This window comes from Hemicordylus capensis, chromosome 4 (genome assembly GCF_027244095.1).
Source record: "Hemicordylus capensis ecotype Gifberg chromosome 4, rHemCap1.1.pri, whole genome shotgun sequence".
NCBI classification, from domain to species: domain Eukaryota; kingdom Metazoa; phylum Chordata; class Lepidosauria; order Squamata; family Cordylidae; genus Hemicordylus; species Hemicordylus capensis.
In genome coordinates, this window is record NC_069660.1 from 8,783,177 (window position 1) to 8,926,994 (window position 143,818).

Consider the following 143,818-nt stretch of genomic DNA (forward strand, 5'->3'; position numbering starts at 1 on the left):
TAACTGGGCATAAGCAGTCCATTCCCGTCTAGAGCAGCCCAGCCTGGGTTGGGCTTCTCATGGGGGAGCACTGGGATCGCTCCTGGTCATGGCATTTCCGCCCCCGCTAGCCCAGCTTTAAATCTTGGCCCTTAAATGAGGTTAGCAGGCATGAGTGCACACTCTCAACCTCAGGGCTGGGACCATGTGTGTGTGTGTGTGTGTGTGTGTGTGTGAGTGCATGTGCGTGTGGGCATGCCCCATTGCATACAGTGCAACCTGAGTGCACACAGAGTTGGATGCCTAGAGTGTCCAACTTATGGGGGATTCTCCCAATTCACCGTGCTCATCACACAGTGCATTGTGGAATACCTGGAGGTCAGGGCACATTTTCCCAGCCTCCAGAACTCTGCGCTGCCAGGCGCAGCACAGATTGGGTGGGCACATGAGCTGCGTCCCCCACAGGTGGACCTTGCTTGTCAGTGGGGAAGGTAAGCTGGATCTTGCCTCCCCCTGCTGCACCCTCCCCACCCACTACCAATGGTCCTGTGCACAACCTTAGTATTTCCTTTGAAGGGTAGGTGCTACACTGCACTCAAGAGTAAAAAGAGGCACAGCATTGGAAGTGTGGTGGAGGTGTGCAAGTTTTGCATATCAGATATTTGCATATCCAAAGCAACCGTCTTCAGGGCAACAAATGTGCGCTCAAGTCATTTCTACTACACTTGTCATGTCTCTCTTCCTCCACACCCTCTCAGAATACAGACTGTTGCAGAGATAGGATGCTTCGAATCATGGATACTCTCTGGAAACACAAACTATGCCCCGCTGCCCTCATATCGAAATAGTTTATCCCATCCCATGCTCTTAGCCTAACCTGCCTCACAGGATAGGGGTATGTTGCTGCCTCTCTTCACCCTTAGAGAACAGGGCATGGGAGAGTCTGAGGTCAATAATGATGACAGAATGGTGACATGTCGCGTTGATTAAGGGTAGGGAATCCAGTCACTTTTCGTTTGAAGTTGAGGACTTCCGGATCTTTCAAGGCACAAAACAGAGTAAGTTAAATCCCAAGGGGCTGGCAAATCTTATATGTTCATGTTTTCTTTTTGGTTTATGGGGGTGGGGGGAGAGAGTGAGGTTGTTCACATGACCAGGTGGGGCGAGTGGGGAGGGGAGGGGAGGCTGGTTTAACACCTTCCCCCCAGACAACTGTTGCCATGTTTCTGGGAGTGTGAAGGACCCCTGCTAACTTGGCAAAGAGGCACCTTTTAATGTGGTGATTCTCTTTATTTAGCAGGGGGAGAGTAACTGGCCCTACCCAACCCCAGCACAATACTTCCAGTGACTGTTGCTGGTGTCTATCTTGCGTTTCTTATTAGATTGTGAGCCCTTTGGGGACAGGGATCCATCTTATCTATGTCTTATTTCTCTGTGTAAACCGCCATGAACCATTTTTGGAAGGGCGGTATAGAAATCCCTGCAGCGTGGAGATTTGGAGGCCAGGACAATGAGGTCCCAGCCTCCGGAGATCCCAATGCACCATGCGACAGGCACGATGTATTGGGGAATTCCCCCAGATGGGTGTTCTAGGCGCCCGTCTCTGTGTGTGGCCCAGGCTCGCACATGAGCACAAAGCCTGGCTTAAGGGAGCGCTCACTCACTTAACCTCGGCTTACAATCATGCTAAAAAGCCGGGCTAGGCAGTGCTGCTCCGCTGGGATTGGGCCTGATTCCAGGGTTCTCACGCCCAGCCTAGCCCCCTTAGCCTGGGTTAGGCTGCGCGTGAGGACAGCCTCAATGGCTGACATCAAGACCAACACTGCACTACTACAACCAACAAAGATGCCTCCACGCAAGCCGGTCTCATCGCTGAGCAGATGCTTAATGTGGCTCAACCCCTTGTGATCCTGATCCACTTGCACAACGAGGAGCATGGAGCACTTTGCATCATTCCCTGCAACTTGCGTGGACTGAGGAAGAGGTTTCCACCGCAGGAGGCATGCCACTGTTTGTGCAGGTCCATCTTCTTGCACCCCTGAGACACTAGTCGGGCATGCAAGCTCCCAACTTAATGAATGCAGCCAGTGCAACATCTTTTCATGGGTGTAAAATGTGTGCACTAAGACAGCATGAGTCTGGATGTCAGCCACCAGCTATTGGCTCCGAATGTTGCTGTTCTAAGCACTTAAAAACAAGCGAAAAGCCATAATAAGCATGCATGAGATTGTGTTGGCGGCAGCTGAGTGCTCCTCGGTCTCTCTCCTTTGCTTCAGACCCAGAAACCTGGATCGGGGAAGAACTTTCCAATCAAATGAAGGACTTCAGAGTCTCCTGGGGCTTAAAGCGATTAACCACGTTGTGATCCAGCTGCAGGCTTCTTGTGAAGCACTGAGCGCTCTGGTTCAACACAAAAAAGCATGAAATTTGCAATTAAAGGAGTGGGCAGATTTAGTGGTGTGGAGAGGACAGCTCTGTACTAGCTGAGCAGCCTTAAGGGAGGTTAGGGTGAACAGCTTTGGAAAGCCGGGCAAGGCAGGACTTCTAACTTTGCAGGCATATGTGAGAAGTAGAAATTAGGTGAGTCTGGTGCAGTGCTTAGCAGTTTAGACCAGGGCAGGGAGAGCCAGGTTCAAAATCACCCTCAGCCACAGAGCCTACTGGGTGATCCAATCTCAGTTCCAGTCTCTTAACCCAGGGGTAGGGGTGTGCACACAAAACCAGTTTGCCCGATTCGGTTCAAGTCTGAGCCCAACTCGAATTGGGCTTGTTCAGTTTTGTGCCCCCTAAACAGACCCCTGGCTTGGCTCAAATTCAAGCCAGTTGGGAGGTTCTAAAGTAAAAAAAAATTTTAAAGCACCCACTCACCACCGGGTCTGGTGACCTTGGGGGGTGGGGGTGCTGCCATGGCAGGGGTGTGTCTCTGCGCTTCCTCCCTCCTCCCTCCAGATCCCTCCTGCTCTTCCCCCAAACTGGCCCTGAGCTGGCCTGGGGATGGGGTTCAACGAGGTTGAGCTGGACTGGTTAGGCTAGGTGGAGAAGGGGCCTTTTCTTCTCCCACATGGCTGATTTTTAATTTTATGTTTAAAAGCTTTTAGTGAACTCGAGTAGAGAGTGTCAAGACCTCTGCAAGATGTACACCCCACAGACCTTTGGCTCACTCAATTGGATTGCTTCCTGTTTCCCAGAAGGTCCATTTCAGAGAACATTGGTAACTGGAAAATGTCAATTTGCTTCGAATGGAGACCTTGTTAAACAATGTCACAGCAAATCTCAGAAGTCAGGGGAATGAGAGAGAGGAAGAGCAGGTAAAGGCTCCTTGATCATAACTTTAGCTCATACCTTCCAACATTTCACAGATGAAAGAAGACCTGCATGTAACATCCCAATTCTCATGCCAAAGATCACCACTCAAGCTCCTCTCCCAGACCCTCCAACATTGCACTGATGAAAAGAGGGATACCACACAACCAGTGTAAAGGGATCTGGAACATGGAACTCAAATCACAACACAACAGATCCAATAACTATGAACACAATGAAACACATGGGAACTGAGGTATAATAAGAACACTGTACTTTGGATCAATGAATCATGTAAGAATAGTAATGATTATGAATAATCAAATATGGGATTAAAATACAGATTGAAACATGAAATACAGTAAATGATATCTGACCTAGCAAAAAACACGCTACACAATACAATTCATGGTACGTACGCTATCATTACAATAACACACAACAGAAACCTGGTGAATGTATCTTCAATGTAAACACTCTGAAGAACCATGATGAAAAACTTTGAGGACATGTGGTAGATCCTCTTCAAGGAGAACTTCCAAATATTTTCTTCTGAAGCCATATATATTATAAAATATACCTGATATCAACCATATACTAGGGATGTGCACGGAACCAGTTCGGAGGCCCTTTATGGGCCTCCAAACCAGTTTGAAGAACCGGTGGTTCCACCGGTTCGAAGGTGGCAGAGGTCTATCTTTAAGATTGGGGGAGGGTGCACTTACCCCTCCTGCCGCTTTCCGCCCGCCGACGTCTGTGTGTTTCAAAGCCCATTGGGGCGGCAGCGTACCTCCCTGCCACCCTGTTCCCCTCGTCTTCCGGATATGACCGGAAGTTGCTGACGCGCCTGTGCACCCTCCCCCGCTCTTAAGGACAGACCCCCACCGCCATCGAGCCTCCCGGTCACAGTTCTGGGCACATCCCTACCATATAAAATAAGTAGTCCTAGAACTGAAAGGATAATACAATGATTTTAAAACAGAACAAGTTCCTTCATACTCACTCATTAGACGGATCAAAATACTCAGATAATGTTAGATATGAGTGAATAATTTCTAATGTATGATCATATGAATTACATGTGACTATCTATCTATCTATCTATCTATCTATCTATCTATCTATCTATCTATCTATCTATCTATCTATCTTCTAAAAGGATTGTGGAAATATTTAAAACTATCTTGTAATTTCATTACTAAACCAGTCAGTTTCATCCAAGAGCGAAGGCACTAATTTAAATGGATAAGGTAACTACATAAGTCTGGGATTTTGTCTCCTATATTTTTGAGACAATTAGTCTGGATCGGTCTGCCCAATGAGATCATCAGTTCCCTAAGGATTGTTTTAATATTGGCAGTTGTTAAGGAGTTTACGAGCTACCCATAGTTGGCTAATACTTTTGCAGATTTAGTCACTTTGAATTAGTGCCTTTGCTCTTGGAATGAAACTGACTGGTTTAGTAATGAAATTGCAAAATGGTTTTAAACATTTCAACAATCCTTTTAGAATATTGATTTATGATCTTTTCCATAATATATGCTCCTTGTGCGATGCATTGAGGGATATCTGGAGGCTGGGCAGCCCTACTGGATCAGACTCAAGGCCCATCCAGTCCAGCATCCTGACTGTTTCGCACAGTGGCCCACCAGATGCATCCGGGAAGCCCACAGGCAAGAGGTGAGGTTATGCCCTGTCTCCTGCTCTTGCTCCCCTGAAACTGGTATTCAGAGGCCTCTTGCCTCTGAGGCTGGAGGTGGCCTATAGCCACCAGACTAGTAGCCATTGGAAGACCTGTCCTCCATGAATTTGTCCAAGCCCCTTTTAAAGCCACCCAAGCTAGTGGCCATCACCACATCACATGGCAGAGAACTGCACAGACAGTTATGTGCTCTGTGGAAAAGTACTTCCTTTGTCACTCCTAAATTTCCTCACTGTTAACTTCATGGGATGACCCTAGGTTCCAGTGTCGTGAGAGGGAGAAAAATTCTCTTTTCCCACTCTTTCTACCCCATGCATAATTGTATACACGCCTATAAAGTCTCCTTTCAGTTGCCTCTTTTCCAGACTAAAAAGCTGAGACAAGGTGCTTCTATTGGTCATTCTGAGCGTCTAGAGATGGCGGCGGAGCTGAATTGTGGAGAACGGCAATGCTAGCAGCTCAGTCCAAAACAAGGTCCCTATGTTTGCCATTTAACAGGTTCCTTATTCATATGTAAACAGGGGACTCCCCTCCCCAAACGAAAGAATAGAGAACAAATAAGGACAGTGGCCTAATGCTGCGAGGAAGTGTGCGTGCAATGCACTGCCTGCCAGACGAAAGCTGGGGGCGGCACCCCCTGCAAGGGGCATGGTTTTTGCTGATCCACCTTCTCTCTCAAGTGCTCCATGACACCCAGAAATATGTCCCTGAGAGTTGCATGGCCCTTGGGGACACATTTCACAGAGTGCTTGAGAGGGAAGGGGAGATTGGTGAAAATTGTGCCACACTCTGTGAATAAGCATTGCCACAGGCTTAGTCTGGAAGGCAGTATGTTGAATGCATGATTCCATAGTGGCACACACACTTTAGTCAGGATGTCAGCCAGTGATTCACTAGAGACTGCTGTCAGAAAACAGGGACAGTCTCTGGTATATGGGGTCACTGTGTGGGAGCATATGTGGGTCATATCTACCAACCAGCTTAAATACATTGGCTGACATCTTAACTAAGAGTGCACCCATGCTTTAGAGAGCTTCAGTTTGTTGCCTAGCATTTGATGCGCAGGGCATACAAAAATATGTGCCTCTGCTATGAACTTACTAGGTGGCCTTAGGAATTTGCTCCCTTTCAGCCCTAGCCTCAGCAGTGGCTTGCCCTAATGAGCCAGAGAGGTGCCAAATCCTAGCAGCTCAATCATGCTTCTTTCTTCCATCTTGCTCCACCCCCATGTTAATGAGAGCTGCACTGTTTTCAGGCTGGCCATTCATCAGGTAGAGTCCGCTTAAGTCCACACAGCTCTACCTGATGAATAGCCAGCCTGCAGGTAGCAAGCCAGCACAGATCTACTTGACCAATGGCCAGCTGGCAGACAATGTGCCTGCAAAGGTCTACCTGATGAATGGCAATGTGGCTCTCATTAACGTTGGGGGCGTAGCGAGATGGGAGAAGCAGGTGCAATTGAGTTGCCAGGAACCAGACACAGCCACACCTCATTTGGCATCCCTCCACCCTGGCTCATTAGGATGAGCTGCTGCTGCCTAACCCCTGATTTGCAATATGGGAACAATAACAACTGACCTGCCTTGTAAAGTTGTAAGGATTGCAAGGTGACTTTGGGCACTTGAAGGTATGATATATGCGCTAAGTGTTTGTAACAGCTATTATGACCCTTTCCCAAACATATAGTAATAGTCTGAGTTGCCTGAAATATTTCATCCCAATATCATCAATCATCATCATCATCATCTACACACAGTCTACAGGATGTTATTGACTGGATTTGGTACTTTAATTATCAGGCCCTTTCCAAGGGTCTAGAATAACTAAAGAAAAATTAAAGCTAGCGTCGTAGTGTTTGTGCTGTCCCGAGTAGTGTGGCCTTCTGTAGCTGATGTGTTGTAATTTTATCAATGCCCAAGGTGTCGAGATGGTGCTCAAGTTCTTTTGGTACTGCACCAAGGGCACCCAACAACTATTGGCACCACTTGTTTTCTTTTTCCAGAGCCGTTCAATTTCAATTTGAAGGTCCTTGTATTTAGTTATTTTCTCCAGTTGTTGTTGTTGTTATTAACTGGAGTATTTTAATTAATTTTTGCAACACAGTGACATGCAAATCATAGCATTTCTGTCACTGCTCAATCATGGGTGGAAATTGCATGAGGCATTTGTTCTGCATTGGAGAGGATTGTCCTCTGAAATGAAAGAAGGAATGCAGCAATTTGTTAAGGGAGAGCAAAACCTGATCACAGTTTTGCCACGGGGAGGAGGTGGAGCAGAGAACTAAAGTGCCATGACATTTTGAAGGAAGCAAAACAGAAGCCCTCTAAAGCAAAGGCTGCCTTCTGAAATGCTGCCCCTCCACAGGCTTGTAAGGGAGCTGTTTTCCAAGCATGCTGCCCTCCCATCTCCACAGCGCATCCGTCCTAGAGATTTCTGACTAGACAAAAAGAGAAAATCGAAGCTGTTTGCACCTCAGGACAACCTGCAGCAGCCCGGGAAGAAATGAAATTGCTTTGAGGCTTAATTAGGCTGAGTGTTCAGAAAGTGCTTTGTGCTCAAAAATGCTTCTGTATTAAACTTGGTGATTTAAAAACAGGAGAGAGAGAGTGGGGGGCGGGGGAGAGAGAGAGATTAAGCCCATGGGGCTATTACTAAAACAGCTCTCAAGAGAATATATTTTTCTAAACCTTTCCAACAGACACGAAACCTCAGCACACGCACGCACACAGCATCCAGAGGAACTCAGCATGGCTGGCTGGGCTGCATTATGCCAGTTGTTTCTAGGCAATGTCTCTATATATCTGTAATGGAGGAGAGGGGAGAAAACCCATCAAAACATCAGATTTAGGTGGGCTTCAGGGACAGATGGGCAGAAATAATCATCTTTTGGAAATGGGCTTGTTCCAACTCCTTTATTTACAGTATTAGGAAACTGTAGTTTGAAAGACCTGTAGGGATTAACATTAATCTCCTAGGATCTATGCATTTATTATTAAAAAAAATTCCCTAGGCCTACAGCTGGGATTATTTACCAAGCTCTCCAGAGGCACAAGAGAGCACCTTATCACTGTGCAATCTCTCTCTCTCTCTCTCTCTCTTTCTCCCCAGCCTTTGCTTCTCTGCATTACAGACTGTAACTGTGTTGCATGTATTTAGGAGGAACCAGAGGCTGGCATGCAGAAGGTCCAGATCCAGCCCCTGGCAACTCAGGTTTAAAGGACCTCCACCAGCAGAGCTGGGAAAGACTCTTGCAAGAGGTCTTGTAGAGCCCCTGCTAATGGGCAAAGTGAGTTCACAAACAATGCAGAACCTACCTGCAAAATCAGTCATCAGGCAACTTGTCTGTGATTGTCAGAGCCCATACCAAGGCAGGAACCTGAGGTTCATGTGGGACCTCAAACCAAGACATGTGTAACCAAGATTTGAAGTTGAAGGAACCTGAGGTTCATGCATGACCTCAAACCGAGACGTGTGTATCCAAGATTTGAAACTGAAGGAACCTCAGGTTCATGTGGGACCTCAAACCGAGACGTGTGTAACCAAGATTTGAAGTTGAAGGAACCTCAGGTTCATGCGGGATCTCAAACCGAGACGTGTGTAACCAAAATTTGAAGTTGAAGGAACCTGAGGTTCATGTGGGACCTCAAACCAAGATGTGTGTAACCAAGATTTGAAGTTGAAGAGAGAAACTGTTGCAGAGGAATTACTTATACTATAAAAGTAATTGAACAGGAAGCCAAATTTAACTGAGAAACAAGAGTTCGATTTATTACTTACTTGTCATAGGCTAAGAAAACAATAAACAGACTAACAGTCACTTATGCAGAGAGAGGGAGAACCTCTCAGTTTGAATTTAAGTCAGCAAGTGAGGAGGAGATAAACAAACACTCCATCTCCAAGCCAGTACATAACCTTTCAGCGTCTTCCTATATCGCCGCTGCCTGATATAGGTGTTTCCCATAGTCTGGGAAACACACCAGCAGGGATTTGAACCAGCAACCTCTTGCACCCTAGGCAAATTACTTCCCTGCTGCACCATTAGATGGTTAGATACCTTTAAATAGAGAAAATAACTGAGACTATGTTAAAAATACCAACAGAAACATCTGTACATGCTTAAGGGCATTATATATATTATAACAGGAACACAGGGAGTCGGACCATTGGTTCATGTCACTCAGTATTGTCAACACACTGACTGGCAGCAGCTCTCCAAAGATTCAAGCAAGACTCTCCCTCAGCCTTCCCCGGAGATGCTGCCTAGATTGAACCCAGGACCTTCTGCATGCAAAGCAGATGTTCTACTACTGAGCAATGGCTCCATCCCCAAAGGTGGGATACATGGACCCCATACAGGTACTAACCACACAAAGATCTGCTTAGCTTCAGCAAGATGGCACTGTGTGTCTTAAGACCATGCTTATCACCTCATGTATTGTGCACATATGTTGCAAGAAAGAGATGTAGAAAATCATAGTCCCAGTCTATATGTGCATATGCAGGCTGAACTGATTACTTTGTATCTGAATGCAAATCAGATGGGCATCTCCATCTGTACAGGGGACCCTGATCCAGCAAGGTAATCTGCATGTAGGAACTTGCTTTGACATAAAGTTCTCTCTTGACAAATCATGTCTTTAAGATGGCGGCAAAGTTAATCATGGATCTCTTTCCTCTGTTCTGTGATTCTCTAAGCTGATGTCGTTTGTGATGGATGTTTTGTGCCAAAGACTGCAACTCTCACAGTCATCTCTTTGCTCTTCTCACAGCCTTCAGATGCCTTTTAGGGATGTGCATGAACCGGTTTGGCGCTCCTTTGACAGAGCACCAAACTTGTTCAAAAATTCGGTGTTTGAACCCTTGGGGGGGGCTTACGGGGCAGGGAAGGAGCACACGCATCGGCACACGCACCAGCCACTTCCAGCACGACACTGACTGGTGCTGCAAGGAGGTACGCTGCAGCCCCCTGCTAGTGGTTTTGGAGAGAGTGCCAGTGGGGGGAAGGCGGCGGGGCAGGTAAGGGCACCCTTCCTGCCCCTTAAAGGAACCCCCTCCCCGCCTCCCAGGAGTGCATAAACGAGTGCATGCACATCCCTAATGCCTTTGGACCTCTTATGCAGGACAGCTCAGATATTGTGTGTATCTTTCTTTTAAACAAAACCTGTACCATCTGCCCAATTTCTTAATTGCAATGCAAAAGAAGAAGGGAGAAAAAAAGAACAGGCTTTGTAATTAATCAGCAAAAATGATCTGACATTATTTCAGTGCACGCAAACGCCTTTTGTTCTGTCTGGGATGAATCTATCAGGGTTCTTTCCCCTTCCTTTGTCAGGGAGAAAATTGCTGTTTTTTCAAGGGCCAGATCTCATCTGGCACTCAGTAGCATCACTTAACAGAAGCAGTCCTGTTTACCCAAAGTGGGTATCCGACCCTTTGCATCTATTTTGTGCTGTTGTAGCTTGTAGGATGCACGCTGAAAGAAGACAGAATTTTTCTTATCAGATTGGGCTTCTCTGTAGCCTTTCTTATCTTGTTGGTGTTAAATGAAGGCTTCCAAGAGTTTAAATCCTCATAACCACTAGGGATGCTACTGGGGTCCCAAAACTCCTCTCAGCAGATCACTAATGTTGACGGATCCTCTCCTCTGGGGACTCCCCCATCCCTGAATACTTTGCGAATTGCAGAAAAAGGGAGACATCACGCTGGCTATACCAAAGGCAGAAGCATCATGAAAGACTCATGCAGCTTCTGCTTGCTGCAAAAGCTCAGTGGAACACGACCAAAATATGGAACACTACCTTGCTTCTCTCTTCCTGGTTTCTCTCTGGCTTGCACAGAGAATTTGTGGATGGGGCAAAGTCTTGTTCCACCTCATGAAGATCTTTGGAGCAGTCAAGAAGTGGGGCCCTCTCAATGCTTCTCCCTTGGGAGGGTCCCTGCAAAGACAGCACCAAGAGAGACAGACCCCCGTCTCTCCCCCCACTCCTCTGGCAGAGGACTGGGGAGGAGTACATTTCTACCATTTACTTCTGGCTACCATTGAGCAGAGGTGGGGGGATGTTTAATGATCAAAAGCTGGGGGAGGGAATGCGAAATCTCTCCTCTAGCTGTGAGAAGTGCCAGATGGGCTGCCACCATCCACTTTTTAATAAGAGCAGATTCCCCGTCCAAGGAAATACTCTGGGAGAGTAAAGTGGGAAACCCCTCCCCACAAGAAAGGCTTAAGTCTTAGGCCTTCAGGAGCATGCGACTAGGGCAGGACCCGATAGGAGCGACACTCTATAACAACAACAAGGATTTATTAATAACTGGATGATCAGGAAAACTACAGAGGCATCAGCAATCACTGCTTCTGTTCAAGTCAAACCCTTCCCCAGGAACTACAAGAAACTATGCAGTCAGATCCAAGCACTTAAACCAAAATGAATTCCCTGCTGCATTTGGCTAAGTGGTCCCGATCCTTCCTGCTTAGTTCCAAGTAAGGAGCTTCCCATTGATTGAGCCCAAGGCTTTTAGCAACGTACACGGAACCAATTCCATGCACTCCCGGGAGGGCAAGTGGGGTTACTTTAAGAGGCAGGGAAGGTGCCTCAACCTGCCCATCCCTGCCCTGCCGCTTTCCCCCCACCAACGTTCTCTCAAAAAGTGTGGGTGCGGGGCTGCAGCATTCCTCCTTGCAGGCCCGTTCAACATCACCATGCAAATGACTGACACACGTGCACATGTGTACTGCATGCACACACATCAGCCATTTGTGTGGTGACTCTCTGCCCCTTAATATAACCCCCCCCGCCGCCGCCTTCTGAACCGGCTTGAACGCCAAATGGAGAAATGGAGCGCCAAACCGGTTCCGTGCCCATCCCTAAAGGCTGCCTTTTCTTACCATAGTTGCTGAACAGACCTCATTCAGAGGCCTCAGGGAAGAACTGAACTCTCACACACTCCTCCCCTCTCCTCTATAGGCTGTTGTCCAGTAAACCCTGACCCGCACTCTGGATTGGGCCACAGGGATTTGATTCTCCCCGGCTTTCTTCCCTATTTGGAGAAGCCCACCCTCCAAGCAGTTATTCTCATTGAGGCTTAGTCCTCCTTCAAGCCTGACGGTCACGCCATGCCCTGCCACGCCCTCCTGCCCCCAGCAAGAAGAGGGACATACGTAGACCACCACGTTGCAGCCTGGCAAAGGGAGGAAGTGTGGGTGGCTTGGCAGGGCAAGCAGTGGGTGAGTGGCCAGGCCACAGGAGCAGTGAGGCAGATCAGGGGGGGCGGGCCACCTCCAAACCTCACCCCGGGGCTGCCCTCAGTGTCTCTGCGCCACGGAGGAAATGTAGGGTTGGGAGGAGACTTGGGAAAGGATATTCTCTGGTACACTGGACAGAATCGGTAGAATAATTCTCCGAAATAATCACTCCTGTGCTGAATAATGCAGAACATGCTGAATAATTCTTTTACAAGTCTAGTTGGGAGGGTCTTGTGAGAATTCTTTTCTCTACGCTCTGGTTAGGTATAGTATATTTTGTTGTCCTTGTGATTTTCCCCCCTTCATTTTTCTTTGTTAAGATTTGTTTCTTTTTGTTTTTAGGAGCTCCTCTCTTTGTTTCTGAGTTTGACATTTCCTCTCCGTTTTTTCATTATTTAGGCCGCCTGTTGTGCAACTCTCACCAAGGACCAAGGGCTTTCCCAGATGCCTCTCTCCCTTACCCTCATCTCTTCTCCTAATCCTTTCTCTCCCCCTTCTCCCCCACAAACATTCAGTGTTTGGGGCTGTGCTCTGTTGGTTAACAGGAGGAGGAGAACTTCCTTCCAGAACTGATGACACCGACCTCAACTCCAGCAGGGTGCAGCTTGAACTGAACAAAGGCGCAGGGACAAATTCCCTGCTGGGCCCCTGAGGGAGGGGGTGCCAGAAGAAGAAGAAGAAGAAGAAGTCAGGGGAGCAGGGGCCCAGCTTCCCCTTTTGTCCCAGGGCCCACGTGACTCCACCCTTGCTATGCCGCTGCTCAACTCAAACCTCTCCCAGCAATTTCATCTTTCTGCTTTTTGCAAAAGCATCCCCCTTGCAAATCGGAGCAGGGCCCAATCCCAGCCATCTGGCATCCTCAAAGAACTCATAGGAGGGCCAGCATACTTACGTTGGCAGAACCTGCCGTTCCAATAACAGCCCTATTGCCTTCTTTTCCTTGGGGAAACAACAGTTGAACTGAAAACCTGACCACGCTCTCTCTGCATCCCATTTCTCTCTCCAGCGCTGGAGGGGAGAATGTCACTCGTTTATTGATGTTCCAGGTCTTAACACATTGGCTGGAACGTCTCAGGCACTCTGCCAGCACTGAGCAAATAACAATGAATAAGAATGTCACTGATTATAGCCAAGAACAAACAAATGCTCAGAACCGCTCAGAATCCTGAGCAGGACAAGCATCGGGTGTGCCGGCAGCAAAAATCGGCCAGCTGGAGCACCAGCCCAGGGCCACCAGAGGGGCTGCAATGTGTTTCCCACTCATGTAATGCACTCACCAGAATGTGGCGACTAAAAGCCCTGTGTGAAAAATGCCCTGGAGGCTTTTCACACAGGGCTTATGAAGCCCTTTAACTCGCATCTTCTCCGGAATGGAGGAGGTCCGTTCACATATCGGCTAGATTTACCCCCAAGTCCCTGCAAGTTATTGGGGAGCAATTCACACACAATTTGGGTTTTTCACTGTGCATTAGAGTGTCACCCAATTTATATCCAGGGTAAAATATCCACTATTCATGTTGTTTTTTGGGGACAACTTCGAGTTCATAGTAAAGCCTTCCTGTAAACTTGTGGTAAAACCTGTTGTGCGTACATAGGAACATCGGAAGCTGCCACATACTGAGACAGACCATTGGTCCATCTAGCTCAGTATTTTCTTCACAGACTGCCAGCGGCTCCTCCAAGGTTGCAGGCAGGAATCTCTCTCAGCCCTCTCTTGGAGAAGCCAGGGAGGGTCCCTGGAGCCCCTGGAGAGGGTTCTACCTGATGAATGACCAGCTTGCACAGAAGGGCAACCTGAGCTGCTGGGAAGCAGAGGTGCCTCCTGTGATGCCCCCCTGGCTTGTTAGGATGAGCTGCTACATTTGTGCTGGCCTAAAGTATAGAACTGCCCAGCCTAGAGGGACAAAAACATACAAGATCCACAAGCACCCTGGTGCTTGCCAGATTAGACCCTAAAACGGGGTCAAGACGCATCTCTGAAGTGTGCTTCCACACTTCCTGTGTTGTGACACTGGAGTCCCGATGCTGCTGTTCATATGTTGGAGGCCTTGTTTCAAATTTAATCGCTGCAATTCATTCATTCATTCGATTTCTATTCCGCCCTTCCAAAAATGGCTCAGGGCGGTTTACACCGAGAAATAATAAATCAATAAGATGGCTCCCTGTCCCCAAAGGGCTCACAATCTAAAAAGAAACATAAAACAGACACCAGCAACAGTCACTGGAGGTACTGTGCTGGGGGTGGAGAGGGCCAGTTACTCTCCCCCTGCTAAATAAAAGAGAATCACCGCGTTAAAAGGTGCCTCTTTGCCCAGTTAGCAGGGTGCCTCTGAATACCAGTTGCAGGGGACGGATATTCAGGACAGTTTTAAAGGGGAACTTTCCTTGCATGGGAGACTTATGAAGTTTTTTGCAATGCTAAATCTATTTATAAATATATATGCATTGAAGAGCCATGATGAGGGCCCAAAAGCACAAAAACTGGCGGTGATGATACTCCCCCAAACCAAATCATTCCAGTGTCCCAAATTCCTAAATCACCTCTCTGCAAGCAAAATTTGATGTCCCCCCCGCCCTCTTTCAGTTCACCCACCCAAGACAAAAGCATGTTCAGCCTCTAGCCTGGCAGGTGGGTGTGACCCACATTCCAGTTATATGGGACAGCCAAACGACTCCTTGTTTCCCATCAACAGTCCAGATAAGTGCTCAGTAGCTTGGTCTAATCCAGCGGGGCTCTTTTTATGGATGCCTTCTTATGGATTTTTCTTCTAGACCTTTTCAGCTGTGGTGCCCAGGGGTGCTCCCCATGCGCCTCCTCTGGAGTCAGAAGCTGAACTCTTTATTTCCCCAGGCCTTTTAATTGGATGCTTAATTCCTGCTCATCTGCTGCTTTGATTTTTCTGGTTTTGTGCTTGTTTTGCTACTTGTTTTATTATCTAATCGATTGTTCTTTTGTGTTTTTTGTATGGACCCATGGGTAAAAAAATTGGGTACAAATTGTAGAAATAAACCAAAAATAAAATTCCATGCATGTGGGAAAATAGAAGATGAACTAGTTATAACTTCAACTGGAAATAAAAAGACTAGTGCAAGGAAGCCAGGAGAAACCTCTCTTCAAACAGGAATATATCCGTGAAATTACTCTCTCATCCTACAATAGCATCAATTTTCATGGCACTGGAGCAAGCTTGCAATATATAAATGGAGTTTGCTGTCTGATTAAACACCTTTGCTCTAGCATTTAATGAAAGACAGGATTGGTTTATTGCTCTGCATACACCTCAGCTATAGATATTATTTCTTAAATAAGCAATGCTGAAAAATATTCATCCTCATAGATTAAATTTAAACTCCATACAGAAGGACTAAAATATGATATTGATTTTTTCATAAAGGCCGCTTAGATGAGAATCCATTGCAGTTGCTGTACAAAGCTACGCTAAGATCACTTGGTTGAAAAGCGTATAGGATTTTACTCAAGCTGTGAAGAATTTATCCCCTTGAGGGCTGAATTAATTTCGGCCAGAGGTTTTTAAAAGAAGAAGAAAAAAATAAAAGAAATAGAAAAAGAATATGAAGACTTCACATTCTCCTGGGGACAGAATACTAAGTGAGAGTATCTGAAAAGGACCCTCAGCTTCTTTTGCGACCTCCTCTATCCAAAAGATTAGTTACCAGGGGAAAAGCTCTGTGCATTAAGCACTCCATCTGGTGGAAAATAAAACAGAGACCCCTGAAACTCTCAGACGTTTTGTAGAAAATTCCGCTCTTCCTTTCTATAGGTCTTATGATGTCTTTTATATCTCTCTGAAAAGTTCACCTGACAGCCATTTGGGATGGGAGCTTTTACATTTCAAAATCCTGTAATCCACCTTCAGCCATAAGAATAGGACAGGTCATATATGATGGGTTGATGTCTGCATTGTTTTCAGTAAGACTGCATGTGTAAGACTTGCAAGCTGAATAAGCACAAGACCCAAAAAGAGATTATGCTTGTGTCTTTGTCTGTCTGTCTATTTGTGAGAATGAGTGAAGAAAACAATCCAGCCAATAATTATTGTTGCAATTCTGTGCATGCTACGTGGGAATAAGCACAATGAGGTTTATTTCTGAGTAAGCATGCCTAGAAACCTGTTGCAAGTTATTTATTTCAGTGACAGAATTAAGCACACACTTACATTTCTTCTACTGATATCAGCGGGATTTAAGGCTACAATACATGCATACCAAAGAGCAAGCCTCATAAGAACAGGATCAGGCCCAAAGTCTATCCAGTCCAGTGCTGTGTTTCCTGCAATGGCAAACCAGATGCTTTCAGGAACCAGGTGGATCTCTGGCTGGATCTAGACAGGCTGTTCTTATTTCTTTATGCATCTCTATGCCAGCCAGGAAAAGCTTCATCTGTCAATTTTTCTGCATTTCACACAGCTATGAAAGGACCAGGAGCCCTGTCAAAATTAAAACTTGACCTGCAACCTTATTCAGTGTGCGTGTGTCTGAATACGGTTTGAAGAATGCTAGAGTTGGGAGGGCTCCCAGAGGTCTTCTAGTCCCGCCCTCTGCTCAGTGCAGGAAACTGCTACAGCGTCCCTGAGAGATGGCTGCCCAGCCTCTACTTGAAAACTCCAGGAAAGGAGAACCCACCACTGCATGAGGCAAGCAGTTCCACTGTCAAACAGCCCTTACAGTTAGGAAATGTCTCCTAATGTCTAGCCTGAATTTGCTTCCTTGTCATTTTAGCCCATTGGCTCTAGTCCTGCCCTCAGAAGCAACACGGAAGAAGTCCACTCCATCTTCTATGTGACTGCCCTCAGGTATTTGAAGATGGCTATCCTACCTTCCCCTAAGAACATAAGAACAGCCCTGCTGGATCAGGCCCAAGGAGGCCCATCTAGTCCAGCATCCTGTTTCGCACAGTGGCCCACCAGATGCCACTGGAAGCCTACAGGCAGGGGTTGAAGGCATGCCCTCTCTCCTGCTGTTATTCCCCTGCAACTGGTACTCAGAGGCATCCTGCCTTTGAGGCTGGAGGTGGCCTGTAGCCCTCCAAGGAGCCCTAGTCTCCTCTTCTCCAGGCTCAACATATATAGCTTCGTCCTTCATTTGTTCCTCATAGGTCTTGGTTTCCAGACCCCACACCATCTTTGTTGCCGTCCTCTGAACTTGTTCCAGTTTATCAACAACCTTCTTGAAACGTGGGGCCCAAAACTGGACACAGGATTCCCTGTGAGTGACATCTGACCAGTGCAGAAGAGTGGCTGACAAGATTAGTACTTGTGAGCAGGACACTATGCCTCTGTTATCCTAAGACTGCATTGGTGTTTTAAGTAGGGATGTGCACGGACCTCCGACGCTGGAGGGTGAGGTGTTGCTTAAAGGGCGGAGGTTGTACATACCCCTCCCACCGCTTTCCCCCCTCCGGCTCTCTATTTTCAAGTAAAATCTTTGGGGCGGCAGCGGTCCTCCCTGCCACTCCTGCCCCCTTGTTGTCTGCAAAAGGTGGAAATAACTCCTGCGCATGCACCCGCCTCCACCACCGCGTACGGTTTTAATGTAAACCGCCCTGAGCCTTTCCGGAAGGGCGGTGTAGAAATTGAATGAATGAATGAATGAATGAAAATTGAATAAAGAAGAAGAAAGTATACAGCCTTGTCTTACTCCTTTGCTGTTCCACCATGTTCTGTCTGGATTGTGGCTTCCTGTCCTGTGTATAGGTTTCTCATGAGAACAAAGAGGTGTTCTGGGATGCTCATTTTCCTAAGGGCATTCCACAACTTGACATGGTTGATGCAATTAAAGGCTTTTCTGTAGTCAGTAAAGCACAGTCAGTAAAGCTTCTTTATGGTATTCTTTTGCTTTCTCAATTATCCAGCTTGCATCAGCAATGATTGAGCGAAAGGGTTCAAAGAACACGGGCCCCCAGCTCCTGAGGGCCCTCCTGCTCCACCGCTCCCTATTTTCTTCATTATCTCCCTCACTCTGGGGGGCCGCCAGAGAGAGGGATGAACACGGGCCCTCTCTCCCCTAGATACGCCCCTGCATCCAGCATTTCCCTTTCCACGTAGGGCTCTAATCTGCATTGGATGATCCTGAGCATTATTTTGCTAGCATGTGAAATTAAGGATATTGTGTGATGGTTTGCGCAATCTGTTGTGTCTCCTTTCTTTGGTATGCATATGTATGTACTGTTGATGGTCAATCCTAAAAGGCAGGCGGTATCCACCACTTCAATTTCTTCATTATCAATTCTGAGGCTGGTTGCTGTACCCATTGTCATTAGTTTAGTCTTCTTTACACTTAGTCGTAGTCCCATTTTTCACTGTTATCTTGTTATTACTTTCTACAGACTTTTTAACACTCAATAATCAGATCAACAATTCAAAAATGATATGATGCTCAAGAGAAGCAGATCTTTCTCAGATTCAAATTTACTATGCTTCAAATTTACTAGTTATAGTAATTATTCAGTGGTATGAAAAAAGCAAAATACATAAAGATTTTTTGAACCACTATGCGAGAAGGAGTTTAATGAGGGTGTGGCTAAAATATAAAAATTGGTTGGAACCTAAAACTCCACTATGGGTATCTCTGACTGAAGCTTTATCACATAAAGAAGTAAACATGCAAATGCATTGGGGTACCTATAGGGATTTGTTACATTTTCAGGAAAAGGATTGTAAGTTAAAAAGTTTAACTGAAATACAAAACTTGGTTAGAGATTGGTTCCAGTATTATCAGTTAAATGAGACATATAAGAAAGATCTTAAAGTTGGATTTGAGGATCAGCTTTCGAGCTTTGAGAGGGAATTATGTGAAAATGATGAAAAATTAGTTTCTAAAATGTATAAACTGTTACTTTTGGAGGAGACAAGGGAGGAAGTGGTTAAAATGACCATGATAAAGTGGGCTCAAGATGTGGGTCATAATATAGAAATGGCAGCCTGGGAAAAATTATGGAAAACTGATTTAAAATTTACTGCATGTTATGCTTTAAAAGAAAATTATTACAAAATGATGTATAGATGGTATCTGACACCCAAAAATTTGGCATTAATGTATAAAAATGTTTCAAACAAATGTTGGAAGCATTGACAGTCTGAAGGCACTTTTTTTCATATGTGGTGGACCTGTGGGAAGGCTAAAGCATATTGGGATATGATATATAATGAGTTAAAGAAAATATTTAAAATGACATTTCCTAAGAGGCCAGAATCCTTCCTGCTGGGAATAATACAAGGTGCAATTTCTACAACTAATTCAACGTTTTTTATGTACGCTTCTACGGCGGCTAGAATTATATATGCACAGAAATGGAAGAGTAATGAACTGCCTTCAAAAGAAGATTGGCTGATAAAAATTTTGGAATATGCAGAGATGGCAAAACTTACAACACTAATAAGAGATCAAAATTTGGAATGCTTCAAAGAAACCATTCTTCTTGTATCTAAAGAACTATTTTCCTACTATGGACTTTACAGCAGGGTTCAAAATTTAGCAAAAAAACTGCAGGTTGGGTAGATTAGCTGTGTTTGTAAGGGTTTAAATTTATGTTTTGAACTATTATTATAGCAAGGGTAAACTTTATAGCTGATGATTCACGAAGAGATGTGTGCGGGAAGTCCACTTTTGTTTATTTGTAATCAATGACAATATTATTGTTGTTAAAATTAATAAAAATTGAATTTGAAAAAAAAAGTTATAGTAATTATTCAATAAAAAGAATGTTTGAAGTGGAAATACTACAAATCTAAAACGGTTCCTTGACTTCCCTTTTGTGAGCACCTTAATACAGTTTAATATTCTATTTAATTTCTTGAACTTGACTAGCAGCCGTGTAAGCTCTGCAAAATGACTTTGCCTGGTCAACTATGGGCCTAGTCTAGTTACTTATATTGCTGCATTTTGTAGCTGGAAGGGGCGGAGGGGAGGGCTTGTTTTGTCCAAAAAAAGCTTATACATCACCAGTCTTCATGGCTCAGCTGTTTATTTTTAATTTGGAAATTCTGTGTGTGTGTGTGTGTGTGTGTGTGTGTTAAAAGGTTATAGTATAGTATGGCTAGTGTACGTTATTGGTTCTTATTTGTTTCGTGCCATGGGCATTTATTTTTTAACGGGACGGCAGGAAATGTTCCTAATAGTTTTTTAAAAAAGGATTTTAATTGGTTTTGTTTTTGAATTATTTTTATATTGTTTTTAGCACTGTGTTGTATGTCTTTTAAAAAGTTGTTGTACACCGCCCAGAGCCGCAACCGCGGTGAAGAGCGAGCGAATGCGTGTGCGGTTGCAGCGTCTGCTTCAGCGGTTGAGGGTGTCCCTTTATTTATTTCGCGACTTCTTCTAGGCCGCCATTCGGCCCCGACCAGAAGCCGCCTCGGAGAAGAGAACATCCCGCTCGGTGGCGGGCTACCATCGCTCCTGCCTCACGCGACGGGAGCCCGAGGGCGCGGCTGAAGCGCCAGGGACGCAAGCGACCTGCTGCCCGCCCTGAGGGGACGCTTTCCAGGCCTGAGCGCCGCCGCCGCCGCCCTCCCCTCGGCGCAGGGGGTGGAGCAGGCCCCGCTAGGCCCGGCCTCCTCTCCGCCTCCCGAGCTGTCGTCGCTCGCTCCAAGCTCGTCCTCGCTCGTCTCCCCTCAGCCGCCATCATGGCCGCCACGGCCGCTTCTTCTTCGGGCTCTTCCTCCTCCTCCGGCGGTACCGCCGCGCCGGCAGGCTCCAATGCCCCAGGTTCGGGCGGCGGCGGCGCCTCTGGCCTGACGGCCTCCCTGACGGGCACCATGAACAGGAAAAAGAAGCCCTTCCTGGGCATGCCTGCTCCGCTGGGCTACGTGCCGGGCCTGGGCCGCGGGTGAGCAGAACGAGGCCGGGCGCTGGAGTTGGAGGGGGACGGGGAGACGGAGCGGGGTGGGCGGCAGGGTGCTCACTCCCTGCGCCCAGGCTTCAAACTAGGCCTAGACCCGTTCTTTGCGGGGCACCCCCCGGCCCTGGTGATCTTCTCGGCCAAGGCCTTAAATTCTCCCTGCCCACCCCTGGAGTGGGGTTGCCCCCCTTTCCCTCCTCTTATTGGGAGAGTAGCTGGCCCCATCCACCCCCAGCCCAGTACTGCATTCTCCAGTGACTGTTGCTGCTGGTGCCTGTCTTGTATTTCTTTTTAGATTGTGAGCCCTCTGGGGACAGGGAAGCCATGTTATTATCTATCTGTCTCTATCCATTATTTCTCACCGTTTTAGAAGCTTTTGTTGAAAAGCAGTATATAAATATTAGTTGCTGTTGTGTTAAAAATTGCTGGCATCAGGAGCCAAGTGTCTCTGAGCATGTACAGAGTTCATTCTTCCCTGAGCACAGCAAGGAGTGGGGGCGGGGGGGAGGCCATACACACTGGATGCCTCTGGTTATTTTAATTTTAAAGGCCGAATCAGTGGGTTTTCAGCTGGTGCTCTCAAATTGAAGGGAGACAATGCAGTATTGAAATTATTCCGCACAGTATTAAAGCACTGTCAGTGGAGTCCAAAGAAAATGCCAATGAGGGCTGAGGGTTTCCCCCGTTTCATTACAAGCAACTTTAAAAAACAACTAGGCTGTTGAGCATGTACATAGTGTTCCTCTGAATAATATGACTTTTCTGTTTAGACATGTAGGAAAATTGTGAACACGCTTGTTTCATTTTTTAGATTGGCTTTGGATCTTTATCTTTTTAAAATGGGCAGTTAATATGGTAAACCAAACACATTGAGTGTGAATCCACATGGAAGACAAGTTGGGAATACTTATTAAAAGATTGTCCTGTACATATTTTATAAGTGTACAGTGTTGTTTAACAAGTGAACCCATGTGCTTTGCTTTCATTGATACTTTTTAAAATAAAAGTTGTCACAAAAGTCCTTCCTGGGGCCACTGGATCTTTATAGAGATGCCAACTTCTCATTTTAAACAACAGCAACAACAAAACACAGTTTTCTAGCTCTCATAGCTAATTGTAGATTGAGAAACTTGGATCGAAAACAGACAATTTCTGCTCCCCAAATGACTTGCAATCTGAGGGGGGAAAGACAGTTCAGTGGTAAAGGACTGAGCAGTGCTGTTTCATCTGACTGTGTTTTGCATTTATCAGTAGGTCAATTTTCCTAAGTTGGTCCTGTAACCTTCCTTGGTTGTGCTCATGCTGATAATTAATGGGGACAAGCTTGTGCAAAATCAGACTGTTTATGTGACACAGTTGCCAGTACTTTCTGCATCTGTTGCAACATTTTTATCTCTCCCACCTGTTGCAGTTGTGGAGTTGCTATGGTTGTAGTTGTGTACTTCTCGTTCAGTAACATTTCCCCCTGTTCTTGTGGCCTTACTCCACAAAGCCATACACTGGCTCACATATACCTGTGTTAATCATTCTCTGCACACTGACAGCCTCAGAGTTGGGGGGAGGTATAGTTCTCTTCTATCTTATGAAAGTGTTGCTGCCTGGTTGCCCGTGGCTGATTCTTACTCACCAAAGCTGAGTTAACTCTGCCTTTAAGGAGGATTTGAACTATTAGATTTGTTGTACCTAAGTGATGAAAGAATTCCTGTGGTAATATGTTACAGTTCTCCTATAGTGAATTGGTTGCCTATCTTTCTGTCTAGTGCTACAGGTTTTACCACCCGCTCAGATATCGGTCCTGCTCGAGATGCAAATGACCCTGTAGATGATCGTCATGCTCCTCCGGGGAAAAGAACCGTTGGGGATCAGATGAAGAAAAACCAGGCAGCAGATGATGATGATGAAGATCTTAACGACACCAATTATGATGAGGTGATACTTCTGAGGCAACATTCAATATTGAGGACCAAGCCTATTAAACTGCCTTACGCAGAGATGGACCATTGGTCCATCTGTCCCAGTCCTGCTGTCTTTGACTGGCAGTGGTTCTCCAGAGTCTCACTGGCAATGGTCTTTCCCAGTCCTGCTCCCTGAGGTCATTTTAGCTAACATTGCCAAGGATTGAACCTGAGACCTTGTGCATGCAAAGCATATGCTCTGCCACTGAGCTGTAGACACTTTCTTAGTGAAACTGGCTGTTAAATGGCTTATCAGGTTCCTTGTCATGGCTACTGTGGGGTGTGCTAAGTGAAGAACAAGCTTCTTACAACTTTTGCTATCACTTTTTCACCCCCAGTTCAATGGATATGCTGGAAGTCTGTTCTCCAGTGGGCCTTATGAAAAAGATGACGAGGAAGCAGATGCAATCTATGCTGCTTTGGATAAGAGAATGGATGAAAGGAGAAAAGAAAGAAGGTAGGGGTTATCTTCCCCCACTCCCTGCATGAAGTAATGTCTAAACTGACTGTTATATTTTAGGCCTATGTGTAGGGAACTTTTCTTTTCTGGCATATTTGCTTGATCTGAAGTTTGGTGCCTGAAATGTTAAAATTGCTTTCCATTTTGCCTTTTAGAAATAGGAATAGAAATAGGAGTTTGTATGGCTAATTCCTGTCTTTCCCCCACCCCCCAGGGAACAACGTGAGAAAGAGGAGATTGAAAAGTACCGAATGGAACGGCCAAAAATTCAGCAGCAGTTCTCAGATCTGAAAGTAAGGATTGAACAGTATGTTTGTGTTGATGATGATAGCCAGAAAACTGTGGGTAGGAAGTTGGAATATGTTTGACCATTATCTGTAGTATACGTTGGGTATCGGTTATTTAATCAGGGCAAACTAGTAAATAGTGCTGGCCTTCAACCTGGGAGATCTGTGTTCACATACTCAGTTGCGGGGCTGTTTAGACAATGGGAAAGCCACTTGGAGCATCTGTTTCCCACTTACAAATAAGGAATAAATGAGGAGTTTGTGGATGAATGAGAGAGATGGTGAAATACTTTGTTCACTGACAGTGTTACATTAATGGGTTAAGAGTAGTGGAGAATGAAAGACCTGCTCAGATCAGACTGGTCTTGGAAGCCAAGCCAAATTGCAGTCATGAGGACCCTGCCCCTCAGCACAGTTCTACTTATATTTGCACAGAAGTAATTCCCTGTAGTTGTACTGTATCCTCTGAAGTGCAGCGCAACTGCAGGGCTGATCCTGCCCTCTTCCCAGTGCACTTGCCAGAGGGTGACTGAATACTTGCCCTGGTGGTGAGCAGAAAAGTGGAACTCAGGTTCAGGTGTTGTCGTCTTGGTGAGGAGGAGTGGGTTGTGAGTCTTGGTGCTCCCTTCCTCGCTCCTGCTTCATTCTCCATCATCATGGAATAGGTGAATGTCTGCTGCTGTGATCACTTGAATATCAACGATAATGTAGCAGAATCTTCATAATAGGTTAAATGCTGGCTATATCTTGCACTTGTCACCTTAATCCCTGTCCTAGCTATTGAGCTGATGTGATGCAATATTAAATGTCTATTAATTCACTGAAGTGGCGAAAAGTCGATCCATCAGCCTCGGGCCAGAACTGGTGGGTTGAAAAGCAGGGGCTGCAGAGACCTGAGGAAAAGAAGACCAGAAGCAGTGTGGGGTTGAAGAGTTGGGGTCAAGGGAAAAGGTGGCTGTGGAGATCCTTAGACAGGTGTTAAAGACAGGAAGTGCATTTGCTCTTGGAAGGAAGACAGTAGGCAGCCAAGTGAATTCTGGGAGTGAGTTTATAGCTATCCAGAGAGCCAAGATGGTAAGGAGGCCAAAGATACAGTGAAAGGAGGTGAGTGGATGGGCTGGATTTGACATGTGAATTTCAGTTAACTGGTACTGTAGTAACTATGCCTGCTTTTCATAGAGAAAACTAGCTGAAGTCACCGAGGAGGAGTGGCTAAGCATCCCTGAAGTTGGTGACGCAAGGAACAAACGCCAAAGGAATCCACGTTATGAGAAATTGACTCCTGTTCCTGACAGCTTCTTTGCGAAACACCTGCAGTCAGGAGAGAATCATACATCTGTGGATCCCCGGCAAACGGTGAGGATAAACAATCCATTCATGGGCTTATCGGTGAAAGCAGGTTCACCAGACAAAGTGGATTCAGAGTTCTCTCCAGTGAACAGTCCTGGGCTAACAAGCCCAAGGGAGTGGCTGCCTCAAGATAGAGATTTGTGGTTGCTTGCATTGGATTCTGAACTCCCACCTACCTCTGCAAGCCCTGAATAATGACCAGAACACTGCAGTTTGGGCAGTCTTTGGAGGGATGAGGGCCACATTTCTTCAAATGGCACAGCTTTAGTAGGTCTGTACACCAATTCAGACTATAGCAGGGGGCCATACATTTGTGTGTCCTGTGCCCCAATTGAAAACTCTATACAGTACATGCTTGTCCTGGTTCTTTTGGTTGACTTCCCCCAAGTGGTATATTGGTGTTCTCTCCTTTCACATTTTTAGTTACCTTTTGTGATGCTCATGTATTTTGAATAGATTTTGGCTACATGGAATGTGGCTGGTTTATGCTATTGTTTTTAATGTTGTAGATGTGGCATGGGGCAGGTTTTAGTCCTCATCCCAGTTGTATCCCTACGTGCAGCCCTTGACTTTCTGCCATAAAATTGAGCATCTGTCATTCGTTCTTGACAAAAGTGAAGTGAAAAAGCAAAATACTGTATTTGAGACAATATTATAGTGAGAACAAAAACTGCTCTCTGCTGATAGGGATCTTGTGGTGCAGCTCTTGCAGTCCTGGGGACTTCAACAATCTTTATCCAGGAGGAATGATGCCTGGGCTGATGACACCTGGGACAGATGAGTTGGACTTGAAGATTGTATAAGTCCACCGTCCTTGTGCTCACACCCCGCCTATCATGATAGACAATTTGATATTTTGGTTTTCTATAAAAGTGCTTGAATGATGGCTGTGTGTCAGGCGTTTAAATTTCTTGGTTTAAATGTAAATGTCTTAGTTTGTCCTTCTTTCCTGCAGCAATTTGGTGGTCTGAACACACCCTATCCTGGGGGCTTAAACACTCCTTATCCAGGAGGAATGACACCTGGGCTGATGACACCTGGAACTGGTGAGCTGGACATGAGGAAGATTGGACAAGCCAGGAACACGCTGATGGACATGAGACTCAGTCAGGTAAGGACCATGGAACCAAGAAACCTTGGACATTACTGGCTATATTTTTGCCACTTAGTGAGCCTGGAAAACATCTTAAGTCTAGACTGGTAACCAAAGGAGTCAGGAGCCAAAAGATCAAGCCAGGCGCATATCAGAAAACCTAAATTTGACATCCTGAAAAATCCATTTTCCTCTGCTAGAGTACTTGAGGCAAAGTTGCTTAATTTTCAGGCGTTCTTCCTACCCCCAGCAGGTGTCTTCAGAATTTAGGTTTATTGTTCCAGTTTTGTATGGCAAATTTTGATCTTATGGCCATTGTTTCTCTTGTGGAAGAATGTTCGTAGGAGTTAAGTTTTTAGATCTATTGGCTTTGTGTGCATACATGTAAGTGCTGCTTCACCATTGTAGTTGAATACGTCTACTCATTTTGTTGGGTTTACCTCCCCAGGTATCTGACTCTGTCAGTGGCCAAACTGTGGTGGATCCCAAGGGCTACCTCACTGACTTGAATTCCATGATTCCCACACATGGTGGAGATATCAAGTAAGGTGATGCGTAAGGGGGTGGGCCGGTTTGCATTGATCTTAGCGTTGAGATTTTTATTCTTCAGAGAGTTTCTGCCAGAGAAGATGGTCCTTTTGCATGGTTTGAAAGGAACAAGGTGCAGGGTTAGTGTTCACTTCTGAAACAGAATAGAAATCATGGAAGTGAAAGGGGCTGAATAGACTGTTAAGCCCATTCTTCCTTTTAGAAGCAGGCGTTAAGGTATCTTTACTAAAGAGCTTTGTATCCCATTGCTTTATGTATTTGTGTTACTCAAAGCAGGATGACTATATTTCCCAAACGCCAGTGTTGGCTCTCGGGCAGACCTCAAGGGCCAATTTCCCCCTTCAGGTTGCCACTGCCCATTTTTCTTAACTGGGACCAGAAGATTCAAGACAGCATCTCTGTCTAAGACCACAGTCAGCTGAATGCAATTGCTTGTGTCTATATGTGTGCCACTGTTGCTCAACTAGCGCCTCAGTTTGCCCCTCTCCGACCATTTTTCTTTACTCTTCTCCCTCTCTCTATCATGCTAGAACATCTACCCATTTTACCTGCTACTCTTCTCCTGGATCCTCTTTGCTTGCCCACTTTCTTGCTTTCTCTGGCCCATTTCTGTCCACATTTGCTGGACTTCTGCCTCATGCTTTATTTTGACCTTGGGAGTTCAAAACATTTGTTACTTTGTATTAATGTTCTGGAATGTTCTGTGAATACTTGCGTGATGTGTTAGATCGTAAATGGGCACAGAGCTGAAGGATATTTATTTATATTTTTTATTTTTACACTTATTCCGCTCTTCCTCCAAGGAGCTTAGAGTGGTGTACATGGTTATTTTTATTCTCACAAAAACCCTGTGAGGTAGGTTAGCCTGAGAGATGCATGACTGGCCCAGAGTCGCCCAGTGAGTTTCATGGTTGAATGGGGATTTGAACTCAGGTCTTTCTGGTCCTAGTCCAACACTTTAACCACTATGTGTGTTCTCTCTTGTGCTAGTGATATCAAGAAAGCACGTTTACTTCTGAAGTCTGTGCGAGAGACTAACCCTCACCACCCGCCAGCCTGGATTGCTTCTGCACGCTTGGAAGAGGTGACTGGCAAACTGCAGGTAGCTCGAAACCTCATCATGAAAGGGACAGAAATGTGTCCCAAGGTGAGAAATTCTTGTTCTGGGTGCTTTTCAAGTCTCTGCACTAGTTTCCTTTATTTTCCATGTAAACTATTGGCCTTATTTTAAAAAAATTGTTCCGTGCCCTTCAGGTGCTATCTAACTTACGGATTTCATAACAAGATGTAGCAATGGCCACTGGCTTACATGGCTTTAAAGAGGATTAAATAAGTCATGGAAGATGGGTCTATCAATGGCTATTAGCCATGGTGGCTAAATGTTACTTCCAGGTTCAGAATCGGTATTCCTCTGCATATCAGTTGGTGGATGGGTGGGAGGGCCATTGCCTTAAAGCCTGGCTTTGGGGCTTTCTGGAAGCCACTTTCCAGAATGGCTGGTCAGTGTGAGAAGCAGGATGAGGAACTTGATGGACTGATTCTTAAGCTATGTCCTTATTACATCCTTGGCTCTGTCTGTTAAACCTGCCGTGGCCTACAGAATGCCAACGTCCATGTCACTTTTTGTCTTCAGCCTAATGCACTAACTAGTGCACAAGTCAGTTGAGTGCCAAGCCTTTCATTTCTACTTTCCCTCTTCTCCAGAGTGAAGATGTTTGGTTGGAAGCTGCCCGCTTGCAGCCTGGAGATACTGCTAAAGCTGTGGTGGCCCAGGCTGTTCGCCACCTCCCACAGTCGGTCCGGATTTATATCAGAGCTGCAGAGTTGGAGACAGATATCCGAGCAAAGAAGCGCGTCCTTCGAAAAGGTAAGAGTACTCCTGTGGTGGTATTAAGGTGTTAAAATGGGTGTAGGCAGTGTGTACAACCTATATGAAGCCTTGAATTGCCTTTGTTGTTAATCTTGTTAGAGACCTGGCTCCTTAATTATTTTTTTAATCATTTTGTCATGGTTGGAGGCAGAAGTCCACATTACCATCTCAAATTTTTGCTTAGCCCATCTGGAGAAGGGATGGGATTTTTTCTTCCAAAGGTGACTTTCCCCACTCATTCTTCCCAGTTGGTGCTCTCCTTCCCAGTGGGAGTTTGGTAAGAAAGTGTGGGTTCATCTGTGCTGTGTTAAACTTAATGCTTGCCAAGTGAAGAGAGGAGCTTGCTTGAAAAGGTAGCCAATACAAAAATCAAATAATTTCCTATAGAGTCTGTCTTTCACCAACAGTGTTGTGCTGAATAAGTTAAAATACTTGGAAATCTTAATTTTTGCTCTGCCACCCCACAACTCTACCTTCATTAGATCATAAGATCTTCTTTTTGAGAGTAATTAAGTAGCTGCCTACCAGGAAATGGAGGAGAGAGATGAATAATGCAGAGCCACCTTGGTTTGAGAGTGTTCAGATCCAATATGTTGTGATGAAATATTGAAAGAAACAGGTTACAGGTCGTATTAACAGATTTTGAAATACTTCTTGAGGATGATGAACTGGAACATTGAATATCTAAGATGTGCAGGACTTTTATATAAGTTCAGTGTAGAAAGCAGTGTTCCATCTAACAGGGATTCCTAGATGTTGACTACAACTCCCAGAATCCCCAGCTGCAATGGCTTTTGCTTGGGGATTATGGGAGTTGTAGTCATCAACGTCTGGGAATCCCTGTTAGAGGGAACACTGGTAGAAAATTGTAAATGACAAATGGGGAAAGAGATTTAGGATACGCTATTTTGTATAGCCAGTAGGAACATATTTAGAGAAGAAAAAAGTCTGCCATTGTTAGTTAATATGCGGGAAAACATGATAGTGTGTTGTAATTATACAGGTGGACCTCATTATCTGCGGGGGTTCTGTTCCCACAGATTACATCGGATAAAGAAACCACAAATAATGTCTATGGGAACGTGGGGGCCATGAAATGAAATGAAATGGCCTGAAATAAGCCATAAAATGGCTCTCATGGACAAAATGGCAACCGGAAATGACCTCTGCAGTCACTTCTGGCGCTCTAGGAACCGTGGATGCATGTGTTTTAACTTATTTGTATCCATGTATATTGAAATTGGGTGTCAATTAGACCTCTGTGAATACATGAAATCAGATATAGAATCTGCATATAATGAGGTTATCCTATACTGGCATAGTATCGTTAAGACATAGTATAGTTAAGACAGAGTAGTTTCAACGTGCTACCATAATAAGCACTAAACACTCTATTGATTATAAAGTCAAAACCATTTATCTAATCTGCCGGGCCATCAGCACACATTCACTAGGTGATGAGAGATACCTCCCCTGCAAGTTTGTCAAAAATGCGTTGAAAAATGGCTTAGATAGGGCAGATTAAAGTGTTTCCCTTTTGAACAGTGGTTTAAAGGGTTGGTGACATTCTTTTGGACTGAGGAAATGGTATTTAAATTATTTTGTAGTCCATTTGCATAGTTCCAGCCTTTAGACTGCATGCCAGAAAAGTGCATTTTGTATTTCTCTCTGGGACCCTATTATTTATTTATTTATTTATTTATTTACACAGTCAGACAGGTGGTGTTGACTGGTTTGTTTTGTTCAGACATTGAGTCCTTCCCAAGGACCTGGGATGGCTGAATTTTATTGTCCGTGTTGGTGCTGTTATTATACAGTGAGGGAAATAAGTATTTGATCCCCTGCTGATTTTGTCTGTTTGCCCTCTGACACAGAAATGACCAGGCTATAATTGGAATGGTAGGTTTATTGTAGCTGTGAGAGACAGAATAACAACAAACAAACCCTCAAAAGCCCAGTGCCCAAAAGTCAGCGATGGATTTGCATTGTAGTGAGGGAAATAAGTATTTGATCCCTTCACAAAAGATGTCTTAGTACTTGGTGGCAAAACCCTTGTTGGCAATCACAGAGGTCAGACGTTTCTTGTAGTTGGCCACCAGGTTTGCACACAGCCCAGGAGGGATGTTGTCCCACTCCTCTTTGCAGATCCTCTCCAAGTCAGAAAGGTTTCGAGGCTGATGTTTGGCAACCCGAACCTTCAGCTCCCTCCACAGATTTTCTATGAGATTAAGGTCTGGAGACTGGCTGGGCCACTCCAGGACCTTCATGTGTTTCTTCTTGAGCCACTCCTTTGTTGCCTTGGCTGTGTGTTTTGGGTCATTGTCATGCTGGAATACCCATCCACGACCCATTCTCAATGCCCTGGCTGAGGGAAGGAGGTGCTCACCCAAGATCTGACGGTACATGATCCCGTCCATCATCCCTTCGATGCGGTGAAGGTGTCCTGTCCCCTTAGCAGAAAAACACCCCCAAAGCATAATGTGTCCACCTCCATGTTTGATGGTGGGGATGGTGTTCTTGGGCTCATAGGCAGCATTCCTCCTCCTCCACACACGGCGAGTTGAGTTGATGCCAAAGAGCTCGATTTTGGTCTCATCTGACCACAACACTTTCGCCCAGTTCTCCTCTGGATCATTCAGATGTGCATTGGCAAACTGCAGACGGGCCTGTACATGTGCTGCCTTGAGCAGGGGGACCTTGCGGGCACTGCAAGATTTCAGTCCTTCATGGTGTAGTGTGTTACCAATTGTTTTCTTGGTGACTATGGTTCCAGCTGCCCTGAGATCATTGACAAGTTCCCCCCGTGTAGTTCTGGGCTGCTTCGTCACCGTTCTCATGATCATTGCAACTCCACGAGGTGAGATCTTACATGGAGCCCCAGACCAAGGGAGATTGACAGTTGTTTTGTGTTTCTTCCATTTGCGAGTTATCGTGCCAACTGTAGTCACCTTCTCACCAAGCTGCTTGGCAATAGTCTTGTAGCCCAGTCCAGCCTTGTGCAGGTCTACAACCTTGTCCCTGACATCCTTCGACAGCTCTTTGGTCTTGGGCATGGTGGTGAGTTTGGAAGCTGAGTGATTGCTTGCTTCTATGGACAGGTGTCTTTTATACAGGTACTGTAACAAGCTGTGATTAGGAGCACTCCCTTACAGAGGGTGTTCCTCATCTCAGCTCGTTACCTGCATATAGTGAAAAGACACCTGGGAGCCTGAAATCTTGCTGGTTGATAGGGGATCAAATACTTATTTCCCACTTATCACTACAATGGAAATCCGTCGCTGACTTTTGGGCACTGGGCTTTTGAGGGTTTGTTTGTTGTTGTTCTGTCTCTCACAGCTACAATAAACCTACCATTCCAATTATAGCCTGCACATTTCTGTGTCAGAGGGCAAACGGACAAAATCAGCAGGGGATCAAATACTTATTTCCCTCACTGTAGATATCGTCGCAGAATACAGGCTGTTCCCAGTAAAGCTGCTTTTTGTAATTGGCTGATGGTGATTTCTGTGGCCCCTCTGGTGTTGAGGTGCTCTTCAAGGTCTTTTGGAACTGCACCCAGGGCGCCAATGACCACTGGGATTATTTTGGTCTTTTTCTGCCACAGCCTTTCAATTTCCATTTGTAGATCTTTGTATTTGGTGATTTTTTCTATTTCTTTTTCTTCCTATTCTGCTATTCCCTGGTATTGCTATGTCGATTATTTTCACTTGTTTTTCTTTCTTCTCGACTACAGTTATATCTGGTGTATTGTGTGGCAGATGTTTGTCTGTTTGTAGTCGGAAGTCCCATAATATTTTGGCATCTTCATTTTCTACAACTTTTTCAATTTTATGGTCCTACCAATTTTTGGCTACAGGTAGCTTGTATTTTTTGCAGATGTTCCAGTGTATCATCCCTGCTATCTTGTCATGCCTTTGTTTGTAGTCAGTCTGTGCGATCTTCTTACAACAGCTGATCAGGTGGTCCACTGTTTCATCTGCTTCTTTACAAAGGCGGCACTTGTGTTTGTTGTGGTTTTTTCTACTTTTGCTCTTATTGCATTTGTTCTTAGTGCCTGTTCTTGCATAGCCAGTATTAAACCCTCTGTTTCTTTCTTCAAGTTGCCATTCTTAAGCCATTGCCAGGTCTTGGTGATGTCTGATTTTCCACTTATATTGTGTAAATATTGACCATGCAGGGGCTTATTTCTCCATTTTTCTGCTCGGTTGTTGACTTGTTCTTTCTTGTAGGCCTGCTTTGTTTCATTGGTGTTGAATAGTTTCGCGTTCTTGACCATTTGAAGTGCATCTTCTTCACTGTCCTTGATATATTCTGCAAGGCCTCTTTTCTCCTCCTCTGCTGTTTGATGGACTTGCAGCATTCCTCTTCCACCTGAGCTGCGAGGGAGGTATAGCCTATCTACATCACTGCAGGGGTGCAGAGCATGATTGATGGTCATGATTTTCCTGGTCTTACGATCTAGCGTCTCTAGCTCTGCCTGGGTCCAGTCTGTTATTCCTGCAGTGTATCTGATCACAGGTATAGCCCAGGTGTTTATGGCTTGTATGGTGTTCCCGCCATTGAGTTTGGACTTGAGGATTTTTCTAACTCTCCTGATGTATTCACGTCCAATTTTGCTTTTAACTTCAGCGTGTGCAATGTTATCAGCCTGGAGAATGCCCAAGTATTTGTAATGTTCTTTCTCTTCCAGGTTCTTGATCTTGCTTCCATTGGGCAGTTCTATTCCTTCTTTTTTCTTATTTTTCCTCTGTTTATTGTTTGTTGTTTATTTATTTATTTATTTATTTCTTGTTTACACAGTCAGGCAGGTGTTATAGACTGGTTTATTTTATCCAGACATCGAGTCCTTCCCAAGGACCTGGGATGGCTGGATTTTATTGTCTATTATTATTATTATTATTATTATTATTATTATTATTATTAATTCAATTTCTATACTGCCCTTCCAAAAATGGCTCAGGGCGGTTTACACAGAGAAATAATAAATAAGATGGCTCCCTGTCCCCAAAGGGCTCACATTCTTTAAAAAAACACAATTAATGGTTATTTCACAATTGATCCTCAAAGTTGGGTTTTAAGAGGCTGAAAAATGAATATCTACTGCTAAAAGAGTCTGTGCAGTTGGACTTCTGAAGCTGTGGTTCCCACAGCATTGCCCACAACCAGTATGGCGGTCAGCTCTTTCCCTGTCTGAACCTTGGGAGCACAGCCCTTCAGTTTCCTTCTCTGCCCTCTTCTTTCCTCCCCCCCACCCCCCCGCACTACAGCTATCTTCTCTCTATATAATTCTTTAAGCTGTACCCATGGCTAATCCTGTGTGTGGCTGCTCTTGCGAGAGTTTGTGAGCAAAAGCACCATGGTGATTGGGCAGTGGGGATTCCATATGCAGATAGGGAGGAGGAGCCTGTGATGGTTAAGGCCAGTTGGAATGGTCGGAAGATGTTCTTGATTGTGGAGGAGAGGGATCTATCTTTATAAAAAGATAGTGGGCAGGGTCTGTGAAGAGAGGGTTCATGAGGGAGGAAAGAGCCACTTCAGGAGAAGGAGGCTGCCGTAGTGTGAATTAGATGAAGAAACAAGATGAACAAGATTTTTTAACTCGGGAAGGGAGGGGAAGAAAGATAAGGGAAGAGTCAGTGGAGGAGAGAGAAAGAAGGAAGGGTGAGGGACGGTCCTGTGCCCGTCAGCGGCCTTAGGGGAACAAGTGCTTATGGCGGCAGCAGCGGGGAAGTGCCCGGTCAACTGCTGCTGCTCCTCCTGTAGGGAGGAGCAGGAGCAGGGCTTGGGTGACGGTGGGGAGTTTTCTGGAGATAGGGGGCTGCAGCTTGGCCAATAGATGCCACAACGGTGCAGCCACAACTAGGAGTGACCAAGAGGGGTGAGGGGGATGGAAGCAACCGGACGGAGGAGGAGGAGCAGCAGGAGTGCGGCTCAGGTGAGAGTGGCGAGATCTCTGGGGTAAGGGGGGCAATCAAGTACTAACGCACAGATGCTCTGCTCAGGTTAAGCTAGTACCTTCTTAACACAGCTACTTTGCCTTAGAAAAAGTGCTGTTCAACTCTGGTCGGTGGTTCTTCAGAATCATGTGCATTTCATCCTGACCTCCAGCCAAAACCGGCACTCTGCTCTGTGCAGCTGGGTGTAAGCAGGAGGCGAGGGAAGGAGACACGCTCTGTTTGGCTAGGCTGCGAAACCCACACACACTAAATGGCTGTTCTGTGTTTGTGAATGGCTACATCACTTGTGTACAACTTTTACACTATTTTGCTGATAACACCATCCTGAAGAAAATTAAATCAAGCAGAACTGTGAGGTTTATGGGAAATTTCTGGGAAGAGAATCTGTAGATCTTTGACTACAGTTTCAGACTGTTTTTAATTATCATTGTGGTGTGTGTGTGTGTGTGTGTGTGGTTTTTTAAAAAAAAGAAACATTAAAGTCCAGATTTAAAGTAGACACAAATTACCTGCTTCTTGTTGTGTCCTTATTCACTGCTGAATAATCAGGAGGTGGGATCATCACACTGTCACTATTACTGAATTCACTAATTCCATTTACTTGTGTTTTTTCAGGCAGTTGGTGGGTGGGTAGGTGGGGTAGCGTGACTTTATCTTAGTAGGAGGTTTTTCAAAAATTTTGTTCCTCATCAGGAAGTTCTACCTTGCAACTTAGGTAAGCTCTTCCCCATAGTGTCTAATCATATTTTCCTTTTAAAAACACCTGGAAATTCAGTTATCCAAAAACCTTCATTTTAAGATGAGATTTAAGATGCTTTACATTTTCACTTGTGCTCTAAAAAGAATGGAAATTGCAAGTTACGGTGCCCATCTTAACTTCTACGCCATATAAGCCGTAAAGACTTTGTACAGTTTGATATATGATGATGGTTTTAGAAATGAGGCTTCATGCACCCACACTTTGACTTAGTCTTTCAGTTGGACTTTGGATTAGGGAAGGATACATCCAGGCAGACACTTTACAGGTGCAGTTTCCATAATCACTTCCTAGAGATGCCCCTGATGAATTTCTGTCTGATGCATCTCTGATCAAGTCAAAATGTGGGTGCATGAAGCCTAATTTCTAAAGACATCATCATATACTAGACTCTACAAAATCCTTGCAGCTTATATGGTGTGGAAGTTAAGATGGGCACCTTAACTTGCAATTTTCATTCTTTTTAGAGCACAAATGAAAATGTAAAGGAGCTTAAATCTCATTTTAAACAGAAGGCTTGTGGATTACTTAATATCATCTAAATATGAGGTTGAATCGACCCCATACCCCAACTCCAAAGCAGAGTGCTTATCTGTGATCAGGGCCTTGGTGATTTGGATAATTAAAAATTAGCCTATCCATGTGGGAGCCATTCACAGAAAGGCAGCTTCCACACAGTTCAGGTAACAGTTAAAGGGCCTGGCAGACAGTTGCCAGAGTTGGTGCTGAATGCTTAACCATGGTTCAAGCTAACCAGGCTCTTCTCTCAGCCAGTATTCCTAAACAGCAATCATAGTTGTTGTGAGCTTGATTAACCATGATTAAAGTTGGTGCCAATGTATTCCTTAACTAAGATTAAGGTGAAAGATGAGAATTTAATTTAGGGAGGAATTACTTGGTTCCATATCCCAGTCAGGATAATTGTAAAAATTTTTTAACCATGGTTATAAGAGATTGGTGCCAGCCCCTTAAGCAGCTGTGATTGTCTCCTTAGATTTCTGGGAACCATATGTTTAACCCCACATCTTCCAGAAAGTTTAATGCTGAGCAATTGCTCTGAGATGGCACCATTCTGGTGATTGTTTTGTGTTGGCTGGGTATGAAGCTGTACGTGACAAAAAACAAACAAACCCCACAGCATGGAGCAAATGTGAAGCATTTGTCTTGACACGTAGAAATTGAGTGTTCTCATTGCAGGAACATGCTGGGTCCTGCTGAGCAGTGCTTGGGACCATCAGAGTCTGTCATTATGCATTTAGAAAGCGCTTGGAGAGCCCCCTGCTGTGGCTATAAACATGATGGAGAATGGTTAGTCAGACTGTTGTTGCAATAAATTTTCAGGAAATGTCCTCGGCTGCCTCAGAGCCTGAGGACAACAAAATCATTATCTTTCGTGGGCTGTTGCAGTTATAATTAAAGATGCAGTGCAAACTTGACACTTGAGAATGGCATTGAAAGTAATTGCAGGCATTTTGCTTGTCATTACGTTAAGGAGCCAATTTCTTGCAGCTCTTGTGTCACTTTTCTATCTTATTTGCAAGGTGCTTTCCCTCTTTCCTGCCACTCTTGTAGAAGACCAGTGTAAGCACACAGATTTCTCATCTTAAAAAACCCCAATGGAATGGATAAGATGTACGTAACTTAAGGTGTTCAGAAACTACTGACCGGAGTCCAAATTCTACTCTACATGAACATCCATCTCCTCCGCCCCCCCCCCTCTGCTGCCTCCAGTGCCTCGCTACTCACCAAGGCCCCCTTGGGGGATGGAGCAGGCTTTGGAAAAGGGAGGTTAAAGGTGATTGAGAAGGGCAGGGTGTGCATAGTTGGAACACACCCTGCACACGGCAGTTGCTTGATTCCAGAGTGGTGTGTGTGTGTGAGTGAGTGAGTGAGTGAGTGAGTGAGAGAGAGAGAGAGAGAGAGAGATGCTTTTGATTCAGCAGGTACTGCTGCCCAGTCAAAATGAGTGGCATAGAGGTAACACTGCCCCCCCCCCGCCCCAAACTCCCAGCTGCCTCTTGCCAGGCTGCCTGTCAAGGAGGAAGAGGGTGAGTGGTGCGGCACAGTACCTCTGCTCACCGGTTTCATGACTTGTCAGCAGTGGGTCTCAAACTGGTGACTTGAGATGGGTTAGGAGTGGATTTAGCTTGTGCACCACCACCTGGGGGAACTGCAGAGGAAACCATCCTTGTCACCTGCCTGCTCTGGCTTATGGCTGCAAGGTCCCCGACTCCCTTAAAAGCATCTGGGTCAGCCTTGCTCAATGAGCAACTAGGAGAGCTGCTCATTCATTACTCTCTCTCTCATCCTGAGATAAAGCTGCTAATTAACTGGGGCTTTTTCTCCTCATGAAGTTTAACAAACTGGTGTGCGCGAGTTAAGGGGTTGGTTGGTACCTTAGGGTAATTCAACCAGAAAAGAAATATTAATATTCTAAGGATCAGCATCTGATTTGATGTGTAGTGGATAGAAGGTTCGGCTTGAACCAAGGAGACCTGGATTCAAATTTCTGTGCAGTCATTCAGCTCACTGTGTGCAACATTGGTCACTGTCTCTGTTTTAACCTACTTTACAGAGCAGTTTATATAAACACTCTGAATATGCCACCTTAAGCTTCTTGGAGGAAAAGTGAGATATAAAACACATTTTTAGGCAATCCACTCTTGATTACCCATCTCCCACTATTGGTATAATTAACTATGCAATTAACTTTGCATGCGAAGTCACATCTGACGTCTCATGAGGCTATAACGGCATGTTATGACAGCTGTTGCAAACAGCAGCCCTGCATCTCTTGTTCCCCTCCCCAACAACATTTAATAATACAAAATGTGTGATGCGATATTGTTGCAAGCTTCCTGCCACTCCACTACATTGGCTGCCCCTTGTTTGCATGGGAAAAACATGTGACGTTGTTTTACCATGTTGTGCATTTTGTATTACTAAACGTTAATGGAGGAGAGGATGAGACACAAGGTCACACATCTAGTGTCATGTGGTGATCCATCCTAAATCTTAAAACCAGAGGACAAATGTAATCTGAAGACTCTGTTTTTATTATATAGTCGAAAGCTTTGCAGGAGTTAAGAGTTTCAGTCAGGGATTTATTTTGTCTCTAAAATTATTGTTATTTTCAAGGTTATTCAAAATGCAGCAAAAGAGGATTTATTTGTTAACTATTATCTTGGATAGCAGGCCTTGCCAGGCTGTGTAGTTTCTGTGTTTGGAGTAGACAGAGCTTAGCCTCTCCTCTGCTAAATGAAGAAACTGCATTGGCTTACTGAAAAAAATGGAATATTGACTCGGCAGCTTTTTGAAAATTAAAATTGGGCCTTCAGCATTTTAAAAAACCTTTTCCAAAATAACCTGTTTTAGGGGCAGTTGATTGGTGTTTTTTTAAAAAGTATACTTGCAAGTGTATTAAAGAGCAGAACCACCCATTGGGGGAAAATGCAAACAAAGAATGGCAGACATCCCCATTAATGGTGTGTGTGTGTGTGTGTGCGGGGGGGGGGAATGCATGCATGTACCATTTTTGGCTCCTCTGAAGTGTTGAGGCTTGTATGTGAGGGGCAGGGGTGAGATTTTCACTGACCCCCCCCCCAGCACTCACTCAATGCAAGTCAGCTGCAAGGCTGCTAGCAGTGCATGTATAGTATAGTCTTTCTCCCGCTGCACACATGTACTGTTAGCGAGGATATTAGCCAGTATCTTTATTAGGGCCAACCAAGTGTGAGTTTTTTAGTTTTACAGAACCTTTCCTCAAGTAGTATTTTAGATGAAGCAAAAAAGTGTGTGTGTGTGTGTGTGTGTGTGTGTGTGTGTGTGTGTGTGTGTGTGTGAGAGAGAGAGAGAGAGAGATGGTATTTCTCTTTGCAGTTTAACTCTTAAGATAGCATTGAAAGAAGCTTCTGCAAGCTATCTAGGTTAAGTCTTGAGTCTTGTGCAGAAGATCTTGGATTACTCAAACTACAACTGTTGTTTATGGATTTATAGTCTACCTTTCTGCAATGTATTCAAGGTGGTATGCAAGAATGAAATAAACTGTCAGATAGATTAATACAACTTAAAATCATTGCAATATTAAACAAAACAGCAGCATAAAACCCTGTAAAAGCCTAGCAGCAAAAATTTTAATCTTTTTTTAAAACAATGGAGTCTCTGATTTTTGAAAGTACAATAATTGGCTGCTATTTGAGTCTTGCACCAGGTGAAGCTCTTGGGTCTTTTGTAAAGCAGAGTGCAGTAATTCTTATAGTAGGAAAGCTGGAGATTAACTTTAGAAAACATACATCCTGCAGATTGATAGGCAAATTGCAGTGTTACTTTGTAGTTGAAAGGCTGCATGTACTTCCCCCTTAGACAAAGTCTAATTTCTGTAGGTGGTCGAAAGGTCACATGTCCTTCCCCCACTTTTCAAATCTGATATGCTAAAGAGTTTCTTTTTCAGTCATAGGTTCATAGGCATCCTTCAAAGGTTTTTTTTCTCTTGCAACAGATTTACAGCTTGCTCTAGTGACCATAACCAGGGCATGATTCTGTCCCAAGTCAAAACCCCTTCTAACATAGCTATCTTTGTTTTTCTTTCCCTCCTTCCTAGCATTAGAGCATGTTCCAAACTCTGTCCGGTTGTGGAAGGCAGCTGTGGAGTTGGAAGAGCCAGAAGATGCCAGGATCATGCTTAGCCGAGCGGTGGAATGCTGCCCTACCAGTGTGGAAGTAAGTTGGCAATTTTCTCTCTCAAACCCTCCCCCCCCCAATTTACTACTTCAGTATGTGCATGGGTGTCCCTATAGGAAGGGTTATGTGTATGCCACATCCTAGAAATTTCTAGGATGCGGCAAATAACCCAAACTGGTAATGGATAATCAATGGTGCAGAAGTCCATACATACACATATCTGGAGAGGGGTGTGCAGAAAGCAGCAGCTTTCTTGGGGCCAGTTCAGACAGCCAACAGCAAGTAAGTAGGAGGGAACCGCCAGTTCCTGGCATGTGCACACTCCCAGAGTGCGCCGCTCATTTCCATGTCATCTGAACCCAGAAATATCAGCCTGACCATGTTTGATCCCCTCCACCCCTCGGCATTTGTAACCTAGATTTGAAGTTGGATGGAGAATGCTGAGTGGCAGAGGGACACTGTCTGCCCAACATTTCCAGCTTCGGATGGCACGGAAATGAACCGAATCACCATGTTGGCACTGAGGTTAAGCATGAATAACCCTCCCTAACCAAGGTTTGAAGCTGATTAGCAAACTCTAGTTATGGGAGATAATGCAGCCATCATGAAATGAATATCCTCAAGTATGTTCTGATACTTGAGTTTGTGATTGACTCCCTCCCCCCCCCCCCAATCCTGGTGTTTGAAACTGGGCCTCAAGGCAGCTTACAATAAGAATAAAGTATTTATTTATATTTTAAAGTGAAAACTTTATCCTGACCCTTCTCCAGAAGGTTGCTCGCAGCAACACTCAAGGGGCTTTGCTAGAGGTGAAGTTGAGTTGATTAGCTAGTGTACAGGCAAACCTTGTTACACACAGCGCTTCCATTCCTTGTCTACTTTTGCGAGTAACGAAACCACGAGTAATGAAGCATTATGCCTATGGGAAAAGTAGGGGTGGGTTTAGGTTCCAGAATATTTTGTGTGTGTGTGTGTGTGTGTGAGAGAGAGAGAGAAAATGCTAAAAATGGGAGGGGGGTAATGTAAACTGTTTGTACTGTGCTTACATGTGCTCAGGAATGCCCCCAAATCCATGAAGTGGCCCCCAAAACTGTGGGGGGAAAGGTTTTTCTTTCTCTTGAAAAAATGAGCCACAAAATGGCTCCTCCTCACAAAATGGCCGGAAGTGACCTCTGTGGTCACTTCCAGCCCTCTAGGAACCATGGATACGTGGGTTTTAACCTTTTAGTTTCCATGAATAATGGAAACAGATGCAAATTATACACTCACAGATATGTAGAACTGCAAATAGCAGTTCTGTGAATAACAAGATTCTACTTGATTATTCTTCTTGGTCTTGGTAGAGCTTTTGCTTTGGTATTTTAGCACTTTATAGTTGGGTGTTATGTTTTTGGTGTTCAGTGTTGTCATTTGAATTTGTTTTTCAAAAGAAAAAAGGTAACTTGGGAAATCTGACAGAGGATACACTTATGTGGTGGTAAGCTAAGCTTCCTTAACGGCAGGCCTTTTTGCTCTTGCAATGCAGCTGTGGCTTGCCCTGGCGAGGCTGGAAACCTATGAAAATGCCCGTAAAGTCTTAAACAAGGCCCGTGAGAACATTCCAACGGACAGGCACATCTGGATCACAGCTGCCAAGCTGGAGGAGGCCAATGGGAACACTCAGATGGTGGAGAAGATCATTGACCGAGCCATCACCTCATTAAGGGCTAATGGGGTAGAAATAAACCGGGAGCAATGGATCCAGGTGCCTGTTTGGATATTCTCTTTGGAAACCCTATATAATAGTGACCTTGTTTTAAACTATAACTTGCTCCCAACGTGGATATTATGATGTAGTCCAGAATAGTTTTATTGGATGCACAAAATAGGTTTTTATGGGAAGTATCTAATGGATCTCTGTGTTTCATAATCCCCTTTTGGAAGCTGAAGATGTAGTAAACAACTTCTTTACTGGAACCTACCAGAGATGAACAAGGCAGGAAAGTCCACAGACGTACAATAAGGAATAGTAGAGGGATGCTAGGAATTGGGTGGCAGTTGAAAGAGAGGTACACTTTATTTTAGAATTACTTCTCATGGTCTTAGATCAGACAACCTGTAATTAATATATGGAATTCATTGTCACAAGAAGTGCTTAGATTGAGTTAAAGGGCTTGGCTAAATTCATGGAAGACAAATCTATTGAAGTTGGCTAGTAATTATATGCCTCTGAATGGTAGTCATGCATGGCTTATGGGTTTCTGATTGGCACACTTGGAAAGAAGATGCTAGACTAGATGGACAAAAGGTCTGGGTGTCCTCCAGGAGCGTTCTTATGTTCTTGATGTCTCTTCCTAAAATAGCACAAGTTAAATAAAATAAAGATCTATAAAATTATTTATCTGTATCAACAATGCATTATTGGACATAAGACTCTGAAACCCATGCATTTTCCTAGCTCTATCTCCCATTTCCTCCATTAGTTTTCTTCAATCTTCTATTTCTCCTACTTCTAATTTGTCTGTCTTTCTTCCATCCATGGGCAGTGGTGGGTTGAGTGAATGGACTAGAATAGTACCATCTTGCCCATTGTTCTGACAGCTTTCCAAAGTGAACTTCCCAAGTCCAGAGGTCTTCCCTTATCTTGCCACTCTGAAAGTGACATACAGTCTTCTAAATTCTTTTTAGATAATTGGCAAGCTTTTCTTGACAAATGGGAAGTTAAAACTAATCAAAATATTGATCACATTTTTAACTTGCTTTAATGTGTCACATATATTTCTTAAAATACTAAAAGCAAATTTCTGGCAATGCCCGGGATTGAACCTGATCTCCCATTATGTTGAGGCCTTTTGCAGTGCTGAAAAGTGCCAGATTCTGTGCTCCATTTGTGAACGAGGATGGCAATTCCACTGGTTCTTGCTTAACTGTCCAGCCCTGAAGGATTCCTGTGATTGTGTTGCCTCTAGGATGCTGAGGAGTGTGATAAAGCTGGCAGTGTGGCCACATGCCAGGCAGTCATGAGAGCGGTGATTGGGATCGGAATTGAAGAGGAGGACCGGAAGCACACCTGGATGGAGGATGCAGATAGTGTGAGTTTAGCTATTGTGCTTGAAGCCTGCAGATGACTCAAGGACCAGCTGCCTATTGTGTGGTTTTGATGAGTGAATATGGCCAACATAGAAGCGGGTGCTGTGCTCTGAGATTGGTGACTGATGTGACTTGGGTGTCCTTGGCCTTGCTGCTGGGCATCTGAGCTACCATAGGATTGTGGTACTATCAGTAAGGGCTGATTCCATTAGACTTCTGATACATTCATAAGTTGTGGGTTCAGGCTTTTGGAATTTTGAAAGCTTAATATGGTGCAAGTATGTTGGCTGACAAGTGTTCTCCAGTTCATAACCATGATCTAGGGATTGAGTCCGAACTGGACCGGGCATGTTCGGTTTTGTGTACCCTACAACATCCCCCAGTTTGGTTTGGGGTTTTGCTTAAATATATATTTTTAAAGAAACTTTTTTTTAAGTAATAAAACTTGCCGCTGCTGCTCCTAGGGCTTGTTTACAGCCACAGGGGTCTCCAGAGTTTTCCCTTTTGGCTTCCATTTAGTCGCAAATTGCTTGGTCCAGGCAATTTCTGGCCTTTTCCAGGTCTCTCCTCTGTGGCAGTGGCCATTTTGGAGGCTGCCACACATGACCAATGGGCCTCTGTGTGTTCATGAACCAAAATGGCCATTGCCATGGAGGAGAAGTCCAGAACTGGCCGGAAACTGCCTGAACTGGACAATTTGTGACTAAATAGAGGCTGGTGGCGGATGAGGAACCTCCAGAGACCCCTGCAGCTGTGGATAAGCCCCAGGAGCGGCAGCAGTGAGTTATATTACTTTTAAAAAAATCCCCTTAAACGAATCCCTGAGCCTGAACTGGGGGTTGTTTGGTCCGAGATCGGGCCGAACGGACTGGTTTGGTTCGAGGATGGTTTGATATCAAACCACCGAACCGGCCATGCTCGATGTAGAACGAGTTCAAATTTGAACCTGTTTACACATTCCTAATTTTGGGGAGCAGCAGCAACAGGTGCACCTACTCTCAAGAATTTAAAAACTCCTCCAGATTCCACAGGCAGCTTGTGATGTTTTGCAGGGGGCACTGCAAAGCTCTAGAAAGAGAGCCTTGCTATGTTCACAAATGTTTCATGTGTTCTCTTGATTACAGCCCTTGTGTCCAACTTTAGGGCACAGACACAAGTTACTAACTATCAGTTTGGATTAGTTAACCTGGGTAACAATCACACTCTGAATTATTAATGTGGATTCAAATCTTGACCCAGCACACCAATGTGCCCTGACCAGTTGGGGGAAGATCCGCCTTTCTCTGTGGATGTAGGAGAGCATCCAGGATTTATTTATTGCTCTTTCTCCAAGGAGCCCAGAGCATGGTTATGTTTATCCTCATAACAACCCTGTGAGGTAGGCAAGCTGAAAGATAAGTGACTGGCCCAGAGTTACTCACTGAGTGTTCATGCCTGAATAGGGATTTGAACTTGGTCTCCCCAGTCCTAGTCCAGCACTCCATGCTGGCTTATCTGCTCCAGATAGGCAGGGTTTATGTTAATTAGAAGCCCTTTTGTAGCTGGAGGAGAGAGCCTCTTTTCAGTTTTCTTCCGTAGCCAGTGCAGCCAAGAGGCCAGCCGAATTAGTAAAGGGCGTGACTAGGGTGCACTGAGAGGCATGCAATAGACTGACAAAAACAGATGTGAAAAGGGGGCATAAAGAAACTAAAGGTAGTAGGAATCACCAAGTGGTGTAGGCAACCAGATTGATGGCCCATGCTTGTATATTATTTTCTATGCCATTTTTAAAGTGGCCATTTCCCCCTCAATTACACTAGGGGCCCTCAAGCTACTCAGTGAGTCTGGAATCATGGCCTCCATAATATCAACAAGAAAATCCTTCCTGATAGGTAATTCCACACCTGATTTACCTTCATTGTGTTCTTAGTGCATTAGAATGGTTAATCTGCAGAAGTCACTCTTGAGTACACACAGTTATGACCCTATAGCTGAATAAACATTCTTATGTTTGCTGCTTGTTGCAAAAGCCCTACTGATTTTGTGTGTTGTGTCCCCACAGTGTGTTGCGCACAATGCTCTGGAGTGTGCCCGGGCAATCTATGCTTATGCCTTACAAGTTTTCCCCAGCAAGAAAAGCGTCTGGTTGCGAGCAGCCTATTTTGAAAAGAATCATGGAACCAGGTAAACTTTAACTTTTTAAAGTTCCACTTGTTGCTTGAAAAAATCCTATCGTGGATGAGGTATGCTTTTGCATAGTTCTTTTGTTTCAGTAAGGCTTATGCAGGAGAGGTTCTGGTAGATTGTGCTCAGTGGCATAGCACTAGGCTTCCTGAGTGATCTCATTAAATAAAGTGCTGCCTTAGACACATCCAGCACAGAACCATCTGTGGCAGCAGCAGTCAGCTGACCTGTAATGTGGGGCCATTTTTATTTGTAAAATTAAGTACTGGTATGAGATTGAGATTTATTTTGCAGCACACTGGCTGACATCCTGGCTAAATTTACTAGAGGAAGACCTATTTGAAATTCAGTAGCCCATTTGAGTAAATGCCAAGTAGTGTAATTGAGTCAGGATGTCAGCTGCTGTTTCTGAAAGTGTGCAGGTGCCCTGTCCTTTCATTATATAGAATGAAATATTAAAGTAATTGGAACTACCCTTCCATTCTCCTGGTAAGGTCCGTGAGTTTAAGAGAATCCCAAATTTGGTTTGTGTGTTTGTGGATGGAGGGGAGGTGTCACTCTGCGGCATCATGTGCTAAGTAAAAAATCTGAAAGGTGCTTATTGGCACACTTATGTCCTATTTATTTATTTAGGAATTTATACTCGCAGCTTACAAAAATTAAAATAGTATGAAAAATACAAGACAACAAAATAGTAAAAACAGCTTTTCCACAATATAAAAGCAACAGGCAGTAAAAACAAGGCCACACACTTTATATAAAAGCTCAAAGAAGGCATGCTGGAAAGAAATCCCTTTAATTGGTGCCTGAAGGGAGTGTCCAGGTTTCCGAGCGGGGTGGGTGGGTGGAGTTCCAGAGGGCAGGGGCCACTACAGAGAAGGCCTGACCATATGTCACCAATAGTTGAACCTGGGATGTCCAGGAGAGCCTCTGTAAAGGATCTTCTGTGCTGAGCAGATTCACATGGGAGTAGGCAGTTCTTCAGGTCACTAGACCCCAAATGATTTAAGGCTTTAAGGGCAATAACATCACCTAGAAATGCACGGATAACTAGCACAGCTGATATACTCAATATGATCCAGTAGTCTTGATGCACACTGGGACCCTTGCTGCCAAATTCTGTACCAGCTGTAGTTCCTGAAGGCTCTTCAAGGGCTGCCCTATCTAGAACACTTGACAGTAGTCTAAACATGAAGTGACAGGTCACTGTGGCAAGATCCCCATGATCCAGGTGTGGATGCAGCTGTAATGCCAGCTGAAACTGGGCAGAAGTGCCTCTGACCACAGCTGGATGCTTCTTGGGGATCCAGAAGCCAACCTTGTGTTCACGAACACTCCCAGACCGAACCTGCACTTTCAAGGGGTGTCATGTTCCATCCAAAACAGGCTGACAACTCTCTCTCATATAAGTGGATCCTCTAACCAAGAGAGCATGTCTTGAAGGGATTTTATTTCAGTTTATGACATCCAACTTGGGGCTCATGTGAACAGTCTTCCAGAACACTCAAGCTGTCCAGTGGTTTCTGCTTTTTGCTTCTCTAATGAACTGCTTTGCAGAGTGTGAGGGGTGGGAAGTGGGATTTGCAGTGGCATAGAATTTTTTTTACTTCTCCATGATTCAAAGTTTATGACACTGGACTCTACACTGATAATGCTAGCTAAAATTAGCTGATAGTAGCCAAACTGTACAGAAGCTCAGCTGATGCTCTTTCTTTCAGGGAATCCTTGGAGGCTCTCCTTCAGAGGGCTGTGGCTCACTGCCCCAAAGCTGAAGTCCTCTGGCTCATGGGAGCCAAGTCTAAATGGCTTGCTGGAGACGTACCAGCTGCAAGGAGTATCTTAGCTTTGGCTTTCCAGGTGAGCAGGTGTTTCTCTGCACGCTTTCATTGCCCCAAGGCGGAGAAGCTTTCCTGTCTTGGGGCATCCTATTTTACTCGGCAGTAGCAAAATGCAGTAGGATCACCTCAGCTGAATCTTCCTAATCATAATCTGTCATCTGCCTTCCATATGTAAATGCATCTATTTGTCCGGACTTCTTTATTTAACATTTTTGGCATTTGGTCACAAACCTCTTGGAAAAAAGCATCATGTAGTCATTCGGGGTGGCTGTTTTCCTGTTCCAAACAGAGGATTGCCTTTTCTAAACAAAGCATTGCTTTGGCAGATTTCATTGATAAGTAACCAATTAAAGTACTTTATCGTGCCCAATTTATACCTTCTGCAATTAAGTTATTTTTTAGCTAAAACTTCCATGTAGTTACTCTATGGAGCACATATCAGACTGCTAAAAAATTCGGTAAATTAGAAGCCCTTCAATCCAAATGTTTAAGCAGTATCTTTCCGGCAGCACGATGTGTGCCCAATGCGGCACTTGTCTGGAAGCAGGGATTTCCAAAATTGAGACACAGCAATGGCTAAGTATCTTTGATCCATGGTTAAAATTGAATTTCCATCCTTCATATCTGGCTGCACTAGTACTCACAGATGGTTTTCAGTCTTATTGGAAACAAGCTGTGGAGAAGAAATTGTTGTACCATTGGCTATCCACAGGTTATTTAAAATCTATGGATTTCTCAAAAGCCAAGTTGGTAGTTAAGCAACCTGTATTAGATATGGAGAAGCAGTTAGAGCTTAGTCATATCCCTAGAGGTGTTATCTTGGGAATCCCAAGATGTCATTAATAAACCAGCTAGATATCTTGGTATAATAAGTGTTCCTAAGTATAGTAAAGTTCTAACCCTAGCTTGTCTCAACATGCTTCAAACAGCAGTCCTAGAAAGACAGTTATCTTTAGAGACTTTGCCCCTGTAACAGTGGGAGTATAGAAACAACTGCACATGTACTGCTATATTGTAATTTTATAGGGCTATTCATGATTACTTTGTTACTCTTCATAAAAGTATTTCTGGGGCATTCAGATTTTTTAAATCTAAATTTGCTTTTAGCTGATACATCTGATGAAACTTCTTTAAATGCTGCCAAGTTTTATTCAATAGCTGGGAAAGTTTGTCAGAAGCTGGTAGCTTCATCAGTTTAAATTTTTAGTTTGAGCTGTGGTGGTGTTATGAGTTAAACCTCTAACTCTAACTGTATTATGGATTTAAAATGATTCTCCCTCCACCCCCCTTACTGGGATATTGTATAATTTTGTTTTATGTTTGACTTTCTGCTTTCTGATCAGTGATCAAAATAAACCATTCATTCATTCATTCATTCATTCATTCATTCATTCATTCAAGCACTTTACAAAAAATAACGTTTTGAGGCTTGCTGATGAAAACTGTAAGAATAAACAAGAAATCAAATGTGTTGCTTATCTCAAGTGTTCCCATCATCCCCAGCCACAATGGTCTTTGATTGTGGGGGTTGTAGTCCAACATCATCTGGGAATCCACGTTTAAGAACCCCTGGCTTATGTAAAGAGATGACTAGAGATAGTTTCCAGCAGATGTTTTGGGCACTGATCATTCTTTCACAGTGGCCACTTTCACTACCCACAAATTCCCAGGGGTGTAGCTGCAATTGAACAAGCGGGTAGAAATGTCCCTGGGCCCCTGAGGGAGGGAAGTCCACCTACTGAATGACAGATTGCTCTTTACTCTTCTTGCACCTCTCTGAAGCGGGCAAGGGAGCCATCTTCACTTTTTGTCCCAGGATCCACTTTTAACTTTGCTGAGCCCTTGTAAATTCCTGTGGTGTTGATTTGTGGTACATCACTAATGGTGGAGAAGAGGACCACCAGGTCTCTCCCCCCCCCCACCCCAACACACACACACACATTCACTCACTCACTCACTCACTGGAAAAGTGTTGGAAAAGATGGATGTTTGTTCCAAGCAAGTGGCTATTTACAAGCCTGTGCCAGTACTCGCTTCTGTGTATTTGGGTGCTGTAGGAGAGTCTGCACCTCCAGCAAGGGAATTTAGATGCTGTGGTGTTATCTGGGCAAAAAAATAGTGATGAGCAGTAATGCCCCTCTCAGCTTGCTTACAGGCCAGATGATTTAATTTAATCAGTTGTAGTTTGAGGGAGTAGGATATGAATTATGACACTATTTTTTCTGATCACATGCCACATAACAAGCTTTTAAAGGAAAGCAGTGGAGACAAAATGGCAATCTTAGTGTGACTTTGGGAAGCAACCAAAGAGCTGGCCTTTGAGATGATGCAGTCCCTGTCAAAGGCACTTAGAATCTGAAACAGGCAGGTAATAGAAGGATAACTTGAGGGATTAGGACTTACAGGGGAATATGTCTCCTGGTCAAAGGTTTATTATTCTCGGCTGGTGTAGGAGGTCACCCAACGTGGGATTACATCCCCCCACATGCTCCAGAAGGCAGGAAGTAGAAATACTTGAAGACCCTTAACCCATTGCATGTGGGCGGATCCCTTCAGTTCTACTTCCTGCCTTAGCTCCAGAGGACACACTTGTGTGACTCGCTTCATGGTCTTCAGTTTTCCTCTATCTATTGGGGTTACCTCTTCTTACACTTTAATCTCCGTTTTGTGTTTTTTCCTTTCTGTTTAGTCTTGCTACTGCTCTATCCTTAAAAAAAGAAGAATTAATTAATTAATTACCATTTGTCTGTCCCGCCTTCTCTGTCTCTCCGCAACCCTATTTTCTCTTCTTTTGGTGGTAGTCCTTTACTAGATGGCCAATAGTAAGGGATTGGGCCTGCTCGCATTTAGAGGGCATTCGGCCCGTCAAAGACTCTTCCCGCCAAATCAGAAGAATGGCGCAAAAGGCCCGGACAAAATGGTGGCCATTAGGGGGAGTCTTGCTGGCACCACCAGGTCACAGCGGCTCTCCCCCCAGCCTGATAGTCGCAATCAGGATGCTTGCGGAGACCCCAGGCACGAAGATTGCCGGCAGACAGCCCCGCCGAAGAGCAAAAAGCAAACGAAAAAATGGCACGCTGACAGGGAGCGCTCATCGGGCGTTTCAAAGCGCTGCAAGTGGGCGAAGCGGCCGGGGAGGAGGCGGCTTCACTATCGCCACCCCTCTTGTTGCCGGCAGTCAGACCTCTGTCTGGGGAACTTGCGGGCGGACCGCAAGGACGTGCCAGCATTCGCCTAGTCCCAGGCGTCTGGAACCAGCGGAGGAGGAAACAGCCCGGAGCGGAGGAGCGCACTCCGACTTGCAGAGGCAGCACAGAGGGGCCGATCCTGGTGAGACCGGGGCCCGCCCGGGGGAGTGGGGAGGAGGAGTCCCACTCCACTGATGGGAATTCCGCCTTTATTGCTGTTCCAGCCGGGGATCCGGCCACAGGCGGCTCAGGAGGCACTTTTCAGCCTGCATTGCTGAGAGGCTGGATTGAAGAGGCTGTGCAAAAATCAGTGGATGCCGCCCTCAAAGGTCGCCCTAGCGCCAGGGAGCGGAGTAGAAGGAGGGATAGCTTGTCTTTGGATTCTCGAGATGTGTCTCCTTTGCATAAATGACTCAGGCGCTCTATGAGGGTGACCCTCTGCTCCGGTAGGGACCTTCACTCGTCGGGGGAGGAGTCCCCAGACCACTTTCATTTGAGGGGCTCCAAATCTGGCTCCGTTCAGGGGGACAAGGACCTGGGGTTGTCGTCTTCATGTGAAGAAGGTGAAATCCCCGATGATCAGGGGACAGGAGTACAAAATCAAAGGCTGTCCCTGGTGGAGGATGCTCAGCCCATTATTAATCAATCTCTCCTGGCTCTAGGTCTAAAAGCTGTTGTTATTGAGGAGGATACTCCAGTGTCCAAAGGGGCTCTGGTGCTTCCTCAGTCTAAGACTCCCTCTCATAGGGCTGTCATGCCAGAGGGGTTTACCTCCTCCATTAAGGAGGAATGGGCTTCTATTTCTGCGGCTAAGCGTGCAACAGCGTCTGCTTCTAAATTGTACAATTTTGAGGAGGAGACTTTTAATTTGTTAAGGGTTCCTCTGTCAGACGCGTCCTTGGAGCCCTCCTTAGTGGTGTGGTAGTCCCTAAGGATGGGGACTCCACTTTCAAGGACCAGGCAGATAAAAAAGCTGAGGCTGCCTTGCATAGGGCACATGAATCTTCTGCCATGGCTATTAGAGCTGATACCACAGCTTGGTTAGTTTCTAGGGCCTCTGTGCTGTGGATTGACGAGCTTCTTAATGACCCCCCTACTGATCAAGCTCAGATGCACCGCAAGCTCCTCTGTTTACAAAGAGCAGCCGCCCTCGCGGCAGATGCTACTTTTGACAGTGTGCGTTTCTCGGCTAGAGCAGTGAGCGCAGGGGTGTTGGCCAGGCGTAATATTTGGCTTAAATATTGGAAGGTGGACAACACTTCCAAGGCTAACCTGGCATCTGTACCCTATGTGGGTGGTAAGCTTTTTGGGGATGATGCCCTCAAGGAAGTCTTGATTGAAACTAAGGATAAGAGAAAGACACTGCCGTCCGCACAGCGTAAGGAGGAGAAGGTTTTTACATTCAGGGCTTTTAGGCCACAATTCAGACAACGGGACTCATGCCGGTCTTATAGATCTCAGTGAAACAGGTCCAGAGGGCAAGGGAAGCAGTTCTTTCCTTCCCAGGGTCGGCAGACATTAATCTCTCAGGCTCGTGGTCCCAAACAGCAGTCCTGACAACCAGGGCTGCAAGGTGGGAGCACGTCTCTTGGAATTCTGGCCCGTTTGGAGAGAGTCCATCGAAGATTGTGGGTTCTATCCATAGTAAGGGTAGGTTACAGAGTGGAGCTCTCCAGTCCTCCCGGGAACAGGTTCCTCCTCACGCCTATGTCAAGAAATGCTGCAAAGCACAAGGGTCTGCTCTCTGCAATTCAACACCTGGTGGACATAGGAGCTGTTGAGGAGGTGCCTTTGGTCCAGAGGGGTCTGGGCGTCTACTCTGTGATCTTCACGGTGCCGAAGAAGTACGGCACCGCAAGGGCGGTCTTGAATCTGCGCCCGGTCAACAGGTTCGTGATAAAAAAGAGATTCAGAATGGAGACTCTGCGCACCATTTCAGAAGCGTTACAAGCCTTCAGGACGCATATCTGCATGTTCCGATCCACCCGCTAAGTCGCCAGCTGCTTTGTTTCTGTTACAGGGGCAGGCATTTCCAATATCGCGCGCTGCCGTTCGGTCTGTCCTCAGCCCCCAGGGTCTTTACGAAGGTGTTGAGTCTCTGGTGGCCATTCTTCGCACAGAGGGCATCCACCTTTATTGTTACCTGGACAATCTTTTGATTCGAGCGAGATCGGCGGCAGCTGTGGAGACGGCGCTGTCCAGGATGATGTCCCTGCTGCGGGAGCACGGTTTCCTGATAAACATGGGCAAGAGCCACTTGGTACCATCATTGCGACTTTGACACCTGGGGGTGGTCATGGATACGACGGTGTGCAGGTTGTTCCTCCCGCAGGACAGGATGGCGGTTCTCGTGTCCTTAGCTTACAAGGTCTCGAGCAGCACGTCTTTCAGCGTTCTGAAGCTTACTCAGGCTCATGGTGGCGGCCATGGATTCCGTGCCTTGGGCCAGACTTCATCTTTGCCAACTGCAATGGGCACTTCTGCCTTTCCAGCGCAGGATCGCTTTCAAGCGTGACAAGAAGGTCCCTATTTCAGGGGGCATGAGGGAGTCTACTGCATGGTAGACCATTTGGAAAAACTAAGAGAAGGGAAAAAGGTTCGTGGAACCAAGGAGGATTTTGGTCACAACAGACGCCAGCTGTCGGGCTGGGGGGCGCACTGCCTTAACAGGTCTGCACAGGGGCTGTGGTCGGTGGAGGAGGCCCGCCACAGCATCAATTGGCTAGAACTGAGGGCGGTCTTCCTGGCTCTGAAGGCCTTCCTCCCAGCGGTCGAGGGGGGAAATGTGCTGGTGCGCACGGACAATATTTCTACCAAGGCGCACATAAATCGACAAGGGGGGACGAGATCCAAGTCTCTTCATCTGCAGGCGATGGAGCTCCTGTCTTGGGCGGAGCGGAACCTTCTTTCCATACTTGCCCATCATGTGAGCGGGATGTCCAGTGTTCAGGTGGATTGGCTAAGCCGTCAGGAAATCCAGCTGACAGAGTGGGGTCTTCACCCTGCAGTGTTCCAATGGGTGACTCAGAGGCTAGGCAGGCCACGGATAGACCTCTTCGCATCTCAGCAGAACACCAAGCTGCGGAGGTTTTATTTGCGATTTCCAACCAGGGGAGCGGAGGCCACGGATGCTCTGTTGGTGCACTGGCCTCCGTATCTTCTGTATGCTTTTCCTCCAGTGCCCTTACTCTCTTGTTGTCTAAGGAAGTGCGAGAATCACGGGCATCGCTGATACTGATCGCTCCCTATTGGCCCAGGAGACCGTGGTTCTCCGAGATCGACGACCTTGCGGTAGAAAAGCCTCTCAGACTCCCGGCACGTCCAGATCTACTGCAGCAGGGGCCTATCTTTTATCCGGAACTGGAGTGGTTGCAGTTGACTGCGTGGAAGCTGAGAGGGCTATGTTGAAGAAGGAAAGGCTGTCAGGTGTTGTTCAGACCATTCTCTCTTCCAGGAAAGCCTCCACCAACAAAATTTATCAGTCGACATGGCATAGTTTTCTGCATTGGGCTTCCAGACGGTCCTTACAGCCGGGAAATTGCCGGCTACGTGAGTTACTGGACTTCCTTCAAGATGGCCTCTCATTGGGTCTTAAGCCGAACACCCTTAGGAGACAGGCAGCGTGTTTGGTCCAGATGCTCTTTCCTCAGCGTAGGTCCTTCCAGGCAAAATATCCTTTGTTGAGAAAATTTCTGAGGGGAGCGGACCACCTGTCGCCTCCAGTATGCCACAGTTTTCCTTCATGGGATTTGCACGTGGTCTTAAGGGGGCTGCAGTTTCCTCCATTTGAGCCCCTCAGATCTATTTCGCTGCAGATGTTGTCTTGGGAGGTAGCGTCCCTGGTTGCCATCACTTCAGCTAGGAGGGTGTCGGAGTTGCAGGCTTTGTCAGTGAAGAGTGCATTTTTTCCAAGGACTTGATGAGACTCATTCCGGATCTGTCATTTGCACCTAAGGTGAATTCATATTTTCATAGAGCAGCAGATATTTACCTACCTTCGTTTTGTCCTGATCCTCGTTGTCAGTCAGAGAAAGAGTGGCACTGTGTGGACGCTCGTCGGGCTTTGTGGATATATATGGATAGGACGGAAGCTTTCCGCAGGTCCGATGCGTTGTTTGTGGCCTTCAAAGATTCTAAGAGGGGGTCCAAAGTGTCAGCAGCGATCATTGCCAGATGGGTCAAGGCTTGTATAGTGGAGTCTTACAAGGCACAGAAGCTTCCAGTGCCATCTCAGATCACGGCTCATTCAACAAGGTCGGCGGCTGCTTCGGCTGCTCTGTCTTCAGCAGTGTCGCTTGAGGAGATCTGTAAGGCAGCAACTTGGTCTTCTCCATTCACCTTTTCCAGACATTACAAGTTGGATGAGCACAATGCGGCCAGAGCTGCCTTTGGTCGGAGGGTCCTGCAGAGGGTCCTTCTGGGTTAACAGGTCCAGTCTTTCTATCTGTGTTTTCCCTCCCGTGGTTGGTGCTGTGGTATCTCCCCACGTTGGGTGACCTCCTACACCAGCCGAGAAAGGTACATTGGTACTCATCGTGAAGGTGTCTTCTGGCTGGTGTAGAAGAGGTCACCCAGGGCCCACCTGGGTTATTTCTCAATGGATCTCTGTACTGGAAAGGGGGGTATTTTGTGCCTTTTCCTTCCCTCATGTTTTCTGCCTAGTCTTACATCGGTTTGTTTGGCAGTTTGTTATTCATGTTATTGATGTTGTTTCTGAAGCTTGAGCTGTTTTAGATACTGAAGGGATCCGCCCACATGCAGTGGGTTAAGGGTCTTCAAGTATTTCTACTTCCTGCCTTCTGGAGCATGTGGGGGGATGTAATCCCACGTTGGGTGACCTCTACCTTCACGGTGAGTACCAATGTACCTTTTAACCAGCTAGGCTATTACAAGATGTCACGTCATTGCAAATAGATAAAGCCAGAATTCAATAATATCAATAAAGACAAGCAAGCAAGGTGCATATAGGCAATCTATATGCACATTGTAAAGACACGTGCATTTTGACAGCTAACGTTATTTGTTGCAGTACATTTTGTTTCTGTAGAGCTACAGCAAATCTTCCAACTCTGGAAGATCTATCTAGTGTAATGGCCTGTGTCCACACCCAATGAATAAAATATTGGTTATACTTCTGAATGCAGTGTGTTTATCTCAGGTCAATAATTTTAACACTGGAGCTGCCAAACTGTCCCAACAATGGTTCATTAAATTTCTCCCTGGCTTCAGTACAGATGGAGTACATAATAAGTGTTGTCAACCAACTAGGCTGCAAAACACAAAGCCATTGGTCTGAAGGGATCTTTCATGACATTGGGCATGCATAGTCTGGAATCTTCTGACTTGCCCCTGGTGGCGCAGTGGTAAAACTGCCGCCCTGTAACCAGAAGGTTACAACTTCGATCCTGACGAGGGGCTCAAGGTTGACTCAGCCTTCCATCCTTCCGAGGTCGGTAAAATGAGTACCCAGCATGTTGGGGGCAATATGCTAAATCATTGTAAACCGCTTAGAGAGCTCCGGCTATAGAGCGGTATATAAATGTAAGTGCTATTGCTATTGCTATTGCTATTGCCATTCACTTTATAGAGGATCAGGGTATTCAGAGAAAGCACTTGCCTGGAGCCAGTAGTTTGTTTTAAGGGTCCCAAGACAGGAGCCAGAACAAAGTGACAGTCTGGGAGGGGAGAGGGGTGGGGAGGGGAGAGGTTTTGCCCCATTACCATCCCTTTCAGTAATGGCAAGTGCCATCCATAGAGTTGCCTCCACTGCATCGTGGGTAGAGCAGGTTGGTGGTCCTCTCTTTGACCAATCAAGACAAAGAGATTTGAGTAGAGGGGTCTACAGAGAGGAGGTTGGCCTCCCTGTACCACTCTAGAGAGGCCTGCCTTATTGCTTGCTACCTATTACTTTGGATGATCCTTTTTTGTAAAACCTCTATCTGTCTCTTTATGTTTGATGTTGGTTCACTTGTGCCATTTTGGTTGTCTTTTCAACACTGCAGCTGGTCCATCAGAAATTGGCTGCCAACTTTGATTAAATTGGGAGCTGGTCTCCAGTCCCTAAGCTGGCAATAGAACTGTGAAATGCTAAGCTTTGTGGCATGTATTTAGTGAGCATGAGATGCTGCTTGTATTGGAGTGGATGGAGAACAGGACTCAGCCTGGAGTGGTTGATGGATGGTTGATTAAGCAGTCAAAATGAAGCAGATCTTAAATCAGATGCTACTTTTATGTACATTTTTTTTTCTGTTTCTTGGGCTTGCTAGGCCAACCCCAACAGTGAAGAGATTTGGCTGGCTGCAGTGAAGCTGGAATCTGAAAATAATGAATATGAAAGAGCAAGGAGGTTGTTGGCGAAGGCCCGTAGCAGTGCCCCAACAGCCAGGGTAAGTCTCATGGAGCTTTTTTCCACACTGAAATTGCTGCCTCCCAGATCCTAGTGAACATGTGATTCTGCTGCTTTGGACTGAGTCAGACCTTTTGGTCCGTCTGACCTAGAACTTCCAACTCTTGATGGATGGCAGCTCTCCAAGGTAAAGAGCCTTTCCCAGCCCCACACCATTAGGTTTCTTGGCTGCCAGGGATTGAACCTGGTGTTTTACTATATGCAAAATGGGAGCTCTGCCATACGCTGTGTATCTTGCCCAGTAATGACTACAGTCAGAGTTGTGCTGTAATTCGTTGAGAGAATAGACTCTGTAAATGCCCTGTTGCAGGTAGGTGACTGATGGGTGAAGCCAAGCCATGTTGTACACCAGGCATGGAGTGGCATTAGGGTGATGAAGCCCACGCTTGCCCTGGTGGTTCAATGATTGGATGTAGTGAGAAGGAAACCAGGCAGGCAGAAGCAAGCAGGCACAGAGGCAAGCATGGCCTTGGCCAAACAGAATGCTGCCTTCTGAACTTCGGAACAAGCAAATCAAGTTTTTCAGGTATTTGGGAGATTTGGTGATGTGCCTTGAACATTTGCAGATCAGGTGGTTGAATGGTGTCAGCTGTGGTTTGTCCTAATGAGGTGCAGCTCTGGTTTCCAGCACTCCAATTGCACCCATTTCTCCCACCCCCTGCATTAACGAGAGCTGCACTGCCTGAAGGCTGGCCATTCATCACGAAGAGCTCTGGAGGCACACAGGGGGATGATGCTGTAGATCAGTGGTAGAACATCTTCTTTGCATGGAGAAGGCCCCAGGTGCAATCCCTGATACCCCCAGGTAAGGCTGGGAAAGATGCCTGCCTGAAACCCTACAGACCTGCTGCAAGTCAGAGTAGGCAGTACTGAGCTAGCTGGATCAGGGGTCTGACTTGGTGTAAGGCAGCAGCTGACCATGTTCCTTAAGTGATGAAGTGGTCTTGTGAAGTTATCCCATCTGATCAGCTTTATACTTCACTATTTTCTGCTCGTTTAAACTACTTGTACCCTGCCTTTCTCTAATCCATTTCTTGAAACTAAATGTTTTTAGTGTGGTTTAGAATGGAGCAACATGCAAATCATCATTTATTTTAAAACTTTCCTACCTTTCACTCTCCAAGAATTGGAAGTGGCTTATAACAAATCTGAAATGAATAACTATAACTAAATAATTTAAAATATCTAAAAGAATATAAATCCATTTACAATCAATGGCCTAACACATTAAGAGACACACAAAGGTTTAACCACTGAAGGTCTTGCAAACTGAGCATTCCCCTGAATTGAAATGCACATGGTCATAGGAACATAGGAAGTTGCCATATACTGAGTCTTATCTAGCTCAGTATTGTCTACAGAGACTGGCAGCGGCTACTCCAAGGTTGCAGGCAGGAATCTCTCTCAACCCTATCTTGGAGAAGCCAGAGAGGGAACTCGGAACCTTCTGCTCTTCCCAGAATGGCTCCATTCCCTGAATATCCATTCAAGATATTCCCTGAGGGGAATATCTTACAGTGCTCACACTTCTAGTCTCCCATTCATATGCAACCAAGGTGGACCCTGCTTAGCTAAGGGGACAAGTCATGCTTGCTACCACCAGACCAGCTCTCCTCTGGAGGTGTTTGTTCGAAGCATTGTGTGATGTGTCAACATCTTCTAATGCAACAACATCTGGATGGGACATTCCTTTCTTTGAGCAATGTCACTGGGCAATGTCCTTGGGCTATTAGAACAATCGTTCTGGGTGTGGGCCATTATCTTCAAAAGCTGCGAGGGCTTTTGGAGATCCATGGTTCAGTCTTCCACAACACATCTCTTTTGCCCTGAGACTCCATCCTCTGAGGGGCATATCTTACAGGTCCTGCTAGCTGCTCCTGGGATTGTGTTTTTACAGGTCTTCATGAAGTCTGTCAAACTCGAGTGGGTGCTCGGGAACATCGCTGCCGCTCAGGAACTTTGTGAGGAAGCCCTGAGGCACTATGAAGATTTCCCCAAGCTGTGGATGATGAAAGGACAGATAGAGGAGCAAGAAGAACTGATCGAAAGAGCTCGAGAGGCCTACAACCAAGGCGTAAGGAGAAAGCCCATTCTCCATCTGGGGCTTGACTGGCATTTGGTAGATTTTGAGGGATGGAGGGTGAAACTCACTGGCATCAGCCATGCTCCTCCTGCTCACCATCAACTGGCAATCACTTTTGTTGTTGTTGTTGTTTTAAAATCAGTCCCCTAGAAGCACCATGTGGTGATATAGTCTGCCTGTGCAGTTGTTCGACTCTGAAGGATTGAAGCCGAATAAATTGCGCTGCATGCCTGGCCCCCCGTGGTGGAGGCATCTTCTTCCACCCTCTTACATCCGTAGGGAGCGGCTTCTGCATGAGACTGGGGAGGGCTGTTAAAAGGGGTGAGGGGTGTAGCTCTGGTGACATAGTGGGCGGAGGGAGACGGTCCTTCAAGGAACTCTGTTCCAAGCCCATCTGGGTATTTGAAGGTAACAACCAGCACTTTTGAATTATGTTTGGAAAGACACTGGCAGCCAGTGCAACTGATACAGCAAAGGGTAAGTTTTACAGGGGTGTCTTTGCAAAGGATGATAACTCTTACAGGGGTGCGTGTGTGTGAGCGCACGCACACGCGCGCACACACACGCACGCGCACAGGCTTGTGCTTGCTGTGCCCAGCTTCAGTTAGTTCTTCCTTTCCACAGCTGAAGAAATGCCCCAGCTCCATACCCCTTTGGCTCTTGCTGTCTAGGCTGGAAGAGAAGGTTGGCCAACTCACACGAGCCAGAGCCATCCTGGAGAAGTCTCGTTTAAAGAACCCAAAGAACCAAGACCTGTGGTAAGTAAGGAATTTCCTAGGGATTCGGAATTATTAGTGACACTTCCTTGGAAGCTCACAACTTTTTGCACCATTTTTCATGTGATGTTCTTGCCTCCTTCAGGCTGGAGTCGGTTCGATTAGAATACAGAGCTGGACTGAAGAACATCGCTAACACGCTGATGGCCAAGGCACTGCAGGAGTGTCCCAATTCTGGTAACAATTTGCCATTTTTCTTCTGCATGCAGGCTTTTGTGCAGGTTCTGAGTTTGTTTCCTTGTAAGCAAAGAGCTCAAATTTTGGCCAGATGGCAGCCTGCTCCCAAGAAAACAGGATAAACCTGCAGTTCATACTGTGTGTTCTCCCGTCACAATCTGCCTACCCTCAGTTCATATATATCTAGAAGTATTTCTTTGCACTCTGGGTGACAAAACAAAAATGTGATGAGAACAGTCCCCCATTGATTCCTGAAATTAAATAGGCCTTAGGCAATCCAGGCTGTGAAACTCGGCATTGGAGGAATATTGTGGTGGTGTATGAAGAATACTGATAGACAGCATCATTGGTTTAAAAAGTTAATCGAATGCGGCTCCCAGCTTCTGATGGTCAGGTAGGTTGGGGATCATACGAAGTTCAGAAGCACGACACAAGAAAATTGGGCTTGAAGGAGAATAGCAGTCACACCACAGAACTCAGAGGGTGACATCTGTAAGAAGCAGGTCTTTTTGTTGACAAAGGAAACAGGTGCTTCCTTTGGGATGTTTTTCAAAACAGATGCATTGTACAAAGACCCCGGCCCTCTTCAGATTTTCAAGCGCAAGCAGTGCTCACACTCGCAGCAGGGGAAACTGAGGATGTCGTCATCCTCTCCCCCACCCCCTGCATGCTGTCACTGATGTGGTCCATTACAGACTGAAGATTTCCTGATCTCATTACCCCGATGTGTTCATGCACTACCTTTCTCTTTCCCCACATACATTTCCCTTCCCTCCTTTTTTCAGCATTAACTATGGTGTAGCACTAGGTCTGCTTTAGGATTCTTGCTAACCATAGCTAGCTTTAAACTAGGGTTTGAAACTGATTTGCAACCCATAGTTTAAAGCCAAATACCATTAGCATTAACTTCAATGCAGGCATCCTGCTGAAAAGGGAAGGCGGCGGGGGGAGTTGGCACAAAAGAGAGAATGTGCTAATCTGTGCAGGTTAAGAGACCATTTGCTAAGACCTGGTGCAGAGTTAATGGGGAAACAGCTTTAAAAAAAGAAAAGAAAAGAAAAGAAATTTAAAGCTGTGGCTAGAATATATATTTGAAAAGATTCTTGCTTATAGAGCAATTTGTGCAGTGGCCAGACATAATTTAGTGCCTTTGTTTGGCAATAGCAACATATAATTTCATTGTAGGTGGTCTTCCATTATCCTCACATGCTGAATTTTATGCAGAATTTGGCAAAACAAAGTGTTTATAGATAAACACACAGCACAGATTTTAGCACTACTTGCTGCTAGTTGGGAATGGATCCCAGCCATGCTAATGGGACCTTTCTCATTTGTGCTCTGTATTGTACTCTGCACACACCTACTACGGTCTGCAGGCTCACCTCCCTGGCAGCATCTCCAGGAAGGGCTGGGAGAGACTCCTGCCTCTAACCTTGGAGAGCTACTGCCAGTCAGTGTAGAAAATACTGAATTAGATGGACCAGTGTTCTCACTCAGCATGGCAGCTTCCTGTGCTCTGATCTCTGTCATTGTTTGACCCTTCACCTTGTTTTTATAAGGAACACCACCACCACTACCATCATGTTTTTCTTTGCTCTGAATTCAAGTTATATACTTGTCCCACTTGAGTGTTTGTCTCACAAATGTTCTTGCAGCCTGCGAAAGCCTATGCCACAATGCATTTGACTGCCCTGAGCCTTTCTGGAAGGGCGGTATAAAATTGAATGAATGAATTTGATAGTCCTTAAACGGCCGCGGGGCTCTTTGAGGCACAGGGAAAGACTTCATCCTTTTTCCAAGCAGGTTTCTCTTGGGTTTCTGGCAGCCATAGAAAATATTGGTTGTATGTGGAACAGTTGTGCTCAAAACATACTGGACAGCATCCAGGAGAGTGGTGCTCTGTTGAAGGAAGAAAGGAGAGCTGTTCTCATGTAAGCATAACTCCTTCCTTTGATCAGGCCCCACTCTGACAGTACTCGGTTCAGTGGTGCAGCACTGCTCTGCTGAAGGTCTGGATGCCATCCAGTGGGCTTCCAAAGTTCTGCTTTGGTTTAGAAAATGAACAGAGCCATTAATTAAAAACTAAGAAACAGACCCACATGTCCTTGATTGTCTTTAACTGACTGCTCTGGATTTAACTCCCTTGGAGTTTCCCCCCCATCCCAGCTATGAAAGAAGAAAACTCTCTGAGGCAATCAGGAGTGGAATCCCATGGGCTTTCCTCAGTCTGTATGTACCACCTTGCCTGTCTTTCTGGTCCACGACTCTATGGCAGGTCTCTGCAGAGTCCCTTGTTCTGCTTCAAAACGCGTCAAACAGCTTCCAGATGGTGCATGTTTCACTTTCCTGATGCGTTCCTCCCTGGAGGGTTGTACTTCGTCTTGTTTGCTTATCTCTGAAGAGATGAGAGCTGATGGTTGACAGACACTCTGTGTGGGTCTATCTGCTGCAATTAAAATTCCACGCCCAATGACTTCCTTCTCAGTTGTCTGTGTGGTCCCAATTAATTGCTAGATTGTCCACAGCCAAGTGCCAGGAACAGCTTTGGTGCCAAGCTCCTGGGCTAAGCAGCCTCCTATGGAGAGAGTCCTCTCTTGTGAGGCGAGGGAAAGGCTCACAAGTGTTCAGGCCAGCCCGGGTCACTGGGGCGTACTTGTCTGCCCTTGAGTGTTAAGAAATACAGAGGAGGACTGCAAAATCTTCCCGTTGTAACAAGAGGTGGGGTGCTTAAAGCAGTCCCACCTCAGGGCCAAACTGTGTGTTACATGAAGCACTTGATTGGCCCGATGTGCTTAATCTCTCCTCCCCAAATAGTATCCATGGTGGTAGGAGTCTGGATCGGGACCATGGCACAAGGGTGGGGCACTTTAACCCTTTATCCCTGCCATGGTTGGTTATGGTCCCTATTATTCCCCCCTCTGTTTTCCCAGATGAGAGGACGGGTCGCTGCCATTGGTGCTAGTGGCAGCTTCCCTTCCGAGGCCAATAACAGCAAAGGGCGTCCCAGTCGGAACTGTGGGGGCAAAGCGTTAAGGGCCCCCTCCGTCAACACTGTGATGCTCTTGATCCGAACCAGGACCCATACAGCTTGTGCGCGTTCTGCTTCCTGTCGTGGGAGTCCATGTGAAAACCTCCCTTGCGCAGGACATGTTCTGCAGACCCCTGAGTTGGGAGTGCAGGGCGTAGCTTTTACCTCATGCCCCAAGGCACTGCTTTGCCAAACTGGATGATGTTGTTGCTGGGAGGGACAGTACGTCCTCTGCATGTCCATACCTGCAGAATCCCAAGTGGATTTTGCTCTTTGGCTTTGGATATCTGTTTCTTACAAGTTCTTAAATCCCACTTTTCCACTCTGCACTGTGCTCAAGGCAGCTCAATTAACACAATAAATTAGGATCCATAATAATAAAACCACTTTAAACGGCAAGAGGCGGGAGGGCGGACAGTAAAATTTAAAAATAGTATACTTGAAAGAAAAAAAAGTCAGACAGGGCAAAGGCTTGCTGAAATGAAAAGGTGTTCAAGAGGTGATGGAAGATCAGTAAAGGGTGTTGGGTGGATCTTCCTGGGCAAGATGTTCCACATCCTGCCTGCCACAACCACCAGCTGTGCTTCTGGCAGTGATGGGACATGCAAAAAGGCCTTTCTTGCTAACCCCTGTGGATAGGCAGGATCATGATCACCCCCCCCCCCGCCCCAACACAAACCAATCCTAGCTGTGCTGCCTGTGAGTGGGCAGAGTGCCTGCAGAGGCCCTGGTCTTCAGAGGCTTCGAAGTCACTACTAGCTAGGAGTCCACCTGTGCAGTATTACTGAGCAGCTACCCAGGAGCATGATGGTAGTGGGAAATCAGTTTTCAGCCACTCTGATTTGACTGTATAATCCAAATTACTGTATGGCTTTCAGTCTGTATATTTATTATGCTTGCCCTAATGGAACAGGGCGTATCTGTTTCTTCTGCAAGACCTAAGCCTGAAGAGTGCTGCTCTTGAAATTTTGATAACAGCAGCTGTGCATGAAAATTACTGCATTGGATAGGGAAGACTGATTTTGTGAAAGAGGCTTGGCCTGGCCTGGCCATCATGATGGTTGGGTTCTAGGGAACTAACTCGCTCAGTGCTGACTTGTAGGGATCTTGTGGTCAGAAGCAATCTTCCTGGAAGCCAGACCTCAGAGGAAGACCAAGAGTGTGGATGCCCTGAAGAAATGTGAGCACGATCCCCATGTGCTTCTGGCTGTGGCCAAGTGAGTAACAGAACCTCTTTATTATTCAGGGGAGATGGTCTAAATTTCAAAAGGCAGATAGCAGATTGGTACATCGTCCAGAACCCCAAGCTGTTCAGATTCTGTTATCACGTTTCTAATCCTCTGTGTGGGTTTTGTTGCATTTTCCTAAAGATTTTAGAGCTCAGAAGAAGCATTGAAGCAAGGACCCATAGGAGTTGAGCGCTTTATTCCCCCTTGCAGCCCAACCTCCACCACCCTTTGCTTCCCAAAACCTGTGCCCGTCACCCCTCCTTTCTTTTCCATATTCCTATCCCAGGAGAAAGCTTCCATCCCTCTTAAACAGCATTTTCCTTTCAAATCTAGAAAGCAATTTAGTTATCCCTTCCTGTGAGGGTCCAGATGTGTTCAGTATTATCAGGCACTGCTGTGGTTTTGATCTGGGAATCTCGGGGGGTCCTTAGGAAGCAGCACATGAGTAAAGGTGCACAAGCATCCCTGGAATGCAGCTTCCCCATGACCTTGAAGCTTCCCTGGTAACATGCAGCTGCCAGGGAGTCTTGGGTGTACTCTGTGGTGCACGTGTGCTGCTCAAATGAAGTGTGGCAGGACCCCACAGGCCCGGCTAGCATTGCTCCACATGAATGGATTGTGTCACAAAACATGCCCCTGAATCCTCTGCAGTGTCTGGGGTCTGTTGCGGACATGCTGGCTCTTTGGCTCCTAATGCCAAAATGATTTCCTGAAGGTAGGAAGTTTGCAAAGTTTTAAAACTGCATCATGTGGCCAGTAGGAGGAGCTTTCCTAGTTGGTTCCAAAGGACCTAAAGCTCGTGGAGCCACCTAGTCCCACAATGTGGATGGCGGTTCCCATGTCTGAGGGATTTTGAGTTAAGTCAAGGGTTTCAGTAGCACATGAATTCCTCAGTAGGGATGTGCATGGAACCGGCTTGGAGGCCCTTTATGGGCCTCTGAACCGGTTCGAAGAACTGCCGGTTCGAGGGAAGGTGCACTTACCCCTCCCGCCACTTTCTCCCCACTGGCATCCGTTTTTGTAACAGCTAATTGGGGCGGCAGCGTACCTCTCAGCTGCCCCATTGCCCCCGTTTGCGGGATTGCTGGAAGTTCCAGACGTGCCTGCTCATGCTGGATGCACAGGTGCATCTGGAACTTCCGTTCAACAGGGGGCAGTGGGGCGGGAGGGAGGTACGCTGCTGCCCCGATTAGCTGTTACAAAAATGGACACCGGTGAGGGGAAAGCGGCGGGAGGGGTAAGTGCACCCTCCCCAGCTCTTAAAGCAGAACCCCCACCGCCTTCGAGCCTCCCCGCTGCAGTTCCGTGCACCTCCCTATTCCTCAGCGCAGGGAAGGCAGGTGGTTTGCAAATCTCTCACCTGAAACCACTGCCATAGGCTGTAACTGCAGGCATTTCCAACCATAACTGCTTGGCCAAGTGACCAGTGTCCTGGCCTCTTTATGATGCCACTCTCAATAGTGAACAAGTTTGTAAAGAACCTTGGCGAACAGTATCCGAGGGCTGTAACCTGCAGACCTTCCAGGTGGTGTTCCTTCCCTCTCAGCATTCAGCTGCCCCAGGCTTTAAAAACCATTGTGTTTATCAGGCCGTAACATTTTACAGACTGCTCAGCCCTCTAGACAGACTTCCTGCTAAACAGCAACAATTGAAAACTTCTTGATCTTGACTGATCCTTTGTTCTGCTGTGTGGAAACCAGCCCGTATAAAGTGGTGATGCAGCTGCTCCCTTGAGGGAAGGAGACTTAAAATGCATCTGCACACTTCAGAGCCTGTGGGAGCAGTGCAAATTGGAAGTTTGGAATTAAGCACATCACGTATTATTATTATTATTATTATTATTATTATTATTATTATTATTATTATTATTTCGATTTCTATACCACCCTTCCAAAAATAGCTTAGGGCGGTTTACAAAGAGAAACAACAAATAAATAAGATGGCGCCCTGTCCCCAAAGGGCTCACATTCTAAAATGAAACATAAGATAGACACCAGCAACAGTCACGGGAAGTACTGTGCTGGGGGTGGATAGGGCAGTTACTCTCCCCCTGCTAAATAAAGAGAATCACCACGGTAAAAGGTGCCTCTTTGCCCAGTTAGCAGGGGTATCCCCTCAGTCACATCTGTGCTTGGAAGTCCTCGACTGGCTCCTTTCCAGGTGGATTTTCATAGTTAACAGTTGCTCTCTGCTGGAGAATAGGATCGAATTTGGTAGTAAATGTTGACATTGTACCCAGTCTCCAGAACATGCCTCTTGCACGGCTCCCATTCATTTCAGTGGACTTTGCACAGGAGATATTCCCTGTGGCACTGTGCCCAGTGTTGGTTAGATGTGCAAACTGAACAGTATTCCCATTCCTCCTCATTGTGCCTGTTGGTAGCAGGCTGTGTTATGGCTGTTTGTCTACACAGGTGTGTGCCATGTGCTTAGGGGATTGGTGTGCAAGTTCTGAGTGCAGTTCAGCAGAGAAGGTGGATATTGAGCCACTAAGTCTTGGTTAGAAAAAATGCAACTTGCTGCTTGTCCTGGAACAGCTCGTCTTTGAAAAGGAACCAGTAGTTTATCTTGTGCAGTTCATCTCTTTACAAAGGGCAAAGTATCTTCCAAGGAACTTGTTCTCTCTGCACTGAAAGAGCTGAGGTGCAGATTGGTTCTGGTCAAGACAAATGCCCAGCTTGCTGGTTGTATTGTGAGGGAGGGGCCGCTGGTCTGGTTAGCTGGTCTTTTAATCCCTGTCCGCTCCCTTCCCCAGGTTATTCTGGAGTGAGCGCAAAATAACCAAAGCTCGTGAGTGGTTTCATCGGACGGTGAAGATAGATTCTGATCTAGGAGATGCCTGGGCTTTTTTCTATAAATTTGAACTCCAGCATGGAACTGAGGTAACTTGAAGGAGGAGATTGCTAATTTAATGGGATCTGTTACCGTGACGTCACTTGGGAAGCTTTGCTAGCTGCAGGACCAGGGTAGTTTCTTCCTCACTTGCCCTATCCTGCTTCCTTGAAGCCCCTTTGAAGCTTCTGTACCCACAGTCTGGCTCTCTCCTGCGCTTGCTTGGGAAACAGCACCCTTCCCTAATAGCGCATTGAAGCATTCTTTCATTCCATCTGTCAGCAACTCTCCAGGATCTCCAGTGGAAGATCTGCTGCATGTGATCCTTTGATGGATTTAAAAAACCAACCAGCCAGGGATTTGATACATGCAAACCATGTGCTGTACCACTAAGTTGTAGGTCCTCCACAGTTTTTTTGGCAGAGAGCCGGCAGGATTCCAGGCAAGCAACATGTCACTGAGAGCAATAGAGAGAGAATTGATTCAGCAAGTGAGTGGACATTTTGCTGAGAGCAGTGCTGCTGTTGGGGAAAAAGTGAATTGGCCACCAGCCCCCTCACTGGATAAAGGTGTAAAGAAGAAATGGGTTGGAGAAAGAGAGAGAGTTTGGGAAGGAGCTTGTGCATCCCTTGGTTTCATTAGGGATGCTTCATGAACCAAAGAGTCAAGGTAGCTCCCCTCTCATTCCCTCTTCTCCCTGCAGGAGCAGCAGGAAGAGGTGAGGAAGCGCTGCGAAAATGCAGAGCCACGCCACGGAGAGCTGTGGTGCGAGGTCTCCAAGGACATCAGCAACTGGCAGAGGAAGATCGGGGAGATCCTGGTGCTGGTGGCAGCCAAAATCAAGAACACCTTCTAGAGCTTGGGCTGTGTTGAGCCACATCTTGGACCGTGTGACGGGGCCCAGCCTCTTCCCTTGGCACACATGTGTTGGGACTTTGTCTCCTCAAGTGGAAGCTCATGTGCAGGAATTTGGAAAGGAAAGGAGATGAGATTTCCTGTTCAGCTCTGCAACGGGGAGCCAAGCCTTCCCCTGGCACTTCTGTGTGTTGTGCTGGTAACAGCCGTGAGCAAAATAACCTCTGTGTGTGAGAGAGCTTTGCATACCATTATACAGCAGTCCTGAAGCAGGAAGGCTGGAGAGTTGAGTGGCAGGCCTTTTTCAAAACAAAACAAAACAAAACTGATGTCTGAGCCTCTGGTTTGCGTTTTCTGCAGGTTCCCTGTAAAGCTTTTGGCAGGTGAGCCCACCAGGGCCTTTTAATATTCATTTTAGCCATTCTGTCTTCTCAGCAAAGCCCTCCCGTTGCCATCTAATATCTCATGTTGTCTACAATGCCATCTGTTTCTACAGTTTAACCAGTCATGGGGTTCTTGGAGATCCCTCTGAAACTGGAGTTTGGCAAGAGTGCTGAGATGGTTCTGCTTCATGGGGAACATGGCCTGGGGATCTCTGTGGCTCCCCAGCTGTTGGTGAACTACAGCTCCCATCATCCCTATTCACAATGAATTTTGGCTGGAGATGATGGGAGCTGTAGTTCAACAAGAGATGGTGAGCCAGGGTTCCCTTCCCCCTGCTCTGTTGCAGAGCTGCAATTTTCAGGGTCCTCGTAGGAAGCCATGACGTTGAAACCAGCTTAGGGCTGCCTTGTAGACGTGGCCTGGCTTAGATAGAAGCCCCTCTGCTCAGTGACTTAAGGCAGCCGTCACTCAAAGAAACAAGATGTTGGGTGGCAGGAGAAAGAAGCTGACCATGTTGCTTGAAGTGAGATAGGCTCAGATGCAGGGCTTCTTATCCGAGTGGGTCCCCAGATGTTGGATTTCAGCTCTCATATGGACTTGAACTCCAGTGGCCTTTGGGGCTGAGAACAACGTCTGGAGACCCAAGTTTGAGAAGCCCTGGATTAAAGCTCTCTCCTCAGTGACTTGTGGTAGAACCTGGTCAAAATGTTTTGATGGAATTTGTTTACCTTTGGTCTACTTTGAAATTAAGAAACAGATTATTTTTAAAATGGGATGAGCGACTTGCTAGGAGAAAAATTTCTCAAAATATTGGTGTGGTATAAAAACAAAATTTAGAGGAAGTTGGTTTCATTGGAAGTCATAAGGGAAGAGAATAGTCACATGAAACCTTTTTCCGCACCAAGGAGAACCGGCTGCAGGTCACACATTCTTTGGGTTGGAGGCACAATTTGACAGGAGCTTCTGGGCAAGGCCCATTGAAATGAATGGGTGTTGCACAAGTGAACACACGTGTAGGCCTCCCATGCATTTGCTCTGACTTGCTCCCTTTGTGTGCCTCTGTCTTGGGTGACTTGTCTGTACAAATGGATTTTGAAAACAAGCATTCCCAGCTTGTCTCCTTGCTTTGAGAAGTCCCTCCCCTGCTTTTTACCCCTAGGTGAAACAAGACCACATCTCCCCCAACACCATTTATTGCCACGTGTCTTTGTATAGTAGGACGTAGTGGGATATTTCCATGTGTTTTCTGCATGGCCTCTGGGTTGGAAGAAGCGCTCTTAGCCACAATTGTACATAGTATGAAGCTGTAAAATACAATCTTTTTGGACCTGAGCTCTTCTGTGTGTTATGATTCTTACTTGGGGACTTCATGTAGCGAACTGAATTGGTATCTTCTGTGGAAATGATTGATCGGGCCAGTGGTGCAGGGACCTGATTCAGTCTGTGGGGGAGCCAGGAGCAGACACCCTCCTGTACGAGCTTGGGAAGCTGTTTGGTGTGCAGACAGAGCATTGCTCCATCTAGCCCAGGACTCTTGACTGGCTGCAGCTCTGAAGAGTGCTGGGCACAGCTACTCTCCCATCATCTGCTGCCTGCTCCTTTTGGCTGGATATACCAGGGATTTGAACCGGCAGCCTTGCAGGTGCCTCTTACCCCTGTAGCAGCTTCCCAGTGTTAAGTGGCTCTGGGCAGGCCTTTCTCTCCATCTGACTTCACAGGCGTGACTTGTGGGGCTAAAATGCTGATTTGCAGATGTCGTGGACAAATAGGCAGTGGTGCGAGAGTCGCTGCCTTGGCCGCCTCCTGCCACAGTGCCAGAAGCTGCCCTCTGAGTTGAGTCCAGCTCTGGCTGCTGCCGGCGTGTAAGCTCTGCTGGGGACAGGCAGGGGGAGCCAGAGGGAACTGCTGGCGGAGGGACAGAGGGACTGCCAGTTTGTTTTCCTCTTCACCCGCCAATTGTCTCTGTGCGACAGTTAGGAATCGCTGGCTGCTCAGAGAGGTCAGATGAGCTAAAAGAAAACAAAGGCTGATGGGGGGGAGGCAGCCAGCAGCACTTCATTTTCCTCCAGCTTTCTCTGGCTGCCCTCAGGGGAACTTCACAGTTCTTAGCAGTCGGAGCCTCTCTTAACACCTGCCTGCTCTTGATGGCAGGGATGCAGCCAGGCTCACTGGAGGAAAGGGGTGGGCAGAGAGAGGGTGGGAGTTGGCTGCCCTTCTGCTGCCCTTTGCCTCGCACAGATCAAGGCCCCCTCTTTCTCCTCCTAGTAAATCACAGTGAGCGATTTACAGAAGGTAGCACATTGCCCTGTGGACATCTGGCTGGCTTTTGGAAACTTCAGTGTACTAAAGTGTGCCGTCATGTCGATTTTTGACTCCTGGCGCCCACAGAGCCCTGTGGTTGTCCTTGGTAGGATACAGGAGGCGTTTACCACTGCCTCCTTCCACACAATATGAGACCTCCTATGTTTTCTTCGAGGGGTGACCAAGTTATCTCCCCCAACCGTTCATAGGTTTCTGTCATGGGACCTACATACCATACTAAAAGCATTGCAGTCTTCTCCGTTTGAACCACTGGCAGACATATCTTTAAAGTTATTGTGATTCAAATTGGCTTTCCTGGTGGCAATAACCTTCGCTAGACATGTCTCAGAGTTAAGGACACTCTCTGTTTCTAAATCTCTCTGCATCTTCCAGGAAGACTCAGTTCAGCTGATTCCAGACCCTTCCTTTCGGCCCAAAGTGGCTACACCATTTCACCAATCACAAGACATTTTTCTGCCTTCCTTTTGTCCTCATCCCGTTCATCCCAAGGAAAAACAATGGCATAAATTGGATGTTCGCCGCTGTCTCAAAAAATCTATTAAATGGACGACGGATTTTAGGACCACAAATAACTTATTTGTATCCTTTCATCCTAGTACCATGGGGTTGGCCGTGTCAGCTCCGACCATTGCACGTTGGATTAGAGCTTGTATAACGTCGGCTTACGAGGTCCAACATCTGCGGCCGCCTATCCAAGTTCTTGCTCATTCCACCCAAGCAGCGGCCACCTCAGCAGCATTCTCTACAGATGCTCCTATCCATGAGATTTGTAGGGCAGCTAACTGGAAATATCCTCCCACTTTTATGAGGCATTATAAAATTGACCTACATGCATCTTCTCAAGCGGCCTTTGGAAGGCGTGTTTTGCAGTGGGTGCTTCCCCAGGAATAGACAAGGATGTCCCTCCCTAGATGGGTCTTCGCTATGGTAGGTCCCAGAGGTGTCCTCGGTCCCAGCAACAGAGAATGGAGCGTTGGTTTCACTTACCGTGAAGGTGGCTGCTTCTTGCTGGGACCGAGGACACCTCGACCCAACCTCTTGAGGTCCTTGCCTGTTCCTGGTTGACCATCTGAGTTCTTGGTATTAGTGTTTTCATGGGGATTAAGCCTGGGTCTGTATTTTATCTTACTCTGTATAATTCGGTCTTGTTATGATCTGTTACTCTTCTGTATGGTATGTTAAAGTTAACGTTACAGGTGTGCCTTTCACACCTCGGACCGAAAGAAATGGGCGGGGTTATCCCCCTCAGCTTCAAGTAGGCCTAGCTTTCTATTTCTATCCAATCAACTGTCCTGCCTTGGAGCTTACGGGAAGGATAACCCAGAGGTGTCCTCGGTCCCAGCAACAGCAAGAAGCCTTCACGGTAAGTGAAACCAATGCTCCATTTCCCTGCTGCACCATTAGGTGGCTCTCAGTGTAGCAGTCCCCCAGGAATTTGTCACACAGGTGAGGAGAAGGTATCCACGTGTGCAGTGGTTGAAGCTGTAACACGCTGACCTTTCCTCTGGCAAGGCCTTGAGGCAACACAGCATAACCGGAAGCCGGGGTTCTCAAACTCTGGTCCCCAGATGATGTAGGACTACAACTCCTTTAATCCCTGCCCCTGGAGCCATTGTGGGGGATGATGGGAGTTGTAGTCCTACACCATCCAGGGAGCCAAGGGCGAGAGGCCCTGGCTTAAGCAATACCATACACATTGGAATGCATCCCTTGGCCAATTTGAGCTCTCCCTGTCTTTGGGAGGGGGAGGGTGTGGGGAATTGTCTCAGATTTAGGCTGTGTCAGGGCTCTTCCTGTTTATACAGTGCCAGTTTGGGGTGTACCAAAGCTGGGAACCACTTGAAAAGACTCTGAAGGACTACACAATAGGCAAGTGTGTGCAAAATTAGGGGTGAAAACCTTGTTTTCCTAGTGCTTATGGATGTGGAGAAAAGCCTGCAAATGTGTAGAGATGTTGGGTGAAACTTCCAGACGCCAGAGGCATGCAGGCTGCTTGTGTATTTACAGAGAGTCGAGGAGCTGGAATTGGAAGTGCCACGCCGAGTTCTTTGGGGCTTGTCTGAGTGCTTTTGAGTTTCTCTTCTTGGATCCCGTGGGGAGGACAGTTTTCATGCCAACGGTGGACTTTGGTGTGTGATTTGACTATCAAAACACGAGCCCCTCTTTCTGCTGTAACTTCATCTGAATTCTGCTTTAGGGAGGAGGGTTCTGTTTGCCTCTAGCCTCCTCTGCTGGTTGAAAGGGGGAAGTACACTCTCTAACTAGGATCTCTCTCTCATGTTGTGTCGCTTGCAAGAAGTAGGCTGCTGGTCTAGATGGACTAGAGTGCTTTCCAGATTACACACAACAGAGTCACTACTGTCAAGTGTGCTCCCGTACTGCCTGTGTTTCCACATCACAGTCCTCGTGCTGCCAGCAAGGTGCCGTTCACATTTCCGATGCCGCCTTTCCGATTTTCTCCTTCCATTTGGTTCTAGAACATGGCGTGTGGGTCGCAGATAAATAGCTGTGTGTTCCCGTGGCAGGAGGGTTGCGCAAGGTATTTACGTTTTCAAAACGATCCTGCCAAGCCAAAACATTTTACGGGAAAGCGCCCAGACAGTCTGATCCAAACGGGCTCTTCTTAGGCTGGGAGAGGAGAAGAGACTTGCAGGCTGGCCAGTGAGGAAGAAGGCCCAGGTTCTCGCAGCAGAACATCATCATGGAGGAGTAATCTTTTTCATTTCAGTCCAGTTATTTATTTATTTATTTATTTTTGCAATAGGAAATGAGGAAGGATAGCAAAATACTCTGCCGAACCACTGGGATTTTCCAGCTTGGTGGCTGGCAGCACTCCCAGGCCTTTAAACAGCTGCAGGATAGAGGCTATTTTTCTTGGCATGGCAATGCAGGGACAAGGGAAGCTTCACCAGCCAAACTTCTGCCTCCCTGCAGCATTAAGCACAAGAGCTTGGGCAGGAAAAAGATGGCAGCTGTATGTAGAACTTCCAAAGTGTGACATGTTACGGAACTGCTTTGTTAAGATTTTAAGTTGATTCTGTTGAAAATGCTGGAAAGAAATATTCCTACATGTGCTTTTGGGAAGGGTGGCCTCTCTCCCCTCCACCCTTTAAAACAGAGGCAAAAACAAACAGGTGATGCTTTCCCCATCATTATATCTTTGTGCTGTGCAAAGCATTGCTTGTTGGTTTCTGCCTCTTTCCATTGTCCTCTTTTAGGCTACGTTCCTCAAAGAATAAAGCTTATGCGACCACCCTATCTCTGTGTTCCCCTCCTAATAATGCTTGGATTTACAGTTGAATACAAAGCAAATTCACAGTTCATGGGAGGAGGAGTACTTATTTGCCAGTCTGCCATGTTGTTTCGAGACTGTAGCCACTCTTAAGCATAGACAAGGGTTCCTAATCCCAACCTGTGGTACTCCAGCTGTTGCTGAACTACAATGCCCATCACCCCCAGCTACAACTAGATGCCGTAGAAGGCAGCTTCCTAGGCTCTTCTCTAAGCATATCATGACTGTTGTCTCTAGGCCACAGAAGTACACTTCCTATCTGTCCCATGCATTGAACCTGTATCCAGGTTCACTTCTAAAATGAACACAGGTACAGTCATTCACACAAACACGTATGAGTGTGCAGACGTCTGTACACTCGTACAGCATGATGTCTGAATCTGGCATCTCTCCCTTAAAATCTTCCAGCTCTTAAATAAAGGGAGCTGTCTGTCTTTTTGCAGATTGGACACAAGGGGGCAGCAGCAAGCTGTATGACTCTTCTCGAAGGCGTCTTGCTTCTTCCTAGCCATTTATAGCTGCGTGTTCCATTTTGAATTGTTTGCACAAATAAAAGTACATTTTAACACCAAAAGCCTTCCTGCAGTCAGTAAAAAAACAGCCACCACTTCCATCTTCCTTTGATCACTGCCCTGGGGGCTGCAGACCCAGCAGCCCAGCCCAAGGTATGCTTGGCTGAATTGGGGATATATGCGTACCAGAATCCAGGTTCCAGTGGAAGTTGTTGTTGTTGTTGTGTTTGTTATTTATTTTACATTTATATCCCGCTCTTCCTCCAAGGAGCCCAGAGCGGTGTGCTACACACCTTGAAGTCATTTGGTCTGAGTGCTACTTCCCATTGAATTTGTTATGTGTTTGTTTTTGAGTGGATACAGCCTCTTAAGCGTGTGTGCACGCACCCATGCATGTATACACGTGCTGCTTTAAAGCAGGGGTTCGTTCCCAACCTTGGCACCCCAGATGTTTGACTACCAGTTCCATCATCCTTTGGCCATTGTGACTGAGGATGATGAGACTGGTAGTCCATTGGGAACCACTGCATTGATTGATCAGTTAGTCCCAGGCTTGGATATGGCCCCTTTTATTGTGTATTTTGAAGAACTGACTGAAAGATGCATGCGCATGTGAGCGCACACTCCCACACACACCCCTACTAGGGATGTGCATGGAACGATATTTTCATTCTGTTCTGAGCTTGGAACGGAAGGCAAATGCCCACAACGTTCTTGAAACCAACCTTCTGAGAACTATTTTGGACTCCAAAATGGTGCTTTTCTGGCCTCTGTGCATGTGCAGCAGCCATCTGTGTGGTGGTGCTGACCACACAAATGGCTGCATGTGCGCAGAGGCCAGAAAAGCGCCATTTTGGAGTCCAAAATGGTGCTCGGAGCATTCAAAAAGATCCGAATCGCAACGAAGTCATTCCATTCCGAGCTCAGAACAGGTCCTTCATTTGAAGGGCGTTCTGTTCCGAGCTTGGAATACTCGGAACAGCCTATTTCGGGCTGGAACATTAGGACCATGAAACGGTCTTCACATCCAGAACCCTTTCTCCTTCATACAAAAATCTAGCTTTAGCTGCTGGTTTTTTGTTCCTGTTATGCAAATATTAAAGGCAAAGGAGCTCAGGTAGGTAAGAAATCTGGCAACTCTAAAGAAAGCAGGAGTTCACAGCTGTATACACAAGGCAGGGTTCTCCTGGTGTTGCCACTTTACTTGCTCGCCCTGCTCTTCTGCCATCATGAGCAGCCTCACACACTCGCAAATGGTTGCAGGTGAAGTTTGCCCTAGGCCAGCAATTCAGTGATTGTAAAAGCTTCCCCTGCTCAGTGTAAAAAGCACAAGACCATGGTTAATTAAAACAAGATGGCAACCTTTCACTGGGGCTTTTAAATGCACACTTGTATTTGAAGCGAGACCCTCCCTCTTCCTCCATGTTCCCCAGTAATTCCTTGGCTGGGTTGCCAAAGCCCCACGGCTCTTCATAGGAAGAGACCTAACTTGACAAGGATCAATGCATCGCATGCTAGATAGATCCAGGAGCATGTGTTTCAGGCCACTTAGGAGAAAATCTCCAGTTCAGGCAGTTCTCCTTGGCTGCGATTTAAGTTAAACGGGTTTGCTTCTCCAGTGCGCGGTCCACAGGGCTTCACCACAGAGATCAAGGGCTGCTGTGTCTGCAGCACTGCCTAGAAGACTGAGGCCAGTAGCTGTGTTAATAATACTGGAAGTTCAGGCTGTGTGTGGGACTCTAGCCACTGACTACCTCTAGATTCAGAAGTGGCCAGAATTAGTCCACTTTCTCTGGGTCAAACCGGGTGATACATGGGAGATGCATGAACAAGCCCTAGGTGTGTGGTGGTGGGTTTTTGTTGTTGTTGTTGTTGTTGTTGTTGTTTAAAAAGCAAGAAACAGCCACAGGAATCTGCCAGTTCCAGCAGAGCAACAGTGGAGAAAGAAAGAGGTGGCTTCGTAACCCATTCCCTCCTACCATTTTCCAGCCCAAAAATTGCCCTGCAGGGGAAAAGGCACAAGAACCTTGAATCTTTACCTTATGCATGGGAAAGCAACTGGGGGGAAGGGACATTTTGAGTGGGAAATGAGCAGGGAGGGAAAGGGTTAAGCAACCCCTCTACCCTGGGATGTGGGGGGTGGGGGGGGCAGTCTGGAGTGTGGAGTTGGGGCTGTAACTTAGTGCTAGAGCCCCTGCTTTGCTTGCAGAAACTCCCAGGTCCCCTCCCTGGCAGCATCTCCAGGTTGGGCTGGGAAAGACTCCTCTGGAATCCTAGAGAGCTGCTGCCAGTCAGTGTAGACAAGACTGAGCTCGATGGGCCTTTGGTCTGACTCCGTATATGGCAGCTCCCTATGTCCTAAGTGGTAGAGCACCTGTTTTGTACGCCCTGCAGAAGGTCCCAGTTTCACTCCTTGGAGGTATTGCCAGGTTGGACAGGAAAAGACCCCTCAGCCTGGGACCTTGGAGATCTGCTGCCGGTCAGTGCAGGCGATAATGAGCAAGATGGGCCAAGAGTCGGAATCAGCAGAAGGCAGCTTCGTAGGTTCCTGCTGCTTTCCAGTTACAGCCTCTAAGGCTACTTTTCAGATCATCATCATCATCATCATCATCATCATCATCATCATCATCTATTTACACACAGTCTACCAGATGTTATTGACTGGATTTGGTACTTTCATTATCGGGCCCTTTCCAAGGGTCTAGGATAACTAAAGAAAAATTAAAGGTAGTGTCATAGTGTTTGTGCTGTCCAAATAGTGTGGCCTTCCGTAGCTGATGTGTTGTGATTTTATCGATGCCCAAGGTGTCGAGATGGTGTTCAAGTTCTTTTGGTACTACACCAAGGGCACCCACAACTATGGGCACCACTAGTGTTTTCTTTTTCCAGAGCCGCTCAATTTCAATCTGACGGTCCTTGTATTTCGTTATTTTCTCCAGCTGTTTTTCACCAACTCGTCTATCCCCTGGGATTGCAATAGTTTTATTTTATTTTATGATCAAATTGGGAGAGGGTTTGTGCATCTCCTCTGTTAGTACCTTGTTTGCCACTGCGAGGGTGGAGGGGCAGCCAGCATCAGAGAGACCACATTTTGAATGGCCGTGGAGGGACGGGTGAGGTCATGGAAACGGAAGGTGGAAGGAAGGAAAGGGGGAAGGAAAAGGCCGGAGGGAGGAGGGGGAGACCTGGAGGGGAGCCAAGAGGGCATCTGAGCAAAACAGCCGGAAAAAGGAAACTGGCCAGGAGGAGAGTCGTGCAAAAATAGCAGCCCAGGGAGGCTGAGGAGGAGATGAAGTGAAGTTTCCCTCCGTCCCGACCTTCAAGGCTGCAGCAAGCAGCACCTGGCCTCTCTCCGCCCTCCTCAGGGAAGCCTCTTTGCAACCAGCCAGGCTGGGAGGAGGAGGCTGTCGAAAGCAGCAGCAGCAGGACAAGTGCAGGAAAGGGAGACCAGGGAGGGACCGGGGTGGCCAGAGGCTCTTTCACTTAGGGAAAAAGATGGGATGGGAGACGTTGGTGACGTTATTAGGAGAGAAAATGTCTTCCACCTGTCTCACAAGGCGAGACGAAAATGAAATTGGAAATGAAATGATGGCCATGGAAAATGGAATGGAAAAGAACTGGCAGCAGGAGATTCAGGACTGATGAAAGGAAGGACTTTGTTGCTGTCTTTTGTGGAATCTGCTGCCAAAGGGTTGCCATATGCAAGCTTACCAAATCTAGGTGGCCCAATTTGCATATTATGCAAATTATGTGGCAACTAATTTGCATTTTATTCATGTATTTGGCAGATATGTATACTTTCCCCTCCTCCTCTGCCCTCCCAGGTGATTGGATCTAGAGTAAAGTCCAGGCAATCCAGGCAGTGCATTTGAAATCTGTGTAAATCTGGGTGAAATATAACACCCAGGTGGAGGAGCCAAAATCTGGGGGCTACCCTAAATTCTGGGGGACATGGCAACCCTAGGCGATGGCCACTAGTCTGATGGCTGTAAAAGGAGCTTCTACAAGTTCATGGAGGATGGTTGATCAATCAACAGCTAGTCATCATGATGGCATTGTGGAACTTCCAGGTCCAGTGGCAGTATACCCACAATAGGGAATGTTGGGGACAAATAGTTGAAGGCAAAGGACATCTGGATGAATGCTGCTGGAAAGCAAATTTCTGCCTTGGTAGGCTTTTGGGCAGAGCCAATCAGCCCTCTTATGTCCTTTTGCAGTTCTGGGTTCCTGTGTGTCATTTTGGGTAGATCAGAGTTCCCAATTGCTACAGGGCCCACTGCTGCTGCTACTACTACTATTTATATACTGCTCTTCAAATTTCTGAAAATGCTTTACATAGAAAAATAAGTGATAAATAAATACATAAGATGGTTCCCTGTCCCCTACTAAACATCATCTACTCTTGGGGGTCCCTGGATGTTGCTGGACTACAATTCCCATCACCCCTAGTCTTCAGCCATTGTGGCTGTGGATGCTGGGAATTGTAGTCCAACAACTTCCAAGGATTTGAGGCTGGGAATCCCTAGTTTGGGGCTGGTTAGGTTTGGGCCACAACACTGAGGGAAAAGATTACTCATCCCCTCCCCACATCGGACTCTCCCCACATCTCCTCTTTGAGATGATCAATTTATTGTTCATCCTGATGGCTTTGCTGGACTTCCAGGGTCAGTAGCAGTATACCACAGAATAACAAGAGGCTCCGAGGGGCCACCAGGGAGAGGGTGAACACGGGCCCACTCACCCCTAGCTACGCCCCTCCTGAGGGCATTTCCTATTTCCTGGCCCCTGCCCTTATTTTGTCCTTTTTTGCGCCTGCCCTTTGTTGACTTTTTGAGGATGCCTCATTTTGCTAGTGTGAGTTGAAGTGTATTTCGGCAGAGTTCAGTGCTGTGTCCAGCATCTCTCAAAGTTACACCTCCGTTCAGGGAATGCAGGCACCTTCTCTCTACTCTAGTACAGGAGTTCCCAACCTTAGGTCCCCAGAATTTCTTGGACTCCCATCATTCCCAGCCACAATGGCCAGAGGCTCATGTACCTAGGATGGCACCACTGTTGCCAGAACCTAAGGGGTATACTCGTGGGTCAGATGGGCCGTAACCCAGAATTTGCAGCCACAAGACCAGCTCTCCTCTCCTGGATTGCAGGTCTTGCTTTTTTGGTGAGTTTGTGCATCAGTTGATGGATAATCCCCTCTTCCAAGCAGGGCGACATATTGGATGGCCAATCAGTCCCCTGTGCCCTCCCACTTTGCAGACACCACCTCCCCTGGATTGTGCCGACTGCGGAGTGCTTCTCTGCTCAGAAAGCCCTCTTTTGGGAGCCGGCCACAGCGGGCCCATCTGCTGTTCGTTCCCTGGCTCCAGACAGACAAGAGGAATTCCGTTCAGGATGGGACATGGGACAGGATGGGACCGGCAAGCAGGGCCAGGCAGGCAGGTGTGTGAGCGACAGAACAGAGGAAAGGCAGAGAGAACCCCTTGGGCCATGCCTAAAAAGAAGAAAAAGAAAGTGTTTGAAGCAGGGCTGATTGTCTGCGGCCTGAAAACAGCTGCCCACTGCCTCCCCCAATTCCACGTTCTTTCTAGGCAATGGTCAGTTGAACCCTTGACTGTGGAACTCGAGCTCCATGTAGGTGTTGGTCTCTTGACTGGTTTATTCCATAGAGTTATATGCACCTCCCGGCAGGGCTCTTAATGCAGGCCTGCAGCAGGTTTCTCCCAGGCCAGGGGTTCCCAGCCAGATGTTGCTAAACGACAACTCCCATCACAGCCAGCTACAATCGATTGTAGCTGTAGTTCAGCCAGATTTGGAGTACCCCTGGCTGGGAACCCCTATCTTAAGCCAAGGGCAGGGAGGCTGGGCAGGGAACAGTTGGGCCAAAGCAGGTGTATTCTGGGAGGCCCATGATTGGAAAAGCTGGCATCCTTTTCTCTTCCCCAAACCAGGGGCCCAAATCTTGACCAGAGCTGTGGCAAGGGGGAAGGCAGGTAATCCTCTGCGGCCACGTTGAGTCCCCAACTTAAATTGCCCCCTATTACAATTAGCTAAATTTTCTCCCCTGTGGCTAACAACAGCTCCAGCTGGCCATTGGAATCAGGGCCACAGTGTGGAGGGAAAGGCCCCACAGCAGACTGCCTCCCCGTAATCCACAGCCCTGATCCAAAGAGACGTGAGTTTTGTGCAGTATAGAAAATTGTTAGACAGATAGACAGATGGATTGGATTGGATTGATAATTTAAGTAATCAAGTAATTAAGTAGTTCAATAATTAATTAATTAATCAATTGATTACTTGTACCTTAATCTACCCCTTCCCATCGCTGCTTTTGAAAATGAAAATGATATCAGGAAATCCAATCACTTACAGCATTTTCTAAAAGCCAGCTGGAAGAACAAAGCTTCCAGTGAAAAAAGCAAAGAGCAAAGGAGCCAAGCAGATCCCAAATGGGTGGAAGTTCCATAATATGGGGGCCACCACAGAGAAGGCCCTCTCCCACAGGACTGTAAGCCTGGTCTCAGTGGGTAACAGAACAAGCAGGCAGACCTCTTTGAAAGCTCTTGTCATGTGGGTAGATTCATGTAGTCCGACAATATATAAACAGTTTCAGCAGATTAATCCCTCTGTTTCACCCCATGGGGCCCCACTTTTTAAAACATCAAGCAGTTGCCTGCCACCTTGGAGAAGCCGCTGCCAGTCTGTATAGACAATATTGAGCTAGATGGACCAAGGGTCTGACTCAGTATAGGGCAGCTCCCTATGTTCCTTTTTACAGGAGCTGCTCCTCACTAGCATGACCAGGGAGGAGAGCTGGTCTTGTGGTAGTGAACATAATTGGCTAAGCAGAGACCACCTTGGTTTGCATTTGGATGGGAGACTAAATGTGAGTGCTGTATGAGGTTCCCCTTCAGGGATAGGGCCGTAGCTTAGTGGAAGAGCGTCTGCTTTGCATGCAGAAGGTCCCAGGTTCAATCCCGGGCAGCATCTCCAGGTAGGGCTGGGAGAGACTCCTGCCTGCAACCTTGGAGAAGCCTCTGCCAGTCTGTGTAGGCAATACTGAGCTAGATGGCCCAAGGGCCTGACTCAGTATGAGGCAGCTTCCTATGCCACACAAAGCTCTGTGTGGCATAGGTACTCTGTGGGCTTAAGGAAGACCCCTCTTTCCTTGGCCACGACAAGATTTCTCCTTCCTGCTCTGAGAGGAGACAGATTATTTTCCCAGCGTAGGATGTTCTTTTGAGGGGAGGAGGCCTCTGCCCTGGTGTTCCTTTGTCAGCATCCGAGCCATATTTTATTCTGGCAAGTGGCAAAACAAACACAGGCCTCTCGAGAGTCTGTTTGTGATTATATGCCACAACGGCCTCGCCCTGGGGCCTTCGCTTGCACGTGGCATGATGCCAAGCAGGGGGACGCCGTGGCGAAACCAGCCTTCCAGAAGCCTTTCTCCTCCCGGCGTGGCTTCTGGAAGCAGAACCAGCCTCCCGGGTCTCCTGCAGAGAGGGCGCCGAGGTGGCGTTGGACCAGTCCCTGGAGAACCTCCCAAGCTGTGGGAAAAGTCCCCTCCCCGCCACTGGCGTCATCTCTGCGGCAGCCAGAGGGAGAACATGCGGACGGGGAGCTGGAGCCGGGCGGAGCTGAAGCCATTCTGCAGGGCCCATGGCAGGGCAGAGCAGACCGGGCAGGAGTCCTCGGCACTTCCAGCTGGAAGGATCCAGCGGCAGGTGATGGGCCTGTGGCCCCCGAGAGATGGTGCCAGTCCCGGCTGGGAAAGACCCCAGAGGACTTCATCCCCACCATGACCACACTCCCCTCCCTGCCCCCTAAATCTCCTTTGCAAGGGAAAGCAAAGCAAAGAGGGGCCACCACTTTCTGGTAAGCAAACAAGGAGCTCACAGTAGGCTGGTGAGCCAGCAGGTGGCTTCCATGGTGGAGAGCAGAGCAGCATGCTCCGAGGGTTGCCAACTGTCCCTCATTATGCAGGCTGTCCCTCATTTCAGGGATGAAATGTTGGCCCTTATAGGGGCTGTATTCGTCCCTCATTTATTCAGTAGATTCAGTGACATATAGGTCAATGATACTCCGCCTCTTGATTACCACTGCATACACCTCCCAGACCCTCATTCTGGAACTTGTGCCCCTCATTCTGGCAATGAAACGCTGGCAACCCTCATGCTCCTCTACCCAACGGTGGCTTGTCCTAACAAGCCACGGGGGCGTCAAACGAGGGGCAGCTGCCTCCTGCTTTCTGGCAGCCCAATGGCGCCCGTTTCTCCCATCCTGCCCCACCTCTGCATTAATTACAGCTGTTTTGCCTGCATCCTGGCCACTCATCAGGTAGGGCTGTGTGGGATTACAGCTCTACCTGATGAGTGGCCGGCCTGCAGGCAGCATAGCTCTCGCTAATGCGGAGGCAGAGTGGGATGGGAGAAACGGGCACAAGGGGACTGCCGGAAACAGCTGCGCCTCGTTGGACACACACCCCGCCTCACCGGCCCGTTAGGACAAGCCTTTTCCAGCAGGACGTTTCTGAAACATGAACTTGAAAATAGACGTTTCACTGCAAACGAGAAAGCACATTTTTAAAAAATCTTTAGTGACTTTAAAAAAAACTGCCACATGTCTCTTGCTCCCTGCACCAGCACCCATCTTTTCGCCCAAGCTTTCTCAGCTTCCTAAATTTTTAGGTTTTAATTTCTGGTTTATTTTTCAATTGTTAAATATTTTTTTAGTCTTTGTATATGTTTTTAACTTGTTTTATGCTACTGTTAACCGCCCAGAGATGAAAATTTAGGGCGGTGTACAAATTAGATAGATAGATAGATAATATTTTCAGAGCTGAAAGTGGGTCAGTGGGTGCTAGATGCGGCATGAGCCCCGCTCCCCAAATAATGCAGGCTTTGCTTTGGGCAGCAGAGCCAAAGCCCCAGGCAGGTCCCAGGCCTGAACTATAAACACCGAAAGCCAGGGTTTCCAACTTTGGGTCCCCAGATGTCGTTGGCCTTTGGCCATTGTGGCTGGGGATAATGGGAGTTGTAGTCCAGTCAGCAATATTTGGGGATGCATGGTGGGAAGAACCCCTGATCTCAAGAGCAGTTAAAGAAAAAAGGCGACAATAAATTCACAGTTCTGTTGCCAGAAAGCACAAGATGTTCCTTGCAGGCACGAGGTCAAACTAGGAACATAGGAAGCTGCCATATACTGAGTCAGACCACTGGTCCATCTAGCTCAGTATTGTCTACACAGACTGGCAGAGGCTTCTCCAAGGTTGCAGACAGGAAGCTCTATCTGGAGATGCTGCCAGGGAAGGAATCTGGGACCTTCCACATGCAAGCAGGCAAATGCTCTTCCAGAGTGGCCTCTAAGGGGAATATTTTACAGTGCTCACGCATGCAGTCTCCCATTCAAATGCAAACCAGGGCAGGCCCTGCTTAGCAAAGGGGACAATTCATGCTTGCTTCCACAAGACCATCACCTTAAGTGGTGCAGCCAGGAAATGCTTGACTAACAAGCAGAAGGTTGCCAGTTCGAATCCCTGCGGGTACTATATCAGGCAGCAGCGACATAGGAAAATGGTGAAAGGCATCCGCTCATACTGTGTGGGAGGAGGCAATGGGAAACCCCTCCTGTATTCTACCAAAGAAAAGCACAGAGCTCGAAATTGACTTGACGGCACACTTTATCTTACCTTATCACAAGACCAACTCTCTTTCTAAAGGCAAAATTTTGTGGAGGGCTGTAGCTCAGCGGCAGACTCAGCACCTGCTTTGCATGCAGAAACCCCAGGTTCCGTACCTGTCATATTCAGTTAAAAGGACCAGGTGGCAGCTGATAGGAAAGGATCAATGTCTGAGAGTTGCTGCCAATCAGAGCAGACAAGGCTAGGCTAAATGGACCAATGGTCTGACTCAGTATAGAGCAGCTTAATGAACAATATCGGGAGGAAAGATATTGCCAAAGTCATCAGAACATGTACAATTTATTGCCAATGTAGAAATGATGTATGTTAGTTTGTGAATACTGTATCCAATAAAACTTGTATCACAATATAGAATCAAAACTGCAAATGCAGATCACGATGAAACAAGAGATATACAACAGCAGAGGTTCTTCTATTTGATTAGCTGTGCTAGTCAAATGTAATGAAACACTTGTCAAGAAACAGATAGCACTCAGAGACTAACTGAAAAGATTGTAAGTTTGTTTATTATTTTAAGATGGTGGACTGCTTTATGAATGCTTTCATTGGTGAGTGCTTTAATATGCAGAATTGTAATAGCAGGGAAGTGAGAATGTCTGTCCTTAAAAAGATCTACTCTGGAAATCATATGGACTGAAAAATAGCAGAACAGTAATTTATTAAGTATTTATCGTATTTATATACCACCCCATTAAAATCTTTGGGCAGTTTACAATTAAAACTTAAATTTAATTAAAATTCATTACTACTACTACTACTACTACTACTACTGATATTTATATACCACTTTTCAACAAAAAGTTCCCAAAGTGGTTTACATAGACAGTGGCGGGTTAACAGAGAGGCAGAGGAGGCATTTGCCTACGGCGGCCAAATTTGAGGAGTGGCAAATTTTGCATTCCTCAAATGTTGCCGCCCCTCTCTGGGGGTAGCAGGGGCGACGTTAAGAATGGTAAAATTGGGAACCCTCCCCTCCTAACCTCCCCCCATGCTCCCCGCAGCCAACACCATGCCCCATCCTGTTTTTAGAGAGCAAAAGGGGGAACTTTCCCCTCACCCCTCTCCCCGCAGCCACTGCGACCACCACCACGCCCCTTCCCGTCAGGCAGCAGCGTCTTTTTTAAGAAGATGAAAGGGCGGCAAAAGCCTTTTCGTCCATGGGCGGCAAAAAAGCGTAATCCACCCCCGTACATAGATATAAATAAATAAAATGGCTCCCTGTCCCCCAAAGGGCTTCCAATCTAAAAAAAGAAACAGAAGATAGGCAACAACCACTGGAGGAATGCTGTGCTTGCTGGGGCTGGATAGGGCCGCTTGCTCTCCCTGTGCTAAATAAAAAGGTGCCTCTTTGTTCAGTTAGCTTGGTTAGCTCAGTTAGCTTTCAAAATTAGAAAGTTTGACTGTGTTGCTTAAGGACCAAAGAGACTATGGTTTTCTGTCACACCATAAGGATCGTACTTGTTATATATCAACTCCTGTCCCTTTAAGAATCTTAGAATCTATCCATGCTCTGCTTTCAATGGCCCATTTTACTGTGTTTCTCCAGTACTAACCCACCATTATTATTATTTTATTATTTATATTTTATATCCCGCTCTTCCTCCAAAGAGCCCAGAGCAATGTACTACATACTTCAGTTTCTCCTCACAACAACCCTGTGAAGTAGGTTAGGCTGAGAGAGAAGTGACTGGCCCAGAGTCACCCAGCTAGTTTCATGGCTGAGTGGGGATTTGAACTTGGGTCTCCCCAGGTCCTAGTCCAGCACCACTACACCACGTTGGCTATTGATGAAACTGGTTGTCATCCATGAAAGATGGCATTGAACCATCTTATGATCTTTTTAGGTAGTCTCTGAGTGCTTCTTTTCAAGATTATATGACAGCTTCATATATTCAAACGTTCTGTAATTGTGGGGTAGCCACTGGCTGACATCCAGAACAGAAGCTGCCTCATTGCAAGGAGAGGCTGCTTTTAACTCAACCAGAGCAGCAGAATGCCCAGTGGGGTGGGCGGGCAGAGTGGGGATGGGGAGAAGCAATTTCTGCTGATCTCCCCTGCCTCCATAAGTACTCTTTGCCTTCCAAATATATGTCCCTGATGGTTGTGCAACTCACAGGGACAAATTTCTGGAAGGCAAGGAGCACTTATGGAGAGAGGGGGATATCAGAGAAATCTGCTTCCCCCCTCCCATTATGTTCTGCTGCTCAAGAAGACCCCGCCTGTGGGGATGCAGCGTCTGCAGAATTTTGCTCTGGATTGGGGTGTGGCCCCTCCTTATGCATTTAAGGCGTCCCCCTCCCACTCATCTTATTGAACTCCCCCAAAACATATTTTCTCCTCCCCAAAGTATCTTCCTCTCTCCCTCCCACCACTCCAAAGGTAAGTGAGGAGCTGCTCCCCACACGTTCCCCGTCTGAACCCCCCAGTTCCAGATGTCAGCCTGTAATCCTCTTGCACCAAGAGCTGGCTTTTAGAGACTGCCATGGAAGCTATTTCTGCTCACACCCTCAAATGAGAGTACCGTGTGAACCACTTTGAGAACTTGGGTTGAAAGTGGTATATAAATCTGTGTTTATATAAAAGTGGTATATAAAAAGTGGTGTATACGTCTGTGGTATATACATCTGTGCCGTATAGTGTATTTTGCTCCATTTGTCAAGTTCTTTGATTCCCTATAATCTAACCCAGGGCTGCACAATTTGGCCCCTCCAGCAGTTTTTGAACGGCAAAATCCCCATAATCCCCAGCCACAGAGGCCAGTAGTAGTTAGGGATGTGGGGAGTTGTAGGCCAACCTCTGCAGGAGGGCCAAAAGTTGATGCAGAAACACAAGATAGACACCAGGAGCAGCCACTGAAGGGGTGGGTGCTGTGCTGGGGGTAGATAGGCCAGTTGCTACCCACAGGGATGGGGCTTGGGTCAAATTCTCACCTGCCCTGGAGGAGGAATGGGATGTGCTGTTTACAACATTTGCGTTCCTGACAGCGGAGTAGGCTACCATGATGCTTCGCCAGCCTAGTGATGCACGCATGCCAGTTGTGCAGATGCAACATTTGTGCAATTGATGCCGCTCAAGAGTAAGCCCGTTGCGAACAATGGACTTGCTCTCACGTAAAATCATTTGTGCAAATGTTGCATTTGCTCAACTGGTCTGCATGCAGAATCGCTAGGCTGATGGACCATTGCACAGTATGGCAGCCACTGAATTCTGCTAGATCACCGAGAGAGGTGCTGCTGCATTTCTTCTTTGCCTGCACCAGCAGAGAAACTGGTCAAACACTGTCCTTCAGTGGCAGGTGGGTGTCCCCGCAAGACTGATCCATGCTCAAGATCTCTGTTGGCGCCTGGATCTTAAAGTAAAGAGCATCATCAAAGCAGAGTTCATCAGGTGGCTGGGCTAAAAAGGGCAGCTTCAAAACCAACCCTGTGAGGCAGCCCCCTGCCAGGGACATGATGAAGGAGACACCAAGCGCTGCACCCTGATAGAGAGCCTGCTCCGAGGTGCTCCTTGCCAGGTGCTCCCCCGCCGAGATGGTCTCTAGGGTGGCGTTTCCCAGAGGTGGAGCCCGGGCAGGGAACACTTGGTGAAGCTGGAGTCCGTAGGCCTCGTCGGGGACTAACAAGATGGCCGCAATGCTGCCTACTGCACCAGCGATGCCTGGCAGGCCGTGGAGGTTGTGGATGCCACATTGGTCCTGGATGTGGAGCCGGTTGGCCAAGAATGGCGTCAGGTATTTGAAGCCAAGGATGCAGATCAGAGAGGAGACGATGCCCAAGATGAATGCTCCAGAGGGAGTAAGGATCATGTCTGCCACGGCGCCAATGGCCACACCTCCGGCCAACGTGGCATTCTGCAGGTGGCTCAAACTGAGCTTGCCCTTCTTCTCCAGGAGGCTAGAGGTAGCAAAGGAGGTCAAAGCACTGCCACTGAGGGTAATCCACGTGTGGAGAACTGCCCTATGCTGGGCGTCCCCTGGGTGGGCCAGAGCAGCCACAAAACTGGGCCAGAAGACCCAGAGGAACATGGTCCCTAGCAAGGAGAGCAGATCAGAGGCATAAGAGGGTGCCTCCTTGGGGTGTCCCAGCCTCAGGCCTGGCCGGTAGAGGGCGATGGAGACGCCCAGCCCGAAATAGCAAGCGAAGATATGAAGCGTGATGCTTCCTCCCACATCCACAGCCTGGAAGTAGCTCAAGATGATCCACTCACAGGCCACATAGAGAGGAATCTCACACAGGGCCATGAGAAGAAGCTGAAGGGCGCTCGTCCGACCCAGGACGGCCCCTGCGGAGATCATGACGGTCACAGCTGCGAATTCGGCGGTGAGGATGTTGTAGAGGCCGATGGAGACTTTCCCTTGGTGGTAGTGGTGCACGAATCCTTGCACAAGCAAGGCCCACTGGGTGGAGAAGTTGGCCATCAGGAAGTTGTAGGCCACAGCGCTGAGCCCGTAGCCCTTCATGAAAGCCAGCAGAAGGCCCAGCCCGACCAACAGCATCAGCTGTATGTCCTGGAAGAGCGAGAAGAAGGCGTAGAGCTGGTTGGCCCCTGGGCTGGCATGGGTGGGCTGGGAGGCAGGGTCTGTGTGCTCGTCGTATCTGACAAAGAGGACAAAGAACAGCACCAGAATTCCCTGGAAGAGGAAAAGCAGGACAGGCAAGCGGCAGCGGAGGCTGGTTGAGAACACCATGGACATTGTCCACCAGGATAGGCCGAGGGGATCCTGCACAGAACAAGAAAGAAGAAAACCACAACCTTGGCCAATGCACAGGCAAGCTCTGTGCCCCCAGAGGCCATTCAAAGACCTCTTCTGCCTTGCTGTTGGCTTAGGGCCTTCCCAGACAATAGGGCTGTTCACACAATATCCGAAACAGCTGCATAGGCACACTGCACTAAAACCAGATTAGGGTAGTTCACACAATCAGTACCTGAGTAGGTGGTGACACGTGGGTGCTCTGTTTACCAACTGTGTGTGGATAAAAAGCAAAGTGTGTGTGTGTGTGTGTGTGTGTGTGTGTGTGTGTGTGTGTGTGGAGTGATTGTCTGCTAAGTGGCAGCTGGGCAGAGGGGGGCTCCATCCTACCCAACAGCTGTCCTCCAGCTCTTTAATGAGGTAGCAGGGAAAGCACCCACCCCCAGCTGCCATGTAGCAGACAATCACTTCCCCCCTGACCTTGGTTTTTTAATTATTGTTTACCTAATGGCACAGAGGAGAAATGACTTGAATAGCAAGCCAGAGGCTGCTGGTTTGAATCCCCGCTGGTATCTTTCCCAGACTATGGGAAACACCTATATTGGGCAGCAGCAATATAGGAAGATGCTGAAAGGCATCATCTCACACTGCGTGGGAGGAGGCAATGGTAAACCCCTCCTGTATTCTACCAAAGAAAACCACAGGGCTCTGTGGACGCCAGGAGTCGACACCGACTCGAGGGCACAACTTTACTTTAAACCTAGGTGGCCAGATTTGGCTTTAAAAAGGCCAAATTCTGGCTTACGGCCCATTTGACCCACGAGTATACCCCTTAGGTTCTGGCAACTCTGCTTTAAACAAGAAAGTGCCCATCTCCCAAACTTGGGGAGGATGCATCTCCTCCTCAAGTGCCAGTCGTAGGACCTGCCCTAATCTGTTTTTAGTGCAATATGTCTCTGCAGTTGTTAATAGATGGCACTCAGCTTAGTCACAGAGTTGAGGGCCTCTCCCTGTATCAGCACACAGGTGCTAGCTGTGGTCAGGTCACCAAGGCCTGCTGCTTCATGTGCCTTTGTTGCGAGAGGTTAGAAGAACACAGAGAGTGAGGAACATAGGAAGCTGCCTCCTACCGAGTCAGACCCTTGGTCCATTTAGCACAGTGTTGTCTACACTGACTGGCAGCGGCTTCTCCAAGGTTGCAAGCAGGAGTCTCTCCCAGTCCTTTCAGGAGATGCCAGGGAGGGAACTTGGAACCTTCTGCATGCAAGCAGGCAGGCGCACTTCCCAGAGTGGCCCCATCCCCTAAGGGGAAGATCTTCCTGTGCTCACATGTAGTCTCCCATTCAGATTCAAACCAGGGCAGACCCTGCTTAGCAAAGGGGACAATTCAGGCTTGCTACCACAAGACCAGCTCCCCTCCTCAAGAAGCAGGGCATTTGTGGCAGCAAACCACCTGCTTCTCTGCCTTGGAGCAATCTGCCTTTAGATATGGGTGAGGAGGAATCCATCTCTGTTCTCTGTAAGAACTCTACAAACATGAGGGTTTTTTTAAACCTAAACAAAATAGGCAGACCTCGGGTCGACTGAGCTGCTTCTACCTGAGGCTCTTTTTTATCATTAGTATTTGCTGTTCTATTACCTCCCGCCCCCCCCCTCCCATTCTGCAGTTTTAAAACTGTGCATGCCGTTTCCAGAGTTGAAAAAGCAGCCTGTAAAAACCAGGAGTGAAAGACCGTCTGTGTGCTGTCCAGATAGCTTGCTTCAAGACAGCCCTTCCATTGGGGCGAAATCCAGATTGAGTGGCTGTAACAAATACTGATATGTGAAGCACCTGGAATGTTCAACAGGCACTTTTTGGAATGAGGATGGGATAAACCTTCACGTTGAAATGCAAACCAGGGTGTAAGCAGCAGCTATTAGGACGCAATACCATTTTACAAAAACCTGTAAAATGCGGCATGACACCCACCCCCTCCCGCCCCCCTATTCCACCTCAAGGTTCCATTACTGGACTGAGGTGCTTGTGCTATAGGGCTGGGTGGTGAGCAGGGGTGGGGGGGAGCAGTTTTTAAAAGCCATTTCACAAGGCCCTGCGAGAAAAACCAGTCTGCTGCCTTCTGCATCCGGCGCCCTGGGCTGAACTCTGCTCTTAAGGCCTTGTTGCCGCTGACCTTTCCTCAGGGGCATTAAACATTAACCAGAGACAGAATCGAACGCATTGAGAAGCTAGACTTCTGTTTGTGCAACCCCTACAGCCTGTGGATTTCCCAGCCAGATTGTGTGCACGCAAGCTACAATGGCACATCAGCTCCCCCACAATCACTATGGGGCGCATGGCTACGCCCTTGCATAATGTGCCAACGTTCATGGTCCCTCAGATTCCCTCTCCCTGGGATCTAGTGTCAGGCTGACCACACCCAGAGTCTCAAACTGTGGCCCGCCTGCGAATGATGGCCTACAACTCCCATCTTCCCTGACTACTGGCCATTGTGACTGGGGGTTATTTGTAGGCCAACATCAACTGCAGGGCCACAGTTTGAAGCCCCTGATCGATACCCTCTGGGGCAGTCATGGACAGTCGTTGCGAATCCAGAAGTGAAGGTGCTCTCCAGTGTCTCCATGACAGCCCCCATGGCCGTGGCCACCCCCAACAGCCAGAGGTGCTGGTGCTCCTCCGTCCCTGTGCACCTCGCCTCCACAACCCCCATGCTCTGGAGACCAGAGGTCTGACTCACTGACCCACATATATGTTTTCTGAGGGCTGCAAATCCTATCAGCAGCACTGTGTGCTGCTGAGAACTTGGTGTCCCTGAATGATCAAGAGCTTTGTCCCTCCCTTCTGCCGCCAGACAGATGTGGCATCCTGTTAGCACCACTGGCACCACATGCCTGAGCTCAGGAAAGCCCAACAGGAACTCAGGAATTCTTGGACCTGTTGTCTGGAGAAAACACGGCCCCCTTGATTCCCCCTGTTTCCCAAGCTGCACGTCCTAGAACTTCCTGCTCCGGAGGGGAGTCTGAGCCAGCAACTTCCTCTTGGGAAAGTAACTAGTTCAGTTCTAGCACTGGTTCTAAGTTGCTCCAGCAAAACTTATAAGATCTTATCAGAGCTAGAGGCATGCCATACAGATGGAGGGATCGTGAGGAATACATTTGCACGGACATTCTCAAACATGAGCTGAAGTTGAGGCTCGGTTCCTTGTGGTAGTGCATTTGCAGTGCAGGCCAGGCCCCCCACCCCAGGAAGGAGAGCTGGTCTTGTGGTAGCAGACATGAACTGTCCCCTTTGCTAAGCAGGGTCCAGCTTGGTTTCCATTTGGAGGGGAGACTGCATAGGAAGCGGCCATATACTGAGTCAGACCCTTGGTCCATCCAGCTCAGTATTGTCTCCACAGACTGGCAGCTGCTTCTCCAAGGTTGCAGGCAGGGGTGTGGTTATCCTCTGCATCTGACGTCAGATGCAGGGGGCGGGCTACGCCCCTGGTCAATGAATCATGAGTCAGTTCCTGAGGGATAGACATGACACCTTGGGTAATTGTGGCCTCTCGGGGCAATATATACAATCGTTAAATTATGATCAGGCAAAAAACCCCAAATCATTACACAGAGGGTAAGAGACATAGAAAAGCAGAGTGACCTTAGCCTGATTTCTTCTAGATATAATTATCTTGGCTTCCCAATTACCCAAGGCCAGCTGCATACCTTTTACACTTGCCTACACTCAGGCTGAGGAGGGTCTTTTCTCAAGCCCGTTTTAATGTCCTCTCTTCAGCTGTTTTGGAGGGCAGATTTTGAGGGACCCCCTTGGAGGAACGTTTGTGCCCATATGGAGCTGCTGAGGTGGAAACATTAGCACATATTTTGTTCAACTGTCCTTTTTATGATATAACCCATTCTATTCAGATCGATCCCTATCAAAAGAAACACTTGGATTGGTCTGAGGAACATGTTATTGTTTATTTTTTAGAAGATAAGCATGAAGAAGTCACCCATATGATTGCTTGTTTTTGTTCGGAGGCATGGAAAATAAGGTGTCTGCTAACTGGTTTTTAAATTTTTACTTCTGTTATTGTATTGTTTTATGCTGTAGTGCTTATTTGGTCACTGACCATAATGATTCTGAATCTGATTCAGTTCAATGGGCTTCCTTTTAAGTAAGTGACTGTTCTCTCTCCCTGCCCTTTGCCTTGTAGTATTTATTATTTATTTATTTAACTTATTTGTATACTGCCCAAAACGCAAGTCTCTGGGCAGTTTACAACAAAACAATAAAAACAACAAATTAAAACATAGCAACAATTTAAAATTTAAAACAATGTTAAAACTATTAAAAATCATCAATCAATTAAAACAGTATCTCATTAAAAGCTTGGGTGAACAAATGTGTCTTGACTGCCTTTTTAAAAGTTGTAAGAGATGGGGAAGCTCTTAAGCAAGTGGGATTTCACAGAAGTAAATGATTTAGTTCAATGGGCTTCCTCTTCAGTAAAAAGTGCACGCAAAAAGGTTGGATTCAGAAAGCTGCTCAGCTGCACTAGTATGAGTCTCTGGCCAAAGCAGCAAATTAAAAGGGGAATGCGCAAAAGAACCCTGGTGGAAAAATAATAATAAAACCCCTCCGATCTCCTCCCTCCCCTTCTGTGTTGAGAAGCTCCAGTTATATTGGAAGCAAGTGGAGGAGGAGGGAGGTGTGGGGTGCCAAGATTTCTCCCTGCCTGTTTCTCTCCCCAAGGCAAAGGGGACGGAGGAAGCAAGGGTAGGGAGAGAAGAACTGCCCACACTGCAAAACGCTACAGTGAATAAAATGCGGGGCAAGGCTCACTACAACGGAAAAATACAGCTACTTTCCTGCAGCACATTTGCAACACTGTAGGGGAAAACGCATCATTAAAATTTGAATCAAGGCATGGGAAATGTGAACACACCCTGCTTACAACGCAGCAACACCAATGTGGAAACACAGGCAATATGGAGGGGCAGGGGCGGAGCCACCATTGGGCAAATGGGTTCAAAGAACCCAGGCTGCCACCAATCAGGGGCCGTGCCTTGTGGCCCCGACACGCCCCCCACATCTGACATCAGACACGACGGGCATCATTTCACTCCCAAACTGGGCCATGTGGCCCCGTTTGGAAACAACATCGTTCCGTGCTGCATTAGCAACGCGGGCCAGAGTGACTCTCCCTGCCTTTAAAAGCAGGGAGAGCCGTTCTAACCACGCTGCCAATGCAGCGCAGGCCAATCTCCCTCTCAAATGGGGCCGCACAGCACAGCCCCGTTGGGGAGGGAGAATGGCCTGCGCTGCATTGGCAGCGTGGTCAGAACGGCTCTCCCTGCCTTTAAAGGCAGGGGAGGTCACTCCAGCCCACGCTGCCAACACAGCATGAGCCAATCTCCCTTCAAAATGGGGCTGTGCAGCCCCCTTTGGGAACGAGACCATGCCGTGCATCTAATGTCAGATGCGGGGGTGGGGGGTTGGGCCAGGGCGCCACAGCAGCAGCCGGACATGGGCCTCCATCAGCATCGCTCTCTGCCTGTGGAGGGGCACTGAGAGGCTACAGTCTGAGTACGTTCCAGTGTGTAATCTGGAAAACACTCAGGTAGGGCTGGGAAAGACCCCTGCCTGGAACTTTGGAGAGCCACTGCCAGTCACTGTAGACAATCCTGATCTACGTGGTAGAAGGCAGCTGCCTCTCTTTCTGTGGAGCTCCAAGCCAAGTTTACCCTTTTCCACCTCATCCCCCATGCTTGGGCTTTGCTGGTGATTCAGCAGTATGGACATATACAATCCATTCTCTCTCTCTCTCTCTCTCTCTCTCTCTCTCTCTCTCTCTCTCTCTATATATATATATATATATATATATATATATATATATATATATATATATAAAAAAAAATGGGTGAGTAGAGGCACCCTAGCTGCGGCTCTGCATCGCTCCTTGCCCTTCCCTATGATGAGTGGAACAAGAATAAACTGTGCAAGTAGTAACATTTGCAGAACAGATGCTGCGAATGTGAAATGAGAAAAAATGTGCACATTTTCCTAATGGAGATGATGGCTTACAACACCTCTCTAATTCCAGACCAGCACACATGTTGGCTCAGTGCATTTCCAAGCTCTGTCCATGCTGCTAGCGAGCACAGAGCGGTGCTGTGGTGACTAAGAATTGTGTCGGGGCTGCAGCCTCAATTCCTCCACCTTTTCTACTGGGAGAAGCGTCACTACGGGCTGACAGAGTCACCAGAGCTTCTCTGTGCTCACTAACAGCATGGATGGAGTTTAGACTCACACAGAACCAGTGCATATGCCCTGCTCTTGGATGCATAGTACGTGAGCCAATGTACATAGCCTGCCGAAGTGCACAGTCCTGTATATACTGTACACACTGCAGCTTTTTTTTTTTTGCTGATTGTGCACATCAAGGCTTTTTTTTGCTGATTGTGCACACTGCAGCATTTGCACCTTCCATTCCTGGCCCCACTGCTTTCCCCCACTTCCGGATCCCGCCCCCTCTTCCTTTGTAGCCTTACTTGCCTGTCTCTGAATAGGAACAGCTCTGTGCAAACTCAGAAGCCTTCCAGCAGTGTTCCTTTTCAAACCTCCATGGGGTTGCCTTGCACCTGTTAACACAAGAAGGAAAAGGGAAGCTGCTTCTTTCTTATGGAATAGCTGTCTTGTGGAAATGTGTTTCCAAGGGCCCACTAAGGCTTTGTCTCTGAGATGCAAGATAACTTCTTATTACCTTCTGTCCCCTTATAGGCTGATATGAGCCCTGTGCAGATGATCACTGCATTATTCTGGTGTGTGTGTGTGTGTGTGTGTGTGTGTGTGTGTGTGTGTGTGAGATGACACTTCCTGGGTTCTAATTTCCAGGCATTGATTGGGTCTTCTGTTCAGGAGATCCGCTCAGTGCATGGAGGGCAGGACGAGGGCCAACGGGCACTGCCACACCTCCTAATCTGATGTCTGCACAGGGCTATCTTTGAATTTATTAAAGCTACAATTTTTAAAAGGAGGAGGCAAAGGTCTTGACTTTACTGCTCTCTGTCTAGGAAATGCAAGAGGACAAAGTCTCTCCTTGTCTTTATGACTGGAGATATAACCAAAAAAGAATTGCAGCTATCATTAGAAGCTTAGAGTAACTCTTTCATCTCCACCATATCTTATGACTGCTTCTATCTATCTATCTATCTAATGGTTGGAAGTGAAGGACTTTGTCCTGTCTCTTGTCTCAAAGACAGTGGAGAACAGACTAGTGAGTCAGAGGGCTAGAGGGTCAAGACATTGGTCATCCCTTCTCTATGGCTCTGACACTATCCGTTTGGAATGTAGATTGCTACTCTTAGGGACACTTCCTTTCAGCCACTTCCTTTCTCTCCCTTCCCTTTCTGTTCCTTCTACCTTGCAACATGCAAGCTCCTCTACCCTGCACCATGTGTGCAGAGATGCAGAATCCATCTGTATCCAGCTAGATAGATAGATTAGAGATCCTAACTCCTCACTTTCCTATCTAGAATGGAGTTCTCTAATAAATACCATATATATTGATTTGAAACTATGAACTCGCTCCAAGTTACTTTACTCTTAGCATACACGCATGCTTAACTAAATTCCGCCGTGTTGTGCCTCTGTGCACTATGCTATAATGAGAAAGGGTTTCTCCTACCAGAGAGAATTCCCAACACTAATGAATGCACCACTGAGAGACCGTAAAGGCTAAGTTGAAGACAGATAATCCTGGAGAGAATCTATCTATGTGGTTGCTAAGAGTCGATACTGACTTGACAGCACTTTATCTATCTATCTATCTATCTATCTATCTATCTATCTATCTATCTATCGGCTGCTTTTCTCATTCATCCATTCATTCACATACATTTCTGTGCTGTCCTTTGTCCTGAGACCTCAGGGTGGTGAACAATAAATTAAAAATCACAAAAATAAAATTTCAAATAAAAACATACTTGAAATAAAACTAATAAAGCTACAGTCAATTAAAAGGAAAAGAGAGAGCAACTCATTGGCCAAAGGCCTGGCAGTCTTCAGCCTCTTCTGGAAGACTGGGAGTGAGAGAACCATGTAGATCTCAGCTAACAGCAGGTTCCACAGAGTGGGGGCGATCACCGAGAAGGCCCTGTCCCACATGCTCAACAAATGGTCTTCAGGAGATGTTGGCATGAGGAGCAGAGGCCTCCCAGACAAGCCAGTCAATTATCTATCACACCTGCATCCTTCCCTTCTTCCAGGGAGCTCCTGTCAGAATATATGGGGTGATTCCATTTTGATCCCCACCACTGCCCATGACGTAGATTAAGTGGCTGGCCAAAGATCACCCACTGAACTTCATGGCCAAGTGGGGATTCGAACCCAGGTCTTCCAATCCAAGTCCAACAGTCCATCCCAGTGTTCGCCATATTTTTGATAGCTGGCACACAATTGTGTTTCCCACCCCACCTCCTGGCTTATATCCAAAGGCAGACTCCACTTTCGCACTCAGAAAAGCACACTTCTGTTTTCTGAACCACCTGCCAGACAAACTGGCACATATCCTCTGAGCACCTGCAAAGTAGCCCAGTTAATATGGTACCTCGTCATCCTGCCTCCTACTTTGCTCAGCCCTACTGGGCTCAGGGCTGGGATTGTGTATTCTGGGCAAAAGTGATATTTGGGGGGTTCCCTTATGTCTGTCAGCTGTAGCCTAGGCTTGTCAGGACAAGAATATATCTTTTCCTGGGATGGATCAGGCTCTAAATAAAATAAATATGGGTTCCAAATAGCCAATTTTGTCTATAGTCTCTACAAAAATATGATGATGTTGTAAAATTTAGAGCATTGTTATAAAATGTAATGACATCCAGATCTATTGCTACTGTTCAACTATGTTACAGACATTGATTTTAGGGGCTTTCCCCCCTGAAAAGGCAAGCTGTTTGTGGCTTGTATACTGTGCAGTATCTTGCGGGTGGGAGAGTGGGGTCCAAGCTCTGGCTCCATGCTGCTGCAAAGCCCAGGAATGCTGCCAGTGAGTGCAGAGAGCCTGTTTGTCTTCTAAGGATTGCACCAGAGCTACAGGGCCGGTTTTCTTATTGGGAGGCTTGGTGCAACCACTCCGACACAATCCTTCAGAGTCACAGAGGCTCTCTCTGCACTCATTAGCAGTGTCAATAGATTTTGTAGCAGCACAGAACTTGCATGCAGGCATGCCCTGCTCTTCCATTGGCAAGCCACTGCACAGGATGTAAGCCCCTAGGGCCCCCCCTAGGGTTTTTTCATGATAACGGTGATGTTTACATCCCAAAAGAGGTGCACTTAAGTAATTTTGGAGCCTGGAGCTAAAGGCCTTTGGAGGCCCCTCTTTCCCTGCAAATTAAGCATCATTGTGCTTGGCCAGGCGACCACACCACCCGGGACAGACGAAAGAGGATTTGGGGGGCCCCTAGGGGCTGTGGGGGCCCGGGACTTCGGCCCTGAAGTCCAGGGGTAAGAGCTCCTCTGCATGCCAAACTGGTTCAGTCATAATGCTAAACAGTGTGAATGATCCTATGAGAGCTGTGGGCTTCTGCGTTCCCCCTTCTCTGCTTTCGCTCATGCCAGAAGAAAGGGAAGAAGGGGAGTGAATACTTGTGCTTTCATTTTAAGAACAAACCACAGTTATTTATTTATTTAGTTAGTTTCTTGACTGCCCCATCCAAAGGGTCTGGGCGGTGCACAACAAGATTAAAAAACACAAAACCAAACACCATTTAGAACACACTGCTTAAAACGATATAAAAACAATTTTAAAATCGTTCCAAACCATTTAAAACAAATTAAAAATACTTAAAATCAATTTTAAAACCTTGGAAGGCCAGGACAAACAATTAAGTCTTTAGGGCTCTCTTGAAGGCCAACAATGAGCCTAAAGTTATAGATATCTGCCGGGAGTGCATTCCACAGGCCAGGAGCAGCGACAGAAAAGGCCCAGCTCTGAGATGCCGCCGACCAGACGTACTGGTGATAATTGGAGACGAACCTCTCCAGATGACCTCAACATGCAATAGGGATCGTGCAGAAGAAGTTGCTTTCTAAGATAACTCGGACCTAAGCCTTTCAGGGCTTTAAAGGTAATAACCAGCACTTTGTATTCTGCCCGGAAACGTATCGGCAGCCAGTGTAACTGTTTTAAAACAGGCATAATAGGGTCTCTCCTATGAACTCAGGGAACTGTGGTTTGTTAACTACTCAGAGCAGGGCTGACTAACTTGAGGCTCTGCAGTGGTTTTTGGTCTACAGCTCCCATCATCCCATCTTCAACTGTAGTTGGGGATGATGCAAGCTGGCCATACTGGAAAACCTCAGGTTGACCACACTGACATAGAGTTAGAACAAGTCAGGATATCCAACCAAGATCAAATCATGGTTTGATATCCTGGTTTGTTCTTCCTCTAGGTAGTTAACAGACCTCACTTCTCCAAGTCCGTACACATTGCAGAACCGCAGTTCACTCCAAAAGTGAAAGGATAGGTTTTCACTTTCTTTTCCTTGGGTGCAAGAGAGAAGAGGAGGGGGAAGGGGAACATCCAAGCCCATGGTTCCCTTAGGCTCATTCATCATCATCAGCTCATCCTAACAAGTCAGGGGTCACCAAACATGGTGCATAGAGATAGCCGACCGGCAAAAAGAAAGATGTGCTTAGGTACCTGAGTGTACCGCAGTTTGCAAGCTCCATCTCTTAACGTTGGCTACATTTCTAATCTTATTTTTGAAAAACAAAGGCATCCATATTTCATAATATACCAAACAGGAACGTTTAATGCAAAGTTGTGTGTGATACATTTTATGGTCGTGAACTAAGTTCAGATTTGATAAGACAGCAATTTGCATTTATTTCACCTTTTCTCAAAAAATGCCTATTCTTTGCCAAATCCAAACCCCAGCATTTCCCCATGGCTTCAAAATGTCCAGAACGTTTACATCTCTAATCCTGGCATTCAAATCTGCAAAATTCACCAGATCTTGGATTGAAACCAAACCTCTACTTGTGCAAAGAGAAACACATGCAGTCACTGATTTCGTACCCTTCCACTTGGAGACACTCAAAAGTCCCTCCACAGCTTTTGAAAGATCAAGATTGGCAGGCAATGTGTGTGATGCCACACTGGCGAATCACTTAATCACAAGGGCATTTTGTGGATGCACCCCCCATATATATATATATATGGAATTACATTTCCGCTCAGTGCTAAAGCTATCATCCTCAGATCTCTTACCTTATAATCGTTCTGTTAAAGTCCACTGAAGTACTGCATCATTAGAAACCAACTGAGCAAGGATCGCTATAGATTCTGGACCACAATTTTATTGACACACTGTTGAAAATTTAACTCCAGGTCCTTGAAAGAAAAAGATAAAGCTTATAAAACAGAAACCTGGCCTCTTTTTCTAAAAAATCTGCCACAGTTTAGCAGTGCAATGGAAATGAATGTGGATAAAGCAATGCTAAGCGAGAAGGCAGCAGAACAAATCTCAGCAAAACAGTTGGGGAACTTCAGAGGCTCTTTATACTTCTTTCAAAGCAAGAAAACATGCTTAGGAGAAACAAAATAAGAAAGCAATCAACCATTGGGTAGCATTTCTATTACAGTGAATGGCGAAATGTGCATGTTGGTATTTCCATGGGAATGCTCCCAGTCCGAGATGATTTATTGTGAATGCCCAGAAGTCTATACAGTACATATTCCTACACTGTCTCGCAGAACACCAGTGTGGATGCAGATAGTCACATATATGACTGTCAACAGCATTCACTGATGTACCTTTGAGCTTTCAGACATCCCCCAAATGTGCTTGGGATTACCAGTATATTTCACAAAGGAATGTCAACAACCTCTAGAATTCCAGCATTCACTATAATATATACAGATTTCCAATTGCCCTGTAAAATCCTCATTGGACCTGCTTCCTCCCTTCCACTCATGCATTTAGTAAAATATAACCAGATGGTTCAGTGAGCCCCATGCCGACAAGAATTGCCTTTTTCTTTTAAATCGATGGGGACTGTGTCCCTCTAACAATTGCACTGCAGGCAGAAAGTCAACCAAGTACAGCTTTCTCAGTCGTCATGTCTCAGTCCTGAAGATGCTCCATTTCTTATATTTCTGCTTGCCGTGCGGTGTTACTACACAGTGTTTCTATCCCTCATCACAGGTGGCTAATCTCTACCACACACTGCAGAAAACTATTTGGGGGGGGAAGTCCTTCCCAGAGTCTAAATTACACTCTAACATTACTTAAGACATGGCAGTTCATTAAGACCTCCAGAAATACGTACCAACCACTGTTCTCATTAGCTGCTTGTCTTCTCCAAGAAGAACTACAAGGAAATATTGTATTGGACCTTCTTTAAGTCGATAGCATGAGCCTTGGTTCAAATATTTTCTGCACCTTCTGGGCCTTTTATCAATTTCCCAGCAGGTAAAACAGGCCTGGCGCTGACCTGGAGCCAATCACTAGAGAAGGTTTGTCTCTGGAATGCATTGAAGGAGTAGTTGAAGGACGTCAACCCCTGTTGAAAGTTGGGAGAAAGAATTAACTCTCTGCTATTCAAATATGAGTGTTTTCATCAGTCACTTATTACATTAGTGTTACAGGCATATTTCAGGCAGAGTGCACACTGTGGAATGGGTTCTCAACTTTGGGTGCCCAGAAGATGTTCTTGGGCTGCAATAACATCTGGGCAGCCAAGGTTGGGAACCCCTACACAACCATGTCATTTCCAAATAGAGTGGAGCAGCATCTCTGAAATTAGGAGTGGCTGCTGTCGCTGAGTGGCTAAGCACACGTTTTACATGTTTTATGTATTAATTAATTAATTAATTAATTAATTAATGTATGCCTCATCACACTACCTCATCACCAATGAGCTTGAGTTGACTTGCAAATAATGAAACAATGAGCAATCAGAATAAAAATAAATCAGTTCAAAAAATAGGCTAAAGCTGCAGGAAGCATGATTTAAAATGAAGTGAAATGTTTAGACAGCAGCAATTCGAACTCTAAAAATAAAAAAAGAGCAGCCAATAAAACAAGGAATGGGAACTGGACAAACAGGTCTAGGCAAATCAAACCATTTCTTCTGGCATCTCAAACTCAGGAGAATAGACGTCAGGTGCAGGGATTTCAGGAGGGTGTTCAAGAGGTGAAGCTCCATCTACTTTGATGGGACTGCAGTAAGGTTCGTTCATTGGCAGCACCTCCAGGTTGCTCTGGGGAAGACCACTGTCTGAAATGCTGGAGGGCTGCTGCTGGTCAGTGTAGATAATACTGGGACCAATGGCATCATGCAGTAGGAGGCAACTTCTTATGTTACCTTGATCTACTCAAGAAGTGGACGACCTCACACCTCCTACTCACACCTCTATGGAATCCTTAGGCTGAACAAACATACAGATATCCATAATAACTGACATGCAGCTGTTAAGTGTGCAGCATAAAATACTGTAACTGAACGAGAGCTTGAGTGGAGACCAGGGACTCGATCCACGCAATGCCAGTGGAACCCCAAGTTCTCCTCCTCTCCCACAAAGGGCTTCTCACTACTTGGCAAAGCTTCACTGACTGCCACTGTGCAGGTGCAATGGTGATAGAAAATTGAGATCTCTGCCACGATCCCATCCCTGCCATGGAGTAGGCCCCAAAGTGGGCTTTAGCCTGTGTTTCCTGGGCGCCAGTTTGGCTCTTGCAACCTAGGGAGGGCGCGCAGGAGCAATCATGTCTATAGCCCCTGGTCATGTTCCCATTCCAGAGATCAGCCAGGGCCTCTACAGAACTGCTATTCATAGTGGCAGGAAAACCTCCAGGAGGCAACAGGAAACCATGAGGATGCATAACCCCCTAGGGCAGGGATGTCAAACTGTGGCCCTCCAGATGTTTTTGGACTACAACTCCCATAATCCCCAGCCACAGTGGCCAATAGCCAGGGACGATGGGAGTTGTAGGCCAACATCTGCAGAAGGGCCACCGTTTGACATCCCTGCCCTAGGGGCAGATCGAATTAACAGGTCCTCCATGCTTGCAGTGGTTCAGGGTCCCAGTAAGTCTTAACCTTACCAGGTATGGATGCTGGCAAAATTCTCCAACTTTGATTTTGGAAAATAATTTTTTTGGGGGTGGTGGTGGTTAGAAGAGTTGACTCCTGAGAAAAAAACCCCAAGCTTTTCTGTTACCCAAAATGCTTCTCAACTTGCAGACATTCTTCTAGCCAGCATCTCCTTCAAGAACCCACGGCCCTTTGCATCTGGTCCTGAGGATGGCAAGCAGAAGCAACAGCAGTTTCTTTTCCCTGTGTAAAAGTGGTGGCAGCAGACTTTTGTAAAACAAAAACAAAAACCACCTTAGCTTTCTCCCTGCAGGCAAGAGGAAAATGGGGGTGGCTCTTGGGATTAGTAGTTTTTCCAAGGGCTGACATTGCTGACATTGCTGCTGTATTTTTTTCCACAGGGAAGAGAAGTCGCTGCTGACACAGAAGAGGAACTGCCATTGCTGCCATAGGTAAAGGGTGGTTCCAAAACTTTGATTTTGGAAAAGAATTTTGGGGTGTTTAGAAAAGTTGACTCCTGAAGAAAAACAATTTGAGGCAAGAGGGGTTGTTTACCCATTCTGTACTGCTAGTGATCTGTCCATGATAAAGAGAACAATTTGTTATGGGGCCGCTAACCAATACGGTTGTTTATTATTGTTGTTTTGCTATTGTTATTATGACAGAAAGGCTGTCATAATAGAGAAACAAGGCTGTGAACTGTATATTAGAAATGGACAATGTGTTGTTACCCAGAATGGAGAAGTTTGCCTAGTAGGCTCTGAATGCAGAGGCATGCAAGCTCCTCTCTCCCGGCACCATGTGTGCAGAGATGAATCCATCTGCATCCATGTAGCTAGATTAGATTAGAGATCCTATCTCTCCACTTTACTATCTAGAATGGAATTCACTAATAAATACTCCTTATATTGATATGAAACTATGAACTGGCTCCATGTTATTTTACTCTCAGCATACACGCATTCCTGGACAGACTCCGTTGTGTTGTGCCTCTGTGCACCCTGCTATATTAGAAGGGTATCTCTTACCAGAGAGAATTCCCAACATATAGATCTTAGTAGAAAGCAGGGGAAGGGAAACTTCAGGTGGGGAGCAGGGAACCAGGGAGATCGGTTAACATGACAACCAGGAAGCCATTGGTTGAGAGGGGGATCAGAATGGGGAAAGAGCCTTTAGTGGTCACCTTCACTTGTGCATCTACCCTGCACTCTTGACAGTGACACCCCTGCCACCCCCATTCACACCCCCAATTATGCATGGATTACTGAAAGTGGATAGAGAACTCCCCCGCCCCTCTCTCACAACTCTAGAACCAGGGGCCATCCTTTGAATCTGATTTCCAGGAAAAGTAGGACAAAGAAAAGGAAGTACCTTTTCACACAACACATAATTAACCTATGGAAATCTCTGCCACAGGATATGGTGATGGCCACTAGCTTGGATGGCTTAAAAAGGGCTTAGACAAATTCATGGAGGACTGGTCTATCAATGGCTACTAGTCTGGTGGCTATAGGCCACCTCCAGCTTCAAATACCAGTTGCAAGGACAGCAGGAAAGAAGGCATGCCCTCACCTCTTGCCTGTGGGCTTCTCAGAGGCATCTGGTGGGCCACTGTGGGCCACTGTGGGCCTTGGGCCTGATCCAGCAGGGCTGTTCTTACATTCTTATGTTCTTATTCTTTCCATATTATAGCCCTGTCCTTGCTGTCAGTTCCACCCAAGACAGAACCGAGAGCTAAATGCATCTAATTCATGGGCAGCCAGGAAACTGACTGAGAAAAATGCTCTCCCCAGGGAAGCCTGCCAGGCGCCAAATCTGATGTATTTTCGGTGCTAGGCAAAGACTTTTCTTTTTGACAGTCTGCTGCCTTTAGTAGCATTTAGTAATGGGCTTTTTAAAAAACAATTTCTTTTGTTTCTTATTATTAGTTGCAAGCCCCTTTTGGAAACTGAAGAGTGAGTCATTAAATGCATTAGATAGATAGATAGATAGATAGATAGATAGATAGATAGATAGATAGATAGATAGATAGATAGATAGATAGATAGATATGCCAGGGACCTGTGGCCATGACTGGCACCAGACAGCATTGCTTGTATAGCAGCAGAGGACCCCATTTTTAATGAGGTGTTAGCTGCATGAAATGCTGGGTGCAAAACATCTTCTGGCTTGCCTGGCAACACGTTCAAAAAGCACAGTCACTGAGCAGCTGCTTCTCATGGTGTGGTTGAGAAGGTGACGTCCTTCTCCCAAGGCTGAGCTCTGAGTGTGAATGTGGGACTGAGATGAGGCTTGGCTTGGGTAATTGGCTTCCTCTCCATGGGTTGCTTTAGCACAGGCCTGTACAGTTTGTAACCCAGCGAGCCTCCCTGGCAACGGGCCCGTGCCTCTTGCGGGAGGCCCCGCCCCACACTCTGAGAAACACCCCCCTTCCTCAGCAAGCAGGCATCTTGAGTCCAAATGGCGTTGCCAGTTGGGGATGCCATGAGCCACAAGCGGCTGTCAAAAAGGCAGGCAGGCGGCCAAGCCATGACAAAACCGTCCCAAGCCAATGCTTCTCCCACTCCCCACATCCAGTTCCCATCCGTGGGTGCATAAGATCCCCCGCACTCCACCCCCGCAGCTCCCAACACTCCATGTTGTTAGCACATTTTGTTAACATGATTTATGGAGGCAAGAGGACCGCACACATGTGCAAGGGCAGGGCAGTCCACACAGAATGGGTGGGGGCAGGGAGCGTGCGGGTCGCAGCAGCGAGACTTTGAAATCCTTTTAATTTTTTTCATCACATGCTCCCGTGGCTTCATCAGAACTCAGTCATCAAGCCTTTGAAGCTCAGGGCAGAAGGAGTGAGACATCTGGAAAAATTTGGATTAATGAAAACATAATCCCCAAGATGAATCCTGCCTCTTTGCCATTTGTGTGTTCCGCAGCCCTGCTCCAACTTGCTGCGCCGAGTGCATTAATTTGTCCTGAGATGGGCTGTCCTCTCTTCCCTTGCCTCCATCTTTCCCTCTGTTAACCATTCACATGGATCTGACTTGCATCTATCACTGACTGTACATTGTAACCCCTGATTCTTAGGTAAAAAAATAGGCTAATTGCAGACTGTGAGCCAAATGTGGCCAGTGAGAAGCCATATACATGTATGTATGTATGTATGTATGTATGTATTGTTTGTTTGTATGTATGTATGTATGTATGTATGTGGAGAGGAGAGCTGAGCTTGTGGTAGCAAGCATGAATTGTCCCCTTTGGGAAGCAGGGACTGCCCTGGTTTGCATTTGAATGGGAGACTACATGTGTGAGCACTGGAAGATATTCCCCTTAGGAGATGGGGCTGCTCTGGGAAGATCATCTTCCTGCTTCCATGCAGAAGGCTCCAAGTTCCCTCCCTGGCAGCATCTCCAAGATAGAGCTGAGAGAGATTCTTGCCTGCAACCTTGGAGAAGCCGCTGCCAGTCTGTGAAGACAATACTGAGCTAGATGGACCAACGGTGTGACCCAGCATAAGGCACCTTCCTGTGTTCCTGTATGTTGTCAGATTTATATACCGACTTCCACAAAATTATCCCAAAACAGTTTTTAAAAGTCAATATAATAAAATTCTGCAAAATCACATTGAAATACCAGCCATCAAGGAGAGCAGCCAGCAAGGAGAGACTGGCAACCCCCAAGGGATAAAAGCTTGGCCAAATAAAAAACACAGCCTTACCACTCACCAACGCCTTTGTCACAGCAAAAACAAGGGCTGATGTATTTCACAATGTTATGTGTGCGTGTTCCACCGCAACAAAGTGAGTACTGTGCAGAGTTTTGTGACAGTGATACAGCCATTGGAAATAATGGCTGTAGTGCCGGGCAACTGTGTTTGTGCAATTTTTGCAATTGCACAAGACTGTCTTTGTGCAATAGCACAAGTGTTACATTGTAACACGCACATAGTGGCACACAATATGTCAGCCAAGGACTTTAGTCCTGGCCAAACACAGGAGAACAATTCCCTCTTTACCATGTATGCATGCACAGATAAAAATACCCATTTCCATGTGACTGTCCACTGTACCTGCAGTTATGTTAGGTTAATGTATTAGCACTTTCAGTATTGTGAGCTGCTTTGGGAATACATTTAAATCTGCAAATAAATTAAGGGACCGATTGATTGATTGATTGATTGATTAAGTGCCATCAAGTCGGTGTCGACTCTTAGCGACCACATAGATAGATTATCTCCAGGATTATCTGTCTTCAACTTGGCCTTTAAGATCTCTCAGTGGTGCGTTCATTGCTGGTGTAATCAAGTCTATCCACTTTGCTGCTGGTCATCCTCTTCTTCTCTTTCCTTCCACTTTCCCCAGTATTGTGGATTTCTCAAGGGAGCTGGATCTTCACATAAAGTATCTGAAGTATGATAGTTTGAGCCTGGTCATTTATGCCTTGAGTGAAAATTCTGGATTGATTTGTTCTATGATCCATTTGTTTGTTTTCCTGGCTGTCCATGGTATCCTCAAGAGTCTTCTCCAGCGCCAAAGTTCAAAAGCGTCAATACTTTTTCTATCTTGCTTCTTCAAAGTCCAGCTTTTGCATCCTTAGAGTGTCATGGGGAAAACCATTGTCCAAACAATTCTAATCTTGGTAGGTGTAGATGCCTCATGGCATCTAAATATCCTTTCCAAGGACTTCAGTGCAACCCAACCGAGTGCTAGTCTTGGCTGCTGGATCCTTGACTGTTGACGGTCGATCCTAAAAGGCAAAAGCTATCCACCACTTCAATGTCTTCATTATCAATTCTGAGGCTGGTTGCTGTACCCGTTGTCATTAGTTTAGTCTTCTTTACATTTAGTTGTAGTCCCATTTTTTCACTGGGCTCCTTGACTTTCATAAGTAGAGCTTGCAGATCATCCACATTCTCAGCTATCAAAGTGGTGTCATCAGCGTAGTGCAGGTTATTGATGTTTCTTCCTCCAACTTTAAAACCACACTCATCTTCTTTCAATCCAGCTTCTCTCAGTATATGTTCAGTGTATAAATTGAATAAAGAAGGAGAAAGTAGACAACCTTGTCTTACCATTTTGCTGATCTGAAACATGTCTGTTTCACCATATTCTGTCTAGACTGTGGCTTCCTGTCATGTGTATAGGTTTCTCAGGAGAAGAATGAGATGTTCTGGGACACCCATTTTCCTAAGGATTTTCCACAACTTGACATGGTCGATGCAATCAAAGGTTTTTCTGTAGTTAATAAAGCACATATTGACTTTTTTTTCTGGTATTCTTTGGCTTTTTCAATTATCCAGCGTGTGTTAGCAATGATATCTCTTGTTCCCGGTCTTTTCTGAAACCAGCTTGAACATCAGACATTTCCCTTTCCATGTAGGGCTCTAATCTGCATTGGATGATCCTGAGCATTATTTTACTAGCATGTGAAATTAAGAATATTGTGTGATGGTTTGCACAATCTGTTACGTCTCCTTTCTTTGGTATGGGTTTGTAGACTGACCTCTTCCAATCTGTTGGCCACTGTGTCATTCTCCAAATTTGCTGGCATAGTTTGCTGATAGAATGCTGATAGTTTCTGCCTTTTAGGATTGACTGTCAACAGTAAAGGATCCAGCAGTCAAGAAATACGCCGCAGACTAGCACTTGGTAGGGTTGCAATGAAAGCCTTGGAAAGGATATTTAGATGCCATGAAATGTCTGCACCTACCAAGTTTAGAATCGTTCGGACAATGGTTTTTCCCATGACACTCTATGGATGCAAAAGCTGGACTTTGAAGAAGCAAGATAGAAAAAGCATTGACGCTTTTGAACTTTGGTGCTGGAGAAGACTTTTGAGGATACCATGGACAGCCAGGAAAACAAACAAACGGATCATAGAATAAATCAATCCAGAATTTTCACTCAAGGCATAAATGACCAGGTTCAAACAATCATACTTCGGATACGTTATGTGAAGATCCAGCTCCCTTGAGAAATCCATAATACTGGGAAACATTGAAGGAAAGAGAAGAAGAGGACGACCAGTAGCGACGTGAATGGACTCAATTATGACAGCAATGAACGCACCACTGAGAGACCTTCAAGGCCAAGCTGAAGACATATCATCCTGTAGAGAATCTATCTATGTGGTCGCTCAGAGTCGACACCGACCTGATGGCACTTAATCAATCCATCAATCAAGCTAGCTAGCTAGAATTTGGAAGACAAAGCCCGATTTGTGTGGGTGGGGTGCTTCCAAGGATCTCGAATGGACTTTGGTGTAAGTTTGGATGGTGTGTGAATGCACACACTCTCTTCCAGAGGAGATTCGGGATAACAGCCCTGTCTGTAAAGCCTCAGGAGGCTTTTCAGACAGCAGGCTTTACTGTATATTTACCACAAGGCTTTACTGTGAGTTCAGGGCATAAAGGATACTCCAACACAAAAAGAGGATTTTTTTTTTTTTACCCTGGACATAAATCAGGCTAGGTTCCCATACAGAGGGGGAAATCTGAATTGTGTGTGAAGTGTTCTCTGAAATATTGCATGGACTACCGGGTAAATATGGCCAATATGTGAATGCACCTCCACCCTCACAAAGTAAAGTCGTAGTAAAGTCACTGTCTGAAAAAGGTCCAGGAGATACTGCCAGGGAGTGAACCTGGTACTTTCTGCATGCAAGCACACAGATGCTCTTCCACTGAGCTATGGTCCCATGTCCTTAGGTGAACTAACTTACAACACTCACATGTAGTCACCCATCCAAATGCAAGCCAAGGCAGACCCTGCTTAGCAAAGGAGACAATCCATGCTTGGTCTGCCCTGGTTTGCATCCGTATGGGTGACCACATGTGAGCACTGTCTGCTGTAAGATATGCCCCTTAGGGGATGAGGCCACAGCCCAGCATTAGAACATCTGCTTGCATGCAGAAGGTCCTAGCTTTACTCTCTGGCATCTCCAGGGACTTTTATGCACAGCAGGTTTTACTGCAATTTATGGGGAGGTTTTTACTGTGAACTTGAAGTTGTCCCAAAAAACTTTCACAAATAGTGGATTTTTTTTTTACCCCAGATATGAAGCGGGCTACACTCTAATGTGCAGTGAAAAACCCGAATGGTGTGTGAACTGCTCCCCGATAAATCACAGGGACTTCAGGGTAAATCTGGTTTATATGTGAATGCACCCCCTCCATTCTGGAGCAGATGCCAGTTAAAGCGCTTCAAAAGCCCTGTGTGAAAAGCTTCCAGGGAGGGCTGGGAAAGACCCGCTCCAGAAACCTTGGAGAACTGCTGCCAGTCAGTGTAGATCAGGGATTCTCAACACTGGGTCCTCAGATGTTTTTGGACTTCAACTCCCATAATCCTCAACCAAAGGCCACTGGGGCTAGGGATTATGGGAGTTGTAGTCCAGTAACATCTGGAGACCCAACGTTGAGAATCCCTGGTGTAGACAATACTGAGCTAGATGGGCCAAGGGTCTGACTCGGTATAAGGCGGCCTCCGATGTCAGTTTCTGGGTACCTATGAAGAGAGCTGAAAGTGATGGTGACGATGATGAAGATGATGGTGATGATGATGATAGGGCAGTGCCTCCCATGTGCACACACATGTTCATCCCCTCTTCTCAAACAGATCGTGGAGGCTTTCCCAAACCCTGCACAACCTACTCCTAGAAGCCACAGTGCAATGAGTGTACTCATTCCTTCAGATCTCATGCCACCTTCAGTGCTGGGGGGGAATGCCATCTGTCTCCAGCCAATGAGCGCACTTTGAGATCAAAAGAAATGGTGTCAACAACAACAATAACAAAACAACAAAATCTTAACAAACTGATGGAAGAAACCGGCCCCTTTCCTTGTTTCCAGGCCTGTTGCTGCTTGCACCACCTGTCCCTGAAGTAGCATCCCAGGTGTCTGGGCTCCCTAAGGGACTTCCTGGAGGCATAAGCTGCTCCCCTCTTGGAGGCCACTTCCATCTATGCTTTGGGGAGGGGGTGTAGACAGAACCCTTTTCTTCCCTTTATAGACTTGACCTGGGATATAACTGAACACCCCCATTTCCTCTGTATGTGAAAAATCACTTCCCTTAGAGCAGGTGGTTCAGAGGGATGGATCAGAGGGGGGACCGGGGGAACAGGAAAGAGCATTAAATCGGGGGGTGTGTGTGTCAGAGGTTTTGTTGTTTGGTTGTTTTCTATTTACAAACCCCAGCTTTTTCCTGGTGCCGATGGTGGGAAAAACAACAGGATGCTGAACTCAGCCATCTCGTGAGGTACTGGACAATGCCACCAGCACAATAATGCAAGAATGATTTACATTTTATTCAACTGCATCCCTGCTTTTCTCTCTCTTCGATCTCCCACACACACACACACACCGCCCCAAGAACACCTCCTGAGATGCACCTGGCATGGCCTGCCATTTCTAGTGATGGCCTATGCCGGAAGTGTGTGCATGAAATTATTTTTCCATCCCCAGATGTGGTGCATCCTTTTTCTCACTGAAAAAGGAGTGGGTGCGGGGAGTGAAAAAACAAAGCAAGGTTTGCAGATTTCCTTTTGCCATAAACAAACTCCCCAAATCGGCGAAGAGGGGAGGCATTGTGGGACTGGAGCGAGACAAGTCATGAAATGTTCTTCTCCAGAGCGGAAATGAAGCCTCTGCTAATGTTAATGCGGTCTGTCCACTGGATGACGACCTCTGAATATTTGCCAGGTGACCACCAAATATGTGACACCTGCTATTTCAGTGTCTGATATTTGACTCTGATATTTTATTCCAGTTGGTGATGGGTTCTTGCCTTCATGCCCTCCTCATGGGCTTTCCGGAGGCAACTGATTGGCCAGTCTGGGAAAGAGGATGCAGGATTAAGTAGACTTGTGTTCTGATTCAGCAGAAGGGAAGTGCATGAAACACGATTCGGCCTCCGAATCGCAACACATCCCCCTCACCTTTAATAGGGAGGAGAGCAGGTCCATACCTGCTTCTCTACTGCTCTCCACCTCAGGAAGTTTGGCAGTGCTCCCCCCAGCTATGATTGTGCACCTGTGGGGCCTCCCAGCTGACCTCGCACGACGCCAGCATGCACATGGCCTTTGCGCATGCACGGCAGCCCTTTGCATGGTCGGCAACCATGCACAGAGGCCATGTGCATGCTGGAGTCATGCGAGGCCAGCTGAGAGACACCCCCCCAGTGCACAATCATAGCTGGGGGGCAGTACCATTGAACGTCCTGTGACAGCGAGCAGTGAAGGGGCAGGTATGGACCTGCTGTCCTCCCTGTTAAAGGTGTAGGGCAGGGTTTCTTCACCTTGGGCCCCCAGATGTTTTTGGACTACAACTCCCATCATCCCCAAACATGGCCTTCATGGCTGAGGATGATGGGAATTGTTGTCCAGCAACATCTGGGGGCCCAAGGTTAAGAAACCCTGGTATAGGGGATATAGGCCGAATCGCATTTCATGCACACTCCTGTCCATCAGGGCTTTTCTTATGTTCTCAGGAGGCTAGATGAATTTATGGTGCACCAGCCTATCAGCAGCTATTAGTTCTGCTATGAACTCTATGTACATCTTTGGTTCTGTTTTGAGTACCAGATGCTAGAGACACAAACAATGAGTGGGGAGGATGCCTTCTTGCCCTGCCTGGGAGTGATTCGCACATGGCTTCATGCTGCGGGGTAAATGTTGAGCGAAGCCACTTCGAATCACACTCGTGGCATTGAGGGAAGCAGCCCCTCCCCTCTGCTCTTGGTTTTTGTTTTGGTGCAAGTTCACATTGCATGCCTCTGTGTTTTCCTTCTAGCCAATGGGGGTGGGGAGAGCGAGTGAGAGAGAGCGCTCCTTGGTTAACACAGTGTTGCCTTCAAAACCTCGTGTCCTAGCCTGGGAGCATTTGTATACACTAACAGATTTCTTCCCTTTTTTCCAACACATGCATGGCATTTTAACCAGCAAAAACCTTAAGCTAGCAGACTAATATTGTTCAAAAAAGTCAGCTTGAGCAAACACAGAGGTTTTACTTTTGTAACTAGAACATGGAGTTTGCTTCCTGCAGCTAGGAAAGCCAGCTCGATTTGCATTTCTAAAGCCTATATCTACATTCCTGAAAGAGTGTATCCCTCTTATCATGTTAATGATTCTACATCAGTGTCTCTCCCTATTTGCTTTGGCATTTTCAGAAAAACTCCCTTAAATCCAGCATTTTAAGAACCCGGAAATACATTGCGATAAACTAGAATTTGGAAGACAAAGCCCGATTTGTGTGTGGAGTGCTTCCAAGGATCTTGAATGGACTTCTGGGTAGGTTTGGCTGGCTGGTGTGTGAATGCATACACTCTCTTCCGGAGGGGATTCAGGGTAACAGCCTTGTCTGTAAAGCCTCCTGGAGGCTTCCCAGCGGCACCTGGATGTCACTGTCAGGATCAGGGATTGATCTCCTGATCAGCCAAGTGCCAATGCTTCAGCTAATGCTGCACTGGTGCTAGTGTATGTGTGAGGGATGATTTTTCATGCTCTTCCCTGAAATCATCCTCTGAGATGCACCAATGCTGTGGATGATTTCTTGGCTAATGAGTGCTTGCAGGGGGTGGGATGAATTTTGACAGCCTCCCCTTCCCCCGGAAGCTCTCTGTGTCACCCAAATGTATGTCCCTGAGGGCTGCACAGCCCTCAGGGACATATTTTCAGGTGGCACAGAGGGCTTGAGGGGAAAGGGAGGGTGCCAAAATATCCCCTTTCTATTAGTCAAGATATTATCCACAGTACTGGTGCCTCTCAGTGCTGAAATATCTACAGGTAGCAAGAGGCAGCAAATCATGATCCAGCTGGGAAGTGAAGCATACAAGCTGAGTGTGTCTATGAAGAATTCAGTAGGCAGTAGAGAGATCATGTGATTGCTTCACCATATGCCTAGTTCACAAAACCCAACCCATATTTACTGTGCAAAATCATCAGTCGCACTCCTAATACACAGTTCAGACATCCTATTTCTCAGAAACATGGTACAATCTAGGAAGGGAAAGAATAGATCTTGATTATGAGCAGAGTGCTTGTATGAATCAGCGTTGAGTTGACAGTGACCTAATAAATGTGGGTTGAACTGCCAGATAGATGTGCAGTAAATAGAAGATTCAGACCAAGGGTGGTTGCTTGCAAGGTACGATCACAGACTTAGTTGGAGTATCACAAGTGCATGATGTACACATGGAAACTGGACGCAGAGTTCGCTGGATGTAGAATTCTCTGGATGCAGAATTTGGATGCAGAATTCTCTTGATGCAGAATTTGGATGCAGAATTCTCTGGATGCAGAATTTGCATCCTGAGAAACTTGATTTTTCTTTCAAAAAGAAAGTTCCTCATTCACATGGCTACACAGATAAACTTGAAAACCTGGTTTAGACTCAGAAGCTATTTGGATAGGTCAGGCAAAATGCCTCTGAATACCGGTTGCAGGGGTGCAACAGCAAAAGAGAAGGCATGCCCTCCCCTCTGTCTTGCCCCTGGGCTTCCCAGAGGCATCTGGTGGGCCAGTGTGTGAAACAGGATGCTGGACTAGAGAGGCTTCTTGGGCCTGATCCAGCAGGGCTGTTCGTATGTTCCTATGTTCTTATTCTGCTTCCAGACTTGCACTCTTCTGATTTAGTGTACTTTGGCTGGGATATAAGAGCCCTGTGCATGTATAAACTTGATCACCACATTCCCTGCTCCTGCTCAAAAGATAAAACCTGTTCTCCATCTAGAAGCTTGATGGCAGCCGCAAGGCCCTGGCCAGAGACGCCCCCTTCAGAGGCTAACGTTTGGCTCCAGCAAGCATGCGTGTGCCCCGGTGCGGCCTGAAATTATTTCAGCGAGGGGAAGCCTCCACATCCCATGCCAGGGGCTGCAACGCCCCAGCTCTGCTCCTGTGGGCCGTGCTCCAGCTGCTTGCTGTTTTGCAAGGAATTCTGGGCTTCTGCTGGACAGAGATAAGCTCAAGAATTCACGGGGCCGGTTCCAAATATCCTGCCAGCTTCCGCCTGTTTCCTTGCTGCTGCTTCATTTCGTTTGTCTAATTTCCGCTGCATCACGCTGTGGAGAGCTTCCTGTTTTCTAGCCAGAGATCCCAGAGTAGCCGCGACAGAGGACCCTCAGGAGAAAGAGGGTGGGGGTCGCAGGAGTGGAGGGGGGGGCCGCGCAAGGCTATGGGCTGGGGGGAGGAGGTGCATTCTGGGAGGGAAAGCCCTTTTGGATGTGAGAAGATGGACTCTGAGGGGGTGCTGCTGCTTGCAGAACACAGATGAGGACCTGCGTAGCTGACCACACACTCCAAGACGACGTGCTGTCCTAGTTCTATCAGTGGTCCGACTCCACTGTGCATAGCAGCCTCCTATGTTTACAAATCCTTGGGGCGGGCCCGGTGAGCGTGATCCTGGTCCTCAAACCCACACACACGTTGCGGGAAGAGGGATGGGTTACAACCTTGGCCCTCTCCTTTGGAAACACAAGAACAGCAGTTGGCCAATATCTTGACTAAGGACTTTTCAGTATTACATGAGATGTCCCAGTTCTGAGTTCCTGACATACGCTAGCATAGGGGTGGGAGGGGGATTTGGATGACCTCCCCATCCCTTCCCCTGGAAGCACCCTGTGCCACCTGAAAATATGTCCCTGAAGGTTTTGCAGCCCTCAGAGACATATTTTAGCATGCCACTTCTCTCTCAGCCTAACCTACTTCACAGGGTTGTTGTGAGGGGAAACTCAAGTGTGTAGTACACTGCTCTGGGCTCCTTTGAGGAAGAGCAGGATATAAATGTAAAATAATAATAATAATAATAATAATAATAATAATAATAATAATAATAAATAAATATCTGACTTTGTAAACAAGAAATAATAATAATAATAATAATAATAATAATAATAATAATAATAATAATAATAATAATATTTTAGCATGACACTGAGGGCTTCTGGAAGATGGGTGGGGTCACTGAAATCCCCCCTCCCTCACGGAAGCACCAGTGGTGCATTAGTCAGGAACTCAGCACTGGCTCATCTCACAAAGCACTGGTGCTTCATTAGCATGTTGGCCATTGTCTCCATCCCTTGGATCTGGTTCTGGCAACTGGTTTCTGAATGTGATATAGGTAAAGGGGGTGGGGGGATGTTGAAAGTACTATTGGCCTTGGACCTTTAGCCAAACACTTTCTTGCAACAGATATGTACTATGAGTACCTACTAAACCAGGGATGCTCAACGTTGGGTCCCCAGATGTTATTGGACTTGAACTCCCATAATCCCCAAACAAAGGCCACTGGGGCTGGGGATTATGAGAGCTGAAGTCCAAAAACATCTGGGGACCCAACGTTGAGCATCCCTGTACTAAACAATCTCTGAGCATGTGCAGAGTGCTTTCCCTCCTCCTCCACCACTAAGCAAGTGCAGACTCTTCCCTGGACTTAAGAAACAGGGCTTCCTTATTATTGATTACTAGCTTAACCTGCCCAGAGCACCTGCACACTAGTACTTGATGGCTCCCCTCACCCCTTGCCACAGCCCCCCTCACCTCAGAGATCTCTCCACCCTCACCTGAGCCGCACGCCTGCTCTTCATCCAGTTGCTTCTACCCCCCTCACCCCTCTTGGTCATGGCTGCAGCATTGCTGTTGCCTATTGGCCAGGCTGCAGCCCCCTATCTCCAGAGACCTCCCCACCTTCACCCAAGCCCCGCTCCTGCTCCTCCCCACAGGAGCAGCAGCAGTTGACTGGGCCCTTCCTCACTGCCACCACCACCATGGCCACTTGTGCCCCTCAGACTGCTAACAGGCCTTCCAGAGTTAACAGATCTTGTTCATTTTGTTTCCTCATCTAATTCACACAACAGCAGCCTCCTTTTCCTGAAGAGGCTCTTTCCTCCCTCACGACCCCAACTTACAGTAGGGATTCCAACTTACCTTAACCATCGCAGGCTCCTCCTCCCTACCTGCATATGGAATCCCCACTGTCCAATCACCATGGTGCCACAGGCTCCTCCCCCCATCTGCATATGGAATCTCCATAGCCCAATTACCACAGTGCTTCCCCTCTCGAACTCTCACGAGAACTGCCATGCATGGGATTTGCCATGGGTACGCCTTAGAGAATTATAAATATAGATTATTATTATCTGTCTACCCTCCTGTTCATCCAAGGAGCTCAAGGTGGCATGCACAGTTCTTTCCCAAGCTTTTATCCTCATGGCAATTCTGCAAAGTAGTTTATGGTGAGCAGATAGTCCAAAATGACCCAGTGGGCTTCCCAGTCCCAGTGCTCATTGCGACCTCTGCACTACTCGGCACCATCATAAGAATAAAAGAAGAGTCTTGCAGGCTCAGTCCTCCAGGGGCATCAGCAGGGAGCAGCCCATGGCGCAAGGTCCCCCAATGAATTGCTTATTAGAGCCCCAAACCTCATCAGCCCCCTCCATCCTCCATGACCTCCTCCAGAAAGGGACTGCAGGAGTGCGGGCACCTGCACAAAGCATGGGAGAGAGCTCCTGGCCTCACCCAGCTCTCTGCTGCTTCCCCCTTCATTGGTGCTATATTATAATTTAATGTCCATCTTAGGCCCTGGGTATTTAAGAGAACATCTTCTTTGCCATAAGCCCCTCCACTGCCCATTGAGATCACCTGGAGAGCTTTGTCTGCAGTTGCCACCGGCTCATCTGGTTATTACTCAGGGACGGGCTTTCTCCGCTGCTGCCCCAAAGCTTTGGAACGCGCTCCCTGCTGAAAGAAGAGCCTCCCCATCTCTGACAACTTGTACAAAGTCTCTAAAGACTTATTTTTTCACCCAGTTCTTTTTAACTGTTAAAACGGTGTTGTTGTTTTTTAAACTGTTAAAATGGCTTTTAAATGGTTTTAAGGTTTTCATTTTTAATCCGTTTTAAGTTGTAAACCACCCGGAGACAGAAGTTTGGGGCGGTCTACAAATTCGAAAAATATACAAAATAAATAAACTATAAATTATTATAAATATCTATTTTGTTATACTATGTATTTTATTATAATAAAATAATGAGAGCCAGCGTGGTGTAGTGGTGCGAGTGCTGGACTAGAACCGGGGAGACCTGAGTTCAAATCCCCATTCAGCCATGATACTAGCTGGGTGACTCTGGGCCAGTCACTTCTCTCTCCGCCTAACCTACTTCACAGAGTTGTTGTGATGAGAAACTTAAGTATGTAGTACGCCACTCTGGGCTCCTTGGAGGAAGAACGGGATATAAAATGTAGTAATAATAATAATAATAATAATAGTCATGGGGGCATGATTGTGTTTAATAATCAAAAGGGGGTGGGGTGGGCCTGGGCTCCCCAGACCTTAAAGCACCTCCTAGCACTGCTTCTGCTCAGGCCTCTAACCCAAAGAAGGAAAGGGCTGGCAGGAGAAGGGTTAAGCACTCCTTTCCTGCTCCCTCCCCACTACAAGGCCTCCCTTCCTGCTCCCTGCTTTGCAAGGGACAAGGGGAGGCCACCAGGCTCATGTTCCGTCCAGCTGCAGGCAGAGCATCCTTTGCCCGCCCCCGCTTTCTGTTGCAAACAGATCTGTGGCTCTTCCATCCACCCACATTGGGGAGGGGGGATGATTAGAAGCCACCCGGGCCTCGGTTTTGCGTGTGTGAGACACCACAACTCTGCTTTGCTCCACCTGAATCCATCCTTCTAGAGCGAGATTTTCTTTGCTCGCTCCAGGGCCCAGCCAAATGTTCCTCTTTCCAGGGTTGTCCGTGCGGTCACGTCCTGTTTCCTGCCCGGCCGACATTTGTTTCCGTAGAAAAGAAGCAGTGCAAAATCCCCGTCTCTTGGGCCACTCTGGTTGAAACCCTGAATAAGAGAGCACTTTCAGCACTTCCATGCCGTTGCCTCTCCTGAGTCAGACCCTCTGTTGATCCTTCCAGCCCCCTGCGACAAGTGGAAGCCTGTCCTAGAATGACTGATCCTAGAATTAGAATGAATAGAAAATGTTAACAAACAGGGTTTGGGTTTTGGAGCTCCCATTCCTTGCCATTCATTCATGGCCATTGATGGGAGGGGAGCTGGTCTTGTGGGAGCAAGCATGGATTGTCCTCCTTGCTAAGCAGGGCCTTGCCTGGTTTCCATTTGAATGGGAGACCACATGTGAGCACTGTAAGATCTTCCCCTTGGGGGATGGGGCCACTCTGGGAAGAACATCTACATGCCTGCAGGCAGATGTTTCCAAGTTCCCTCCCTGGAAACATCTCCAAGCTAGGGCTGAGAAAGACTCCTGCCTGGAACCTTGGAGAAGCTGCTGCCAGCCTGTGTAGACAATACTGAGCTAGATGTACCAATGGTCTGACTCGGTATGTGGCAGCTTCTTAGATTCCTGTTTTCATTATTACTTTTAAAATTAAAGTATTTCTCTATTTACTACATTAATACCCTGCTCTTCCTCCAAGGAACACAGAGTGGTGTACAAGGTTGTATTTATAGCTGTCATTCTTCACAGTCTAACCTTGGCATTAGGATGTTGCTGAGCTACTGCATGCACAAAGGCAGGCCCAGGGTTGTTGTGGAGGTGTGCTGTTGTGAGTCTCTTTAAAACCATGCATGGCACGAACTCTGCACTTCCCCCATCACTTCCCAATAGGAGCAGCATCAGAGCAGCAGTGACACTGTGCTTAGCAGGCATGAAAGCATGGTGCTTCTGCCATTGCGCTCTCATGCTTTTGCGTAGAGCACAGCGGTGTGTGCAGCACACATCTAGAATGACAGTGGACCGTGTGGTGATATGTGAGCCAGCCGCTTCTGTGGGTGGACTCAGAGAGGAGCCTTTAATTCGTCTTTAGGGGATGGATTTTTCCTCCCATCTTTATTCGACTTACATGTTCATGTCCATTTCTTTCTCATTTTCATTCCATTTCTTTTTCATTCATTTGATTTGCTTTTGTTTTTCTTTAGTTTAGTTTTGTTGTTATTTTTATTTTGTAGAAACCAAACGCGATGGTGTAATTCATAGGAACATAGGAAACTGCCATATACTGAGTCCAGATAGACCATTAGTCTATCTAGCTTAGTATTGTCTTCACAGACTGGCAGCAGCTTCTTCAAGGTTGCAGGCAGGAATCTTTCTCAGCCCTATCTTGGAGAAGCCAGGTTGGGAACTTGAAACCTTCTGTTCTTCCCAGAGTGGCTTCATCCCCTGAGGGGAATATCTTGCAGTGTTCACACATCAAGTCTCCCATTCAGATGCAACCAGGGCAGACCCTGCTTAGCTATGGGGACAAGTCATGCTTGCTGCCACAAGACCAGCTCTCCTCTCCAGTTCCCTGCAGTGAGACAAGGGTTTGGACTAGAAGACCTTCCAAGGGCCTTTCAGCTCTAAAGTTCTATGATCCTACCTTACTTGAACTGAGGCTCAAGAGTGGAGTTCCATTTTGTTTTACTGTATGGCCTGTGAGGCTCTGTTGTTGTTGACAAAAATGGCGGTCACCAGTTGTGGCCATCTTTTTATAGGCGGCCATCTTTATTACCCACAATGCAGCATGACACTGTGTTGCAGGGCATTGTTGGTAAAAAATGGTCACCACCACACACTCGAAAATGGCTACCACCACTTGCCAATGCCATTTGCCACATGACCAAGCAAAATAACCACTGGAAGGAAGTGGTATTGTACTGAAGCTCAAGTCCAGAATCCACAGTTAAAGAAAGATTACGTGTTTGAAAAATAAAAGTAATGAAAAACAAATGGCAACAAACATGGGAAAATTCACTTGTTCCATTCATTCCAGGGTGCATTTGTATCAAAATGAATGGAAATGAATATGAATGGGGCTCATTCATTTCTATTTCCATTCATCCTGAAAACGGTGGTGTGGAGAGAGTGGAATGAGGGGAATCTTTTCTTCCTCTCTCATAACACTAGAGCCAGGGGTCATCTGATGAAACTGATGGCCAGGAAATTGAGGACTGGCAAAAGGAAGTCACAGTACATAATTAATCTGTGGAACTCTCTCTCATGGGATGTTGTGATGGCCACCAGGCTGGATGGATTTAAAAGGGACAGATTCTCAGAGGTCTATCAATGGCTACTGGTCTTGATGGTTATAGCCTCCCTCCAGGCTCAGAGGTAGGATGCCTCTGAATCCTAGTTGCAGGGGAGTAACAGCAGGAGAGAGGGTGTACCTTTATCTCTTGCCTGTGGGCTCCCCAGAGGCATCTGGTGGGCCACTGTGTGAAACAGGATGCTGGAACAGATAGGCCTCCTTGGGCCTGATCCAGCACATGCATACAGTTTACTAGTAAAGGAAAGTGTGCCATCGAGTCGGTGTCGACTCCTGGCGACCACAGAGCCCTGTGGTTGTCTTTGGTAGCATACAGGCGGGGTTTGCCATTGCCAGATAGCTAGTGGGAATTATTGGTCTAGTGAAGCCTACACTATTCTTCACCTCATTATATGACCTATATGACCCCCAGCCTTCCGGCAACAGAAAAAGCGCTGGGAGTCTGCAAGGAACCCTCATTGTCTCTGCACAGAAGGCTTCTTATGCAGTGGGATGGGTACAGAGTGGGAGGGCGGAACTATTTTTGCATTTCTTCCCTCCCTCCAAAAGCCCTTTCCATGTGCATGCCATCTGTGCATCAATCTCCGGCTGCAATGGCCTTCGTTTATGGGAGTTGTAGTCTGTATCCCTCAGGAACAGATTTATGCACATGGAAAGGGCTTTTGGAGCGAGGGGAGAGATGCGAGAATTGCTCCCTTCCTCCCGCTCCGTGCCTAGTCTACTGAGCAAGAGGTCTCCAGACAGGGGCGTAACAAGGCTGGAGTGGGCCCAGAGACAAAATTTTAAAATGGGCCCCTCGCTGATACACACACACACACTTTACAATATATAGCCATGTGACTTGCCTCTGGAGGGCCCCTCGAGGCGTGGGAGCCTCCCCTTGCCTAATAGTAGTTACGCCCCTGTCTCCAGAAGGTGATGGATCATTCAACCACTGTCCATAACTACTGCCAGTTAGAGACACTGGCTGAAATCCTGACCAGTGAAGTCCTGGTGCAACAGGAGAAGCACTGGTGCTTTTGAAAAGTTCATCTAACTCCGCTCCACCAGGGGTTCAGCAAAGGGGGCAAATTTTGACAACTCCCCCTTTCCCAAGAAACACTTTCTATCACCAAAAATATGTCCCTGAGGGTCATGCAACCCTTGGGGACATATTTTTGGGAGACACAGAGGGCTTCTGGGGAAATGGGTTGGGTTTTTTTGCTGAAATCTCCCTCACACACACACACACACACTCTAGCACCGTTAGTCAGGATATCAGCCATTTTATTTCCACTCACAGGGAACTCTGAACACAAATTTGTATGTGGAGAGAAAAGGAAATGTGTCATTTTGGCTTTCTCAGGAGCTCATGTGGACTGCATCGACTTAAAAAAGGCAGGCGGGTGAGTAGGCAGGCCGCACCTCACAGCTGCAGTTCCCGCTTGAAGCCAAATGACTGAGTGGTTGGAATTATGTCCATAATTGGACAGGTTAAAGGTAGCAAGAACATCTTTGATTCTTATCATGGCTTTGTCAGTCAGCCAAGACTGGCTTCTTGGAATGCTTGCTGTCAGCCAAGCCTAAATGACAGGGGCACTTAGGACTGAGCTATATGGTCAGCAAAAATGTGTGTGTGTGTGGGGGGGGGGCAGTTCTTCCTGGATTCTGCCACTCCAGACTGCAGTGAGGAGGAATTGAATTTTTGAGTGCATTCCTTTATTTAAAAAAATCTCCATGCACAAAGAAAATTAGCACAACAGGTGGAGGACAAGAGTAGAGCCAATGTTCCTGTTTTTGCGGATTGGGCTGGATTTTGACCAGGGAGAACCGGGTTCAAAGCTCTGTACAGCTGCTCTCTGGCTAACCTTGGACAAATCATCCTCTCTTGTCCTAGCCTACCTTACTGAGTTGTTGTAAAGATTCATGCCCATTGCCCTGGCACCAGTGCAGCGAGAGAGAAGCCAACAGAACATCGCAACTAACCGCACTGGTGCAGCAGGGAAGTGGCAATTTTTGATACCCTCCCTTTCCCCAGGAACCCCCCCTGTGTGACCCAAATATATGTCTCTGCACCAGAGCAGTCTGGAAGTCCTGTGAGGCTGCTCTCTCGTCGCACCAGTCCATCCTTGCTCTGTATGTTAGCCCCAGACAGAGCAGAGCGATGCCAAAAGCAAATGCAACGTTTGTACTGGGGATATAGCTCCTGGGGATGTTCAAAGTTGCACGTTGGTGCTTTTGCACCCCAAAGCCGCCCCCCTCCCCCCATGAAAGCTATGCAGAAGAGGCTCTGCACAGCAGGAGGTGCGCCACCTTGTGGCATAAACGTGAATATGTTTGCACACGTGCAATACTAGTCCGGAATGCACACTCCAGCCTTCGTGGTGCATCTAGCTTGCGCAGCATTGTTGCATTAGTGCAACACGTCTGTGCAAGTGCTCCAAACCGAGCACTGTTTCCGTGCACTATGACTGCAGCTTGCATTCCAGGCTGGATGCTGGCCATAGTGAAAAAACAGCTGCAGCTGGACCCTAGACAATCTAGAATGAGAGGGGATTGTTTACAGTTTAGGGGGCATGATGGCACCCTTACAAATCTGATCCCCAGCACAGCTCATATTAGAAGCGAAACCCTGGCCTACAGCAGGGGGAGAAGCAGAGCAGTGGGGACGAGGGAGCTATTTGCGGAGGGGACGAGGTGGCCGCGGTGGGCCGGTTCACGCGCTCTTTTCAACACCTCCTCCCTGGTGCGCCAAGATTCCATGATGGAGTGTGAGTGTTTATTCCCAGCAATTCTCATCATTTTCAGCCGGACCGGAGGTATTCAAAGCAGGGAAGGAAACTAGGGCAGCAACTGAAACAACAATAAAAAGAAAACAAAGACCTTTTAAAAAAAAATTTCTCCGTTCATAAATCACATGAACTGCAGGTGATCCCTGGAGCCAGCTAGAGAGGAGTGCTTCAAAAACAGCCAAGAAGCTGCTGCAGAATGAAATCCTGAGCTAGTAGCAGAATAAGGGAATCCTCCTGGTTGTCCATGGAGCAGAAGAGCTGAAAAACAAATGATGGAGGGAATGGAATCAAAGGAAGAAGCAGCTAGGGGCCGTAGAAACATAGGAACATAGGCAGCTGCCATATACTGAGCCAGACCGTTGGTCCATCTAGCTCAGTATTGTCTACCCAGACTGGCAGCAGCTTCTCCAAGGTTGCAGGCAGGAATCTCTCTCAGCCCTATCTTGGAGATGCTGCCAGGGAGGGAGCTTGGAACCTTCTGCTCTTCCCAGAGCGGCTCCATCCCCTGAGGGGAATATCTGACAGTGCTAACACATCAAGTCTCCCATTCATATGCAACCAGGGTGGACCCTGCTTAGCTAAGAGGATAAGTCGTGCTTGCTATCACAAGGCCAGATGTTGACATGCATGGGAGGGAAAATGGGTTCCCAGCTGCTGGCCTGGGATTTGTCACCTGTTGTCCCAGCTTTCTGTGTGTGACAGGCTGAAATTCAAAAGATGCAGTTGTTACCAATAAAGGCTGTGATAAGGAAAGTTTCACTGGTTGAATGAAACCTGCCACGTTAAAAATCTCTGACAGGAGCGAAGTGGGCGGGTGGCGAGAGGTAGTAACTGTGTTTTGGCATCAGAGCAGAGGGCACGGGACAGATTAGGGATGGACAGATGCTCATAGATAAATGGTTGCCTAATTACCCGAATAGGTCTCAAATGCTTGATTGGCTGGATCAATGTCTGTGTAAGCATTTTTGACGGTTAAAGGAAGAAATAGTTGGCATCTGGGATAGATCTCGGCCCATCAATGGTCCCCTGTGAATGTTAGCAGGTTGCATGCTGTGCCTTTCCTACATTTAAAAAAAAGTGTGACAACAGCTTGTTTATTTATTTATTATTTAATCAATCAAATGTATACCCCGCCCAAACTTACGTCTCTGGGCGGCCCACTTAATCCAGAGACGCTTAGGGACCCTGCCTTCCATAAGTGGTGCACACAGTGTGAACAGGAGACTAAAACATATCCCGTGCACAGGAGGGCAGGAAGCATGACACAGCCAGGTTTCTCAGAATGATCTCCATGCAGCAGAGGCTCTTTCTAATGAGCCGGGGGGGGGGGGGGGATGAGGTGCAGTTGCCTCTGGTTCCCGGCAACTCAGCTGCGCCAGCCTCTCCCATCGCATCCCACGTTAATGAGAGCCACGCTGCCTGCAGGCTGGCCATCCATCAGGCTTAGCCCACATAGCTGTACCTGATGAATGACCAGCCTGCAGGCAGTGTGGCTCTCATTAACCTGGGGGCGGGGTGGGGTGGGAGAAACCGGCGCAATCGTGCTGCTGGGAACCAGAGGCAGTTGTGCCTCGTTTGCCCACCCCCCGCCCAGCTCGTTAGGTCCGGTTGCTGCTGGCTCCGTGATTTCAGCCCCCTCCCGAAGAGCAATCAATAAGCACTTGGGATCTCTTAACCATAAATGAACCATTAAGTTTCTACACACTCCTTGCCCTTGTAACGACGTAGGACTTCCTCCTTACATCCACAAGGGCTGGAAACTTGAGCGGGGTTTTAAACTTAAGACGCACAAGCTCAAATTTTCGCAGAATGTAGGGCATGATTACAGATTAAAAACCAGAGGCCCGATTCCACACACCCTCGCTTGGAATATCAAGTGAATAACCATTCCGCTTCTTGCAACGGGCACGGAAGGGGGCGGCTTGTGACTCTTCTGCTCCCCCGCACCCCCCCCGATTCTGCTGGGCTCAGCCTTCCCAGCGCTGGCTTCTCGGCGTGGCTCAATTAACTTTCGGTTTGGTGCAAATGAGGATACTGCTCCAGTTCTGGGGGTGGGGAGGCTTCCTTGGTCTGCCCGTGTGATTCCCCATCTGTTTTGCAGGCTCCCTTTCCTCTCGTTCCAGCAGGACAAGGAGGACTTCGTGTCTTGTGGGTGGGAAGCCAGCTACCCAGTTGCACAGCAGGGACGCACAGAAGGATCTCCTGCCTGGATTTCTCCCCCACAGTGCAGCAATTTGGCTCATGTGACACAGAGGTTTGACAGCCATCACACAGTTCTGAAGCGAGTAAAGCGCCACACACACCAGTGCCTCTGACGCAACCCCTCCCAGGGCCAAACAACACACTAAGGTGCATTCATCACCAGAAAACACATGGGAACCCGGAAGCTCCTCTTGTTTAACAAAATACAGCGGTGGGTGGCAGTGGACGGGGGCTCAATCCCTATCAAGACAGCGGCTGACATACAGAGTAAGGATGCTTGGGTGCCGACACAGATGAGCAGCCTAACAGAACTTCCCAACGAACGGATGCACCGCTGTTGCCGGGAAGAGGCAATTTTTAATGCCCCCCCCTTCCCAGGAGCTCCTTTGTGCCACCTGAAAATATGTCCCTGAGGGCTACACAGCCCCAAAATATGTCCCTGAGGGCTACACAGCCCAAAAATATGTCCCTGAGGGCTCTCCACCACAAAATATGTCCTTCAGGGCTGCATAGTCCTCAGGGACATATTTTTGGATGGTACAGAAGGCTTCCTGGGGAAGGGGGGGGAATGTAAAAATGGCCTCTTCCCTGATGCACCACTGCAGTTAGTTGGGGACAGCTGTTAGCTGTCCCTCTTGCTGCACCAGTGCTTTCTTGAGCTGTATGTCAGCTAGTGATACTTGGGGAGAGGAATTAAACTCTCTTCCCCCAGTTGCTATTTTGGGTGCAAACAGAGTGGCTTCAGAACGTGGTCTTTGAAAAACAGTGCAGGGGGAAAGGCTAACCCCTCCTGACAAGCCACGGTCCCAGCCTGGATTGACTCCTTCCCCTCTGCAGGTGATTTCTGTTAAACAAGAGACGCTTCTGGCTTTAAGTGCATCTCTTCAGCAGAACTTGTAGTTTGATGCTCATTCTGGATTACTTTAAAAACATTTTAGAAACATTTTAAAAAAACGGGCACACAAGGAACAATTTGAAATTTATTTTTAATAGGATAAACGTTGAGAATTACGTTTCCATAGCAATATGTGGCTCAACATTTATGAAGTAGTGTGGTGGTAAAAGACTGAGAATGGTGAACTATGAAGTCTCTGATCCAAACCTTCTCTCTGCCACAGACTCATTTGATGGGCTCAGGCAAACATCAGCTCCCAAGTTTCAACATAATATAGCAGGCCCATTCACGCATTATGTTCAACACTCATACAGTGTACACAGGTACAGATCTGTACACAGGTACGGTCACTCACATGTTATTTTTATTTTGTTTCGTTTTGTTTAATTTAATTTAATTTAATTTTTAATTTAATTTAATTTAATTTAATTTTTAATTTAATTTAATTTAATTCAATTCAATTCAATTCAAATTGATTGATTGATTGATTTAGCATATTTGTATACCGCCCACTACTGAAGTCTCTAGGGAGTTTTTCACACTTGGCTTTTAGTTCGCATCTCCTTCGGAATGAAGGGTGTGTGTTCACATATTGGCCATATTTACCCCAAAGTCCCTGCAAGCTATTGGGGAGCACTTCACACACAATTCAGGTTTTTAAAAATTTCATGTTAGAGTGTAGCCTGATTTATATCCGGAGTTAAAATGTCCACTTTTTGTGTTGTTTTTTGGGGGGGCAACTTTGAAGTCACAGTAAAGCCTCTCAGTAAACCTGCGGTAAAGCTTGCTGTCTGGGAAACCTCGAGGTGGTTTCTAGCAATAAAACAAACCAAGAAATGTTAACAATTAAAACATTTAAAAAATCAAATTAAATACCCTTTAAAACGACCAGAAAGCTAACAAGCTTGGCTAAAGAAATTCTTCTTTAATTGTTCCCTAAAAGCCAACAGGGATGCAGCAACTCTCATCTCGGCAGGAAGTGTGTTCCCCTGCTCTGAGGCAATTACAGAGAAGGCTCGCCTTTGAGTCGCCACCAGGCGAGCTGGCGGCACCCTCAGACGAACCTCCCCTGAAGATCTTAATCGGCGGCGGGTGGAATGGAGGCACAACAGGACCCTTCCTTCCTGTCCCATGCATTTGAAGGGTCTGTAGCCAGGTTCACTTTCGGAATGGACACAGGCACAGTCATTCATGCACACACATGTAGGAGCGTACAGACATTTGCATGCTCGTACAGCATAAGATCTGAATTGGGCTGGTATTATTGCAATAATGCTGACATTGACCTGCTTGGAAACACTACATGGTCACACACACACACACACACACACACACACACCTGACAGCCAAGAAGTGAAGAGTTCTAGAGAAGCACTTCAGGGTTTTGTTTCCTTTGGATCAAGCGCTAAAGCCTTGGCACAACCCCCGCATATCTGCTTGATTTACAGATATGTGAGCAGAAAACCGTGGAGGCAAATACTACTTCTGAGCAGACAGCCCAGCCGCCAATGGTGTTTTAATGGTGTTTTAATGGTTTTAACTTTTAGATTTTAATGGTTGAAATGTTTTACTCTTTTTATTGGTTGTTTTTATTCTCCTGTAAACCGCCCAGAGAACTTGTGTTTTGGGCGGTATAAAAACATGTCAAATAAATAAATAAATAAATGATGCTGAGCCAGGCCCTCAGAGAGCAACCTGTGCAGCTTCTCTCTCCCAGGTACACCCACCTTTCAGCTCACTCCATAACACTTTCCCAGCCTTTTTCATCCTAAGGCACATTTACTTTTTTTTTTTTAAAAATCAAGGTGCCCTGTTCCCCACAATATCAACCTAAGTATAAATTGCTGCCACACAATGGCCCGGTTCACACAGTTGTTTGAATACAGGTTTAATGTGGTTACCAAAGTTAGCGTGATTGTGTGAACCCACATCAAGGTGGGAATCTCAGCTTCGTCTTGGGCAATAACCACCTTGGCATGGGTTCACACAGTCACGCTAATGTCAGTAACCCACATTAAACCTAGATTTAGTCTGCAGTTTAACCCACATTAAATTGAACCCCTGCTTACTGAGCAAAGAGGCACCTTTTGAAAGTGGCGGTTCTCTTTATTGAGCAGGGGGAGAGCAACTGGCCCTATCCAACCCCAGCACAGCATCCCTCCAGTGGCTGCTGCTGGTATCCACCCTGTGTGTGTGTTTTTTAGACTGTGAGCCCTTTGGGGACCGGGGACTGTCTTATTTATGTCTTATTTATTTTTTCTGTGTTAAACCCTTTGAGAACGTTGGTTGAAGGGCGGTATACAAATATCTGGAGGAGGAGGAGGGTGTTCAAACGATTGAGTGAACTAGGCCAGTATCCATCCATCCATCCAGGGGTGTAGCTATAACTGAGTGGACGGGTTCAAAGAGCCCGCCCCCCCCAGCTCCTGAAGGCCCCCCAGCTCCACCCATCCCCATTTCCTTCATTATCTCCCTCCCTCCAAGGGGCCTCCAGGGAGAGGGGTGAACACAGGCCCCCTCTCCCCTAGATATGCCCTTGCATCCATCCATCCATCCATCCATCCTCTTCACAACTTTTCTCCTCCAGCCTCAGTCCCTCCTAGATATATCCCTTGCACACCTCCTGGTGCATCAGGGAGCAAGTCAAGTGTCAGCTTCCCTAGTGGTGCATTCTGGGGCGGGCCAGCTCCAGAAGCAGGGAATTTAAACCCCGCACTTTGTGAGCTGAGTCAGAGTGAGTCAGCACAGCAGACCAGCCAGCGTATTAGCATGCTGTGGTACACCAACTGGGAAATGCTGCGCTAGGAACTTCCAGCGGCTGTGCTCTTTCTCTCTCAAACATGGCCAGCTACTGATCTTTCTTACTGCCCTGTCTGCACATAATGGCGCAGCGGGGGAATGACTTGACTAGCAAGCCAGAGGTTGCCGGTTCGAATCCCGCCTGGTACGGGGCAGCAGCAATATAGGAAGATGCTGAAAGGCATCATCTCATACTGCGCGGGAGATGGCAATGGTCAACCCCTCCTGTATCCTACCAATGACAACCACAGGGCTCTGTGGGAGCCAGGAGTCGACACTGACTTGACGGCACCCTTTGCCTTTACCTAGAGAGCACAGATCTCAGATCCCACCCCCTGCAGATGGAGCAGGCCAGGCCTTTGGATCTAGGAGACAGCCCCAAAATTTGGGAGCTGGATCATGGCCACTCGATGACATTATGGGACCTAGTGATGGACATGGTGGGAGAAGGGCGAGTAAATGAGTTCTCTTTATTCCCTTTACAAGTAACAGGCTTGGAATAGAAAAAGGGTCCCTGGGACAAATACAGATATTATTAAACAAACTACCTCTGAATAGTCTGTCTGGTCTCTGAATATCCTAGTGCCACACAGGGGCCTAACTGGAATTGGACGGACGTGTTTGAAGAACACAAACCAGCCTGGGTCCCCCAAGAAGAGGGGCTGACAAGGACCCCTCCCCTGCTCATCCGCCTTCCTGCCTGCCTCCCCCTGGAATACCTGCCCTAAACTCCATGGCTAAACTCCAGCCATGGTGTGTGGCATAATGACCTCACTGGCCAGCGACTAGTGCTGGACTGTGATGTCATACTGGGCGACTTAGTAAACCGCTGTATGTATGTAGTGGGTCAGCCACAGTGGTGGTAAGTAATCGGGGGGGGGGGGGAGCCGGCAGGCAGACAGGTAGGGGGCTGCAGGTGGGAGTGACAGTAGAAGCAGGGGGCTAGCAAGTGGTGAGGCAAGATGAGGTGGCTGACAATCAGCAAGTAAGGCCAGTAAGCCTTTAAAAAGGGTGCCTACGTTAAATTCTTTAACATGGGCCCTTCAGAACTTGTTATATCACTGGCACCACAGTTAAGTTTCTAGGCATCATGGATCCCGACAGTTGAACCAGGACGGAGCGGGCAATCATCTCTGGGTATGGACGTACACCACGATTCGAGGATGAATCGATTCAATTCGAATCAGGTCAATTTGAACGATTCAACCTTGAATCGAATTGCCATTGACCTCTGTGCAAATCGATCGTATGGTTTACGCAAATTGATCATATGGGCTTTCATATGGGCAGCTTGGCTCTCCTGTTTAAAACCTGCCCTCTGTTTCCCATCCCTCCTCCAAAGCTGGATATTCCCAACGCAAATAGAGCCTGTTTCGATTTGATCCATCAGTTTGAACCTCAATTTTGTTTGCCCATTGCATTGGTTTTCTGTGGGGAGAGCAGGTCTCCCTACTGGGCTTAATGGGTAGACCCGCTCTCCCAGAAAACCTATTGGTAGACCAGCTCTCCTTTCTGGGAGAGTGGTGCTCTGCCCCTGATCTCTGGGCTCAGGCTGATCTACGAAGCTGCCTTCTACCAAACCAGAGTGCTCGACCCAACGAGGCCAGAAATGTGCACTGCAGGAGTGCTCAACCTTGATCTCCAAGGCGTTGTACCTCTCATTGCTATCTTTTTGGAACCCTAATAAGGTTTTGGCTGGCATATATCCATTGAAGTACAACTCCCATAATCCTGAGCCATCCATGTGGCTGGGGTTGATGGGAGTTGTAGTTGTTGATTCCCAACAACACCTGGGAATCGAAGCCTGAGAACCCTTGTTCTCCTGTTACGAGCATGGCCTTAGACCCTAGACCAAATGGTAAAGAACATTTCTGGTGTGCCTCTCCATTGGTTCAAAATTTGAATTCAATGGGCAGGAATCAAACATTCCAATCCGTCTTAGGCAGAAGGAACCCTTGAAGACTGTTCTCTGCTTGTGTTAAAGCAACAGTTCTCAACCATGGGTCACTTGATGGTGCTGGGCTACTTCCCAAAGCCTTTGGCCATTGTGGCTAGGGATGAAGGGCATGGGCATCCCACAACCTCTGGGGACTAAAGCCTGAGAACCCCAGTGCTAAGGGGCTTTCAGACAGGGAGGGCTTTCATGTGGGCAGCTTGGCTCTCCTGTTTAAAACCTGCCCTCTGCTTCCCGTTCCTCCTCCAAAGCTGGATATTCCCAACGCAAAGCCCTCGCAGACCACCATAAATAAGGCCTGTCTCTTTAAGCCATTTCGTACAGTACAGGGGAATGTGCTTGTTGAATTACAGCTTTTTAATCAAATACATGTAACCATGTCACTTAAAGGGCTCAAGAGAAGAAATAATAATGAAAAAACACAATTGGAAGAGCATGATATTAAAACCAGCTGCTTTGCTGTACCCCCACCACACTTAATCGGTTTTGAATGTTCTGGGGAGGGGGAGTGGGCAAGAGAACAGAGCCAAAACACCATATTTCTGTCCATCTTCTGGATCCTGCGAGGTCTGCTTTACGTTTTTGGGGGGAGCCCAGCAGGAGCCGCCGAGCAAGGGGAGCTGGAAGGGGCGCAGAGGCCCCCTTTGCAGCCTGGAATGGTTTCAGGGTCTCTCTTTTCTGTGCCAGCTTCACAGGACACAAGAGAGCTCAGGTTCCCACTGAAGCTCAAGGAATAAAAGGGAGGTCTGTGTGTGTTTGGGGGGGGGGTGGCCCTGCAGAAATGCTGCGGACTCCAAACAGAAGGGCAGGCACACGGGGTTCCCAACTGCCCCACCCCAACCGCACCCCACTCTGGGACCCCCCACCAGTCCCTTGGAACCACATGGTGTGGGCATTGATAGCCGAGGCCTCGACAGGACGGAGTCTCTCTTGCCAACTCTCTTCTTTGCCTTTGCTTTATGAAAGGATGGATGTTCAGGGCAGTGCTTGCCCCACGGCCAGGGGTTCAAAGGGACCGAGGTTTTGCATACGTTGATGTGCAACGTACACCTAAGCGTTGATCTGTATGCATAGGAACATAGGAAGCGGCCATATACTGAGTCAGACCATTGGTCTATCTAACTCAGTATTGTCTTCACAGACTGGCAGCGGCTTCTTCAAGGTTGCAGGCTACAGTCTCTCTCAGCCCTATCTTGGAGATGTTGCCAGGGAGGGAACTTGGAACCTTCTGCTCTTCCCAGAGCAGCTCCATCCCCTGAGGGGAATATCTTACAGTGCTCACACTTCTAGTCTCCCTTTCATATGCAACCAGGGCAGACCCTGCTAAGCTAAGGGGACGAGACATGCTTGCCACCACAAGGCCAGCTCTCCTCACATGCACAATAATGCGCATGTTATGCTCATTGCATGTACACACGTGCAATCCCAATGGAACCTTTTCAAGGGGTTCAGTCCCAGCACTGATTTTTGAAATGCAGGCATATACATGCTTATGCAAATACTGTGCGCACTGCATATGGTGTAATGTGTGAATACCTTCTGGCCACTCTTCTCTGTTGCACCAAGCAATGAGATCATCCTCTTTCTCAGAGAAGCAATGTGCAACTGGGTGCTTGGGGCCCCCGTCCAGCCCTCAAGGGTTCCCTTTGTGGCCTCAAGTACAGCCCTGATCCCAAGGATTCCGCCCCGCTCCCACTGCTGTGCAGGTGAATCACTTTCCCCCAAGCCAAGATACAAGGAATGGGCTTTGGAATCCTCTTCTCCCCACTTTGAGCAGCAACTGAGCCTTTGTCAAACTCACAACTATCCCTTTAGGGCCCTCAATTAATCACTCTTGTGCATGGTAAAGGAGGTGAAGGAGAGCTGGTCTTGTGGTAGCAAGCATGACTTGTCCCCTTAGCTAAGCAGGGTCTGCCCTGGTTGCATATGAAAGGGAGACTAGATGTGTGAGCACTGGAAGAGATTCCCCTCAGGAGATGGAGCCGCTCTGGGAAGAGCATCTAGGTTTCAAGTTCCTTCCCTGGCAGCATATCCAAGCTAGGGCTGAGAGAGATTCCTGCCTGCAATGTAGGAGAAGCCGCTGCCAGTCTGTGAAGACAATACTGAGCTAGATGGACCAGTGGTCTGACTCAGTATATGGTGGCTTCCTATCCTATGTTCCTATGAGCCGAGGCTTGGATAAATAGGAGAAAGTGACTGAGATGCAGAAGGGGAGAACTCGGATTGAGCTCCTGTTTCTATTTGCACTGGTGATAAGGGGGGTAAACGTTACTTGTGTTCTCCTGGGTCATGTAGGTTTAAGCCAAGTGGGTGGAGCCTATGATGTTGGACCATCTTTGCTCCTCTCAAAATATGGATCTTGACCACAACTCTAGGCTTTTGTTTAGTTCTTGGATCCCCAGATGTTGTTGGACTACAATTCCAGTCATCCTCAGCCCTCACTGGCCATTGCAGCTGGGGATGATGGGATTCGTAGTCCAACAACATCTGGAGACCCGAAGCTGGACACTTCTTCTAGAGTCTGAAGGTGAACAATAGGTGTTTATTTAAGGGTTCAGTCATTCTAGTTCAGCACAAGCTACAAATCTGGCAAACCAATGCATAACATTATTGCCTTAAAACTGATCAGCAAGTTATATTACATTATATATAAAGGACTTTCAAAATAAACATTCTTCTGAAGCACACTGGCAGGGAGAAATTCCACAAACCACATGTAAAACAAAAAAATGTCAGGATTAACAACTGTCAGGTTAGAATGTTGGACTAGGACCAGGGAGACCCGAATTCTAATCCTCATTCAGCCATGAAATATACTGGGTGACTCTGGCTGGGCCAGTCATGTATCTCTCAGCTTAACTTCTCTCACAGGGTTGTGGTGAGGATAAACATAACCATGTACATTGCTCTGGGCTCCTTGGAGAGGAGAGAGCAGGATATAAATGCAAATCAATCAATCGATAGATAGATAGACTGAGTTCCCTCTAGAGTTCCAAGTTCCCTCCCTGGCAGCATCTCCAAGATAGTGGTGGGAGAGATTGCTGCCTGCAACCTTGGAGAAGCCGCTGCCAGTCTGTGTAGACAATACTGAGCTAGATGGACCAGTGGTCTGACTCAGTACTGTATATGGCAGCTTCCTATGTCCTTTTTTACAGGCAGCTAAACTAGTTGCCATCACCACATCTCTGCATCTGTCCACCTTCTTCTGAAAGATTGACATCAACCCAAGTGGTAGAACAAATGTTGGGGGAGGGAGGAGGAGGAAGAGGAGGATTAAACAGCCTCTGTTTAGTCCAGTAGCGGCCCATCAAGGCAGGGGGGTGCCAAAGGAGGTGCAGCTGCCTCTGCTTTCCAGCAGTTTGGATTGCTCCTCTCTCTCCCACCCAAGAGCTGTGCTGCCTCAGGCATCAGGCAGAGAGAGGAGCAAAAAGCTGCCTCCTTTGGCACCCCCCTTGCCCACTTTTGACCTTCCATCTATGAGAAGTATTCTCCCCAGTGTCTCTTCCCCACTGGAATTACAGAGGAGAAAACCATCAGCAAATGCAATATGAGTTCCTTCCTCTTCTCATACCTATTTGCATAATTACAGCTCTCAACACTAATGGGCAAGCAGCTGCTGCGCCGTACATGTAGCTAACTTCAAAAGCAGATTGGCTTTCAGTTCAGACGAAACTATTCACATGGACTGCATCCTTTGGCTAGTTCTGCAAGTAGTCACGTGTGTCCTGCACAACTGACATTCAGGGTGTGGGTAAGAACTTCAAAAATGAATTATACATGTTAAAATTGTTGACACTGGATATGCTTAGAGGTCTGACTGGGAGCAGGAAATAGGTTAACAAATATCCCTGTGATTAGTGTAACAAATATCCCTGTGTGTAACAGTGGTAGAAATTAATGGCAAGCAATAGCCTGAATCAGACATTATGCTGTACACTTGGACACATGTTTGTGTGAATGACTGTACCTGGGTTCATTTAAAAAGTGAGCCTGGATACAGGCCCTTCAAATGCATGGTACAGATAGGAAGGGCACTTCTGTGCCTGCGTTCAGCGTAACATGTGAATGAGTGCACCTGTGTACAGAACTGTAACTGTGTGCACTGTACACTTGTTGTACAAGCATCGAACATAATGTGTGAATGGGCTGAATGAGAACTGCTTTACACTGTGTGCAGAAGATTGTATCACTGGTCCACGCAGTAAACATATAATGCGTGAAGGACAAATACACAACACATCCCTAAAGATGTCATACAACTCCCGGTCATACGCCTGGGAACCCTAGCCACCACGGGACTGCACTGCTCATGCTGCGTCCTGAACCACCCCGGGCAAAGATACCATGCAATCGCTAGAATATGTAGGGTAGTGCTTAAGGTGGTGTGTCTTGTGAGGCAGGAAGGCACCAGGTCAAATCTTGCCTCCGCCATAAGCTCAGTAAGTGACCATAGTTAAAACTCTGACTCACTGCCACAACTTCCCTTACCCCATTTGCAGATGAAGATATTCCTACTGTCCTACCTTACAGGATTGTTGTAAGGATTATTAGGATAAGGCACGTGGAGTGCTTTCAACACCCTAAACACACAACAGACATGCTAAGAACGATGATACCTCCCTGTATGGCAAGGAATGGATGTGCTAAATCTGGGGTTGCCATTTTTTAAAAAAACAAGTGTATCCCTTCTTTTATACATCTTCAGCTCAGGTACTCCATAGAGAGAGACAGTGAGTAAGTGAGTGAGTGTGTGTGTAGATAGATAGATAGATAGATAGATAGATAGATAGATGAACATATGAAGCTGCCATATACTGAGTCAGACCACTGGTCCATCTAGCTCAATATTGTCTACACAAACTGGCAGCAGCTTCTCCAAGGTTGCAGGCAGGAATCTCTCTCAGCCCTATCTTGGAGAAGCCAAGGAGGGAACTTGAAACCTTCTGCTCTTCCCAAAGCAGCTCCATCCCCTGAGGGGAATCTCTTACAGTGCTCACACTTCTAGTCTCCCATTCAGATGCAACCAGGGCGGACCCTGCTTAGCTAAGGAGACAAGTCATGCTTGCTACCACAAGACCAGCTCTCCTCTCCTAACTACATACATGCACTGAGCTAGAGCATTTTATTATTATTATTTACATTTTGTATCCCGCTCTTCCTCCAAGGAGCCCAGAGCGGTGTACTACATACTTAGGTTTCTCCTCACAACAACCCTGTGAAGTAGGTTAGGCGGAGAGAGATGTGACTGGCCCAGAGTCACCCAGCTAGTATTATGGCTGACTGGGGATTTGAACTCGGGCCTCCCCAGTCCTAGTCAAGCACTCTAACCACTACACCACGCTGGCTCTTTAGTGGTGCTTGTAATTTTTTGGTGCACCATCCTGGGGTCCTCGAATGAAGGGCGGCATAAATGTGTCACAAATAACTAAACAAAAATGCTTAACTGAGATTCCTCTCCCCTAGAATGAGGCCAAGTAGCAGCGCTGCAGCCACACAGCCCAACACAGACTGAATCTGCCTTTCAAACCAGTCACAGAACGAAGGGCCCAGAACATGCCGGGATCCATATAAAAGTTTAATAGTTGTAACTGCAGTAATGAGCAGTGTGGGGAAATCGCCTTCCCTGCATGTTCTGATTAAGCATGCATGCAGCTCATAACAGCCCGGGAGAGTGGGTGAGCCACCTCCAGGGGGGTCTGAAGCGGGAGAGGCCCCTCTCCCTCTTTTGAAGCTTGCACATGTTGACATGTGGTGCTTCCTGTGACGGAACATGAGGTTTTTACAGTCCCCCCCCACCCCACCCCAAAACTGTTAGCATTTGAGAGAGCAGCCTGCTTAGGCATGATGAGGGATCCCCCTGCAGAGGCGTATCTAGGGAAAATAGCGCCTAGGGCAAGCACTGAAATTGAGCCCCCTGTCCAAACACCTGACACCCATCTTTCAGATAACTTTACCATAATATCAGCTGAAAAATACAAGTCAAGCTTGTTAACCTTTTAATATTTCAAAAACTATTTATCAGTGGACGTAGCCAGACCAAAAAGTGCTGGAAAACTACGAATTTGAGTATGCTGGGGCTCATGAAATACCCAAATACTATTTGGAGATGTACTGTCTAATTCTCTACTATGCATTGTAGCATCACTATTACATCAGTTTTAAAAATAAATTGAGAATTTGACTTTTCCTAGATACTCTGAAAATAATTAAAGGATATGCAGAGTCAACTGTGTCACTGCTTGGAATATATTCTAGTATTTCAGAAAGACAGTTAAAATGAGAGAAAGAGAGCAAGAAACTCCCAGTGGCCTTAATACTAAGGATTTCACACTGATTCAAAGACAAACTCGCCATTAATAGCCATATTATTAAGACATCACATTTAACTCACTTATCACAAGAAGCAAAGTAAGAGCAAATGAATACAATCCTAGTTCATAAGGTTCAGCTCAGTATTCACAAGCCCTGATTCTCTGTACATAGTGCCAAACTAAATTTGTGTACAGTGACTTATATAAAATATATTTTTTAAAAAATTACCTGTAGCCCCTTTGGGGGGGCTTCCTAAAGGCCATGTGTGGGTGGTCTGCAAAGGTTCCCCCTCCTCCCGCTGGCCTCTAGGGCCTCACAGGGACCATTTGAGCATGTGCAGTGGCCATTTTTAAAAAAAATTTTTTTAATGACTGCTGAAAACAAAATGGCTACCGCGCATGCTCAAATGGCCTCTGCAAGGCCTGGCATGGCCTAAGGTCTCACAGAGGCCATTTAAGCATGCATGGTGGCCATTTGGTTTTCAGCAGCAATTTTAATTTTTTTTTTCACTTTTAAGAATGGCGCCCCCTTTAAGTGGCGTCTGGGGCATGTGCCCTGCCTGCCCTACCCTAGATACGCCCCTGTCCCCCTGGTAGAACAATGGCTACTGGTCTGGTGGCTATGGGCCACCTCCCGCCTCAGAGGCAAGATGCTGCTGAATACCAGTTGCTGGGGAGCAACAGCAGGAGAGAGGGCATGCCCTCACCTCTTGCTTGTGGGCTTCTCGAGGCATCTGATTGGCCGCTCTGAGAAATGGGATGCTAGACTAGATGGGCCTTGGGCCTGATCCAGCAGGGCCCTTCTTATGTTCTAACATATGGGGAAGGTCCAGGGCCCACTTTTGGAAGATGCTCCCTCCCATGATCTGCACGCCTTTGTCCTGTGCCCTACATGGGACTAGTGACTTGTGTGAAGATTCAAAGTCACAAAGATGAACTGCCTGATCTCTGTTCCATTATAATGTGGTGATCTTTGCCATGGTAGAACTATGAAGTTGCCTTACACAGAGTTGGGTTCTTGGTCCATCTAGCTCAGTATTGTCTACTCTGACGGACAGCAGATATCTCCAGGTTTCAGCTGGGGTCTTTCCCAGCCCTACCTGGAGTTAACTGGGACTGAACTGAGGACCTTCTGCAGGCAAAGCCAGTGCTCCTCCCCTGAGCTACGGCCCCTCCCCATCGCACAAGACCCCTCTGAACAGACAAAGCTGCCTTCTACTGAGTCGTACTCTTGGACAATCTAGATTGCCAGCACTGGCTGGCAGCGGCTTCGCAGGCAGAAGGAGGTCTGCTAACTGGCCACGTGGGGAACTGAACCCGGGGTCTTCAACATGTCAAGCACACGCTCTACAATTCAGCTGTTGCCCTTTCCCAAAGAGCAGCAGACTTCCCACTTTGGAGGAGAATGGTCCAGATGTGTGGACAGCCGCCATGTCCGAAGCGACCCATGTGGTGTGCACAGCTGTTGTCAGGCCAAACAGGGTGAGGATTGCTCTGAGCATGGATGGATGGTGCTGTGGGAATGATTATATATGATTCACAGTCACACAGGGGGCCTAGCTGTGAGATCCCCACATTCTGGCACACGCCTCCTCATTCCCTTGTCCTCCCAGGATTGGATCACACCCTCCGCTGTCTACACACATGCCTCTTGGCTTCTCCCAGCACGGCGTTCCTATCACTGGCTTCCCTCAGCGGCGCATGCCAATCCTTTCGAGCTGTGCGGTTATTGTGTAACGTGGACAGACATTCACGAGGAGTGAGGTAGGCACCCACCAAATGTGTCCAAACACTTCACAGGGCTTTGCTTCATCACACCATGCATTCAAGCACCTTAAACACCAAGCACAGCTTTCTCGCTCTTTTCCTTCCTTCCAATGGATCTGACCCTCCCATGCCTCATGCATCGACACAGCGTGGGGTGCTTATTTTTGCTTTAAAATTTAATGAAAAAGGAATATGTTTCAGGCCCTTGTGCACAGACAAACAACGGATGGAAACTATACATGGGTTCCATATGGGATGATCAACGGCGGCCAGCCAGAGAGAGAGAGAGAGAGAATTTTTTTTCCTTTGGTAAGCAGCGTTCCTCAAGACTGATGGCTGGACCTCTTCCCAGAATGGCCCCACCGTATCCCGGACCAGCTTTTTCTTGATGGGTTTCAGGCAGCCAGCAAGATTTCGGCTCCAGCAGAAATGCAAACCTCTGCCAGGATTGAGCCCCACGGTGCTCAAGGGAAGGAAGGGTCCGTAGCTTCAGCCAGATCCCGCATCCTCTTGCAACCCCCGAGGGAAGTGACGTGGAGGGGAAGAGTGCCATCTAAAGGCTCAGCACATTGCCCCGAGAGCAAACAAAAAGGAGTCCCTTCCTGGGCTCCAGAGGCATAGCAAGGTTGGAGTGGGCCCAGGGACAAGATTTTAAAATGTCCACCCCCTCACTGAAGCTCAGCTCATTGGGGACGATGCAAGTCATGTAATGGTCCTAGAGAAAGACCTGCTGTTCTGGTAGCTCCAGCTCTTAACACTCACATCAATTTGGGAGGATGAATACAACTGAAGGAAGCCCGGGTGGGCGCACGGCTGGGGGAGTCAGTCATGTGACTTGCCTCGGGGGGGCTCCCCAAGGCAGTGGGGCCCCAGACAACTGTCTCCCCTTGCCCTATCATAGTTACGCCCTTGCTGGGCTCTTCATAGGATCAGAGAATGTTGGAGCTAGAAGGGACCTCAGCGGTCTTCTAGTCCAACCTCCTGTTCAGTACAGAGAACTGCTTCACCATCCCTGACGGATGGCTGTCCAGCCACTGTTCTTGGGAACTGTGGAATGTAGGAACATAGCAAGGAAGCTGCCTTCTACCGAGTCAGGCCCTTGGTCCATCTAGCTCAGTATTGTCCTCACTGACCAGCAGTGGCTCTCTTAAGGCTGCAGGCAGGAGTCTCTCCCAGCCCTATCTGGAGATGCTGCCAGGGAGGGAACCTGGGCCCTTCTGCATGCAAGCAGGCAGATGCTCTTCCTCTGAGCTATATGGCCCCATCCTCTAAGGGGAAGATCTCCCATCCAAATGCAAAGCTGCTTAGCAAGGGGGACAATTCCTGCTTGCTGCCACAAGACTAGCTCAGCACTTTGTCAGTCAAAGGGCTGGCAGCGAGTGGTCCCTCAACCACACCCAGGCTCTGGGAAATGCTGATTGGAGCCCAGTTACCAGCCCTGGTGAGGCATGATGGGGAAAAGGATAGGGAGGGCATCTATGGTTGGAAGTGGGAGAAAAGAGAGGCTCACGAGTGAGGGAGGGCCTTATGCATTCCCACTGCTTACTGTGGGTGGTCCTCAAAAACTCTCATTGCTACTGCATGTGAAAAACAAGCACATTGAAATTGCACCTTGCAATATGTTGTTTAGGTGGATTTCAGCCTCCCCCGCCCCCACTTGTCTTGTTTGCCACTAGTCTCTTGCAAGGCCTGTGTCCTTGTGCTTTTCTTAATAAACCTGCAAATAACCTGAGCTCTCATGGAGAGCAGTGTGGTGAATCATTCTTTGGCAAGCAAAAATCATTGCCTCCAAATCTGGATAAATGAATAGACTAATCTCTACTTTGATCACACGGGTTCTCCACCTTGGGCCCCAGGTGTTCTTGGACTAATGGATCCCATTATCCTCAGCCACAATGGCCCTGTTGACCCTATCCGACAGAGGTTCTCAAAGTTGCCTAAGGTCATTGTGGCTGAGGATGGGGGAAGTTATGGCTGAGGATGGAGGAGGGCAGCATCTGGGGGGATCCAAGGTTGAGAACCCCTGCCTTGATGTGTAAATCAAGAGTGGTGAATCTCCTGTAGCTGAGAAAATCAGAACTTCCAAAAGTATTCTTGGCATTGGCAGCATCATGGGAAACATCTGATACATTTTTAAGGCTGCCTGCCAGTTTTTCACATTGATTGATCACCTGCCCTTACACAGATTTATCAATTAAATTTAAACAACTGAGACACTACCAAAAACTTTCTGAGGAACTGAAGGGAGCATAAGAACTGGCAATTTAAGAAACGAGTGTTACCATTCATTGTTAGTAGAATGTTAAAAGTCTTTGATGTGTTCCGTTTCCTTCCCATTGAACCAAAACAACTTGAATATTTAAACAAGTCTGTCCTCCGTCCACAGCTCTATGAAAATAATCCTACGTTCCAGCTGACCACATTTACCAGGGACACGTCCCTGTTTTCTGGTCCCTGGTCAACTGCTGTCTCTCCTTTGTCCCTATTTTTGTCTTTGGGGATGCCTTGAAGGGCCAGCTGGCCCTACCTCAACGCAGGGTTAAACCAGCCTGCTTTATGCAGTAGGCTGTGGGCCAAATCTCAGGGGCAGTACAACTGCCCCTCCCCAAGAGGGCCTGCAAAGAAACCAGAATGATACCCCTGCTGCATTTGCTCTTCCCTCCCCTGCCAAAAGAAAAGGAAGGGAGGGGTAGGGACCTGCAAGACAAAACGTATATTAGGGGACTGGTTTTAATAGGAGAGAAGAGAACGGGGAGGAGGGAGGAGGGGGGAGGGGGTCCAATTCAAGCAGCAAAAGGTCCAGTTCCAGAACTGACGTGGCGTCTCTTTGTTAGTATGAGTTGCTACTTGAGTTGCTGTTGTCAGGTCTCTATTCCCCACAAAAACTTCTAGAAATGAAATCCCTCCCCTTCCCCATGAAGCTCCTCCCTCACTCCAGCCTGATTGGCTGTGCAGGCAGTCCTTCTGTCAGGAAGGAAGCCCGTACAGCCAGCTCCCTGCAGAGAGGCTGCTCTCTCCAAGGTATGAACATGGACCGCAGAGCGGGGGAGAGGGGCATGGAACCGTGGGCCCATTGGCCCTGTGGTTCCATGCTACGTCTGAACCCGACCATACTTTGCATTTGTTAACAATCTATTGTTGGACAATTAGATTTTTTTGGCACATCTTTAACCAAAATGTTGGGTACATTTTCAATGTAGCAAATCGTTTTTCAAGAGTGTGGGATGTTCTGGGGCTTAGCCCTGCGTGGCAAGATAAACTGGCCCACAGGAACTCAATAGACAGGAATTAGCAAGTGAAGCTTCACACGACATGGAGAGACCTGTTATTACCAGCAGCTTTTAGCAAGTGCTGGCACCCCAGCTCCTTGGACTGTATTTTAGGGCCCCTGGGACTGCCAACCTTGGGAAGGAAGGTGCCCACAGGCCCAGCAGATCCCCTTGAAATCAGTGGAGGTCCTCCTCACTGAATCCAGCCCACATGTATGTATGTGTGTGCATGCATATTATTTTTTCAGATACAGCTAAGTAGCAGCTGGGAGGTCTGCATCGATGCTGAAGTGTGTATTTCATGGAAAGCCTCCATTGCCAGATGCCAGAGTAGTGGAGCTATAATTGACATGAGGAAGGGGAGGAGAAGAGGGTCTTCTGGTTGCAGAGAACTAATGAAAACCCTTCCTTTTCCAGCTACCCAAAGGATGAAATACAAAGACAGTTCTTGTTTGTGACTTCAGAGAAACCACTCGCCTGGTGTTCCCACAATCAAGATGTCTGAATGGAAATATAGGCACATGCCAAAGTCAGGTCTAATAAAAGGAAGCAGCTATCGCAAGGGTTCTCAAACTGGGGTCTCCAGATGTTCTTGGACTACAACTCCCAACATTGCATTGGGTCACTGAGGCTGGGGATGATGGGAGTTGCAGTCCAACAGCATCTGAGCTCCCCATTCTGTGTGTTTATCACACATCTATGTGTTGAGTTTTCTAGAAATAATCTCTCTCTCTCTCTCTCTCTCTCTCTCTCTCTCTCTCTCTCTCTCTCTCTCTCTCTCTCGTATAAACCAGAGCTTCTCAACCTGTGGTACTCCAGATGTTGCTGAACTAGTTGTAGTTTATCAACATCTGGCGTACCACAGGTTGGGAACCCCTAATATAACCCATAGTTTCTCAAATTTGGGTTCCTAGATGATGATGGATTACAAATCCCATCATTCCCAGCCACAATGGCCTTTGACCATTGTGGTTGAGGATGATGGGGGTTAAAGTCCAACAACATTTGGAGACCCAAGTTTGAGAACCCCTGGATAACCTATGGTTTTGACAATAAACCTAACTGACTGCCCCTCACTCAAACCATAATATGAAGTGACAAAGAAACTGTTCTCACGCACCACCTAACTCAGGCTAGGGAAGCCCAGCCTGGGTTAGGATGCGCATGAGAACCAC

The 143,818-nt window shown here is 47.0% G+C and overlaps 2 protein-coding genes across 3 annotated transcripts; one reads left to right on the plus strand and one right to left on the minus strand.

The window, feature by feature from the left end:
- Positions 1-20,575: 20,575 nt before the first annotated feature.
- PRPF6 (pre-mRNA processing factor 6) lies at positions 20,576-69,399 on the plus strand. 2 transcript variants are annotated; one of them, XR_008306231.1, is made up of 22 exons: positions 20,576-21,069; positions 22,842-23,010; positions 23,375-23,493; positions 23,711-23,789; positions 24,963-25,139; positions 26,089-26,244; positions 26,675-26,769; positions 27,766-27,922; positions 28,480-28,642; positions 39,960-40,078; positions 41,565-41,783; positions 42,988-43,110; positions 45,150-45,271; positions 46,990-47,128; positions 56,564-56,683; positions 58,601-58,777; positions 59,411-59,544; positions 59,648-59,739; positions 63,870-63,984; positions 66,752-66,878; positions 67,532-68,298; positions 68,364-69,399. XR_008306231.1 is itself a non-coding variant. In XM_053246335.1 (21 exons), the coding sequence occupies exons 1-21, from the start codon at positions 20,867-20,869 to the stop codon at positions 67,682-67,684; spliced, it is 2,958 nt and encodes a 985-aa protein (XP_053102310.1). In that variant the 5' UTR covers positions 20,576-20,866; the 3' UTR covers positions 67,685-69,399. The 2 variants fall into 2 exon arrangements, 1 of the variants encoding a protein (XP_053102310.1); XM_053246335.1 differs by having other exon boundaries at positions 67,532-69,399.
- Positions 69,400-85,891: 16,492 nt separating this feature from the next.
- On the minus strand, positions 85,892-88,580 carry LOC128324171 (ammonium transporter Rh type A-like). The gene has a single exon (XM_053248388.1). It carries the CDS (start codon positions 88,578-88,580, stop codon positions 87,159-87,161), a length of 1,422 nt encoding a protein of 473 aa, XP_053104363.1. The 3' UTR covers positions 85,892-87,158.
- Positions 88,581-143,818: the final 55,238 nt, after the last annotated feature.

Coding starts and splice junctions, on each gene's coding strand:
- LOC128324171 (XM_053248388.1), bottom strand. CDS start 88,580: ATGTCCATGGTGTTCTCAACCAGCCTCCGCTGCCGCTTGCCTGTCCTG.
- PRPF6 (XM_053246335.1), top strand. CDS start 20,867: ATGGCCGCCACGGCCGCTTCTTCTTCGGGCTCTTCCTCCTCCTCCGGC. Junction 47,129..56,563: donor TCTTAGCTTTGGCTTTCCAG/GTGAGCAGGTGT, acceptor TGGGCTTGCTAG/GCCAACCCCAACAGTGAAGA. Junction 63,985..66,751: donor GTGCTTCTGGCTGTGGCCAA/GTGAGTAACAGA, acceptor TCCCTTCCCCAG/GTTATTCTGGAGTGAGCGCA.